The following is a 144,179-nucleotide window of genomic DNA, read 5'->3' as shown; positions in this document are numbered from 1 at the left end:
ACCATACCGATTCTTGTGAAGGCACTTCACAATCTGCAATTGTAGCCTGTTAGCAATCATTTTGGACAGAAATTTGAGACCCATTCCAGTAAGTGATATTGGTCTGTAATCTCCCACATGTTCAGGTGATTTCTTCTTTGGAATCAGAGTAATATAAGATGAGTTCATGTTCACAAGCTGAGCCTGTCCAGCATGGAAGGCAGCGGCAAGTTGGTAAAACTCAGGGGAGAAAATGTGCCAGCATTTCTTGAAGAAAATACCATTGAAACCATCAGGACCTGGAGCTTTGTCAATGGGCATATCCTGAACAGTCCTGTCCATTTTAGACTTAGAAAAAGGTTCTGTGAGAATGTCTAGACCCTCCACCTTATTCAGCATGGATTGTAAATCAAATGCCATGTTAATGCCAAGAGAAGTTCCCATTCTATCCTTAAAAGATGCCCAAAAGCATGCAGCAATCTGATCATGATCAGAGATTGTAGAACCATCATTTAACTTGAGAGATGCAATGGAATTCTTCCTATATCTCTTAGTGGCCATATCATGGAAGAATTTAGTGTTTTCCTCACCAACCTTAACAAATCTGATAGTGGCTCTCTTCTTCCAGTACAAGCACTGAAGATGCAGAAGATGTTCCAAATGTAATTTGACAATTTTCCTGAAATTAGCTTCTGGTATGAAAAGTGACCTCAACTCCTCAAGCTCATCCAAACACAACACAACTTGATTACATCTGGAAATAAAAGTTTTTAACTGTGATAGATTCGTCTGCCATTTTTCAAAGCCTGCCTAAGATGCTTCATCTTATCCATAATAACAGTAGTAATGTGGGTCTTCCTTGAAGGAATGAGCCAGGACTGTTGTACACATTCCATGAAGCCCTCCATTTCAACCCAGTAGTTTTCAAAGAGAAATAGGTTGCATTTAGGGATGAAACTATTGACAGTGACCACACAAGGAACATGATCAGAAGCAGTCTTTGCAAGGGGTAGCACTTGTGTAAGAGGATATGAGGAGATCTAGTTGGCTGATGTCAAAAACAAGTCAAGCTGCTCTAGAAGAGGGGAATCTTGCATATTGGACCAAGTGAAAGATCTGGCTTTAATGGGTAGTTCCAGAAATCCCAGATGCCCAATAATTTCATTGAAGATGAACATGTCATTCACATCAGCCCCAGGAAGGTTTCTGTTGTCAAGAGATCTAATGAAATTAAAATGTCCAAGAAGCAACCAATTAGCCCCAGTGGGAATATTAAGATTGTAGAGCCAGCTAACAAAAAGATCACGGGCCTCTCCTTGACATGGACCATAGACATTAACTAAAGTCCATGATTCACCGATGTGATTTGAGGTAAAAGAGATGATCAATCCATAGGGTGTGCATTCCACTAATTGACCAGTAAGGATGGAAGAGTTCCAAAGGGTGATAAGCCCCCCTGATGCACCCCTGGAAGGAGAGTAAGCAAACTGATCAAATCGTTTGGGACAGAAACCTTTAACTGCATGAAACTCAATTGACTGCATTTTTGTTTCCTGCAAGCAGACCACAGCAGCAAGGCTCTCATCAATCTTGTTACGGACCGCGCACTGCCTATGATCTGAATTTAGGCCACGCACATTCCAACAAAGCACACGCCAACTTCTCGTAGAACGACTATCCATTGCAGAACATATATATAGCAAAAGCAAGGCTATGTAATAGCCAGTGCGACCAAGGATCCGAAAACCAAAAGACAGCGCAAGCAGAAGTGTGACAGTACATAGAGCCAGTACAGTAACAGATAAACATAGGTGGATTAAACATCAGTAGACGATGGCGCAGGGTCAGCAAGATCTTCCATAAGTCGATCCACCGTAAGCATCTCAGGGGCAATGCCGAGTGACTGTCCCTCCTCCTGAATCACTGGGATAGGAGTGGCAGGAGGTACTTGAACATCCTTAGTCTCCTGCGATGTAGAGGGCATTGGCTTAGCCTTGGGCTTCCTCTTCTTGGGGACATGCGTAGGCAGCTCCTGCAGAATTGGCTTGAAACCATCGCGCTTGATGGAGCCGCGAGTACACCGACGGACCAAGGAGTCAACGACCGGAGTGGCCTTCTTGCGGGACCCCTTCTTGGATGGAGCAGGAGAAAGAAAAGATAAGTCCTCTGCAGATGAAGAAGGACTAAGAGGGATTACCTCCTGCATTGAGAGAGAGGTACAAGTAGGCTCAGATGGTGGAGGTTCTGGAGCGTCAGTGTCGAAAGCCACTGCCCAGGATCGCTTGGGGATCATAATGGGCTCCAGAATTTGCATCTGCAGTTGACGAGGTACATGCATAGCAGTAGCAACACCCATGAGAGCATCAAAGGTGCGTGCCCAGGACATTACTGGCGGCAGAGGAGGCCCATACACAACCCTTGCAGCCCCAACAAAGATGTTGTCAGTCTGAATGTGAGGGGGTTTGTAGAGGACAATTGCCAGAGGATTGTCATCGTGCGCCTCTTCCATCACAGGCACATCTTCCGCCGGCTCAGCATCATTGTCCGGGGCAGCTAGTGGCATGTCATCATCAGGGGCCTCAGGATTAGCCAGCGGTGGTTCTTGAGCAACAGGTTCCACCTCCATGTCACCCTGCGGCTGAGGGTCAAGGTCCACCAGCTCATGAATCGAATCCGAGGAAGAAGGACTCGGCTGATCAATCACCATAGACTCTTGATCCTGAACAAGATCGGCAGCAGGTGCTTCCGGGGCCGCTTCAGGTTCCCATCCTCCTCCATCAGCGGCAGCAAGCGACTGTCCCCAACCTCCGGCATCAGCAGCAGGAACCACTGGGTCTTCAGGCGCCAGCGGTACCGCGTTCCAACCCAGCGCAGGATACGGGGGCAGAGCAAATTGTAGATTATCATGGACAAGATGTCCAGGCAGCGGGTGAGGGTTGCCATTGAGGGGCATGGGATCCTCATCATTAGGCAGAATCACAGCAGCCGCCGCACCCAGGATGTATACCGGCACAGACCAGGAAACCTTGGCGCCTCCCCATGCAGCATATTCAGAGAAGTTGATACTGTGAGGGACCAGCCGGTCGTCTGGGAACGAAGCAAACACAATAGAACGAACCAAGTAAGGATCATCACTGACCCAATGGTGAAACTCCCCAAAGGTATTGACATCAGCCCGGAGATCTTCAGTGTTGCGGAAGTCTAGGGGGACCCCCAGAATCATGAGACAGCCCTGAAGAAAACCCTCTTGGCCACGGAAACCAAGACCCTGATCGTGACGCAGGAAGCGCACCACAGAGTTATGAGCGACTTCTTGCGGAACCATGTGGACCGCAGCATAACTTTCTGCCGCATCTCGGAGCTCAAACAATCCAACACCCTCAATCCATGGCTGGGCAGACCGAACATGTAACCCTTGGTGAAGAAGAAGAGCAACAACTTCTTGCCGTACCTGAATCACGTTGTCAGCCGGTGGTGCTGGGTGGACGTCAGTGATGACAACGCGCTCATGACGTCTGGTGATGGTGACCGCAGGCGTGGTGTAGGTCCGAGGCAGCCGGTCGGGTCCTCCATCGATGATGTTGTGGCCAGGCGGGAGGAAGAACTCAGGATCAAGCTCAAAGTTCGCCACTGCGGGAGGCGGTGGCGGAGTGACCGGTGGCGTCTCGGAGGGAGTTCGAGGATGCGACGGTGATGAGAAAGGATGGAACTGTGCCGCAGGGGTTGCTGTTTCCCCGGGAGTATCAGCAGTTCCCGAGATATCAGCGACATGGGAGGTGGTGGGTCTCTTAGAGTTCCAAGTAAGACAATTATTACGCATAAAAGAGGCTCCTCTAGATCGTGCGTGGCCCACCGTATTGTCAGCGAATCCAGGCGAAGCCGTGCAGTTCGCAGCTAGATGGCCCCGAGCGTTGCAAATTGAGCAAGAAAAGATATCCTCAACCATGCTATTAATGAGTTCATCAAAGGCCAGATGGGCCTCTTGGGAGGAGGGAATATCCATCGAAAGGTTAGGGTCGGGCCGAGAGAAAGAGGTAACTTCAGCAGACTCATTAATGAGAGTAGAAATAGGCCCAGAATCCAAACTTGCCACCGAAAACTGATTCTCGTCATTCAAAATACCATGAATCTCGGCGGGATCAGCTGTAGCTCCTTGTTGCATGGGAGAAGTTCCGTTTAATTTGGCAATTTGAAAATCATCGCCGGGAGATCTGGGAGATGAAACTTGGCGAGAAATTGTCCCGAACGTAATATGCGGCGTGGCTGTCGTCCACCGGAGTTCTGCCGGCGGTGGCGCTGAGATGATGACACGTTTAGGGGAAGGCACCGAATAACCAGCCTGTTCAAGCGTGAGTAGCTCATCATGGGAAACAGGATATCTGTAGCCCTTGCAAACTTCATATTGCTGAAGAGATGCGAAAGTGAGCTTCTTACGAACAGAAGATCAAGATTTAAGCAAAGATTTGAGGGGTCTGGAATGCATCGCCATCAGACCTAAAGAGGCTGTGCTCTTAGAAGGACTCACAATAATCCATTCAGCATCACATTGCTTCTTCCACAGAGCAAATTCCTGACGCCAATTAGGACCTCCATGTCCCCATAGATGGAAGAAGCACTTAAAACTTGAGCACTTGAAAGAACGTAAATCCAGGATGTGAAAACCAACTTGCATGCAGGACACTTTGAAGGAGAAAACCGAATCGGTCACTTGAGAGACACGAAACTCAACAGCCGATCCCCCAATCACCGAATCTAGAGCTGTGGCGACTGTGTCAGTCGAAAGACGGAACACATGACGACCAAAGGAAATCACCATGATGAAAGGGCGGCGGTGCTTCATAGGTGTAGCGACCCGACTCAAGACGAGTCAAGCCTCTGGTGTTTCCGTACCATCCCAAGATCATGCTGGTACACACTTAGTACATCAATGAATATATCAAGAGTTCAACCACACAGCTTTATTAATCAAAATCTTATAACGAGTACTTTATTACAATAAAGGATTACAATAAAGTGGCTGAAGGCCATCTCATGAGATATCTAACGAAGACTAGCGGAAGCATCAGGTAGACGAGTCCATCCGACTCCAGGGCATGTCGCTGAGTGTAGATCGTAGCCTCACTCCTGGTCGGAAAAGTACTCTACAACATGATATGTTGCAGCCGTGTAGGTCAGCATATGGAATATGCCGGCAAGTCATCAAAAGACGGGTAAAAATAATAATCAACTATCTCTACATGCATGTTTGGCCAGTGGGGCTATGAGTTTTGCATAAAGCCAATTTTATCCTACAACAAGAGGGGCTGAGAGCAAAATATTACTACATTGTTTGTTGTTAACGAGATGGTTCCGCCAACCAATTCTCGTACCCGAGTTGTTGTTAACACCCACATCATTATTAAATTGTGTCGAGAGTTCAGGGGAATTTCAATGCCTTCGGCTCACGTTGTCCATGACCGTGGACACGGCTAATCGATTAGGTTGGGTGCTCTGCAGAGTTTTGCACACGTTCCCCACAAGATTTGATTGCCTCCGTGTATGTCCTCGCACTTCAGGGGGTCTGAAGACCGGATGATGAAAACATGGTGTTTCAACGGGTCCCTCTGAATCTCTGTCGGTGCCCATCCATTCCTACCCTTCTTCTACATCTGCTAGCACCGCCTGTCCAGAGTCGCCGCGTTGTCCAACCAAGACAGAGCCCATAATGACTTGTGGCTGTGCAGGTAAGCCTTGGGTCTTGAAGTCTCCGTCCGTCTCTTCGAGCCTGGGTGAAGCTTCCCGCAAGATGTCATGGCCGTCTCCAGCATCCCGGGTCATCCACTGGTTTCTCCAGGGAGCCGATCAACCGTCCTTCACCCAGAGTTGCATTGCGTCCGAGGTCTTGAAAATCATGTCTTAACCGGTCTTGATTACCTAATCAACCTCGCATCACTCGTGTTATGCACTCAACCGAAATCTCGTCTACTCAAGCATAGCAATATGAAATTTGTCGTCCTGGGGCCAAGTATCGGGGTTGTTGTGTGCCTACCACATGATACTACGACCTATACTAAAATTTCAAGTACCTAAGCAGCATCCAATTGGGCAAAGAAAGGTGAAACTACCATGCATCGAGAACATAGGAAATAGTATGATCAAAATGACTTGCCTTGATGATAGTTGTCTTGATCGAGCGCTTCTATGTAACAAGCTTCGCACTCCGGGTGATCTACTGATACAAACAGAATACACACCATAAGCACTACAATCAAACAACAAGTAAAAATAACATCACAAGTAAAGAGTTGCTATGGCCTAAGTGAAAGAATTCACTACACGTCACTAAGCCAGAAACTTATTTCTGTTAAAAACCCAAGTCAAAATATTTAAAAAAAAATTGAAACTTCTATCACAGTAAGACATAATCACTAGGAAGCAGTAGCAAAAATAATCAACTAAAAATCATTTTTTAAACTCCTGGAATAAGCAAAACAAGGTTTAAACTAAATCTGATCTAATTCAAATTTGAAAATTTCAAACATAGACAAATTATATATTTTTAAAAACTACAGAACAATTGGGATCTACTGGAAAAAGAATCAACCTCATTGGACTTCGGGATCAAAAACTATGCTCAAAACAAAATTGAAACTTTTCTGTTTTTGGAACTAAATAGAAAAAGAGAAACAGATGCTAACGGACAGGGGGTACACGTGGCGCTCACTGATTTGCTGCGGGGGTGTGTGTTGCGAGACGAACTAGCAAACGGCCGAAACTTAAGAAAATCTACGGCTAAAAACAAGTGGGGCAGAAAACCTTTCGGGTTTTTATAAAAACCGGAGGGGTACCTCATTTTCTATTCTACAGGGTACATCTAATATCAGACGGCTATGGGGAGGGGATGGGGTGCTCACCGGCGTGGGAGTCTCCGGCGAGGGCTTGACGGCGGCGGCGGCTCGGGTGTGGACGGGGAAGGTGCTCCATAGGGTCTCCGGCGGCGGAGAAGACTCCAGTCGATGCGGGCGAGGACGGCCGGTGCGTTGGTGGCGTCGGGGAGAAGTCGGGGGTGTCGGAGGCGATGTAGTGGGTGGCCAAAACTTCGGCCGTGCTGGTCAACTCCGGCGGTGCAGCAGGGGTGACGGGGCGGAGCTTGGGTGGGGCGGCGGGGGGGTGGAACGGAGTGCGGGGACCGGGGGTCGGGGCCTCGGGTTTTATAGGGGAGAGGAGGGACGCAGAGGGGAAGGGGATCGGAGCTCCGGGGGAAGGTCCGGCCACGGTGGGCTCGGCCGTGAGAGAGAAGGAAAGGGAGAGGAGAGAGAAGGAAGAAGGGGGTGTGCGCGGGGGTGGGTGCGCGCTGCGGGTGGGGCTGCGGGGCGGTGGGGCCGGGGTGCCAGCGGGGGTGGGGGTAGCCGGCTGGGTGGGCTAGCAAATTAGGAAGGAGAGAGGGAGATCCCGAGCTGGCGGGATTGGGCCAGCTAAATCGCGCCCGATGGCGCTTTCCTTTTTTTTAAATGTTTTCCCGATTTTGTATTTTTTTCTAAAACAGTAAGTAAAATAAAAAAGGAAATAAAATAAAATAATTAATATAGGGTATTATATACCAAAATGATCAGAAAAATATTTCCTAATTGTTTATCATTTTTCCGAAACCAAAATAAAAACTTTTTAAAAAATGTTTTTCAGAAAATCCCCTAAATGCTTTATTTCTTTTTGGCAATTAATTTCACAATAAAACTTTGGCTTTCTTGGCTCAAAATATTTCAAAAGTGCCCCTGGTTTTGGAGGGTCATATTCCTCCTCTCTTTCTTGCTTGCAAGAAATTATTTCCCGGCACTTCTTGCATGAAGAAAAACAAATAGAAATGCAAAAGAATTCAAATGCAATTCTTCGTTCAAATTCTTTATAGTTGAAGAAGTCACATCATCTTCTCTCTTTGCTTTTAAATGATTGAATTTGAATTCAATGGAGAAGGGGAAAGTCCTTTTAATCCCTCTCATTCAAAAGTTTTGAAAAGTTTCAAATTTTCACTCAAGTTTACATCAATCAAGCAAACAAACAAACAAACTAATAATTTTATTAACATTCCAAAATTTGGGATGTTACAAACCTACCACACTTAAAATGAATCTCGTCCTCGAGATTCGAAGAGGCCAGAAAGAAAAGGTTATGGTTTGTGGGGGTCTTCTAACAATCCAATCTCCTGCAAAGTGGGATGCTACCACACTTAAAATGAAGATTACTGGTCCCTGAAAATGTTTTAACGATCCTCTAGGGTTTTGGCAACTGACTTCGCACGGTCTTCATATTAAATCCTTTGGTGATGCTCTCCCGTTATATTTATAATGTTTCCATCAAAATCAAGGGTTCTTCTGTTGATACAAGCTTCTTCCGTTACTGGGTCTTCTTAACTGACAGACTCGCGGTCAATTCTAAATAACATATCGATGGTTCTCATGGTGGTCTACCATTTGTGGTTATCCTGCAGAGAGAGGGGTCTTGTCTTCATCCTCACCGTAAAATTTCCTATGCGTGACAACAAATGTGATGTACATGGGGCTTTCATCATACAATTCTAAGGCTTAAACAAAAGCTTCAAAGAACTTCGTCTCTCACTATGGGTAAGTCTCTCGGATTTACCATTCCGAATAGCAAGAGAATGATAATAGTAAGTCGTCATGGTGGCCAAGCCATGTCACACTGAAATCATTACCTTTTATAAGGCTTAGTGAATCTCGTATTCTAACACTTGGGCATCCTCACAAGCGTTGTAGAATTTCTCTTGTCCACGAACGAAGTTCGGATAATCCATTGGTTCTGCAAGCTGAACAAAACATCTATCGTATCTTTGCAACTCTCTGGCTTTCGTATGTTCCTAAGAAAACGTTTGCTGATCCATCATAGCTTCTTCCATAAATCATATTCATTTCATAATCAATCCTTTATTACATCCTTGCTTTCTTCAAAATTCCAACTCAAAAGTAATTTATTACAAATGCTGCCATCCACATTGTTCGGTATGGTCGAGCATTTCTGCCAACATTATTCATTCGTCTCTCTTGGAGGTGCTTTAGTTCCACTGGAACTTTCCAATGTGCTCCTTGAAATCATCCATCTTTTGCTTCATCATGGTGGTCATGAGCTTCATCTCCGCATGCACTTCACTCAGGTATTCCTGGGTATGACGGAGTCTTGCTTCAAGTATTTCTCCAATCTGACGTATGGCTTCCATGGCAGCTTCACGAACAGCATCAAAGAAGGTTGCTCGTGGTACACGTGAAATGAAAAAGTATTGCCCCATAGTCTTTGGACAAACTCCTTTCACATGGTGGAGGTGTACTTCCACGTACCAAAGTTCCACTCCATTTTCCATGAATGGGTAGCCTTTGTAGACTGCATCTCCTTCAAGATGAATGTCCTTCAGGATTTTCGGGTAATCATGATCACTGGTCAAGGCATGATCATTTCTGGGCCCTTGAGGAATGACTCATCGAGAGTTGTCATCTGCAGGTGTCAGTAAATAGGTACTCAGAGGAATGTATGTGTCTCCTTGGTAATCATGGTACATTCCTACTCAGTGGATCCTGTGGGTTTACCGATTACTACCACACTACAAATGAATTATACTCATCCCTGCATAGACCATATTTTCTCTTATCCTCATAATTGTTCAAAGATCTTTGTTCGAAGAGAAACAATGCATACAGTTTCAACATAGGCAATCATGAGACAATAAATTCCATTTATTCATGATGTTATTACAATCTCAGGGACTTCTGTTACAAAAAATTTCACTCCATGATCTCATGAAAAACAAGAGTTCTTCAGATTACACTAATTGCCGCGGTCAAAACTAAACTACTCCTTTTTAGCTTTCTTCCTTTGTGGACAACCCCTAGCAAAATGTCCTGCTTCCTTGCAACGAAAGCAAATGAGTTCTGACAAGTCTCGAGGCGTCTTAGTGTTTGCTTTTGTTCCTTGGGTTTCCGGCTTCCTTCCTGAGCACATGTATTTGTGGTGGCCAAATTCCATACACTTGTAACATCTGACATGACTCAGGTCTATATCTACAGAGATTTGGCTCTTCCGAGGGTACTTTTTCTTCTTTCCGGACTCCTTTATTTTGGCCAGTTCTTCTATTTCAAGTGGATCAAACTCCACTTTTTCCGTCGGGAAGTTTCCCAGATACTCTTGGCTTCTCTTCGTGCAATCCTGTGAATAATGTCCTCCTTCTCCACATGAGTAGCATGCATTGGAGAAAAATCTGGTCAGACCTTGTCCATCAGGGTCTTCAATATTTTCGTTCATCACCGGTTCTAGAATCTTCTTCTTGAGGGTTTCCTTCATTGCATCTTTCTACTGCTTGACAACTTGTTGCACCTTGGGGTAAAGGTGACATTGAGCTGGGTAGTGGGTGGTTCCTTCACAAAGGAAACAAGTACCCTGACTACTTGGGCACTCCTCAGCTGGGTGATTTTCTTCACAATGAGTGCATCCATCCTTGTGTTCTTCCTGGGTGTGTCCGATTTCTCCACAGATCTTGCATGCACAAGTCTTCTCCTTCGGATTATCATAGCACTTCCAAATGAGACGGGATCTTAACAGGGTGTTCTTGAATTCGTCCCAAGTTTCTGCTCCACTAAATCCTTGTATGGCATGGTGCATTTTCCACCAGATCGCAGCACTTTGTGTAAAGTACTGAAGAGCGTGTTCCACTTCATACTTCCTTGAGATCAAGTTACTCCCGAAGTGGTTCTCCATGTTCTGAATCCATATCTCAGCTTCCAGCCGGGTCATTGGTCCAGAGACTACAAGTCCAGCTTCATACTCCATCTGGTAGGGTTGAGGTTTCGGGGATGAGACGGGTAAGAGAGGGAGGGAGATACACACAATACAAACAATATTTTTGAGAATAGGTTTTATTTGTGGCTGTCGAAAAACACACACCAATGACGGCTCACAAATCATCGTATCTAACGTGGGTACATAAAAGGGGTTTGGACTTCTAATGGTCATATAATTATTCGAACACTTCAGGATCTTCGAGTTCTTCGGGTCTTGAGAGTCTATTGTTGGTGTAGCTTCAATTCTTCAAACGCGTGGTGAAATCCTCTTTACTTTGAAGTGGGATTCGGTTGATCCTTCACGTGGTCAAAGGGGAAAGGGCATTGTCTAACTATTTGAGGTGAGAGAGAATTTTGATGAAATCAGAAGAGATGAGAAGTAAAAGGTGTTCTCGAAAATAAGATTTTTTTGAGAGATCCTATCCTAAGAAATTTCCAGTTTCTAGGGTCACGTCCTACAGTCAACATGTGCTCTGATACCATTTCTATAACGACCCGACTCAAGACGAGTCAAGCCTCTGGTGTTTCCGTACCATCCCAAGATCATGCTGGTACACACTCAGTACATCAATGAATATATCAAGAGTTCAATCACACAGCTTTATTAATCGAAATCTCATAACGAGTACTTTATTACAATAAAGGATTACAATAAAGTGGCTGAAGGCCATCTCATGAGATATCTAACGAAGAATAGCAGAAGCATCAGGTAGACGAGTCCATCCGACTCCAGGGCATGTCGCTGAGCATAGATCGTAGCCTCATTCCTGGTCGGAAAAGTACTCTGCAACATGATACGTTGCAGGCGTGTAGGTCATCATATGGAATATGCCGGGAAGTCATCAAAAGAGGGGTAAAAATAATAATCAACTATCTCTACATGCATATTTGGCAGGTGGGGCTATGAGTTTTGCATAAAGCCAATTTTATCCTACAACAAGAGGGGCTGAAAGAAAAATATTACTACATTGTTTGTTGTTAACGAGATGGTTCCGCCAACCAATTCTAATACCCGAGTTTTTGTTAACACCCACATCATTATTAAGTTGTGTCGAGAGTTCAGGGGAATTTCAATGCCTTCGGCTCAAGTTGTCCATGACCGTGGACACGGCTAATCGATTAGGTTGGGCACTCTGCAGAGTTTTGCACACGTTCCCCACAAGATTTGATCGCCTCCATGTATGTCCTCGCACTTCACGAGGTTTGAAGACCGGATGATCAAAACATGGTCTTTCAACGGGTCCCTCTGAATCCCTGTCGGTGCCATCCATTCCTATCGTTCTTCTACATCTGCTAGCACCGCCTGTCCAGAGTCGCCGCATTGTCCAACCAAGCGAGAGCCCATAATGACTTGTGGCTGTGCAGGTAAGCCTTGGGTCTTGAAGTCTCGTCCGTCTCTTCGAGCCTGGGTGAAGCTTTCCGCAAGATGTCATGGCCGTCTCCAGCATCCCGGGTCATCCACTGGTTTCTCCAGGGAGCCGATCAACCGTCCTTCACCCAGAGTTGCATTGCGTCCGAGTTCTTGAAAATCTTGTCTTAACCGGTCTTGATTACTTAATCAACCTCGCATCACTCGTGTTATGCACTCAACTGAAATCCCGTCTACTCAAGCATAGCAATATGAAATTTGTCGTCCCGGGGCCATGTATCGGGGTTGTTGTGTGCCTACCACATGATACTACAACCTATACTAAAATTTCCAAGTACCTAAGCAGCATGCACTTGGGCAAAGAAAGGTGAAACTACCATGCATCGAAAACATAGGAAATAGTATGATCAAAATGACTTGTCTTGATGATAGTTGTCTTGATCGAGCGCTTCTAAGTAACAAGCTTCGCACTCCGGGTGATCTACCGATACAAACAAAATACACACCAGAAGCACTACAATCAAACAACAAGTAAAAATAACATCACAAGTAAAGAGTTGCCATGGCCTAAGTGAAAGAATTCACTACACGTCACTAAGGCAGAAACTTGTTTCTGTCAAAAACCCAAGTAGAAATATTTACAAAATTCTGAAACTTCTACCACAGTAAGATATAATCACTAGGAAGCAACAGCAAAAAGAATCAACTAAAAATCATTTTTTAATCTCCTGGAATAAGCAAAACAAGGTTTAAACTGAATCTGATCTAATTCAAATTTGAAAAGTTCAAACATAGAAAAATTATATGTTTCTACAAACTACAGCAAAATTGGGATCTACTGGAAAAAGAATCAACCTCGTTGGACTTCGGGATCAAAAACTATGCTCAAAACAAAATTGAAACTTTTCTGTTTTTGGAACTAAACAGAAAAAGAAAAACAGATGCTAACGGACAGGGGGTACACGTGGCGCTCACTGATTTTCTGCGGGGGTGTGTGTTGCGAGACGAACTAGCAAACGGCCAAAACTTAAGAAAATCTACGGCTAAAAACAAGTGGGGCAGAAAACCGTTCGGGTTTTTATAAAAACCGAAGGGGTACCTCGTTTTCTAATCTACAGCGTACATCTAATATCGGATGGCTACGGGGAGGGGATGGGGTGCTCCGGTGTGGGAGTCTCCGGCGAGGGCTTGACGGCGGCGGCGGCTCAGGTGTGGATGGGGGAGGTGCTCCAGAGGGTCTCCGGCGGCGGCGAAGACTCCAGTCGATGCGGGCGAGGACGGCGGGTGCGTTGGTGGCATCGGGGAGAAGTCGGGGGTGTCGGAGGCGATGCAGTGGGTTCCCGAAACTTCGGCCGTGCTGGTCAACTCCGGCGGTGCAGCAGGGGCGACGGGGCGGAGCTTGGGTGGGGCGGCGGCGGGGTGGAACATTGTGCGGGGACCGGGGGTCGGGGCCTCGGGTTTTATAGGGGAGAGGAGGGAGCGCAGAGGGGAAGGGGATCGGAGCTCCGGGGGAAGGTCCGGCCAGGGCGGGCTCGGCCGTGAGAGAGAAGGAAAGGGAGAGGAGAGAGAAGGAAGAAGGGGGTGCGCGCGGGGGTGGGTGCGCGCTGCGGGTGGGGCTGTGGGGCGGTGGGGCCGGGCTGCCAGCGGGGGTGGGGGTAGCCGGCTGGGTGGGCTAGCCGATTAGGAAGGAGAGAGGGAGATCCCGGGCTGGCGGGATTGGGCCAGCTAAATCGCGCCCGGTGGCGCTTTCCTCTTTTTCAAATGTTTACCCGATTTTGTATTTTTTTAAAAAGTAAGTAAAATACAAAAATAGGAAATAAAATAAAATAATTAATATAGGGTATTATATACCAAAATGATTAGAAAAATATTTCCTAATTGTTTATCATTTTTCCGAAACCAAAATAAAAACTTTTTAAAAAATGTTTTTCACAAAATTCCCTAAATGCTTTATTTCCTTTTGGCAATTAATTTCACAATAAAACTTTGGCTTTCTTGGCTCAAAATATTTCAAAAGTTCCCCTGGTTTTGGAGGGTCATATTCCTGCTCTCTTTCTTGCTTGCAAGAAATTATTTCCCGGCACTTCTTGCACGAAGAAAAACAAATAGAAATGCAAAAGAATTCAAATGCAATTCTCCGTTCAAATTCTTTATAGTTGAAGAAGTCACGTCATCTTCTCTCTTTGCTTTTAAATGATTGAATTTGAATTCACCGAAGAAGGGGAAAGTCCTTTTATTCCCTCTCATTCAAAAGTTTTGAAAAGTTTCAAATATTCACTCAACTTTAAATCACTCAAGCAAGCAAACAAACAAACTAATAATTTTATTAACATTCCAAAATTTGGGATGTTACAATAGGGTGCATCATAATACCATAGTGGCGATAAACCTCATCAGAGAAAGCCAAACCATGCGAAAAATCCAGATCCAACGTAGAACCACCCATGCAAGCCATGCACAACCACGTGAAGACGGTCGGAAAGGTTCACCTGAGCAGAGGAGTGGCGAGGATGGAGGATACGCCGGCTAGAGTTCCAGATCGCCACTGGGTCGCCACGGTGGGAGGTAGGAGGTGGGAGACGCCAGTTCATAACAAACAGAGTAACGCCTTAAGCAAGATGACATGATGTAGAGGGATAGATTCATGCAATATGATATAAACCCCATATTTTTACCCTTGATGGCAACAACATGATGCGTGCCTCACTACCCCTTCTGTCACTAGGTGAGGACACCGCACGGTATGAACCCAAAACCAAGCACTTCTCCCATTGCAAGAATTATGGATCAAGTTGGCCAAACAAAACCCACAACTCGAAGAGAATTACAAGGATACGAAATCATGCATATAAGAGATGAGAGGAGACTCAAATAATATTCATAGATAATCTGATCATAAATCCACATTTCATCGGATCTCAACAAACACACCGCAAAAGAAGATTACATCGGATAGATCTCCATGAAGATCATGGAGAACTTTGTATTGAAGATCCAAGAGAGAGATAAAGCCATCTAGCTACTAGCTATGGACCTGAAGGTCTATGGTGAACTACTCACGCATCATTGGAGAGGCAATGGTGTTGATGAAGAACCGTCCGTATCCGAATCCCCCTCTGGTAGGGAACCAGAATGGTCCCCAGATGGGATCTTGCGGAGACAGAAGCTTGCAGCGGCGAAAAAGTATTTCGTGGCTCTCTCTGGTGGGTTTTGATTTTTAGAGAATTTAGAGGCAGAAGAGGTAGGGCAAAGGAGCCACGGGGGGCCCACAAGCCTGCTAGGCACCCCCCAAGCCGCGGCTAGGGGGCTTGTGACCTCCCCTGAGGTCCTTTGCCTTGGTTCTCAAGTCCCCTGTGTATCTTCTGTTATGGAAAAAATCATCCCGCAGGTTTTATTCTGTTTGGACTCCATTTAATATTCTTCTTTGAAAAAGGTCAAAAACACGGAAAAAACAGAAACTCGCACTTGGCACTTAGTTAATAGTTAGTCCCAAAAAAGATATAAAATAGCATATTCATGCATACAAAACATCCAAAGTTGACAAGATAATAGCATGGAACCATCAAAATTTATAGATACGTTGGAGACGTATAAAGCATCCCCAAGCTTAACTCCTGCTCGTCCTCGAGTAGGGAAGTGATAAAGACTGAGTTTTTGATGTGGAATGCTACCTAACATATTCGTCCTTTGTAACTTATTTCTTGTGGCATGGATGTTCAGATTTGTAAGATTCAAAACAATAGTACTTCAAGCATACTAGCAAAGTGATCATGAACTTTTGAAATAACAAGGCCAAAGAAAGGTATCCCTGCAAAATCATATAGTCTGGCTATGCTCCATCATCCCCACACGACGAATTTAAATCATGCACAACCCCGGTAGTGGCCAAGTAATTGTTTTCGCACTCTTACTTTCTCAAACTTTTTCAACTCTCACGCAATACATGAGCGTGAGCCAAGGATATAGCACTATAGGTGGAATAGAGTGTGATGGAGGTTGTGAGGCAAAAAGGAGGAAATGGTCTGATCGACTCGGTGTACAAACGGGCTATGGAGATGCCCATTAATAGATTGTCGGGACCCCGATCCTGAGTCATAAGAATCTAGCGTGTAACACGTCACATCACTTTGCGGCCTCACGCACGGTAAACTCCACGGCTGCCACCTTACCTTGGCCGGGACCGTTTGCGTCTTTTGGCTCACGTATATGAATATGTTGCTAGCGTTCAAACGTCAAAGAACCCGGGTCGACATGACTAGTTATAAACCCCAGCGGTACAACCGTACAGGGACAGGCATACATAACCCAGCAAAGCAGGTGTCGAGCATCAGCGTGTGTAGACGAGTCGTAGCAAGCTACAAGGACTCCATTACAGCGCGTGACATTTCCCCGAGAGGACAGACACAGCAGCAAAGAAGGATACATGTCGGTCAATCAATGTGTTCCGAGCAGTAGCAAGCTACCAAGGCCCGATGGAAACACAAAGAGGCATTTCCCTGTAAAGAGTACTACTAAAGGCAAAGAACTAGGTGTCGAATCCCACACATATAATTCATTTCAAACATACACACATTATGCACGATATGTGTAGATACAACATGGCATCACAACATAACTCTATGACTCAAGCATTTATTAAAGACTCATAAGAGTCAACATAGTATGATATTACAAATAGGGGTCTCGTGACCTGACACTCAAGTCATACAAACAACTAGCGGAAGCAAATTATGTCTGGGTACAGACATCTACTAAAAGTGGCTGGAAGAGCCTGAAAAGCTACTACGACCCTACCAAAGGAGCCAGACCTGTGTCTGGGATTCCCAAGCTATTCCGGTCAACATCGAACACATCGCGTAGAACCTTTTAATGAGTCTAACTCTTCTCTGCAAAAACATAAATAAAGCAACCGTGAGTACAAAGGTACTCAGCAAGTCTTACATCAGAACTATCTACCATGCATCATGTTTCAATGAAAGGATTGTGGGGTTTGATTGCAGCAAGCCAGCTTTGACTCTTGGCTAACCTGTACTACGACTACAAGTTCTTTCTTTGAGGTGGGATAGCGCACACAAGTCCACATATTCACCAATTCAATACACCACTATGGATCCACTCTCGTCTCCCTACGAGAAGGCCTTCCATAGCACTCACACTTATCTTGCATGTTTTAGAGTATCCATTTAAATTGTCTATGTACCATGTAATGTTTCCAAGTATTCCATATCCAAGGACGCGGCTATTCGAACAGATTACAACACCCTGCAGGGGTATACTTCTTCACACACGCTCCCACCACTTATCACCATATGCACGTCATGCATCTCGGCAACCTTCAACCGGAAGCACTGGCGTGGGTGTCGGCCACGACTTTTAACCACGCAAGACCCTAGTCCAGGTTTATCGCCTATTTGAGACTGAACCCGCAAGGAAGTCCGGCCGAGGTTTCCTCTACGGCCCCAAACGATGCGCGCAGGGTTCCCAAGCCCACCATTCGGGTGCCACTTGGTACACCGTGCCACTGTGTATCTACCGTAGTGAAGCCTACCCCGTCAGGCAGAGCTAAACACGGCCGCCAACACTTTTCCTACAAACACCAGAAACTAATTGCAACTCCTGGAGAGAGATCTAGGCGATTAATAAGACGAGAGGGTCAATTAAGTATCCCAATGTGTGGTAGTATCTTGTCTTGGATAACACACAGAGAACTCAGTTCTTAAGGACGGTCCCAATGAGACAACCCACCATGTACTCCTACATGGCCTCTCATCGCTACCTTTACCAAATCAGATACACACCTTTACCCTCACACTGTAGGACATGAACACAACCATTCCGATTCATCATCCAGACGGATCAGACCCGACACGACTCTAAGCATAGCAGGCATTGTAAACAAGCATGGATGAGTAAGCACAACAAGGCTCAAGCAGTTGCTACTCATGCTAAGTGGTTTCAACTATTTACTGTCACAAAATCAGGTCATGCAGAGGAATGGGTTCAACTACCGATAACATGTACAGTTGAATCGTGTTTGTCTAATGCAGTAAAAGAGAGCAGGAGCGAGAGGGTGGGTTTATATCAATATGCTCAAGGGGAGTTTGCTTGCCTGACACGTCTGAAGATAGCAATGAGTCTTCATCAATGTCAACGATCACATCGTCGGAAACATCGTTTACCGAGAGGGAACAACACCGACAAACAAGAAAGAACAACAATTACTTCACGGAAATGCAACACCATGATGCATGCTCAAGACATGAAATGAAAGGTGGCAGGGCTAATGTGGCTATCATTTCTTAAGTTGAAGTTGGTTTGAATTAGGATCCAAGCATCACTTCAAGCCGGGTATCTTTCCAAGTACCCATATAATTGATTCGACCTGATGCTCATAACAAATTGTTCCAACATGCATGGAGTTAGTATTTTGAGGTACTGATTTGCATTGACCAATGTTTGAGCATAGTAATTGAAGTGGAATTCAAATAAGTATCAATTTCCAACTCCAAACTATTTATTAAATTTACCCTATTCATCATTTTTCCTATTTGGTGTTGTTAACTTTTTCAAACATGCATGAAAATTCCATAATCAGATTCCTTGGATTTTTCTGATACTTTTTCATATATAAATTATTTTCATCCGAGTTATATTTTAATTTCTATGATTTTTACAAATTTTAGCAATTTCCTGGATTAATTTTATAATTAAAAATCAATTACTGCGTGAGCACTGCATCAGCATTGCGTCAGCAGTCAACTGGCTTGGTCAGAGTCAAACCTGACGTGTGGGGGGCCACACGTCAGTGACTCAGTTTAATAACAGGTTTTTTTAGCTAACTAATGACTTAATTAGAAGTGGGGTCCGTCTGTCATTGGCTCTGGGTTAATTAGTAGCTTTATTAGGGCTAATCTAATCCTGACCGGCCGGGCCCACATGGCAGGGGCTCAGGCCGGCGAGGTCAACGCCGGCGACCAACAGGGTGACGGAGGCTCGCCGGAATCGGGACATCGGCATTCATTCAGGGCGCGGATGGGTGGAATGGTTACTGGGGGTGCGTTGCTTCTTTTGGTGGCAGCTAAGTGGGTGGAGGGGCACCGGAGGTACGCCGGTGACGAGCCTAAGCGGCGGCGGGGTTCGGCCATGGCGGGGAGCGGGGCTACGGGGCACGGCAGAACGTGGAAAGAGAGGGGAAATGACGGCGAACTCACGACGGTTCCATTTGCGGTGACGGGGAGGTCGGGGTCGCGTCAGAGGGGGTGAATCGATGGAAGGGGGCCGGCGGCCGGAGGTGAGGAAGACAACGGCGATGGCGACGACAGGGGTCGTCCGGGCTCGATTCCAATGGCGAGGAGGAGCAGGGCGTCGAGGCGGTCCTTCTGGGCTTCTCGGAGAGGCGAGGGAAGGCCGGAGGCTGCACGGACAGCGACGACGATGGCTTAGCCATGGCCGTTTCGGGCACGACGAGAAGAGAGCGGGGGAGAGGATGAGCTCGGGGGGAGAAGGAAGAGGCGTGCACGGGGTACTCATCCCCGGCGTCTACGTGGCTTGGGGCAAGCAGGAGGTGGCCAGGGGACGTGGCGGTGCCCGGCGATGCGTCGGGCACGCAGCTGCTTCTCCTCCTGGCAGGAGGAAGAAGACAGTGGTGCCCTTGGTGGGCTGGGCCGCTTCAGGTGAGCGCAGCTAAGGTCTTCCCTCTGTTTTTCCTTTTTCTGTTTTTATTTCTTTCTGGCATTTCGGTTTAGATTTTAAAATAAAATGTTTAAATATTTTATAAAACCCTAAATTAGTGTTATGTGACAGTGATAAAAATAAGCAATGCCACATAATAGTTTCAACATTTTTGAAACTTTTAAAAATATAAAAGACAAAATAACTCCATTCCAAAGAGTTATTTGATCAAATCAAAAATCCATCTCAAAAAGTTCTTGTCACCTAAAATTTTGTTTTGACACAGTTATTTTATGTCATTATTTTCTCAAATATTTGGAACATTTTCCTGGTTCATTTTAAGGTAATAATTTTATTGCCTTTTTGTCAAATTTCAAATAGTTGGGCTTGATCACTTCCCAAAATAAAAACAAAAGAGTTTAAATATGCATGCATGAATGCTTGTCAAGCAAGGTGAAACCAGGGTTGTGACATAGATATCAATGTGAATGAGTAGGGATTGCGATGCAACAGATGCACTAGAGCTATAAGTGTGTGGAAGCTCAAAAGGAAAACTAGTGGGTGTACACCCAACTTTCTTGCTCACGAAGACCGAGGGAAATTTTGAGGAAGCCCATCATTGGAATATACAAGCCAAGTTATATAATGAAAATTCCCACTAGTATATGAAGGTGATGAAACGAGAGACTCTCTATCATGAAGAACATGGTGCTATTTTGAAGCACAAGTGTGGAAAAAGATAGTAGCATTGTCCCTTCTCTCTTTTTCTCTCGTTTTTTTTGTTTGGGCTCTTTGGCCTCTTTTCTATTTTTTTTATTTCCTCACATGGGACAATGCTCTAATAATGATGATCATCACACTTTTATTTACTTACAACTCAATACTTAGAACAATGATGACTTTATAGGAAATGCCTCCGGTAGTGTACCGGGATGTGCAACGATCTAGCTTAGCGTATGACGTTGAAACAACCCGCTAGCTATCTTACGATCATGCAATGGCAATATGAAAGTGACGGCACATGTCATGAGACGGAACAGTGGGAGTTGCATGGCAATATATCTTGGAATGGCTATGAAAATGCCATAATAGGTAGGAATGGTGGCTGTTTTGAGGAAGGTATATGGTGGGTTTGTGCACCGGCGAAATTTGCGGGGCACTAGAGAGGCTAGCAATGGTGAAAGGTGAAATTGCATATATACCATGGACTCACATTAATCATGAAGAACTCATATACTTATTGCGAAAGTTTTATTAGTAATCGAAACAAAGTGCTAAACGCATACTCCTAGGGGAAGGGTTAGTGGGTGTTAACCATCGCGCGATCCCGACCGCCACATAAAGGATGACAATCAATAAATCGATTATGCTCCGACTTCCTAACATAGCGGTTCACCATATGTGCATGCTACGGGAATCACTAACTTCAACACAAGTATTTCTAGATTCATAACACCCTACTAACATAACTGTAATATTACCAAATCCATATCTCATAACTAATTATGAGGAATCAGACTTATCTTTACTAATCAATTCACTTGAATATGGAAGTTTTTATTATATCCTCTTTGGATGCCTATCATCTTTAGGACTACTTTCATAGCACACCCCAATTACCAAGTTACTTAGAGAGAGCACTCTCAGAAAGATATAAGTGAAGATCGAGAGTTTTTATTTCTTCAAAATATGACACCGCCGTGCTCTAAAAAGATTTAATTGAAGCACTAGAGAAAAGTTATCTAGCTCAAAAGATATAAGTGAAGCACATGCGAGCTAAATTGCCTAACTCAAAAGATATAAGTGAAGCTCAATGAGTATTCTAGCAAATTCACGATGAGTGCATGTCCCTCTCAAAAAGGTGTGCAGCAAGGATGATTGTGACAAAAAAAGACTCCTATAATACACGACGCTCCAAGCAAAACACATATCATGTGGTGAATAAAAATATAGCTCCAAGTAACGTTACCGATGGATTGAAGTCAAAAGAGGGGATACCTTCCCGGGGCATACCCAAGGTTAGGCTTTTTGGTGTCCTTAAATTTGGATTGGGATGCCTTGGGAATCCCCGAGCTTAAGCTCTTTCCACTCTTTATCCCATTGTCCATGAGAACATCACCCAGAACTTGAAAACTTCACAACACAAAACTTAAACAGAAACTCGTGATATCATTAGCATAAGAAAACAAACCACCAACTCTTTAGGTACTGTAGTAAAATTTATTTCTATTTAGATTTATGTTAGACTATTGTATTCTCACTTTTCCATGGCTAGTAACCCCCGATAATATCATAGTTTCATCAAAATAAGCAATCAAAATAACAAAAAACAGAATCTGTCAAAAACAGACCAGTCTGTAGCAATCTGTATACTTTGTATACATCTGGTATCTCAAAAATTCTATAAAATTATGACAATTATGGAAATTTCAATATCAACCCGCAGCTAAAAGAATCAACTCAAAAGCTTTTTCTGGATAGGAAGTAAAAATAATTTGGTGAGCGCAAAGTTTCTGTCTTTTTTAGCATGATCAAACAACCATCACCAAAACTGATCATAAAGGTTCTACTTGGCACAAACGCAAAAAGAGACATAAAAAACACAATCATAACAGAATTATGATGACGTGGACACAATAAAACAGAAAGCAAAAAAGCAAATATAAATTTACTGGGTTGCCTCCCAACAAGCGCTATCGTTTAACGCCCTTAGCTAGGCATTGATAATTCAATGATGCTCACACAAAAGACAAGAATTGAAGCACAACGAGAGCATCATAAAGCATGTGAAAAACATATATAAGTCTAACATACTTCCTATGCATAGGAATTTTATAGGAAAACAAATTATCAAGACAACCAATAGCTACCATATGCAAGGAAGAAGAAAGAGACAAAAGCAATCTCAACATAACGAGAGGTGATTTAGTAACATGAAAGTTTCTACCACAATATTTTCCTCTCTCATAATAATTACATGTGGGGTCATATTCAAATTCAACAATATAACTATCACATAGGATATTCGTTTCATGATCCACATGCATGCAAAGTTGACGCTCTTCAAAAATAGTGGGATTATCATCAACTGAAGTCATGACTTCTCCAAACCCACTTTCAATCTTATTGCAAACATTATTATCAATATCATATTCATCATGAGGCTTAAACAAATTTTCAAGATCGTAAGAAAAATCATCACCCCAATCATGATCATTGCAACAAGTAGTGGACATAGCAAAACTAGCATCGCCAAGATTAGGGTTTTGCATATTTTTAGCATGATTGTCATTAATAGAATTTATAGTGAAATCATTGCACTCATGCTTTTCATTCAAGGAGCCGTCGTGAATCACTTCATAAATTTCTTCATCACAATTTTCAGATTCACGCATCTCAAGCAAAACTTCATAAAGATAATCTAGTGCACAAAACTCACTAGCAATTGGTTCCACATAATTGGATCTCTTAAAGAGATTAGCAAGTGGATGAGGATCCATATCAATAGATACTTAGCAAGAAAAGATGTAAGCATACTGAAGGCACATAACACAGAAGCAAAGGAAAGGAAAACGAAAAAGGCAAATATTTTTATAAATTTTGTTTTCTTTTTTTCAGAAGTGGGGGAGAGGAAAACGAGAGGCAAAGGGCAAATAATGTAAATGCAAGAGATGAGTTTGCGATAGTTACTTGGATATGCTTCACTTTGAATACTCCCCGGCAACGGCGCAAGAAATTAGAACGTTGACGTGAGACTATCATTGACTTGATCCTCCCCGGGAACGGCGCCAGAAATTGGCATGTTGACGGGAGACTATTCTTGACTTGATCCTCCCCGGCAACGGCGCCAGAAATTCTTCTTGCTACCTCTTGAGCTTGCGTTGGTTTTTCACTTGAAGAGGAAAGGGTGATGCAGCACAGTAGCGATAAGTATTCCCCTTAGTTTGAGAACCAAGGTATCAATCCAGTAGGAGTATCAAGATGAGGCACCAATGTAACTGCACAAAAACAAACAAACTTGCACCCAACGCTATAAAGGGGTTGTCAATCCCTTCACGATTATCTGCAAGGTGAGATCTGAAGGCAAAAAGTGCAACAAAGTAATTGTGTAGATCTGAAAATATGATGTGAAGTAGACCCGAGAGTCATAGTGTTCACTAGAGGCTTCTCTCATGATAGCAAGTATTACGGTGGGTGAACGAATTACTGTCGAGCAATTGATAGAATCGCGCAAAGTCATGATGATATCTAAGGCAAGGATCATACATATAGGCATCACGTCCGAGACAAGTAGACCGATACTTTTTGCATCTACTACTATTACTCCACACATCGACTGTTATCCCTCATGCATCTAGTGTATTGAGTTCATAACAAATAGAGTAACACCTTAAGCAAGATGACATGATGTAGAGGGATAGATTCATGCAATATGATATAAACCCCATATTTTTACCCTTGATGGCAACAACATGATGCGTGCCTCGCTACCCCTTCTATCACTAGGTGAGGACACCATACGGTATGAACCCAAAACCAAGCACTTCTCCCATTGCAAGAATTATGGATCAAGTTGGCCAAACAAAACCCACAATTCGAAGAGAATTACAAGGATACGAAATCATGCATATCAGAGATGAGAGGAGACTCAAATAATATTCATAGATAATCTGATCATAAATCCACAATTCATCGGATCTCGACAAACACACCGCAAAAGAAGATTACATCAGATAGATCTCCATGAAGATCATGGAGAACTTTGTATTGAAGATCCAAGAGAGAAAAGAAGCCATCTAGCTACTAGCTATGGACCCGAAGGTCTGTGGTGAACTACTCACGCATCATCGGAGAGGCAATGGTGTTGATGAAGAAGCCCTCCGTGTCCGAATCCCCCTCCGGCAGGGCACCAGAACGGTCCCCAGATGGGATCTTGTAGAGAGAGAAGCTTGCCGCGGCGAAAAAGTATTTTCATGGCTCTCTCTGGTGGTTTTGGATTTTTAGAGAATTTATATGCGGAAGAGTTAGGGCAAAGGAGCCACGGGGGGCCCACAAGCCTGCTAGGCGCCCCCACCAGGCCGCGGCTAGGGGGCTTGTGACCTCCCCCAAGGTCCTTTGCCTTGGTTCTCAAGTCCCCTGCGTATCTTCTGTTATGTAAAAAATCATCCCGTAGGTTTTATTCCGTTTGGACTCCGTTTAATATTCTTCTATGAAAAAGGTCAAAAACACGGAAAAAACAGAAACTGGCACTTGGCACTGAGTTAATAGGTTAGTCCCAAAAAAGATATAAAATAGCATATTAAAGCATACAAAACATCCAAAGCTGACAAGATAATAGCATGGAACCATCAAAAGTTATAGATACTTTGGAGACGTATTAGTGCCTCAATTCTAAGCCGTAAAGCATGACGCACTGAACTATCTTGTAGTCATCAAGACTTGTATGTCACATGTTCGAAATATCCACAAATGATGCTTGGGGCAGCACACCGAGAGGTGTATTAAGGAGAAAAGCCTTCTATGCATCAATGAGGACAATACTCAGTTTACAGACCCAGTCCGCACAATTGCTACTATCATCTTTCAACTTAGTGTTCTCTAGGAACATATCAAAAATAGGGGAGCTACAACACAAACTAGTCATCTACAACATAATTTGACATCCACTTAAATTGACATCCCTCTAGTTATTCGAGCGGTACATGATCCAAATCCACCAACCATGTTCGATCATCACATGAGATGAGGTGGCCTCAATGGTGAACATCTCCATGTTGATCATTTCTACCATATGACTCATGTTCGACCTTTCGGTCTCCTGTGTTTCGAGGCCATGTCCGTACATGCTAGGGTTGTCAAGTTTAACCCGAGTGTTCCGCGTGTGCAAAACTGTCTTGCACCTGTTGTATGTGAACGTAGAATCTATCACACCTGATCATCACATGGTGTCCCGAAACGACAAACTATCGCAACGATGCACACTTGGGGAGAACACAGTTTTGCCTTGAAATTTTAGTGATGGATCACCTTATAATGCTAGCGTCGTCCTAAGCAAAACAAGGTGCATAAAAGGATTAACATCACATGCAAATCATAAGGACATGATATGGCCATGATCGTGTGCTTTTGATCTCCATCTCCAAAGCATCGGCATGATCTCCATCGTCACTGGCACAACATCATGATCTCCATCATCATGATCTCCATCATTGTGTTGCCATCGAGGTTGTCGCGCCAACTATGCTAGTACTACCATTGCTACTGATTTAGCGATAAAGTAAAGCATCACTAAGTGCCCAAAATTAAAGACAACCCTAAGGCTCCTGTCGGTTGCCATAGCATCGACATGCAAGTCGATATTAACTATCACAACATGATCATATCATACATCAAATATATAACATCATGTTCTTGGCCATATCACATCACAACATACCCTGCAAAAACAAGTTAGACGTCCTCGAATTTGTTGTTGCATATTTTACGTGGCTGCTATGGGCATCTAGCAAGAACGATTCTTACCTACGCAAAACCACAACGGTGATATACAATTTGCTATTTAACCATCTCCAAGGATCACCTCTGTTGAATCCGTTTCAACTAAGGTAGGAGAGACATACACCCGTCGGCAATCTTTATGCAACAAGTTGCATGTTAGTCGATGGAACCGGTCTCTCATACGCACACGAGTAAAGTTGGTCCGAGCCGCTTCATCCCACAGTATCGTTGAACCCAGAAAAGACTAAGGAGGGAAGCATTCTAAATATCAACGCCCACAAGCTCCTTTGTGTTCTACTCGTGATGTCATCTACACATAGACCTAGCTCATGATGCCACTGTTGGGGAACGTTGCATGGGAAACAAAAAATTCCTACGCTCACCAAGATCAATCTAGGAGATGCACATCTACGAGACCAGATATTGTATCTACAAATCCTAGTAGATTGCTAAGCGGAAGCATTAAACATGGTCGATGTAGTGGTACGTCTTCGCGATCCAATCACGATCCGACCCACGAACTCCCGATCGAGCGCTGAACCGACGGCACCTCCGCGTTCAGCACACGTACAGCTTGATGACGTCTCCACCTCCTCGATCCAGCGAGCGAGGGCGGGTAGTAGATGAGTTCTGCGGCAACACGACGGCATGGCGGGACTAGTTATGGTGCTATCTCGGCAGGGCTACGCCTAGCGCTACCGAAACCGCGAACGGAGGAGAAAACAATCTAGGGAGAGAGGGGCGCCAAGGGCTTCGTGTGTCCTCTTGGGGTGCCCCGTCCCCTCTATATATAGGTGGAGGGGCGTGGGAAACATTCCCTCCTAGCCGTAGGGCGCAGCCAAGGGGGGAGGTGGAATCTGAGTCCCCTTCCTTCCCTTCCATACAAAGGTGAACTTTCCACCTTTCCCAACAGCATGGGCCTTGAGTCACTTGGGCATAAGGCCACAATGTCTCCCCTCAGCACATACAAACCCTTGGGACGTGGTAGAATCCTTCGTGTACTTCTGGACTTCTCTGGACGTTTCCAGAACCTTCTAGAAGTTTCTCGGTACAATACAGGAAAACCCGGAACTTTTCCGGTAGCCAAAATATGAGTTCACATATATAAATCTTTACCTCCACACCATTCCGGAGCTCCTCATGGCATCCGGGATCACAGCTGGGACTCCGAACAACATTCGGTTACCATCACACATAACTCACTAATACCAAATCATCACCGAACCGTAAGTGTGCAGACCCTGCGGGTTCGAGAACTAAGCAGACATGACCGAGAAACACTCCAGCCAATAACCAATAGCAGGACCGGGATGTACATATTGGCTGCTCTATATTCTAGGAAGATCTTTATCGGTCTAACCATGATGTCAAGGATTCAATCAATCCCGTATACTATTCCCTTTGGCCATCGGTATGCTACTTGCCCGAGATTCGATCATCGGTATCTCCATACCTAGTTCAATCTCGTTGACGACAAGTCTCTTTACTCGTTCCGTGATACAAGATCACGTGACCAATTATTTAGTCATATTGCTTGCAAGCTCATTGTGATGTTGTATTACTGAGTGGGCGCTAGAGATACCTCTCCGTCGTACGGAGTGACAAATCCCATTCTCCATTCATACCAACCCAACACACACCTTCTAAGATACCTTTAGAGCACCTTTATAGTCACTCAGTTACGTTGTGAGGTTTAATACACGAAAGGCATTCCTCCGGTGCTTGGGAGTTGCATGATCTCATGGTCATAGAAACATATACTTAACATGCAGAAAACAGTTGCAATAAACTGACACACTCAATTGCTACGTTCATAGTTTGGGTCTTGTACATCGCATCATTCCCCTAAAGATGTGATCCCGTTATCAAATGACAACTCATGTCTATGGTCAGGAAACCTTGACCATATTTGATTAATGAGCCAGTCCTCCGGTGCCCGGGACTTGCATGATATCATGGTCATAGAAACAGATACTTGACATGCAGAAAACAGTAGCAATAAACATACACAATCACATGCTACGTTTACAATTTGGGTCTTGTCCATCGCATCATTCTCCTAATGATGTGATCCCAATATCAAATGACAACTAATGTCTATAGTCACAAAACCTTGACCATCTTTGATCAATTAGCTAGTCCTTAGAGGCTCACTAGGGACATTATGTTGTCTATGTATCCACTCATATATTTGATTTTCCAATCAAAACAATTCTAGCATGGATAATAAACGATTATCATGAACAAGGAACTATAATAAAATTTATTATTGCCTATAGGGCATATTTCCAATAGTCTCCTGCAGCCATGAGGGGGGGATGGAGTAGACGAGAAAGAGAAGGACTCTCTTTACACGAGGAAGAGGGAGGCTCCAGAGGGGGACGAGGAGAGGCTACCACCTCCGGCTCCAAAGAGACGAGCAAGGTCACCCTGCTCGGCACTGACTGGGACTCCGATGATGAGCTCGGAGCCTTCGAGGTGATTCCTCGCCGAACCCATAGGGTCAAGCCCCCCTGTCCATAGGTATGGATTCCAATTCTTAATTTAATGGAATTTCACAGTGTTTTTATTAATAATGAAAAATGAGTTGTTCTTGTCAAAACCCTGTCCGAGAATTTCCGACGGACCACGTGTTAGAGGAGGATTCGCTACCCGCCTAGCTGATGGAGAGCGGGAAAGCGTCCCATAATACCCCTCGCCGGGCCTCGGATGAGGCTACAGAGAGATGTCCCATCAGGCCCCACCGACTAGCACCGAGGTGGTGATGGCCAAGGTGGGTACATCGAACGCCAAGGACCGGGAGGTCCCAGCCAAAGTTCATACACCAGTCTCCGAACACAGGGAGGTCCCGGCTGGTATTGATACACCGGCCACCGAAGAACGGGAGATCTAGGCCAAGGTCCATGCCTAGGTCACTGGGGCCCAAGAGATTGGTTCCCTCCCTCCAAGCGGAGAGGGGAACAATATTCCCTCTGAGCTTTTCCCACAGAAAGCTTCCGGGAGCTCTGTTATTCCGGTGCTTTCGGTGTCGCCTCCAGCGCCGCCTGTTGCACAGGAGGCTAAGGCTGGGTGGTCGGCCATGATGGAGGACGCCTTGGTCGGCTCCTCCAACGCCGATGAACATTGTGCGCTTATGGGTGTGGTTCTACAGAGTATTTAGTCTATTAGTAGTGGACTGAGCGAAGCCTTCAATGGCTTGCTGGCGGGTTTTAAGGTAAGTTGTGTAACTTTTTAAGTTTGTTTATAAGGTTTTATATGCCTTTATGGGTATAACAGCCCCCGAGCCATGGGTAATTTTGACAAACTTATCTGTGTCTCAAAACAACTCCTAGGCATAATAAATAATCCGGAGACCTTTCAATTATAACAGATTGCTGGAGTAATTTTGACCAAAGTGTATAGTATTCTGATAACTCATAGTCTTTTAAAATTCATAATTTTTCCATGCAGGGCACATCCTCCATTGCGGATGCCATAGCTCTCGAGATAGTCGAGCTAAACCGTAAACTAAAAGTTTCCGACGAAGACCTCAGCGTGTAAATGCCCGGTTCGATGGAAGGCTGGGTAAGTTTTAAGAAGGGATGTAAAAATTATTACTGCCCCTAGTAGGGAAGGAATGTCCTGACTTTTAATATCTGACCCCATGATATCAATTTGGTCGGAAGCCCGGGACAAAGAGTACGAAAAGCTCAAGGCCAAACTGGAGCATGCCAAGAAAGAGGCCGTTGCTCACAAGGTGGTTGTCGAACAGGTAGCTATTGAGCTCAGCTCCCTCAAGGATTATAGAAGCAAGCATGAGGCCAGGGTGGCGGAGATTCAACATGAGCTTCAAAAGGCCAGCTCTATGTGTGAGGACTTGGAGCAGAAATCGCGGGAGCATATAACCGAGCTCTTCAAGCTGTCCGCCAAGCTCAAATCAGAGCAGGTGGACCGGAGGTTCTTTGAAGAAGAGGTCTGCCACGCCAACCTGATGGCAAATGGTAAGCCATACTTATTCCAATGTTCCTTTGGTGCAAAAAAGTATGAATTTCTTATGTGCATATGGCGTTCCTCACGCGCCTTCACGTACCTCCCACAGAGTGGGGCGGAAGCAACCAAGCACTACTCTGACGGGTATGTTCAGTGGAGGTTTTTCTGGGCGGCTTAGTTTTAGACTCGTGAGCCCAGCCCCAGTCTGAGGTATCAAACAAAACAGCTAATCGAGTTGCATAGGTTGGCGGAGCCGGCCATGAAGGATCTCTGTGTCCAGCTGTTGCCTACTGAGTCTGTGCCGAGCAGCTACTTCGGCTTAGCGCAGAAGTTGGTTAATGCCATGCCCCGGATCGAGGTCCTAAAGTGTTCCGTCTTCATAGAAGGACCTCAAATGGCCTTTGACAGGACCACGGTCCATTTTGCGGTGGTAAAACCCCTTACGATGGTGACGGCACCTTCCCTTGTCGGGAAGGAGCACAGACATCCCGAGCTCTATTTTCCCTCCGGGACAGAGGGTGCTCGGGTTATAGAAGCGCAATGCTCCAAATATGTACTCTTTGAGTGAATGTACTATCATGTGCCTCCGAAGAATTTATATGTATGATGCTTGTCTTTGAATGGGATGCTCGGGCACCTCCCTTGTATATTATTTTAACTCCTGTCTTTTGGCCGTTTTAATCTAAAAGTTACCCGTCATTCGTACTGTTAGCCTTAGACAATTCGTAGGTGCCCGAAGGTGGTAGTGTGTGATGGAAACGAGGCAATCAAACATACGGCTTTATCGCTTTCACTTAACCTAAGGAGTTTAAATTCGGGGGCTGAACGAAAGCCCCCAGCTTTTTGGTGGTAGTCGGATGAGCCGAATTTCAAAATAGTTACCATAGGGTCCGCAAAGGATGAACCCTCCATATAACACGGAATAACCTCCAACTATTTTTGTTTTTGAGCTCGGGTTGGAGACCAGTTCTCACTTATTATGACGGTCAGTTTTAGGCTTTCTTCACTGAGGTATTTGAAGCCAGACTAGCTGGTAATAAAATCACAGTGGTTCTCACTTTACCCCTTAGCTGAACTAGCGGAACATAAGGAGGTCAGCACAGGAGCAGGGCAACCCAACTATAGAGCCAAGACATAATTCAGAATCGATGCATATAACGCGAAACCCGATAACCGGACACTTAAGAAGTAGTGGCGGCGTAGTGCTCGGGGTGGTTTTGTCATCCAAGCCCCCGGTCTACTGGCCGATAGCACTTTAGCATGTGAAAAAATAAATTTGACCTATGAGCGCTGATGAGTATGAAACATGTTCATACAAAAATACTATAAAAAGGTTTATAAATAATGTGTGCGATGAATTTTTATAACTCATGGTACCAAGGCAGTTGCTACACGTAACTATCGTTTCTTGAGATACAAGTTTTTAAACAACTTTTTCACATTGGCCTTCCATGGGCGGCTTGACGTCTGCCCTATTTTCGGTTGTACTATATATATTACCCTTGTTAGAGGTGGGGGTACTATCCTTTGAAGGAAGTTGTTGTGAGCAGGTGGACGTTGAGTAGAGGGTCTTGAGAAGGTGCTGACGAAACGGAGAAGCTTGACGTTTTGGGGTTCTTCATGATACCCTGTTTTTTGTCCGGAGAAGTGTTCTGGCCATGGCTCATGATAGAGTTGTATTTTATGGGTGGCCTATGCACCTGCCTCCCTAGGCCTACCTAGTACCCTTACGGACACCAGTGTCCTTAATGTCACTGGTACAGCCTCGACCTCACTCGGTTCAGCAACCGTCACTCTTCCTCCCTGGAGTCACTCGGACAACCTTGTGTCAGTCAGACGGATCCTCGCACTCGGACCATAGCAAGCTGAAGGCACCGAAGAGGCTGCAACGGCTAAGGACTTAATCCATCACATGAAGTGAAGTGAAGACTCATGTTACGAGTAACGCCAAGGGTTAAAGTTGTCATTTCTAGTAACTTCCCTCTTTATTAGCATTAATTGCCTTGTAATTAAGCTCGGTTAGTCGTGGCAACAACTATATAAGCCACTCCCGGGCTCCAGCTTAAGGGTTCAGCACTTTGTTATCTTTTGCACCCCTACAAGAAAACATCAGCCTCACGGCTCGAGACGTAGGGCTGTTACCACTTCCGAGTGGGGCCTTAAATCGTACATCCGAGTGCATCTGTTGCACCTAGTTAGACTTCGCATCTTCGTTCGTACCACTAGGTTCTATTGTCAGGGTCATTCCCATGACAGTTGGAGCCCACTGTGGGGTTGCGCGTCTAGCAAATCCAGCACAGTTGGAGATTTATCGCATTTTCGTCAACATGATGACACTCGACAGAGAGAGCCTCTTCGGTTCCCTCAGCTTCATCACTAGTGACTCGGCGGGGCTGCAGGATGCGCCACTGGACACCGACGCCCTCCCCGCACGAGGTACATCCCATTTTAGCACAATCGCGCAGAGAGTCCTGATTCGGCAATCATTGGTGTCGTATCACTCGGCACTCCCGCATCCCACTGTTGTTCGCCACAAGATCTCTGGGCGCTTGCGGATGTAACGGTGGATCAAGCACGCCTTGGCCAACCAGGCAATTTCCTGGCAGGCGGCCATGCTCAGCTCTGATGAGCCACTATCAGCCTCTTCCCTTCGTCAAGCGAGGAGTCACTGCGATAGCCACAGGTGTGTAGCCGAGATCCTAATGGCCGACACCAATAGGGGAGGCAACATAGGTTACGCAACGGAGAATTCTCCCGAGCGGGAGAGCTTTTCCATGGCAGCGATAGCCACCACATTCTGCACCCACTCACTGAGCAGCAGCAGGAGGAACTTCGGTGGAGGAGCGATCAAGTCCTCCACACCCCCATCATCGGGAACACCCCGGAGGATATGGCACTAGAGAACGTGCGGCTGGACAATCTGGCCGAGCGCAAGCACCTCGAGCGAATCTAGCGTTCGCTCGACGCTCGGGCAGTGAGGGACTAGCCGAGCTCCAGTCGCAGTCACAGGCAATTGTTTCCGAACGACCTCCCGCAGCACATCGAGGTGATGCGAACTCCTTTTCTGAACCTGGCCGGTGCTACTCGGATTGGTGATTCAGTTTAGACGAGTGACAACGTGGCCGGCGAAGGCATTCGGCAGAATCAGGCTCTGTTGAAGACTATCATGCAGCAGAATTCCGCACTGTTGCATTTGCGGCACCGCATTCACAGCAAGTCCGTCCAGGCAGACACCATGCAGTGGGCCCATAGTCCGCACATGCACAGATGAAGCCAAAGGTCTCCTTCTTGTCCTCCAAGAGGCCCGCATGGACACTGGAGGCATCTCCACCAGGACCTAAGCAGGTCACCCTCTCGGGGGAGTAGCTCACTTGGTCGCGATCCTCACGACCGTAGGCCAAGCCCCAATCAGCGTCGGGGTAATGAGGGCAGCAACTACCGGGCCCCTAAGTTCAATGCTCGGTCCTTTATCACAAAACACTTGATCGCGAGCTGGCCAGGGAGTATCCGGCCTCGAGTGCTTTGGCCATCACATCCGAGAGGTCGAAATCGCCTCCAACTACTGGTTGGCCACGGGGATCGATAAGTTCAATGGCGAGTCTAAGCCAGAGACCCAGATGGAAGACTACCGAGTGCCGTCCAGATTGGTGGTGGCGACCTCTACGTCGCTATGAAACAACATCCCTCATGTTGGAGGGGTCCGCAAGGGCGTGGCTCAACCAGCTGCCCTCCAACGGCATCCACAACTGGGGCGATCTCATCCGAGTGTTCGTTAAGCCCTTCTAGGGAACATACAAGCGCCCAGGTGGCTTGACGGAGCTACAACATTGTGTCCAAAAGAGCAATGAGACTCTCAGGAAGTACATCCAGCGATGGACCATGCTCCACAACATCGTTGAGAAAGTCACCGAGCACCAGGTCGTGTGGGCTTTCAAAGTGGGAACTCGGTATCGGGAGCTCGTCCTCAAATTTTGCCGATCAAGGGACCTGTCCCATGGTCGGGCCATGGAGATCGCCAATCGGTACGCGAATGGCGAAGAAGCAGAAGTGAAAAGGCAAACCGTCGGGTAAAGGTAAAGTAGTTGTTGTCCCGGGACAGGGCCAAAATAAATCCAAAAAGAAGAAGGAGTGAGCTGGCAAAAAGAAACCCGAGTCAAAGAGCAGCCTATTGGACCAGCCGTATCCGATTCATTCTCGCAAAGACGAGGAGGGGGTGACTATTCCTGCCAAGCAAACAGCCAGCGACTGCCATCTACTCTGAACGGAGATGGGTGGAGAGCCCTCCGGGGACAAGGAAGATGAGGACGACCCTGCGGATGCCTCCGGGTATCCCAACATTCACACGACCCTCATGATCTTTGCGGATGTCGAGAGCAAGAGCCAATTGAAAGTTATCAATCGGGAGGTGAACGTGGCAGACCAGCTATCACAAAGTACCTCGACTGGGCAAAGACGCTTCTTCGACCAGCCGGAGCACCCCGCCAACATAGCCACCCCGGGAGGCAGACCCTCATGGTCGATCATGCACTCAACGGGTTCCAACTACGGAAAGTCCTCATGGATGGAGGCAGCGGCCTCAATATCATCTATGTGGACACTCTCAAAGCCATGGACATCCCATTGTCCCGGCTGAGCAAGAGTAACATGCGGTTCCAGGGGGTCATCCCCAGAAAGAAAGCCGAATCACTCACAAGGAGAGGTTGACCATCGAAGTGGTCGACTTTCGCAGCGCCTATAACGCCATCCTGGGTAGGCCCGCCTACGCACGTTTCATGGCACGCCCATGTTATGTATATCTTAAACTTAAGATGGAAGGGCCGAAAGTTGTGATCACGGTGACTGGCAATCGGAAGGTTGATGAAGAGTTCCTCCAGCAAGTCTCTAGGGTCGCCAACGCGCAGGTCCTCGTAGCCGAGCTTGATGGGTATAAGAAGGCGGCCGACACTGCAGATCTGCTCAAGTCAAAGCGGCCAGTTGCTGAATCCGCCTTTCATTCGGCCGGCGAGACAAAGCAGGTTCATGTCCACCCTACCGATCCGAGTGCTTCTGCGACCAACATCTCCACCTCACTCGGCGAAATATAGGAAGCCGAGTTTAGTCAGTTCCTCCGTGAGAACTAGGATATCTTCGCACGGAAGCCGTCTAACATGTCGGGGCTTCCTAGGGAGGTGGCTGATCATCGCCTCCGAATGGATCCGAAGATCAAGCCTGTCAAGGAACACCTCCAGCGCTCCTCCATGGAGAAGCATAGGGCAATCGTCGAGGATATCACTCGGCTCCTAGCTGCCGAGTTCATCCGCGAGGTCTACCACTCCAAATGGTTGGCGAACGTTGTCCTGGTGCCAAAGAAGAACAATTCACTATAAATGTGTATTGTCTTCAAGCACCTCAATCGGGCCAGCCCGAAGGACCACTTTCGTGTGCCTCGCATAGATCAAATCGTAGATTCCATTGCCATATGTGAATGTATGTCGTTCCTGGATGCGTACTCCAAGTACCACCAGATCCGAATGTATGGACCTGATCAAATAGAGACAGCCTTCATCACCTCGTTCAGGTGTTTTTGTTACATCACGATGCCATTCGGTCTCAAAAACGCTCGAGCTACATTCTAGCGTATGATTCAAAAATGTTTGCAGGAACAAATCAATCGGAATGTCGAAGCGTACATGGTCGACCTCGTGGCCGACCTCGTCGAATCCTTCACGAACCATCCACGCTTCTAGATAAAGCTCAACCCGGCCAAATGCACCTTTGGTGTACCGACTAGTAAGCTACCCGGTTTCCTTGTTTCTGAACGAGGTATCGATGCCACTCCTGACAACATCGGAGCCATCGTCTAGATGAGATGGGCGGAATGCATCCACGATGTGCAAAGTCTTACGGGCTTCCTTGCAGCCCTCAGTCACTTCATCTCGAGACCCTGTGAGAAGGCCCTGCTTATTTACCAATTGATGAAGAAATCGGTTATTTTCGAGGGGACTCATGAAGCGCAGGTCGCATTTGACCAACTCAAAGCTCTACTTTCCACCCAGCCAGTGTTGGCTGCTCCAAGCAGCCAGGAGCCCTTGCTCCTATACATCACTGCCACTAGCCCAGTGGTTAGCACCATACTCACCATGGAGCAGGAAGAAATGGGCAAAGCATACTAGGCACAAAGGCCAATCTACTACATTTCCAAAGTTTTGACCCCTTCAAAATAGAGGTATCCACACTACCAGAAGCTGGTCAATGGGATCTACCTAACTGTGAAGAAGGTGGTACACTATTTCCAAGATCACTCGGTCACTGTCATCAGTGACGCTCCCCTAGCGGAGATTCTGCACAATCAGGATGCAAACGGCCGAGTGGCCAAATGAGCGATTGAGCTCCTAGCACTAGAGATAAAGTTTGAAGCCAAGAAATCAATCAAGTCTCAGGCCCTGACGAATTTTCTTGCCGAATGGGTAGAGCAAGAGCAGCCGGCTCGAGTCATCCCCAAGCATTGGACCACGTTCTTCGATAGATCCAACATCCTCCATGGCTCGGGGGCTGGGGTGGTTCTCGTTTCCCTCAAGGAGATCAATTGAGCAATGTGCTCCAAATTCACTTCGATTCATCCAACAATGAGGCCGGGTACGAGGCCATCATGTACGGCCTCCGCATGGCCATCTCCCTCGGCATCCGCCGATTGATGGTTTATGGTGACTCAGATCTCGTTGTCAACCAAGTCATGAAGGAATGGGACATCTGAATCCCAACAATGACAGTCTAATGCAATGCGGTCAGGAAGCTAGAGAAAAACTTCTGAGGGTTGGAAGTACACCATCTGCCCCGATCCAAGAACCAAGCGGTCTATGACTTGGCAAAGATCCGATCCACTCGGAAGAATGTTCCAAAGGGCGTGTTCCTCGAACACCTACACGCCCCCTCAGTCAAGGAGGATCCTTTCACCAAGAAACCCCCGCAAGTAATCTGTCCGTCTGATCTGACTGAGATAGACATCCCGGTCGTGGTTGACCTCATCCATGAGATGCTGGTCATCGCTCTCGAACGTACACAACCTTATCTAGCTTACTTGCTACGGCAAGAGCTTCCCGAGAACGAAGAGGAAGCCTGTCAGATCGTTTGGCGGTCTAAAGCATTTGAAGTACTCGGAGAAAATTGGTACAAGAAGAGCGTTACAAGAGTCAGCCAGAAGTGCATCTCTCCGGAGGAAGGACTACAAATCCTCCACGAGATCCACTAGGGAACCTATGGACACCATGCGTCCTCTCGGACCTTGGTGGCCAAGGACTTCCGAGAAGGTTTTTATTGGCCCCGAGCCAATGAGGTAGCAAGGGACTTGGTGGACTTGTGTGTCGGGTGCCAGTTCTACAAGAATCAGTCGCACAAGCCCACATCCGCGCTGAAGATGATCCCGCTCACTTATCCATTCCTCGTATGGGGCCTCGAAATGGTAGGCCCTTTGTGCACCGAGTCGAGCGGATTCACCCACCTGCTAGTCATGGTGGATAAGTTCACCAAGTGGGTTGAAGCTAAACCCATCAAAAGCTTGGATGCGCGCCTGACGTCAGCTTCATTGTGCAGATCATCTTTGGATTCAGAGTTCCCCACGACATCATCACCGACAATGGAACCAACTTTGACTCTGACGAGTTCCGTGAGTTCTGCCACTCCAAGGGCACTCGGGTTAACTATGCCTTCGTGGCACACACGCAGTCGAATGGACAGGCGGAACGGGCGAATGGCATGATACTTCAAGGACTGAAGCCCCGGCTAATGAGAGACCTCAAATATGTCACTTGCGCTTGGGTTGAGTAATTACCATTTGTCATGTGGGGTATGCGAACGACTCTGAATTGTTCAACCACGCGTACTCCATTCTTCATGGTGTATGGGTCGGAAGCCGTCCTACCGAGTGACTTATGTCATAACTCCCCTCGAGTGGAGCAGTATAACAAAGTCGACGCTGAAGCAGCACGCCAAGACAGTCTGGATCTTCTGGAGGAAGAGAGGGAGCTAGCCCTCATTTGATCCACGGTGTACCAGCAAGACCTTCGACGCTACCATGACAGACAAGTCAGGGGGCGAGCGTTTCAAGAGGGGGATCTAGTCCTCCAACTGAATCAACAGAAACCCCACAGGTTGGCACCCCCCGTGGCAAGGGCCATTCGCCATCTCCGAAGTCCTGCGCAATGGAGCTTATCGACTGTACAACATCGATAGCGGCGCAGAGGAACTCAGAACTTGGAACGCCGACCTGCTCCGCAAGTTCTACACATAGAACTTTCCTTTTTTTCATTCCTATAATGGATCCGAATGCATAGAAGAATAAAGTGCTTACTTTCTTCAACTATCGTCGAACACTTCACTCTAGTGAAGCACACCCCAAGTGGGTGGAAAATCCTTAAGTAGGAACCTTTCTTCACTACAGGTAAAACCTGCCTCGAGTGCGGACAATGTCCTCACTCGGGGGCTTAGCTACGGATCAGTTTTTGCCTAAGTCAAAAAAGGTTCCGAATGAGGATATAATCGTCATTCGGATACCTTTATGGGAAGGACCATCGACGAGTTCGCAAGAACTATCGTCTTGGTAGTGAACCTGTTCCGCCTAAGGAAAACCCTTCCCCGAGTGATCGTGGAAACATCCACACTCCGGGGCTTAGCTGCGAACCAGCTTTTGCCTAAGTTAAAGTTGGTTTGAAAGAAGGAAAGGCCTCCATTCGAGCGCCAAGATGAAAAAAACGATCATTTCATGGTAGTGAACCCGTTCCACCTAAGGTAGACCCTTCCCCTAGTGATCGTGGGAACATCCACACACGGAGGCTTAACTGCGAACTAGCATTCGCCTAAGTTAAAGTGGTCCAGAATGGAAGCAAGTGTTTCATTCAGACGCCAAGATGAATAGGAGAATCATTCCTTAGCAACGGATCCATTATCGCCTAGGGTAAATCCTGCCCCGAGTAGGGACAACCTCCATGCTCGGGGGCTTAGCTACGGACCAGTTTTCGCCTAAGTCAAAATGGTTCCAAATGAGGACACGATCGTCATCCGGATGCCTTGATGAACAGGACCATCAACGAGTTTGCAAGGACAATCATCTCGGTACTGAACCTATTTCGCCTAAGGTAGAACCCTCCCTGAGTGCGGACAACCTCCATGCTTGGAAGCTTAGCTGCGAACCATCTTTCGCCTAAGTTGAAGCGGTCCGAATGGAGGCAATACTTCCATTTGGACGCCAAGATGAACAGGACATTCATCCCAAACTGTGATTCTGCTTTCACCTAGGGAGGAACAATCTCGAGTGAGGACGACGTCCACACTTGGGGGCTTAACTGCGAACCGGATTTCGCCTAAGTCACAAACAATCCCGAGTGAGGGAAACTTCCACACACGAGGACTCGAACGCGAATAAGCTTTCGGCCGAGTATAAACCACCCCAAATAAAGACGACCAAGCAAATAAGACCCAAAATCAACTAGAGATAAACGAGATCGAGATCAGCTAATGGTACGCAAAAGAGAGGGCCCAGGGCCCACTCGAAGTTTGAGGTTACATAAAATCACTCGGCATATCGAGGCAAATTAAAGCTTAAGTATATTTCCCTCCGAGCATCACTCAGAGGCTGAAGATTCCACCGCTTCGACGAAGGTGTCAAGGTTGGTCCCCTCTACGGTCTATGTGGCCGCTGCCATGAACAACTCCATGAAGTCTTCGAACTTGGCGCTTTTGCGGTTGACGGCCCAAAGGTTCTTTAGCTTCTCTTCATCCACTCCCTTGAAGTTGATGCGAATGAGTATGAGGGCAATGTCAGCTCCAACCCTTGTTGATGACTTCTGCCACGACTTGAGTTCACTGGGGATGGCCTTCACTCAGTTCACAACGGCTTGGCAGTTCTTCCCGGGAGCATCTTCGGGTGCCTTCTCCTAGTCAATCTCTCCAACGACCGACTGGAGCAGCTTGAAACAAGCCACTACATAATCGACGTGATCCTCTAGCCTGAGGAGAGACAAGGCAGCACTGTCCTTCAGGAGCCCTCTCTTGGGATCAAGCTCCTTATCTATTCGTGTTGTCTCTTCTTCAACGTCAGCAGCAAAGGCTACACTCAACAGAAAAAGGAGGATGAGAAACATCAGTCGGAGGTTTCAGAATGATCATGGGGAAATTTTTGGAAACTCAACATACCTTTGAGTTTGTCACACAGCTGTTCACTGAATTCCTCGACAAACTTCTCCAGCTCAGCTTTCTTGGCAATGACCTTCTGGAGGTTGGCTTCCCACTCGGCGTAATATTTCTTCAACTCAGCAAGCTCCGTCGTGGTCTTCTCTGCACCGGCTTTCAGAAGCCGATTCTCCTCCTCCAAAGCCCCAACCGACTTGAGTTTGGCTTCAACTGCCAAGTTTTTCTATTTGGTATCTTTCCAAGCAGATGAGAGTTTGTCATCCCTCATCTTGAGGGCTTCCTTCATGGTCACTAGAGAATTGGAATTCTTCAGCCTCTCATAAAGATGATCTGACAAGATAGCCCGAGTCGGATATGAAAATATAACTTAATGGAGTATCAGTCGGATGGCAAGGACATACCTTCTGTTGTTCGCTTTTCCTACCCCAGTCACTTGCTATTTTCTTTCTCCGCCTCAAGGCTCAGTCGGAGTTCCTCCAACTCTTTTTGCATGGCGTCATCATGGCCCACACGCCCACAAGCAGTCTAAAATCAACAAATACAAGAGAGGCATAACATTATGTCGTGGCTCTAAGACTACCGCCAACTTCCACAAACGATGGTAACCTCGGGGACTACACCTAGTGGGTGCACTCAGCACGCCCCCACTGGAATGACAAAGGATAAGGGATTTGTACCCGACTGGCCTCTATCAGTCAAAACAAAGAAACTGAGACTACTGTTGACTGCTCCAGTCGATAGTAGCCTCGGGGACTACACCCAGTGGGTGCGCTCAGCACGCCCCCACTGGAAAGATGGAAGAAAGGAAAGGGCTCCATACCCTACTGGACTCTATCAAACATACAAAAGAAAAAAGACTACCGCCGACTAACACAATCGACGGTATCCTCAGGGACTACACCCAGGGGATGTGCTCAGCGCGCCCCCACTAACACCCAGTGGGTGTGCCCCTGGGCATGCCCACTCGGGAGTCCTACCAAGGAGCAAATTCAAAACCAAATACGCTCGTAAAGGACTTACCTGGACATTCTTTTCCATGGCTTCACTCGCGTCGTACGCCTCCTTTAATCGCCCAGGCATCACGTCCAACTGATCCAAGGCTTCCTTGCGCGCCTCCTCCTGGTTCTCCAAGGTGACCTGTCACTGGAAGCTGCTGTGATCCTTGGGGTTAGACGATGAGGTGGTCAACGGATAATGCCCGAGGGACGCTCCAGCCAAAGCGGCCTCCTAAGCCACACGTTTTGGCCTTGATGTTCATTCGGCTTGGAGTCGGAGCCTGACTCAACACTTCTCCAGCTGCAGAAGGTACATCAACGTCGGGCTCGATCACATCCTGCGGCTCTTGACGGGTCCACAAGATAGTCCAAAGACCACTCGAATATCCAAAGCCCGAATTTTGAATGCATTGCTGGAAAGTCTCAAGGATTACCTTTTGACGAAGTGACATCAACAACAGCTCTACCTTTGTCAATAGTCTTGTGATCCAGTGAAGCACTCAAAGTGTTAGGCCTACAACAGAAACAACAAAGCCCGATCACCACTCGGAAGACATTGTTCAAAACTAATACAAATCACTCAGCAAAGATACTTAAGTTGAAGCCACAGGCACGTCGACCTTGATGCGCGGCAGGACAGTCTTGCGAGGCTTGGAGCTTGAGACCTTGGGTTCCTTGGCGTCCTGCTCCAGCTGTGCCTCGGGCTCACTCCAACCCTGCTCGGAGCTACGAGTCAGCATGGCTGAGACCCTTGGCTTTGCCGTCGATGGAGTCTTTGGGGCGCCTATGGGGACCCGAGGGTCTTGGCACGCCTTGGAACGGATTTCAATATGTTTCCCGACCTGGACTTCGTCAGACGGAGAATATTTCGCCTCGTCTCCATGCTCCTCCTCGCTCACTTCCATCTCATCATCGTCGCCTTCATCGTTCTCGTCGTCCTCCAAGCCCTCCGCGGGCTCGGCGTCCTGGTTTTCCATGTCACTTTCCACGTCAATGGGCGAGCAGTCGATCGCCGGGATGGAACTGGCCGGCCCTGTGAAAGCCTGCCGAATGAAAGAATAAAAAACACAAGTAGAAGTTCAAACAACAAAGAAATTCATTCGATACGAGTCCTCAATAACTCACCTCATTCGGCTTACTGTCCGCCGCAAAGGGTTTACCTTGCGTGGAGCCTCTAGGGTTGTCTCTCACTGGGGTAATCGCCCCGAGTTTATTCTCCACCGCCTTATTTCCGAGATCCTTGGGATGGACTCGAGTCTGATCATCTGATGTCTACACACGTTTCTATTCTTGTAGACTATGTTGGGCCTCCAAGCGCATAGTTTTGTAGGACAGCAGCAATTTCCCTCAAGTGGATGACCTAAGGTTTATCGAACTCAGGGAAGAAGAGGTTGAAGATGGTCTCTCTCAAGCAACCCTGTAGTTAAGAAACAAGAAGACTATTTTGTCCCCAACGCACCTAATACAATGGTAAAATGTATAGGTGCACTAGTTCAATGAAGAGATGGTAAAATATGGGTGATAGGTGTGGCAAACCAAGGTAATATAAATTTGTAATAAAAATTACAGCATGGTAGCAAGTGACAAAATTGAGCATAAACGGTGTAACAATGGTGAGAAACAAGGCCTAGGCTTCATACTTTCACTGGTGGCAACTCCCAACAATATTAACATAGTCCAATCACTTCATATTTCCACTAAAACATGCAATGGTGACGTACTCGGAGGTCATTCCTTTGTGATCAAGAAAGGATGAGAATTATGTAGGGCTACAAAAGCACACCTCAGAGTTCGTAGTTCTCATCTATGGATTACCCAATGTCACCGCAACCATCCAAAGAGAGTACTACAATAACCACAACGTATCTCAAGGATAGTCAAAGGTAAGCACCAAGAGACTCTCAATCTTCAAACAATTCACAAAAGAGTAAATCACTCACGAAAATATTCTTCTAATCCATGTCCAATAGACCGTTGTCACCATGGTCTCGGGGATTATACTAGATAAGATCAAGTGAGTACATCAATCCAATACACAGAAGAAGGGGAAACATCATGGGATCACCCTAGGTTAACATAGCCTATGATCACAATCAAGATTGCACCATGGGAGAGAGAATTAACGTCATATCTATTGTGGAAGACCTCAAGCCTCAAGGAGGAACTACTCCTGCTTCATGGAGGGAGGAAGCAACGTCGATGGAGATGAATCCGGGGGCACTTCCCCGTCCCAGCACGGTGCCGACACATGAATTATGGTCCCCCGAAACTTGTTTGCTATGGCGGCGGAGATCGGAATTGCTTCTGGAGAAAAGGGTTCCGGCATCAGGGTTTCCTCCATGGGGGTAAAAATAGGAGCCAAGGTAGGGCGCCATAGGGGGTGGGCCCCACCCAGGCGACCCCCCTGCGCGGCCAGGGGACAGGTCGCGCCACCAGGGCGCTTGGGGGCCTGGTGACCCCCCTCTGGCCCTCCTTCGGCCGTCTGGAGTCTTTTGGAACGCTGATTTTTTATATATTTTTAGCGGAATTTTTCAGGCACTGTAAATATGGGTATAAACCTGCAATTCACAAAAATCAGTAGACAGAAACTGGCACTGTGTGCACTGAGTTAGTAGGTTAGTCCAAATATGTTGAAAAGGTATGAAATTGTACAAAACACATAGCAATATCACCCAAAACTTGCATGGAGCAAGCAGAAATTATAGATAAGTTTGGGACGTATCAACATCCCCAAGCTTAATTCATGCTCGTCCTCGAGTAGGTAAATGATAACAAGCATAATTTTTGTGGTGACATGCTAACACACATACAAATTCAAAGTAAAGCAAGAAATATACGCAATTCAAGTCAAGACAATAATAAGCAAGAGTCTATATCTAGTATTGAAACTAGCAAAGTAAGAACATAAAGGTGCAAGACCGCTCACTGTCCGTGACTCTAATGTCTCCAAATGGTGTTTGCGTGCAAGAAATGGGTGATCGGTTTAGAACATAAAATAATATATAGTTTAATTGAGAACTCAATCTACTAAAACTTCACACTTGGTCTCCTTCGGAATCTTATTTTGACTCATCCCCAGACCACTAGTCATGAACAAGTCAAACTTATCCTCTCCCTTTCGACTTTGAGCACTCATGCAATGGATGAGCGCAAGCAAGATAGTTGGCACTTAGGATGGCAAATAGAAAAATGATGGGGAAGGAAGACAAAAAGTTGTGAAAGGCTCACATCAATGAGGACAATCATAGGCGAGAGAAAGCCAAATGATAGATATGATGTGAGGAGTAGGGATTGCCATGCAACGGATGCACATATGAGCTAAGGTAAGCTCTCAAATGGAACTACTGGGGGTGCATCCAAGTTGCTTGCTCATGAATACCTAGAGCTCATTTGAGGAGGCCCATCATTGGAATATACAAGCCAAGTTCTATAGTGTAAGGGTCCCCACATAGTTATGCATGAATGATAATCTCTATGGAGTACAAATATAACAATGGAGTACGAGTGTGGATCTTTCAAAAGGAATAGTAGTGTTGCCCCCTTCTCTCTCTTTTTTTTCTTTCCATTTTTTATTTTTGTGGCCTCTTTGGCTCTTCCTATTTATCTCTCATTTGTCCTCTTTGGGATCTTTTCATGTTTCCTCTTTTGGGATCTTTTAATTTGTCCTCTTTGGGATATTTTCCTCACTTAAGGGAAACACTCTATATTTTACAAGAAATAAAAAGAAGATCTTCACACTTTATAAGAAGTACTCAACAAAAAGATAAATGAAAACTATCATGATGTATGCAAATGTATGCCTCTGCTAGTGTAGCAGGATATGCAATCATACTAGCGCGTCATGTAGCAATAATAAGGGCAAATCCCAACTAGCATGCGGCTCCTCGATCAAGCAAAAGCATGTATGACATAAAGATCAAGTCATGAGATGGTGGATGTTGCATGGCAATGTATCTCGAAAAGGCTATGGAAATGCCTTGATAGGTAGGTATGGTGGCTGTTTTGAGGAAGGATATAATGAGGTTTATGATGACAGAGCGCATCATGCCAAGGATTTGGATGCATCGGCGAAGTATGCACCAACTCTTAAGATGAGAAATGGCAATGCACGGTACCGAAGAGGCTAGCAAAATATGGATGGTGGAAGTGCCAACAATCGAATACTCGCATTAGTCCGAAGAACTCATACACTTATTATTGGTAACTCTCTATCTAGTCAGGAGATTCACAAAGAGACAAGTACCCCAAGGAGGAGTGTTTGGGGGTTTGGTTATCCTTGCGCATCCTCGACCCATGATAACGTGAGGGTGCTCTATATATTCCAAACCCTCCAGAGGTTAGCGATCCATCTAGTAGCTAGAGTTCTCAACTACTTTTTTAGTTTTGGAAATACACACGGATTGCCCAAAATACGACACCTATCACTAATAGGCTCAAGCTCTTGACACCAAAAGTCCAAACATTACACAAATCAATACCTCAAAACTATTGCAAGTTACTAATATACTTAAATAGCAACCTCAATTACCTACTCATGCAAAACACACAACTCAGTGCAACAAGCCAATTCTCTAAGCACGATAACTCAAGAGATTTCCAAAAGCAACCTAAATAAAAGCTCTTAAAAATAAAGCATGAAAACTAAGAGCTAAGCATGACAACGGCTATGAAAAGATAAAGAATACACAAAAAGATAAATTTGAAAACCTATGTTGTGTTCTAGGATGGAGTGGAGCATGTTTCTCTCCCAAACAAAGAAGGCTAGGGTCCAACTTGTCATGAACAGCAAACAAAACTAAAACAAACTAAATAAGTAAAGAGCGGGACGCTCCAAGCATAGCACATAACATATGAAGTGATAAAAATATAACATGGAGAAGGACAAACTGATGATTGTTGATGGAGAAGGTGCTGCATGAGGGCATCCCCAAGCTTAGATGCTTGAGTCTCCTTGAATAGTTCTTGGGGGTGCATGGGGGCATCCCCAAGATTGAGCACTTGACACTCCTGGATCTTCTTTCATCATCTTCCATCGCATACTTGAAAACTCCCTTCATACGAAACTCATCATAAGCTGATTAGAGTGGTTAGTACCAATAATAAAATATATTTTTCTCCACTAGAAATAAAGATTTTAATGAAGATCTACAATTTCTCAACATTGCCAAAAAGTTTTTGCAAATAAAAAGCAAGCTTAAGATTTGCAAAATGATGAAAACGCAAAACGTGGCAGAATCTATGAAAAACAGACCAACACGTAGTAAATAATTTTTTCAGGGCACTTCTGCAACTCAAATCACAAAACTTAGAACAGCCGCCAGAAAGCCAATTGTAAAGAGCATACTTTCAAAACACTGCCGATGAAAAAGATTATCTGGTGACTTTTGGTGAATTTTTCCGTCAAGCAGACAGAATCTGTTTCTGGACATCATGTCACAACTTTTGAACTTTCTTGCAATCGGAGGCTAAAACTTGGCACAAAGCTTAAAAATAAATATACAATGATGTTGCTACAGTAGTAAAACACATCAAGACAACTAAAAACTAAAAGTAAAAACTCAAATTGAATATAACAAGGGTTGTCTCCCTAGAGCTCTTTCTTTATAGCCATAAAGATAGGCTTAAGATTTCAATGATGCTCTCGTAGGAATAAGAGTTGTAGAACAAAAGAGAGCATCAAGAAGCAAATAGCAAACACATTTAAGTCTAACATGCTTCTTGTGCATAGGAATATTGCAATAGAATAATTCATTGAAGCACAAAGCAATAAGCATAGGAAGGCAAAACAAGTGGAGTTTCAAAACCTTCAACATAAAGAGAGGGAACTTGATATTATTGAAATACCTATAAGCATATGTTCCCTTCTCGTAATAATTTTCAGCGGGATCATGAATAAACTCAACAATATAAATATCACATAAAGCATTGTTACCATGATCCACGGGTAAAAAGTTACTCTTACTCTCCACATAAGCACAATCTTTCTCCTTGGTAATAGTGGGAGTAGGACTATCATAAACAACATGAAAACTATAGATTAATTGTTTACTGGCGAGATGGTGTTCAGCAAGGGAGTAATTCCCTCCATGATTATGACCAGTTTCAAATGGATAATTTCTTCTTATGTCATAGGTATCTTTACAATCACTATAGATAGGAGTTATAACATCATCATGGTAGAGAAGAGCATTATTATTGCTAGCAACTATATTTGTAAACATGTTGTCTTTATTCTTACTAGAAAAATAATTATCAATTATCACATCACTAATGGGTAATGGACTTGCAATCCTATCATCCCCAAGCTTAGAGCTTTCCAAATCATCATTTTCAAAGTTGGTACCAACAAGATTTTCAAGATAATAGGTAGCATTATCATCATCTTCCCAATCACAATAAGTAATAATGAATGTCATCAAGCTCACCGTCCTCCATAAATTTATGTCTGTTAGGGTAAAAGTTGATGCGAGGAATATGCTCAGGCCAGGTTGATACCCATTCTTCTTCCTTCTTGTTCCTCTTCCTCCTCTTATTTTCCTTCTTCTTCACCTTAGGAGGGAGTGGTTGGAGAGGAAGCTTCTCCAAATATTCTGGTTTATCATCAGAAACAATAGGGGAAACTTGGGAGAAACTCTCTTTTTTATTAGTGGAAACATAAGAGACATTTTTATGCTTTGGTAAAGTTCCCTCATTTCTAATCTTACTTATGTAATCATTTTCATGGCAATTAACAACACAATAGAGATGACATTTTTGCAAAGTGTTTTTTATTCCTAAGGCATTATCATCTAGCCAAGAACTTTTTTCGGATAACTCTTCACACATCAAAAATAACATAAGTTCATCATAAAGATCAGAAGTGATCATGTTAGCACACAACTAGTTAACAGTTATGTTTTGAAAGTACATGCATTGAAAATTAAAGTGACCCTCTATACTACAAATTTCACAAGTAAAAGGATAAAGGTCACACAATTCTCTTGCAATTTCATTTAAATCTCTAACCCAAGTGATTGTTCTTTCATGTTTATGTTGCTTACAATGCTTCTCTTCTTCAATCATAGGCCTATCACGAGGTCTGTCCACTCCACAAAAATTAACATGCTCATATAAAACTTCATCTTCAGGAATTGGATCATGCATGTTGCAATTGTCTTTAACAATTTTATTTTCTTTGCAAATCTCTTTAATAGGTTCATGATGCTTGATCCAATTCTCCTTAGGCATATTAAGATGTGAAGCAAAAGATTTGAGGAAATCAACAAGGAGTTGAGAATCAAGCCCAAACTTAGCACTAAACTTATTTAAACTTGCAGTTTCAACAAAGGCCTTAATGCAATCATACTCATAATTTATACCTGACTCTTTACCTTTGTCGATCTCCCAATCTTCAGTATTGCGTTGAATTCTTTCAAGGAGTTCCCATTTAGCATCCATCCTTTCATTTGTGAAAGAACACATAGAGGAAGCATCGAGCAAGTCTTTATCATGTCGACAGAGCATCGCATAAAAATTAGTAATAATCATATCTTTGGGCTGCCCTTGGTTAGGACATTTTAGCATTATAGTTTTCAGTCTCCCCAAACTTGAGCTATGCTCTCACCATCATGAGGATAGAAATTATAAACATAATTCCTATTCTCATGGACTTCATGAAGAGGATAAAACTTGGAGTAAAAGAGAGACTGGATCTCTTCCCAATCCCGTAGGTGAGAATCATCTAGTAGCTTATACCATTATAATGCTTTTCCTTTCAGTGACAAGGAAAATAATTTCTTCATGACTCCATCTCATGTCAAACGTGAAATCTTAAACAACTCACAAAGTTCTGTAAGATCCACCAAATGAATACTAGGATTGACTGTTCCATCTCGTGCATAACAATCATTCCTAATTATTTCAATTACCCCAAGTGGTATTTTGAATGCGATACATTCAGTAGGTGGAGGAGACTTCTGTACCACGTGTGTGGTAAAGCGGACTTCCCCAAGCAGCGAACTAAGAGTGCAGTTTTCCATAAGCCTAACTAGTGAAAATAAAAACAAGAAATGAAAAGATTTAATTGCAAGATCTAAAGAGATACCTTCAAGCACTCACCTCCCCGTCAACGGAGCCACAAATAGCTTGATGTCTATGCACGCTTCTATTCTCCTATACTATGTTGGGCCTCCAAGCGCAGAGGTTTGTAGGACAGCAGCAATTTCCCTCAAGTGGATGACCTAAGGTTTATCGAACTCATGGAAGTAGAGGTTGAAGATGGTCTATCTCAAGCAACCCTCCAATTAAGAAGCAAGAAGTCTCTTGTGTGCGCAACACACCTAATACAATGGTAAATTGTAAAGGTGCACTAGTTCAGCGAAGAGATGGTAAAATATGGGTGATAGGTGTGGCAAAGCAAGGTAATATAAATCTGTAATAAAAATTACACAAAGGTAGCAAGTGACAAAAGTGAGCATAAACGGTGTAACAATGGTGAGAAACAAGGCCTAGGCTTCATACTTTCACTAGTGGCAACTCCCAACAACATTAACATAGTCTAATCACATGATATTTCCACTAAAACATGAAATGGTGACGTACTTAGAAGTCATTCCTTTGTGATCAAGAGAGGACGAGAATTATGTAGGGCTACAAAAGCACACCTTAGAATTCGTAGTTCTCATCCATGGATTTCCGAATGTCACCGCGGCCAACCAAAGAGAGTACCACAGTCACCACAACGTATCTCAAGGATAGTCAAAGACAAGCACCAAGAGACTCTCAATGTTCAATAAATTCACAAAAGAGGAAATCACTCATGAAAATATTCTTCTAATCCATGTCCAATAGACCGCTGTCACCATGGTCTCGGGGATTATTCTAAATAAGATCAAGTGAGTACATCAATCCAATACATAGAAGAAGGGGAAACAGCATGGGATCACCCTAGGTTAACATAGCCTATGATCACAATCAAGATCACATCATGGGAGAGAGAATTAACGACATAGCTACTGTAGAAGACCTCGGCCCCGAGGAGGAACTACTCCCGCTCCATGCAGGGAGGAAGCAACATCATTGGAGATGAATCCGGGGGCCCTTCCCCATCCCGGCAGGGTGCCGGCACAGGAATTCTGGTCCCCCGAAACTTGTTGGCGATGGCGGAGGAGATCGGAATTGCTTCTGGAGAAAAGGGTTCCGACATTAGGGTTTCCTCCACGGGGGTAAAAATAGGAGCCAAGGTAGGTCACCAGAGGGAGTGGGTCCCACCCAGGCGGCCTCCCTGCGCCGCCAGGGGGCAGGCCGCGCCACCAATGCGCCTGGGCGCCTGGTGAGCCCCCTCTGGCCCTCCTTCGGCTGTCTGGAGTCTTCTAGAACGCTGATTTTTGTATAGTTTTTGTGGAATTTTTCGGGCACTGTAAATATGGGTATGAACTTGCAATTCACAGACATCAGCAGACAGAAACTAGCACTGGCTGCACTGAGTTAGTAGGTTAGTCCAAATATGTTGAAAAGGTATGAAAGTGTACAAAACACATAGCAATATCACCCGAAACTTGCATGGAGCAATCATAAATTATAGATACGTTTGGGACATATCATCATCCGGCCCTTCGTACTACCACATCGGGTGGGCTCTGGCCTGAAGAGGCTGGATCCTACACTGGAAGAAGAACTCCAAAAGGTTCATCCCATTCACACCTTTTTGGATCAAGGAAACCACCGCTATCATAAAGATCTCTGCATCGGTCTTCTCCTCCATGGACAAGGTCAAGGTAGCGGCCGAGTGGATCCTATCGACGGTATAGGGAGGGAGGCCCGACTGACCCTCGCCGAGTGGGACGTCTTGGCAATAAAACCAAGAGTCATGCCAGTTCTTCACCGAGTCTAGGAAACTCATCTGGGGAGAGTTACTTTTTCCCCTAAGCTGAATGCCTAAGCGGCCGCAAAGCTGCACTATGTTGGTTTTTCCCACGAGGAGGAAGACTTATTCACGGTCATCACTCGACACGTGAACAGGCGCTTGAACAAGCCCCAATGCGGGTGACACCCAAGGAAGTTCTCACACAAAGACACGAACGCGGCCAGATATGAAATAGTGTTGGGGGAAGATTATGGAGCTGAGCCTCGAAGAAAGCAAGTAACACTCGGAAGAAGGGGTGCGGAGGTAGAGAAAAACCTTGCTCGATGTGGGTGACCAAGAGCACTCGCTCGTTGTTCTAGGGCGCTGGCTCAATTTCGCCGTCCCCGGGCACTCACCAGCTCCCCTCGGAGATCAAGCCTTCGCCCTCCAGCTCCAATAGTCGCCCCTCTGAGACATGGGACGGCATCCAGTTGCCCTGGATCCATCCTCGCGGGAGCACTCCGGTGCTCGAGGAGGATCCACGCGACCCCTTCTTGGCCCTCTCAGGTTTCGACGTCGCTCCCTTCACCATGGTGGACGGCGAAGGGGTTGGGGCTAGGGATCGATGGACGTAGTCGGCGGTTCTTGTCTTGAGTGGCAAGTGGTGGAAGCGGGGATGGAAAGAGCCTGATTGAGGGATGTGGTCTTCTCTCTCTCTTCCTCCCAAGCCATAAGTTTCCATTGGCAAGATTCCCCATCGAGCACATCGTCGGCCCAAGGAAGATCTGCAGTATCCCCAGGATCACGCGCACTGTAGCATGACAGTGACATTACAAGCGCAGAAATCGTGGCGTCACCCCACTACTTCCACTACCTGTGTCTCTATCGAAACCGACGCCAGCGCACGCGCTACCTCAATTAAGAAAATATCGCGAAAAATCCGTCCCACATCATATCCTGAATAGATTTTGTATCCACGACGTGTGACGAGGTGAGCCGAATGATCTTTTCGCTCGTTCCCCTGCGGGACCTCAATCATTCTGGAAATCAATGAAGACGACCCGATCGTCCTTCCCCTAATGCAAGGGAGGATCTGTCCTTGTTGGCCAATTGAGCACGCGGAGTTCAGAGCTCTCGTTCACCCAACTCATGGAATCTATCTTCCCGAAAGATAGTCCATCACCGCCGACTACGGACATATCCGTATGACTGGACAGTCAGAATTCATCACTCCTGAATCCGTGGAGATTTGCCGAGAGTCCGCATGACGCAGCCCCGAGCTGCGGCCCAAGAATCTCCGGGGACATCGAAGGAAGTCATTCACTCGGTCTGCAAAACCTCAACTGATTCGGGGGATACTAATGGGGTTGTACTTTAGGGGTAGGCCTACGGACCTGCCTCCTTGGGCCTACCTAGGACCCCTTACAGACACTAGTGTCCTTAAAGTCACTCAGTTCAGCAACCTCGACCTCACTCAGTTCAGCAACCGTCACTCGGCCTACCTGGAGTCACTTGGACCACCTTGTGTCAGTCGGACGCATTCTGGCACTCGGACCATAGCAAGGTAAAGGCACCGAAGAGGCTACAACGGCTAAGGACTTAATCCATCACATGAAGTGTAGTGAAGACTCGCGTTACCAGTAACACCGAGGGTTAAAGTCATCGTTTCTAGTTCGTTCCCTCTTTATTAGCATTAATTACTTTGTAATGAAGCTCAGCTGATCGTGCAGCAACTATATAAGCCACTCCGAGGCTCTAGCTCAAGGGTTCAGCACTTTGTAATCTTTTGCTCCCACATAAGAAAACATCAGCCTGAGGGCTCGAGACATAAGGTTGTTACCTCTTCCGAGTGGGACCTGAACTCGTACATCCAAGTGCATTCGTCGCGCCTAGTTGGACTTCGCCTCTTCGTACATACCCCTAGGTACTATTGTCAGGGTCATTCCCACACAACTCGGTTTAGGTGATCGCATGATCCCTGGCGGGTGGCTCCAACGGCTGCCCATGGGATTTTAAGGATGAAATTGTGTCTACGAGGAACATACCTTGAAAGTGTTCGGGTCGTGCCATGGGAGGCGTATACCTATTTACACAGAGCCGAAGAAGTCTCCGGCAGATCTGATTGAGCTCGGTCTCGCTTGCGTTCCTTCCATGCCTCATTTGTTGACCTGGGGCTTGATGTTTCATTGTCGTGTTGGCATTCCGCTCCCAGTGCGGCCGTGTGTTCCTTCGTCCGGAGAGAGCACTCTATATTGCCGTTGACAGTGATGACTCCCTTGGGTCCGGGCATTTTGAGCCTCATGTAGGCATAGTGGGGCACATCATCGAACTGGGTGAAAGTTGTGCGGCCGAGCAGTGTGTGGTATCCGCTGCGGAAGGGGACGATATCGAAGATCAAGTTTTCACTGTGGAAGTTGTCGGGTGAGCCGAACACAACCTCCAGTGTTATCATACCAGAGCAGCGGGCTTCGATGCGTGGAATCACTCCCTTAAAGGTAGTATGGCTTGGTTTTATTCGTGATGGGTCTATGCCCATCATTTTTACCATATCTGAATAGATCAGATTAAGGCTACTTCCTCCGTCCATGAGGACTCTAGTGAGTTGGTACCATCTACAATGGGATCTTTGACGAGGGCGGCCAACCCTCCATGATGGATACTGGTCGGATGATCCTTGTGGTCGAAGGTGATCGGGTAGGCCGACCATGCATTATATTTCGGTGCTATGGGCTCTATGGTGTATACCTCCCGAAGGGTCCTCTTCCTCTCCTTTTTGGGTATATGGGTGACATAGATCATGTTCAGGGTTTTGACCTTAGGAGGGAACTCTTTTTAGCCCTCATTGTTCGGGTCGTGGGGCTCCTCGTCATCTTCACTTCGTGGCCCCTCTTCTGTTCATCGGCGGCCAGCTTGCCAGCCTATATGAACACCCAGCAATTACGGTTGGTTTGGGTGGCGGGCTTGTCTTGGGTGCCATGGATCTGGCAGGGCCGTTCCATGATTTTATCACATGGGGTCAGTCCATCCATGTTCCCTTTGAAGGGTTTCTTCCGCTGTCCAGGTTTCCAACTACAAAATCCAGCATTTATTGTTGTGTTCGACGGCATCACCATTACGGTGGCGGCATTTGTTATTGTTTTTTCTTGGCTTGTCGTTTCCATCCCAAACTTTAGAGGTTCCAGGGTTGTCCGAATTATGGCTGCGCCAAGCTAGCCAATTATCTTCACCCGTGCAAACGCGGGTCATGGGAGAAGTCAGAGCGGACATTGTTTTCGGCCTGTCCTAGTCGACTTGTCTAGGCATCCATTCATCCCGGATGTTATGCCTAAAAAAGGCTTGCTTTGGCATGTGGACATTCCATGATTTGATTCTTCTTGGTGAGGAACCGGTTCCAGATATCCCTTGCCGATTCTCCCACCTTTTGAACGACTTTGCTTAGGTCGGATGAATCCGATGCCCGAACATAGGTTCCCTTAAAGTTAGATAGGAAAGCTTCCTCGAGGTCTTCCAGGCTTCCAATGGAGTCTTTGGGTAGGCTGTTTAGCCAATGCCATGCCGGTCCTTTTGAGTTTTAGGGGCAAGTATTTTATAGCATGGAGATCGTCTCCTATGGCCATATGGATGTGGAGAAGGAAAACTTCTATCCACACAGCGCGGTTTGTCATCCCGTCATATTATTCTATGTTTACGGGTTTAAACCCTTCCGGGAATTGGTGTTGCATGACCTCATCTATGAAACACAATGGGTGAGCGACACCTCTGATTCGGGCTATGTCGTGCCGGAGATCGCCCCCGGGTTGAGCCTGGTATGGTTCTCAGTCTCTGCTTTTGTAAGCTACCCGAAGTGGTTCGTCGTCCCATCGAGTGGGGGAGCACCTCCTAGATCCGTAGATGGATCTGTTGCAACCTGATCTGACGTATCGTGGGCCAGGTTTGTCCCCAGGGTGCATGTGTTCTTTGCCTTTTTGCGGGGGGGGGGGGGGAGAGGGGGAGGGTCTATACGCGTTCTCTTCGGTCGTCCTGTCGAGCCCTCGGGGCGGGCGGTCAGGCTGGTCATAGTCCGTGCTCCAGGGGGACACGTGTTCTCGGGCCTCCTCATCGAACTAAGGGAGCAGGCGTCAGCGCGGATAGGTTTTCTTTTGATCCGACCACTCCGTGTCGTATCCTTCTTCGGCCGCCAGGATTTTGGTGCACCTGGTATTTAATGGTGTCATGTTCATCCCGGAGCTGCCGCAACTCCGCTTTTAGGCTCTGAGTGGTGGCTATAAGCCGCTGCCGGAACTGCTCCTGGCCTTCGGGGTCTTTGGGGATTATGAAATCTTAGGCTTCAAGGTCATCTTCGTCATTTGTGGGGGGGGAGGTAATCAGCATCGTCCGTATTATTTAGGTCATGGGGATCAGCATTGGCCGGTTCCTCTGGTTGTTGCTCGGGAGCTTCGAGGTTGCCATGGTCTTCCTTGGCACACTTTTGCGGCTTCCGGCGCTTTGAGGGCTCCTCCGCGAGATTATCCCCGTTTTGCTTGGGTGTGAGGTCGCCCATATCATGGGGCGTGTCTACCATGTAAATGTCATAGGTAGACTTGCGGTCCACCGCCCAGTGTTTACGGGGGTGGGGTAGTAGGCCTCATCGTCCATGTCCTCAAGCTATTTAGAGGCACAGTCCAATGTGTCGGTTAAGTCTTCGACGATGGCGATTGAAAGCACAATATGCTCCGTTGGTGGTTTTGATAATTCATGACAACATACATTGTCTCTTAGAGTGACACTTTTACCTAGATATTTCAGGAATAGACCATCGAGAGCTTTCGCTAAAGGTTTATGTGGAGAATTCCCTTGATGCAAGAAAGGGATAAGATTGGCTCAATCGTCCATGACCTTTGAGTCCATAGAAAAGCCAATACTATTAAAAGGGGTGAGGTAGTAAAATGAGCTGATTGCTCAGGTGCTCAAAGTTAGCCACCAAAATACTCAGTCATTTTTCCCACATAACAATTTTGTCCAATTCCACATACTCAAATTCGGTGTCACCAACTTTCACATTTTGGACCCACTTAGTTTGACCTCAAACAGAAACCCTAGCCATTCCCACCAAATCGAGACAACTGAATCCATATCGGTGCTACCGAGTTTGGTGTGACCAACTTTCTGTTGCCTCGGTACACAAAATCGGCATTTCCGACTTTGAGTATCGGTGCCACCGAGTTTGGCCATCTGACCGTTAGCCATCTTTATGGTGCCATCGAGTTGTGTATATCGGTCTCATCGAGATTCAAAAGTTACTGCCTTTGTGTGAATGGGTACCACAGAGTTTATGACTTCGGTATCACCGAGTTTGCCACTTTAGGTGTAACGCTTGGATTTTGTGTGCTCCCTATATATACAACTTCACCAACCTCTCACTCGTGGGAGAAGCACTCAGAACACACACTTCATTGCCAGATCCATTTTCTGAGAGAGAACCACCTACTCATGTGTTGATACCAAGATATTCCAATCCAATCATTTGAAACTTGATCTCTAGCCTCCCCAAACTGCTTTCCACCACATCAGTCTCTCCTACCCATGCATATTTTGTGAGAGAGTGATTTTTTGTTGAGGAGACTATCTTTAGAAGCACAAGAGCAAGGATTTCATTGATCTACCACATCTATTACCTTTTGGAGGGTGGTGCCTTCTAGATTGGTTAGGTGTCGCTTGGGAGACTCCTACTTTGTGTTGTGGAGTTGAACCAAGCTGATTGTAAGGGCAAGCAGATCACTTACTTCATTAAGATCTACCGTGAGTAAGGCTAGTCCTTTGTGGGCGGAAGCCGTGGTGGAATAGACAAGGTCGCTTCTTCGTGGACCCCTTGTGGGTGGAGCCCTCCGTCGACTCTCGTAGTCATTACCATTCGTGGGTTGAAGTCTCCAGTAACATGGATGTACGATAGCGCCACCTATCGGAACCATGCCAAAAATCATTGTGTCAACTTCTTTGTGTTTGATCTCCTAAACTCTATTCCTTTACATGTGCAAAGTCTTTACTTTTTCGCTGCAATATATGTTGACTAGCATTGTAGGGTACACTAGACTTGTTAGAACTGCTGAATTTCTGCCTTCCATGAAATTGGGTTAGGCTACGAATTTTATCTTGACAAGTAGTCTATTTACCCCTCCTCTAGACACATATTTTATCGATCCAACAATTGGTATCACAGGAAGGTCTCCAAAACCTTGGTTTAATCACCGTTGGAGGTAGAGTGCCAATTCTTGATGGGGAGTATTTTAGACAATGGAAAGATGAAATGCTTGATATATTTGATTAGTTCCATTTGCGCGAGTATATTGAATATCCCTATACATCCCATTGATCCCATACATCCTTATCATGGCGATCAAATTAATATGTTTGGTAATCTTAACACTATCAATCCAATCATTAGAGAATTACCAAGAAATGTGCTTAATCAGTTGCAAAACTTTGAGTGTGCTCATACCTTGTGAAAAAACTTAGAGAAAAGATATCCAAATTATTCCTTGAAAAATCTTGATATCATTGTCCACAAATGCATTGCTTTTCACAAAATGAAGCCAATCGATCCTAATTTTGATAAATGCCTATTTGAGCTTCGTGATCTCATGCCTGCCAAAGAAGATGTCATTACTATTAACAATATCATTGTTGAAGCCATTCGAATGCATAAAAATGAACACTGTCATACTCAAAATTCTGATGAAACTCTTATTTCTTATGAGGGAACTTCATCTGATTATGATTATGTGGAGCATGGCTACTACGATGAAGATGAGGTCTTCGACATCGAGTATGACAAGACCATGAGGAACCTTAGTCTTATGGTGAACCTTAGTGAAAACATGGTCGGTGGAAAGCAATGGGTTCTCGACAATGAATGCACCGATCACATGACCGGAGATAAAGACATGTTCCATGAGATTACACCAAACCTTGGACCTCGAAGGTATGTGACTTTTGGAGATAACTCCAAGGGTAAGGTACTTGGTCTTGGTAAGGTTACCTTATCTCATGATAGTTCCATTCAAAATGCCATGCTTGTTGAGTTCCTTGGCTACAATCTTATTTTTGTTATAGACTAGTAGACTTTGGTCTCAATGTGCTATTTACGAAACTTGACTGCCGAGTGTTTCATAGAGACAACCATAACATTGAGTTTACTGGTTTTCCTTAGAGGTGATCTATACATTGTTGATTTCTCTAAGATATCCAAACCCCTTACATGTCTTATTTCAAAATCTTCTAAAGGTTGGTTATGGCATAGAAGGCTAGGACATGTTGGTATGCGTAATCTTGACAAACTTATCAAAGGCGATCATATTCTTAGTGTTAGAGATGTTATCTTTGACAAAGGTAGACTTTGTAGTGCTTGTCAAGCACGAAAGCAAGTTAGTGGAAGTCATCCCGTGAAGAACATCATGACTACTAGAAAACCACTTGAGTTGCTTCACATGGATCTCTTTGGTCCCAATGCTTACAAGAGTCTCGGTGGACATTCTTATGCTTTAGTAATTGTTGATGATTTTTTCAGGTTTACGTGGGTATTCTTTCTTGATAATAAGGCGAGGGTACAAAAGATCGTCAAGAACTTTGCTCAGAAAGCTCAAAATCAGTTTGAAGTGAAGATCGAAAAGGTTCAAAGCGACAACGGAATGGAGTTCAAGAACACAAATGTGGATACTTTTCTTGACGAAGAAGGTATCTCACATGAGTTCTCGGCGATGTACACACCTTAACAAAATGGAGTTGTTGAGAGGAAGAACCGGACTCTCATAGATATGGCGAGAATGATGTTTGACGAATACAAGACTCCATGACACTTTTGGGTAGAGGTCGTGGAAACAGCTTGCCATGCCATAAACCAACTCTATCTACACGGGCTTCTTGGTAAAACGGCATACAAGCTAGTCACCAGTAACAAACCCCAAGTTGGATACTGTTGAGTATTCGGTTCTAACTGCTATATACTTGATAAGCATCATCGCTCTAAATTTGCTCCTAAATCTTCTGAAGGTTTCCTACTTGGTTACGGATCGAACTCTAACACTAACCGTGTCTACAACAACATCACTCAAAAAGTTGAAGAGATGGTAGATGTGAAGTTTGATGAGACTAATGGTTTGCAAGTCGAACAATTGCCAAATGATGTAGGAGATAAGGAACCTTGGGAAGCTATCAAATACTTATCCATAGGCAAGATTCATCCCATACAGGTGAAGGAAAGCACTTCATCAATTCAAGTGGAAGATCCTACCTCATGTCAAGGCGAACCACAAAACGACATGGAAGCATCTACAAGCGGTACACGATGTGATGAAGAAGAGGAAGAAGAACATTGTGATAATCCATCTCAATCATTCTCACCACATCCTCAAGGAGATGGCAACATCAAAGACAACATGCAAGATGGTGATGATGAAGAAGAAGCTCCACCATCCAACAAGAAGAAGTTGTAAAGAGATAGAGCAAGAGTGTACAGAGATCATCCGTTGAATCAAATCTACGGTGACATAAAAACTGGGAGAATCGCTTGCTCTGAATCTCGTTTAGCAAACTTTTGTTAGCATTATTCTTTCATATCTAGCATTTAACCTTTGAAGGTTGAAGAAGCCCTTCAAGATCCAGATGGGTGAATGACATGCACAAAGAGCTACACAACTTTGAGAGGTACCAAGTATGGACACTTATTGAAAAACCCAAAGGCGAGCAGAACATCATTGGTACAAGATGGGTGTTTCAGAATAAGCAAGATGAAGATGGACAAGTTGTACTCAACAAGGCTTGTCTCGTAGCCCAAGGATACACGCAAGTCGAACGTATGGACTATGGTGAAACATATGCTCCTATTGCTAGACTTGAAGCCATTCACATTCTTCTAGCTTATGCCAATCACCATGATATAACTCTTTACCAAATGGATATCAAAAGTGCTTTTCTCAATGGAGAAATTGAGGTGGAAGTTTATGTTAAAAAACCTCCTGGATTTGTGAACCCTAAGAAACCTAATCATGTCTACAATCTTCGTAAAGCTTTATATGGTTTTAAACAAGCCCCTAGAGCCTGGTACAAAAGCCTAACGAAGTTCCTTATTGAAAAGGATTTTTAGATTGGTAAAATTGATGAAATCTTATTCACTGAAAGAGTTAATGGAGAACTATTTGCTTGCCAACTATATGTGGATTTTTTATCTTTGGTTCTACTAACCCATATTTTAGTGAAAAGTTTTGAAAGTTAATGTTAGGGAAGTATAAGATGTCCATGATGAGTGAACTGAAGTTCTTCCTTGGATTGCAAACCAAACAATCGAGAGAAGGTACATTTATCTATCAAACCAAGTACACCAAGGACTTAATCAGAAATTTCAACATGCAAGAATGCAAAGGTATGATAACCCCCATGCCTACTAGTGGACATCTTGACCTCACTAAGGAGGACAAACCAGTTGATCAAAAGGTTTATCGATCAATGAATGGTTAATTGCTATATTTATGTGCCTTCTGTCCTCACATCATGTTGAGCGTTTGCATGAGCTCCCGATACCAAGCAGCACCAAAAGAGTGTCATCTATTGGCTGTGAAAAGGATAGTGATATACCTTATACATTGACCAAACATTGGCATATGGTATCCCAAGGGATCTTCTTTTCATCTTGTTGGCTATTCCGACTCGGACTATGTCGGAGACAAGGTTGACAAAAAATCCACCTCGGGTACATGTAAATTTCTTGGGAGATCTCTTGTCTCTTGGTCATGCAAGAAACAAAATTGGTATCCTTATCTAGTGCCGAAGCTGAATACATTGCCGCTGGATCATGTTGTGCACTATTACTTTGGATGACACAAATGCTTAAGGATTATGGCATTCATGTTAGAAAATTTCCATTTTTTATGTGACAATGAAAGTGCTATTAAGATTGCCTATAATCATGTGCAACATTCTAGAACAAAACACATCCAAGCGCGACATCATTTCGTTCGTGATCATGTTGGTAAAGGAGATATAGATCTCAAGCATGTTCATACTGACAAACAATTAGTTGATATATTTACCGAACCACTTGATGAGAAAGTGTTTTGTCATTTGAGGAGTGAGTTGAACATCATTGATGTTTTAAACCTAAGCTAAACTCACACGGATGCATGCAGGGCATGAGCTTGATTGCCCATTCCATGATGCCATTGATATGACTATCATATATCTTGGAAACTATGCTCCCTTGTATTGCATCTAATCTTTCCTGGGTACTTGGAAGAATGACATTCCACGACATTGCCATCAACTCACATCAAAAGCAATCTTGACATGGCCAAGTATCAACAACCCTTTCTTCGGAGATGGAGGAAGAAGACAACAAAATCATATCCTTGACAATTCTATGATATTGAATTTCACTCATGTCATTTGGATATATTATGTTCTTCCTTGCGTGACCAACCATTGTAGGTGAAAAGTGAACCCAAACGACATGGATTGCTCCCAACTCAGGATGATCTTCATCAACATTGAGCATCCACAACAAGTTGACCTACATGCCACGTCATCAACATCATTCGAAGGTATGTACTCATATCCTTGATAAAGCTTTACACCAATTCATGAGGTAAAGAAACTCAAGTGATATGAATACATTGAAATGCTTAATCGAAAAATGGTCACCCCATTTCATGCTTAACAATGAGTATGACCTATGATCAAGCATCCTTGCTTGACTCCTCAAGTCAAATACTCTAATATAGGTGACCTAGTCACCGCCCCACATCTAGATGGAGATTATTGTATGGTTCACATTCGTCACTTCATATTCTTTTGGGACCATTCAACTCTCATCTAAATGTATGTATATATTTCAAAACAATGGATGCTACCTTATGTTTCTCTTTTACTTTTTTTTCTTTCACTATTGGTATCTTTTACAATTGGCTTCTTGAAACAATTTTTTCGATTCTTATATGTCTATTTTCAGTTAAGGAGTTGAATATCATAGCAACTTGGTCTCACCGATTTGGGAAACTCGGTCCAACTGAATTCTCCCAGAGGCCTGATTCTCATTCTTGGTTCTACCGAAGCACTTGTCCTCGGTGACTCCGATATAATATCTGCCTTAGATTTCCTGATATTTTCTTGTGGATGTATGCCTTAGGGGGAGAAAGATTATCAATGACCCCATGATTCATTGCCTCCTAACATCTTATTGAGACAAAATCCTTTTTAGCATTATTCTTCTAGGGGAGAAAACTTCTCTTGGCGGAGAAAAACCTTTGTCATCCCACAATATAAGAGGGAGAATCATCTAGGATCCCTAACATAGGGGGAGATAATTCCAGGACTCTTATCAATATCAAAGGGGGCGAACATTCGATGAACCCTACAGACTATCCATGGGGGAGAAAACACAAATTCAAGGAACCCTTATAAAAGAGAGAAGAATCCAGGATCCCTTTCTCTCAATGAGCCCTTACCCTCTATCATTTTTGGAAATTAATTCCAAAGTGGGAGAAGTATCAAAGCTTCCATCCAATGAACCTATTCATACGGGAGAAATATCACCTAGAAGCTTACACAAAAGGGGGAGAAATATAGATCGGGGAGATGCTTGTTCCTAAAGGAAGGTCTACCTAAAGGGAGATCTACCTAAAGGGAGATATATCAAACCTTACATATTAAGGGGGAGAGAGATAAGAAAAAGTTATTGGTTTGAATCTATCTTACCCTACCTACTCCCAATATCTACAATGCTATGATTCAGGGGGAGAGGAAATTATTACATATTCATCCTTAGGGGAGAAAAGTTCTTATTTATCTTGGAGACATATCCTTTCATCAAATTAATATGTCTTCAATATCTTCGTACTTTTGAAGCTCTTTCCATCTTTAAAATAGAGTACTCTTGTGTTATCTAACATTTGTTTTCCCAAGTGTACTCCTATGTTAAGATGCTCAAGATCCTCAAGGTAAGTATATGCATCATATCCTTGTTCATGATAACCTCTTGTTTCTTGCACATATTGTTTGCAAGAGGGAGACTTGAACATGGAAGTCCTTCATTCACATATGATTGATGCATATAGCCAGGATATCTATGACTTGTCTGGTCCTTCTACCTTGTGTGTATCTATGAATTCCAAAGCAACTATCCTTTAAAAGGAATTGAACACATTTAGGGGGAGCGTGTACCAGTCAGGTTTCCTTCAAAGGTGTCACGTTCTTATGCCTATCTTTACTTGAAGCTTTGATTGTATGTTGTCATCAATTACCAAAAAGGGGGAGATTGAAAGCACAATATGCTCCCTTGGTGGTTTTTATAATTCATGACAACATACATTGTCTCTTGGATTAACACTTTTACCTAGATATTTCAGAAATAATCCATGGAGATATTTGGCTAAAGGTTTATGTGGAGATGCCCCTTGATGCAAGTAAGGAATAAGATTGGCTCAAGCTTCAAGCTATAAGACTATTCATTTTATAATTGTGAGAAATAACTTTTGAGTCCATAGGAAAGCCAATACTATTAAAAGGGGATGAGGTAGTAAAATGAACTGATTTCTCAAGTGCTCAAAGTTAGCCACCAAAATACTCAGTAATTTTTCCCACATAACCATTATGTCCAATTCCACATACACAAATTCGGTGTCACCAACTTTCACCAAATCGGCACCCACCGAGTTTGACCTCAAACAGAAACCCTATCCATTCCCACCAAATCGGCACAACCGAATCCATATCGGTGCTATCGAGTTCAGTGTGACCAACTTTCTGTTGCCTCGGTACACAAAATCGGAATATCTGATTTTGAGTATTGGTGCCACCGAGTTTCGCCATCTGACCGTTATTCACCTTTTGGGTGCCACCGAGTTGTGTATATCGGTCTCATCGAGATTCAAAACTTACTGCCTTTGTGTGAATCGGTACCACCGAGTTTATTACTTTGGTGTCACCAGGTTTGCCACTTTAGGTGTAGGGGTTGGATTTTGTGTGGTGCCTATATATACCCCTTCACCCACCTCTCACTCATGGGAGAACCACTCATAACACACACTTTATTGCTAGATCACTTTTCTGAGAGAGAACCACTTACTCATGTGTTGAGACCGATATTACAATCCAACCATTTTAAACTTGATCTCTAGCCTCCCCAAACTGCTTTCCACCAAATCAATCTCTCCTACCCATGCATATTCTATGAGAGAGTGATTTTGTGTTGAGAAAACTATCTCTAGAAGCACAAGAGCAAGGACTTCATTGATCTACCACATCTATTACCTTTTGAAGGGTGGTTCCTCCTAGATTGGTTAGGTGTCGCTTGGGAGCCTCCTACTTTGTGTTATGGAGTTGAACCAAGATGTTTGTAAGGGCAAGGAGATCACATACTTCATTAAGATCTACCGTGAGTAATGCTAGTACTTTGTGGGCGGAAGCCGTGCTGGAAGAGACAAGGTCGCTTCTTTGTGGACCCCTTGTGGGTGGAGCCCTCCATGCACTCTCGCAGTCATTACCATTCGTGGGTTGAAGTCTCTTCTAACATGGACGTACGATAGTGCCACCTATGGGAACCATGCCAACAATCATTGTGTCAACCTCTTTGCGTTTGATCTCCTAAACTCTACTCCTTTCCATGTGCAAAGTCATTAATTTTCCGTTGCCATATATGTTGACTAGCATTTGTAGGGTGCACTAGATTTCTTAGAACTACTGAATTTCTATCTTCCTTGAAATTGGGTTAGCTAGGTATTTTATCTTGACAAGTATTCTATTCACCGCCCCTCTAAACACATCTTGTATCGATCCCACAGCGATCAAGTGGGTGGTGTGTGGGCTGTAAAAATCCTCATAATCCAACTCGGAGCTGATCTTCGCACAGGTCGGGATCCGGTTATATGCGATTTTAAGTGATTGGATCTGGTCAAGCGTCTCGTTTAACATCAAGAGGTTGTCCTGAAAAATCTTTTTGATAGCTTTGGAGTTGACCTCTCTAGCTTCTGCAACGGATGCAAGTTCGGCAATGGCCGTTTTCTATTGTCCGGGCATAATGGTCGATTCCGAGCTCAAGGCTAACTCTTCGACGAAGAGGGGACCGAGGCCATGGTCGGACAAGGGACCCAGAGTCAAGGCTTTAGGATTTTGAGTTTCATTGGCCGAGTCGGTGAGTTCGGTGGGGAACAAATTGCCCCGCAAGTCGGCGGAGAATTCAAAGTATCCAAACTTTATTTGTTGATCAGGGACGAAACCTCCGATCTAGCCGAGAAGGCGATTTGAGTCCGCACACACCGTGATGCTGCCGAGCGTGGGGACCTATCCGGGGGTGAAGATGCCCCCATTGCAGATTCGGTCGTTGTCATGTGAGCCATCGATCCTTCCAGTGATCCAACGGCAGAACTCTCAATGAAAGCACCAATGTCGGTGTCAAAACCTGCATGTCTCGGGTAGGGGTCCTAAACAGTACACCTTGGATTCATGGGGTGCCGGAGAGAAGGGGAGACGGTATTTACCCAGGTTTGGGATGTCTTGAGTAGGTAAAACCCTATGTCCTACTTGATTATATTGATGGGGAACAAAGGTTAGAGATTTGATCTACCTCGAGATCATGTGAGCTAAAACCCTGGATGAGATGACGTGCCTCTATGCATAAGAACCTCTAGTTTATATAGACATCAGGGTTCCTAGGGTTACATATTACCGACCTTTGCCGGGGATAGATGGGCCGAACTGGTCCTCTTGACTTGGAGTGCATGTCTACTCTTTGAAGCTTTCCATCTTGATTACGAAGTTGTCATACAATCCATATGGTGGGCCCATACGGGATAACCCGACCGCCCGAGGACCCCTTAATCCAGAACTCCTTCAATCCCAAGACTTCAAACCAATGTGATCTACTTCGTATACACCTTTAGGCTGGTGTGTGAGCTTTCTTGGAGTGTTCTTCCATCTCTTGACTAGAGGGCTGATTGTCGGCTAAGGACTCGAATGAAGATACTTCGGCAAAAGTATGACTGTTGTCGCTGCTTATCGGCATCTACCAAGGACACATGGAAATTGAAAAAATGGGGATAAACATAAATTAAAGGTAACAGTTTGGCAGAAAGTTGTCTAAACGTGTCATGTGAAATTTTTGAAACATACGACTAATTTGTTCATTTTGTGTGACACATGCGCACCAGATATGTAACTTGAGAATACCTAATTGGAACAAATATGTTTACATGTAGTTAGAAGGTAGATGGTGAACATAAATATGCTCTCCATTATTTTATAACAAATTTGGGGACAAACCGAACCAAATACGATTAGGGATCGTGAGATAATAGACCTCACCGTGATGGAGGGCAACAACTGACAAGTTTTTGTGGAAACCTCATAGGAGAAGTGAGGGTACACGATCGATATGCTCGAGAGCGGTTGGAGAGCAAATGAAAACGATAGGCGCTAGCAGCCGGATGTTCAGAAGAGCACTGAAGGGTGGACTATGTTGGGAAGCGGGTACACGGTCGGGTTAATACCACGGTGGTGGGAAGGGTTGTGGTGTGGATCTCGGGGATGGGAGGAAGCTAGCAATGGATTTTGGGTAGAATATTCACATTGTTGGGCAAAACGAGGGATGGCGTGGGTTGGGGGCATGTTGGCGCGTTCGGCGAAAAGGGTGAAAAAAGAGTGTCAGGCGCCCCGCGAAAAGGGATATGCAAACGGTTTCGCATAGTTACTCGTGCGCACAAGCAGCGTAAATTCAATTGAAATGAAAATGTGACAACTTTGAAATGTAGACGTGACCTCATCATTTTTCCTCAAAAAAATCCACTGTATGCAGCTACCATTGTACCCTACTATTGATTTTCTGCCGCATTTCGATACATCTCCAACATATCGATAATTTATGAAGTATTCATGCCATATTTATCTATGTTTACAACACTTTTATATGGTTTTGATGCACTTTATATGATTTAATTATAACTAACCGGGACTGATGTTGTTTTTAGCAGAATTACCATGATGTTGTTTTTTATGCAAAAAATGAAAGTTCACGGAACTGCCCAATTTTTTTGATGATCTTTTCTAGAACATATGAGAAATATTGGAGCGAAGACACACTTGTGGGCCACGAGGCAACAGGGTGCAGCCACCCCGCTAGTTGCGCCCTTTTGTGTGGTGGGGCCCACTTGGCACCATTGCGCATGTTTCCAATGTCGAAAAACCTATATATACCAAAAACCTCAGAAATTAGGAGAGAACTTACACTCCGCCTGCGTGACTCTGTGTATTGAAGAAAAACCCATCTGGTGCCTTGATACGTCTCCAACGTATCTATAATTTTTTTATTGTTCCATGCTATTATATTATCTATTTTGGATGTTTTATATGCATTAATATGTTGTTTTACATTATTTTGGGACTAACCTATTAATCTAGAGCCAAGTGCCAGCTTTTGTTTTTTCCACGTTTTTGAATATTGCACATAAGGAATACTAAAGGTGTCACAATGGAACAAAATCTCCGGAAAGATTTTTCTTGGACCAGAAGACACCCACGAGACTTGGAGTAGGGGGCAGGACATCTGCCGGGAAGCCACAAGCCTGCAGGGTGTGCCATGGGGGTGGTCGCGCCCCCTGGCTTGTGGGCCCCCTGCAGGACTCCTAACCCTATTCTTTGGCCTATAAATTCCCAAATATTCCCATATCACCAAAAAGAGCCACGAAAATACTTTTACGCCGCCGGGAGCCTTTGTTCCCGAGAGATCCAATCTGGGAGCCTTTTTCGGTAATCTGTCGGAGAGGGAATTGATCACGGAGGGCATCTACATCAACTCCATTGCCCCTCCGATGAGGCATGAGTAGTTCAACACAGACCTACGGGTCCATAGCTAGTAGCTAGATGGGTTCTTCTCTCTCTTTGATCTTCAATACCCTGGCTCCATGATCTTCATGGAGATCTATCCGATGTAATACTCTTTTGCGGTGTGTTTCTCGAGATCCGATGAATTGTGAGTTTATGTTCATATTATCTATGAATGTTATTTGAGTCTCTTCTGAATTCATATATGCATGATTTCGTATCTTTGCAAGTCTCTTCGAATTATTAGTTTGGTTTGGCCAACTAGATTGCTAATTCTTGCAATGGTAGAAGTGCTTAGTTTTGGGTTCAATCTTGCGGTGTCCTCACTAGGTGAAAAAGTAGGGGTAGAGAGGCACATATTGTATTGTTTCCATCAAGGATAAAAAGATGGGGTTCTCATCATATTGCTTGAGTTTATCCCTCTACATCATGTCATCTTACTTAATGTGTTACTTTGTTCTTCATGAACTTAATACTCTATATGCAGGCAGGAGTCGGTCGATGTGTGGAGTAATAGTAGTAGATGTAGAATCGTTCGGTCTACTTGATACAGACGTGGTGCCTATATGCATACTCATTGCCTTACATATATTCATAATTATTCTATTTTCTATCAATTGCTTGACAGTAATTTGTTCACCCACCGTATTATTTTCCTTTATGAGAGAAGCCTCTAGTGAAACCTATGGCCCCCAGGTCAATTTTCCATATTATATTTTCAGATCTATAAACCGAAAATACCAAAAAATTATTTGCTGGAATTTATTTACTTTTGTTTCCGTAATATTTTATATCTATCTCTATCAGATCTCATCCTTGCAAATAACTCTAAAGGGATTGACAACCCCTTTATAGCGTTGGGTGCAAGCGTTTGATTATTTTTGTAGGTACTACTATTGGGGCATTTCTTGTTCCTCCTACTGGATTTATACCTTGGTTATCTATCAACAAACTGAGGGAAATACTTATCTACTTTGCTGCATCACCCTTTCCTCTTCAAGGGAAACCCAACGCAAGGTCGAGAGGTAGCAAGAAAGATTTTTGGCACCATTGTCACGGAGGATACATAGCAAGATCAGGCCTACCAAGTACCCATCACAAACTCATCTCTTGCATTTACTTTATTTGCCATTTGCCTCTCATTTTCCTCTCCCCCACTTCTAAAAAGATTTTCAGAAAATACCAAAAAGATTTGCCTTTTTATTCTCCCTTTTTCCGTTCATCTTTTTGTTTGTTTGCTTGTGTGCTAGATTGCTTGCTTTGTGTCGGTGCACTAAAGACTGGGGTCTGTAGTGCCCCAGACTTCTGCACGGGCGCAAAGAGCCCCTGATGGCAAGGCATGGCATAGTCTAGACAAGACGCATTCCCCAAGATATCCAAGGCCCCAACAAGCCTGCCTTGCCGAGAAGACATCCAAGGCCGCGTCCGTTTAACGAACATGATGAGCACACCAAGCACAAGACCCCGGCGAGCCTCCCTCACCGGGAAGACAGCCGAAGCCCCCAGCAAGCTTCCATGCCGGGACGAAGACCCAAGGCCCCGACAAGCACCCTTGCCGGGATGACGTGACAAGGCACTGAGGACGACCGCCCTTGCCACAGTGCCACCGCCCCCCGAGTTCCAGCACATTCTGCATGTGCTAGCGGGGCGTCCAGGTGTCGAAACACCTGGACACATGTCTTCACCAGCACTTAGCTGACAAGGATGAGATGTGCATTTAATGCAACTGGCAACGGTAGATGGATAAGCACCGCTCTAGGTTCACTGTAACATCTCGTGAACCTACCATCGAGCACTGTAGGTGACCCCTTTGCCTATAAAAGGAGGCCCTTAGATCATTCACAAGGGGTTAGACTATTTGGAGGTTGGCCAAGAAGACGGTTATCATCACTGGAACAAACAATGAAAAACGCTTAATACGATCAAACGAGTAGGACGTAGGGTTTTACACGTAAGCGGCCCGAACCTGGGTAAAAGGGCTTGTCGGGTGTTGATCGTTAGATCTGCTCTTGACGTTGTCTTCCCCTGCCCTACGATCACAAGGGTATCACGTTGATCCCCATAGGTCTCGACCTAGCATCGCTGACATCCTTGGCGCACCAGGTAGGGGGCAGGGGAGAGACGCGTGAATCAAAGCAAACTCAACATTGGCTCCATCGAAGTTTGGGCGCTATGTCGCGTTCCCCTGGAAATGGGGTACCGCGGCGGGCGCCCTGTTCTGCTACGGCTTCCCAAGGCCTACGCGAGCGCGTTGCTACATGCGCGCGTGGGGAAGGGAGGCGGAGGCTCCAAGAGCAGCGTCTTCAGGCCGATGCGTCGCTCGGGGGCCGACGCGCAGCTGTTGAGGGCGCGCCTAGGCGCTTCACACATACCCCGGCGCATACTTCGGCGGACACACCTCCATGGAGCGATGCATAGTCATTGAGGATGCGCCACATGGCCCCAAAGCCCCAGCGCGCACTCCAGCGCGAGTGTCGCGCCCCTGAGAGCGTCGCGTCGTCGCCCAAGGATGCGCTCAGGGGCTCCGCGAGCACAGCCTAGCAAGATAAAAGCAAAGGGGTTACACCCTGGCTCGCTCTTTCTCCAGGCGTTGGTCACGAACCGTCAGCAAGAAGTCCTTGCCGGAGAAGAGACCGCCAGGAGCGGTGATTTCCTGCTTGCCGAGGGCTCAGACGCCCCGGCAAAATATTCAAACGCCTCGCAACCACGGCGCGGATAGATTAGTTTTTAAGTTTGACATTCAGATTTGAAGAAGATAGATCCTTTGCTTTTTCCCTTTGAAAGTTTCCAATCTTTGTGTGAGGAGTTTCCGTGTACAGGGACCTTCCCAATGTTCGGTGCACCTTGTCTTCGTTTCGAACTCGTTAAAACAACCTGAATGGCCACAAAGCGCGTTCAAACAGTTGCGAACCTGATCAACACAGCAAGCGGCTACGTAGCACCCAATTTCGTCTCAAGCTGCGCTTGATGATTTCCATGGTTGCACCGAACATGGCAAGGAGCCTTGCCGGTAGTCGCCGGCAAGCTCCCAGATTATGCAAAAATGAATCATACAAAAAACGAAATTGAAAACAGGGAAAAACTGTCTTTTTCATTCATAGGAATGGATACATTTGCCTTCACTTACAAAGTGTGGTTGTCCTAACCTAAAGACCCTATCTTTTCACGAGGACCGAGCCGCGCGGAGGAGTGAAGTTCAAAAAGACAAAAAGGCGGAGCCCGCGGCACAGTCAGGACTGGCCCCCGAGGGCCAGCACTAAGCCAGCGAGAACGAGACCTCCCCCGACGGGCGTTGCCTGGCCCCCCTCTGGCCGAGGTGCGGAGGGTGGGGCGTAGGAAGGGGTGAAGGATCCGGATCCGGCAGGCGCGCCTCCTCCTGGAGCCGGGGGACCAATACCCGCTCCGGTAAGGTGGCCCAAGCAGAGGACCTGGAGAAGTCAAAGCTCCTGGAGGTGCCTCCTCCTCAAACACAAGGCACCGACGCCAGCTCTGGCAAGGCGCCCCGCCGGGCGGGGGCGAGCCGCGAGCTAGCCACGGCAGTGCGGTCTACATTCAGTTGGGGCCCGGGGAGTCGTCCTCCAGTTTGACACCCCGTGGCCCTAACCCAACACAGACCTCGCCACCACCACTGTCCTCCTCGTCGCTATCGCTCGAGGCAGGACAGCCGGCGTCGCTCAGGATCCCTTCACAGCAGTCGAGAAGCACACGTGGGGCCCCCTAAAGCAACATGGAGGGCCACCATAGGAGCAAGCCCCGGGGGGACGGAGGCGTTGGAGTAGCGCTCCGGCTCCCCCGGCCTCAACCTCCACGGCAACCTCGGCCCCTCGCCCTTCCTCCACCACGGGCGTCCGGGCCGTCTTCCGCCGCGACACCCTCAGAAGTTGTGGCATGATCCGAACGGGATCCCTTCGCCGCCCTCACGACCGACGGTGGCCGACCCCGTCCCCTAACCATGGTTAGGGGAAAGTGTCAGCACCGGACAGAAGAAGATTCTAAAGGCCAAAATCGAGGGGTTGGTGGATCCAAGAGGTGTTGAGTGAGCAAAACCCCTCGCAAACCCTCCCAATTTATAGGATGGGGCGCGGGGGCTAGCCTCCCTTACTCCAGAAGCCACCACCCTCTACGACCAGTCCCTCGAGATCACGGACGAACAAAGAACCGCCCCGATGCGCCAATGCATGCACGGGAGGGCCCAGCCACTAAAGCGCCTTTCAAGGCCTTGTCTGCCACCTTTCCATCAATGACTGTGCATGCCACGCTCGTGGCATGCGCATTTCAGGAGACGGAGAGGCCACTCCGCGCACGATCTCCCACTTCGCGCATCCGATGCGCGGCATGGGGAAAGGCAACCGCTAGCAGATCCAGCCACGAAGGCCCGTGCACCTCCTTGGGCCTGGTCCAACAATGCTCCGCACGCGTGTGTGGCCGAGGCCCGGGGGCTCCTATCGGTGCACTAAAGACTGGGGTCTCTAGTGCCCCAGACTTGTGCACGGGCCCAAAAACGAGCAGGACGTAGGGTTTTATGCTAAAGCGGCCCGAACCTGGGTAAAAAGTCTTGTCGGGTGTTGATCGTTAGATCTGCTCTTGATGTTGTCTTCCCCTGCCCTATGATCACAAGGATATCACGTTGGTCCCCATAGGTGTCGACCTAGCATCGCTGACACTTTTTCACGATGGCTCAAGAGAATACCAAGTTATGTGACTTTTCCACTACTAATAATAATGATTTTATTAGTACTTCGATTGCTCCCACCACTAGTGCGGAATCTTTTGAAATTAATGTCGCTTTGCTCAATCTTGTTATGAAAGAATAATTTTCTATCCTTCCTAGTGAAGATGACGCATCCCATCTAAACACTTTCGTTGAGTTGTGTGATATGAAAAAGAAGAAATATGTGGAAAACGAAATTGTTAAATTGAAGCTTTTTTCTTTCTCACTACGAGAGCGTGCTAAAACTTGGTTTTCATCTTTACCTAAAAATAGTATTGATTCATGGAATAAGTGTAAAGATGCTTTTATTTCCAAGTACTTTTCGCCCGCTAAGATTATCTCCCTTAGGAATGATATAATGAATTTTAAGCAACTTGATCGTGAGCATGTTGCACAATTTGGGAGAGGATGAAACTAATGATTAGGAATTGCCCCGCGCATGGTTTGAGTTTATGGATGATTATACATTTTTTCATGCGGGGTTGAATTTTCCTTCTAGAAATCTTTCAGATTCCGCCGCGGGTGGTACTTTTATGCAAATCATGCTAGGAGAAGCTACTAAACTCCTAGATAATAGTATGGCTAATTACTCTCAATGGCATACCGGAAGATCCGCTACTAGTAAAAAAGTACATGTTATGGAAGAAATAAATACTTTGAGTGGAAAGATGGATGAATTAATCAATTTTTTTGCTAGTAAGAGTGCTCCTATTGATCCCAATGATATGCCTTTGTCTTCTTTGATTGGAAATAATAATGAATCTATGGATGTGAATTTTGTTGGTAGGAACAATTTTGGCAATAACGCGTATAGAAGTAATTTAAATCCTAGGCCGTTTCCTAGTAATTTCTTAAATAATTATGGTAATTCCTACAACAATTCTTATGGAAATTATAATAGTATTCCCTCTGATCTTGATAATAATATTAAAGAATTCATTAGCTCTCAAAAAGGTTTCAATGCTATGATTGAAGAAAAATTGCTCAAGATTGATGATTTGGCTAGGAACATTGATAGAATTTATCTTGAGATTGATTATTTGAAAATTAGATCTATTCCACCCAAGCATGATGTTAATGAGTCTTTAAAATCTATGACAATTTCTATTGATGGGTGTAAGGAAAGAACCGCTAGAATACGTGCTAAGCGTGAATGGCTTGAAAAGGTGTTTCCTCGTGATAATAATGATGAAGATCTTAAAGTGATTGGTGTGACACCTATTGATCTTTGTTTTCTAGTATAAATCTTGAAAAACATGGGACTAGAGATTAGTCAACTTTAGTTGAAAGGCGTCCCAATGATTCGGAGTTTTTAGATCTTAATGATAAAATTGATAAAAGTGGGATGGAATAGGTCAATACTTTAAATAGCAATGATCCCACTCTTTCGAATTTCGAGGACTTTAATTATGATAGTTGCTCTTTGATTGATTGTGTTTCCTTGTTACAATCCATGTTGAATTCTCCACATGCTTATAGTCAAAATGAAGCTTTTACTGAACATATTGTGGATACCATGACGAAATCTTTTGAAGAAAAACTTGAGTTGGAAGTTTCTATACCTAGAAAGCTTTATGATGAGTGGGAACCTACTATTAAAATTAAAATTAAATATTATGGGTGCCATGCTTTCTGTGATTTGGGTGCTAGCGTTTCCATGATTCCAGAAACTTTATGTGATGTGCTAGGATTTCGTGAATTTGATGACTGCTCTTTTAAATTTGCACCTAGCGGATTCTACAATTAAGAAACCTGCGGTAACAATTAATGGTGTTCTTATTGTTGCAAATAGAAATTAAGTGCCCGTAGATTTCATTGTTCTTGATATAGCTTGCAATCCTACATGTCCTATTATTCTTGGTAGACCTTTCCTTAGAACAATTGGTGCAATTATTAATATGAAGGAAGGTAATATTAGATTCCAATTTCCATTAAGGAAAGGCATGGAGCACTCTCCTAGAAAGAAAATAAGATTGCCTTGTGAATCTATTATGAGAGCTACCTATGGATTGCATACCAAAGATGATAATACCTAGATCTTTTGCATTATGCCTAGCTAGGGGCGTTAAACAATAGTGCTTGTTGGGAGGTAACCCGATTTTATTAGTTTCGCTCTTGTGTTTTCTTCTGTTTTTGACTTCTACACACATTATTACCACTGTAATAATTATGTTTTCTTGTTTTAATTAGTGTTTGGGCCAAGTAAGACCTTTGGGATGGTCTACGGTGTTTGCAAGTTGATTTTGCTGAAAAAGAGAAACTTTCGCTCTCAGTCAAGGAATTTCATAAATTCACTGAAACGTGCATTTGATCTGAATTTTTTACACAATATTGGTTTACAAATGTTCCGGACGCCTAATGTTTCAGAATTTTTGGAGTAACAGAAGTATTCGAAGTAAACAAATTTCTACAGACTGTTTTGTTTTTGACACATTCTGTTTTCGTTGTGTTGTTTGCTTATTTTGATGAATCTATGGGTTGTATCGGGGGGTATGAACCATGGAGAAGTTGGAATACAGTAAATATTACATCAATATAAAGAAATAATGATTTCACGATAGTACCTAAGTGGTGAATTATTTTTCTTATACTAACAGATCTCATGAGTTTTCTGTTGAGTTTTGTGTTGTGAAGTTTTCAAGTTTTGGGTAAAGATTTGATGGACTACGGAATAAGGAGTGGCAAGAGCCTAAGTTTGGGGATGCCCAAGGCACCCCAAGCCATATTCAAGAATACCAAGGAGCCTAAGCTTGTGGATGGCCCGGAAGGCATCCCCTCTTTCGTCTTCAATCCATGGGTAAATTTACTTGAGGTTATATTTTTATTCACCACATGATATGTGTTTTGGTTGCAGCGACTTGTATGATATGAGTCTTTACTTTTTAGTTTGCCACAATCATCCTTTATGAACACATCTTTTTAGAGAGAGACACTCTGAATCGTGAATTTATTAGAATACTCTTTGTGCTTCACTTATATCTTTTGAGCTAGGCAATGTTGCTCTAGTGCTTCACTTATATCTTTTAGAGCACGACGGTATTGTGCTTTATAGAAATTATTAAACTCTCCTACTTCACTTATATTATTTTGAGAGTTATTTAAAGAGCATGGTAATTGGTTTAGGTCAGGAATTTAGTCCTAATATAATAGGCATCCACGACGGATATAATAAAAACTTCCATATTAAGAGCATTAAATATAATGAGAAGTTTGATTCCTTGCATATAGTTTGGAGATATGAAGATGGTAATATGAGAGTCATGCTAGTAAGTCATTGTGAATTAGAAGAAATACTTGTGTTAAAGCTTGTGATTCCTATAGCATGCACGTATGGTGAACTGTTATGTGATGAAGTCGGAGCGTGATTATTTAATGATTGTCAACCTTTGTGTGGAGGTCGGGCTCGTGCAATGGTTAACTCCTACCAACCCTTACCCTAGGAGCATGTGTCTAATACTTTGCTTCAATAACTAATATGCTTTTTCAATAAGTATGTGAGTTCTTTATGACTAATGTTGAGTTCATGGATTATTGGCACTCTCACCCTTCCACCTTTGCTAGCCTCTCTAGTACCCCGCAACTTTCGCTGGTACATTAAACCCACCTTCCTCAAAACAGCCACCATATATTTTCCTCAAAACAACCACCATATCTACCTATTATATTTCAAGATATTTTGACATGCAACACCACCGCCTCGTTTTTATGACACGCACCATCACTTCCATATTGCTTATAGAGTCATACTTTGTTCTCGATATCGAGTTGTAATCTTTTGGGTTGTGAGTAAATAAAAGTGTGATGATTTGCATTATTAGAGCATTGTCCCGTGTGAGAAAAGCATGATGGAAGCTATAATTCCTTCACAAGTTGGGATGAGTCTCTGGACTTCACAAAAAATAAAAGAGGCCAGCGAAGCCCCTAAAAAAATAAAAGAGGCCATAGAAGCCCATCCAAAAAAAGAAAAAGAAAAAGAAAAAAACATGAGAGAAAGAGATAAAGGACAATGCTATTATCTTTTTCCACACGTGTGCTTCAAAGTAGCACCATGTTCTTCATTGAGAGTCTCTTATTTTGTCACTTTCATATAACTAGTGGTGTTACATCTTTTGCACAACCAATTAGTTTTCTTTTTTAGTTTTCATACACTTATAGCTCTACTGCATTTGTTGCATGGAAATCCCTACTCACTCACATTAATATCTATTGATGGGCATCTCCATAGCCCGTTGATATGCCTAGTTGATGTGAGACTATCTTCTTCCTTTGTTTTTGCAACCTCCACCACACTATATTCCTCCTAAAGTGCTATATCCATGGCTCACGCTCATGCATTGCGTGAGAGTTGAACAAGTTTGAGAACACATAAATTGTGAAATAATTGGTTTATTTTCACCGGGGCTGTGCATGATTTAGATACTTTGTGTGGTGCAGATAGAGCATAGCCAGACTATCTCATTTTGTAGGGATAACTTTCTAAGACCATGTTATTTTGAAAGGAAGCAATTACCTTATTAGTATGCTTGAAGTATTATTGTTTTTGTGTCAATATTAGACTTTTGTTTTGAATCTTATGGATCTGAATATTCATGCCACATTAGAGAATATTACATGGATAAATATGTTAGGTAGAATTCCACATCAAAAATTCTATTTTTATCATTTACCTACTCGAGGACGAGCAGGAATTAAGCTTGGGGATGCTTGATACATCTCCGACATATCTATAATTTTTTATTGTTCCATGCTATTATATTATCTGTTTTGGATGTTTTATATGCATTAATATGTTGTTTTATATTATTTTTGGGACTAACCTATTAATCTAGAGCATAGTGCCAGTTTCTGTTTTTTACCACGTATTTGAATATTGCAGATAAAGAATATTAAATGGAGTCCAAATGGAACAAAATCTCCGGAAAGATTTTTCTTGGACCAGAAGATACCCAGGAGACTTCGAGTAGGGGCAGGGCATGTGCCGGGAGGACACAAGCTTGCAAGCCGCGCCCTGGGGGTGGCCGCGCCCCCTGGCTTGTGGGCCCCTTGCAGGTCTCCTATCCCTATTCTTTGGCCTATAAATTCACAAATATTCCCGAATCGCCAAAAAGAGACACGAAAATACTTTTACGCCGTCGGGAGCCTATGTTCCCGAGAGATCCAATCTGGGAGCTTTTTCCAGTAATCTGCTGAAGAGGGAATTGATCATGGATGGCAACTACATCAACTCCATTGCCCCTCCGATGATATGTGAGTAATTCACCACAAACCTACGGGTCCATAGCTAGTAGCTAGATGGTTTCTTCTCTCCCTTTGATCTTCAATACCATGTTCTTCATGATCTTCATGGAGATCTATCTGATGTAATACTCCTTTCCAGTGTGTTTGTCGAGATCCGATGAATTGTGAGTTTATGTTTAGATTATCTATGAATATTATTTGAGTCTCTTCTGAATTCTTATATGCATGATTTCATATCTTTGCAAGTCTCTTCGAATTATTGGTTTGGTTTGGCCAACTAGATTGGTAATTCTTTCAATGGGAGAAGTGCTTAGTTTTGGGTTCAATCTAGCGTTGTCCTCACCCAATGACAAAGTAGGGGTAGCGAGGCACGTATTGTATTGTTGCCATCAAGGATAAAAAGATGGGGTTTTAATCATATTTCTTGAGTTTATCCCTCTACATCATGTCATCTTACTTAATGAGTTACTTTGTTCTTCATGAACTTAATACTCTAGATGCAGGCAGGAGTCGGTCGATGTGTGGAGTAATATTAGTAGATGCAGAATCCTTTCGGTCTATTTGATACGGACGTGATGCCTATATGCATAATCATTGACTTAGATATCTTCATAATTATTCGCTTTTCTATCAATTGCTCGATGGTAATTTGTTCACCCACCGTATTATTTTTCTTTATGAGAGAAGCGTCTAGTGAAACCTATGGCCCCGGGCCTATTTTCCATATTACATTTTCAGATCTATAAACCAAAAATATCAAAAATACTTTTCTGCAATTTATTTACTTTTGTTTCCGCAATCTTTTATATTTATCTCTGTCAGATCTCATCCTTGCAAATACCTCTGAAGGGATTGACAACCCCTTTATAGCGTTGGGTGCAAGTGTTTGATTATTTGTGTAGGTACTAATATTGGGGACTTGCTTGTTCCTCCTACTGGATGGATACCTTGGTTCTCAACAAACCGAGGGAAATACTTATCTACTTTGTTGCATCACCTTTCCTCTTCAAGGGAAAACCAACGCAAGCTCAAGATGCCTTTCCAGTACCCTGTTGGAGAGGGGAAATCATCGTTGCTGGCTATATTCATCATCCCGGCGGTGGCCATGATGAGGAGGGAGTAGTTCACCCTCGGGGCTGAGGGTATGTACCAGTAGCTATATGTTTGATCTCTCTTTCTCTCTCGTGTTCTTGAGATGACCCAAACTTGATTTATCACGGGCTTTGTTAATATAGTTGGATCATATGTTGTTCTTCCCTTGCTACTATGTTATGACATCAACTTGCAGATTCACTTGATATATGTTATGACATCAACTTGCGGATTCCGATGACCTTGGGGATCTATGCATAGGGTTTGATTGCATGTTTTCATACTATGTTCTCCGATAAAAATCTTGGCGTACTCTTTGAAGTTCTTTGTGTTGGATCGAATATGATGAATCTGAAATTGTTTCATGCATGTTGAATAATTAACCCACGGATACTTGTCATGACATTGGAGTATCTAGGTGACATTAGGGTTATTTGATATGTGATACGTCTCCAATGCATCTAAATTTTTTGATTGTTCCATGCTTATATATTATAATTCTAGTATGCTTTGGGGGTATTTATTTCCCATTTTATATTATTTTTAAGCACTAACCTATTGACCCAGTGCCTAGGGTCTGTTGTCGTTTTCTGCTTGTTTTTCACTTAGCAGGTTTTCCATACCAAACGAGGTCCAATTGTCGTGATACTTTTTGATGATTTTTTCTGGACCAAAAGAAGACCAACGAGCATCGGAAGAAGGATCGAGGCCTAGAGAGGGCCCCACAAGCTAATAGGGCACAGCCTAGGGGCGTGCCTTGATTGCTTGTGCATCCCTCGTGGTCCTCCCGACTTTGTTTTCTAGCTTATAAATTATCATATACCCTAAAAACACCGAAGGGAGTCCCGGCACACTTTTTAAGCCGCCACAAGTCTCTGTTCTGACGGGAGGCCATGTGGAGCTCCGTTCCGACACCCTGTCGGGGGCTGGATCAATCATGGAGGGCCTCTTCATCAACCTTTCTTCCCCATGATGATGTGTGAGTAGTCCACCACAAGCTTACGGGTCCATAGTCAGTACCTAGATGGCAATCTCTCTCTTTCATCATAAATACAATGATCACCGCATCTTTGCTTTGATCCATATGATGTTGTTCCTTTTGTGCGGTGTGTTTGTTGGGGTCTGATGAATTGTGGGTTCATGTTGAGATTATTCATGATAAATATTTGATTCACCACTGAATATTTATATGATTCCTATGTGCATGATAATGATAGCTTCGTAATTCTCTCTGATCTACTAAAATAGTTTGGCCAACTAGATCGATATTTCTTTGGTGAGAGAGGTGCGTTGTGGGTAGGTTCAACCTGGCGAATTTGTATATCCCAGTGCCAGAAGAGAACAAGATGTGTATTTATGTTGTTTCTACTAAGGATAAAACTCTAGGGTTTATTCATTTTTCTTTAGTTTACTTTGTCTACATCATGTCATCTTACTCCATGCATTACTTCGTTCATCATGAAATTAATATGTAGAGAGGCAAGCATAGAAGAGCTCTTGAAGTGAAGTAATAGTATTAGGTGCAAGAAGGACTCGACATATTTGTTTATGGACGTGATGCCTATGTACACATGATCATTGTCGTGAATATCGCATAACTATCCGCTTTTTTGTCAATTGCCCAATAGTAATTTGTTTACCGAGGTATGCTATTTTTCCATGAGAGATGCCATTAGGGAAAGCTATGGGCCCCGTGTCTATTAAGAACATATTATTAAAACATTCATTATGTTGGTGCCATTTACTTGTTTTTATTTTATCTTTCAATCTATAATTATCTACACACCTCACTTGCTTGCAAATAACAACACAACAGGATTGATAACCCTCTTGCCTGCATTAGGTGCAAGTTGTTTGTTCTTTCGTGCACAGCCGCTGAATATGGTTGTGGTTGATATTCCTGTTGGTTCGATAAACCTTGGTTTCATAATAGAGGGAAATACTTACCCACTTTGTGCAGCAATAACCCGTTCCTCTTCACAGAAAACCCAACGTAGATCACGAGTATTAGGAAGGATTTCTGGCGTTGTTGCCAGGAATATCATCACCAACTGCATAGTAGCTCCACACAAAATTACATTCACTTGTTCCTGTTTTTATTTGCTATCATATTTAGTTTTCTCATAAAAAAATAAAAAAAATTACCTTTGCTTGCTTTGCTTGTCACTAGTTTGCGTCTTTGCTCTCTAGTTTACTTGCCTAGCTATGTTATCTTTATATTTGTCACACCAAAACATAAAGTAAAATGCGAAAATAAATGTAAATGGATCATCATCCACTAGCTAATATTTTCAAAAGACATGTTTATGCTCAAACAATTGCTAGTGAGAGTGCACTAGATTATCTTTATGAGGTCTTGCTTGAAAATCATGAATCTAAAAATTCTGAATTTAATAAAGTGACTCATGATAGTTCCTTGAATGAAAAGCATGATTACTATATTGTTGAATTTTAATATGATCGTGCACATTGAGAGAGGCAAATATGGTTATAGACATTTTCATGTTACCCACTTACCTCACTTGATATTCAAATTGTTAACGCTTCATTCTTCCTACTTGCTTATGCTAGACACTTCTTGTCTTGATAAATTGTTTGCTTATAAAATGCCTATGAATAGTAAGTATGTTAGACTTCAATTTTCTTTTCATGTGTTTTATGATGCTCTCTTTGTGATTCAATTCTTCTTTTTTATGAGAGCATCATTGAAATTTCAAGCCTATCTTAATGTCTATAAAGAAAGAGCTTGTTGGGAGACAACCCAATAGTTATCATTTATTTTATGTTAGTGTGTGGAAAAATTATTATTGCCTCTTTAATTATTGTGTTTTTTATGTTTTAATTAGTGATTGTGCCAAGTAAAGCCTTTGGGATGATATGCACGCTGAGTAGAATTGATACGGTGCAAAAACAAAAACGTTCACGTCTAGTGCAGAATTTCTCTCATTTCACTGGAACGTCTTTTTATGCTGAATTTTTTTAAAATTATTTATATACAAGTTACTCACGCCTTACTAATGTTTCATAATTTTTGCAGTTATATAACTATAGGTTCATTACAGATTACTACGTATTGTTCTGTTTGGCTCAGATTCTACTTTTCCATGTGTAGTTTGCTTGTTTTGATGATGCTATGGGTTATATCGGGGGGTATAAGCCATGGAGGAGTTAAGATATAGTACCCTATGCTAAAATAAAATAATAATCAATGTGTAACAGCACCTGGAAGTATTTGATATGTTGCTTATACTAACGGATCTCATGAAGTTTGTTGAGTTTTATGTGATTGAAGTTTTCCGGTTTTGGGTATTGTGCCGATGGACAAAGGATTGAGGAGCAGCAAAAGCCTAAGCTTGGGGATGTTGAAGCGTCTAAGCTTGGGGATACCCCAGAAGGCATCCCCTCTTTTCGTCTCAATCCATCGGTATGTTACTTGGAGCAATATTATTTCATCACATGATATGAGTTTTCCTTGGAGCGTCGCTTGCTATTGTTTGCTTTTACCTTCAGTCTACCACAATCATTGTTTGCTAGACACAATTACTTGAGAGAGGGACCACATCATCCTAACTTGTTAGAATACTCTATGTGCTTCACTTACATCTTTTGAGCTTAGCAGTTGCTCTAGTACTTCACTTATATCATTTTTGTTGGGGAACATCGCAGGGGAAACAAAAAAATTCCTACGCGCACGAAGACCTATCATGGTGATGTCCATCTACGAGAGGGGATTTCTGATCTACGTACCCTTGTAGATCGCACAGCAAAAGCGTTAGTGAACGCGGTTGATGTAGTGGAACATCCTCACGTCCCTCGATCCGCCCCGCGAACCGTCCCACGAACCGTCCCGCGATCCGTCCCACGATCTAGTGCCGAACGGACGGCACCTCCGCGTTCAGCACACGTACAGCTCGACGATGATCTCGGCCTTCTTGATCCAGCAAGAGAGACGGAGAGGTAGATGAGTTCTCCGGCAGCGTGACGGTGCTCTGGAAGTTGGTGGTGATCTGATCTCGGCAGGGCTCCGCCCGAGCTCCGCAGAAACGCGATCTAGAGGTAAAACCGTGGAGGTATGTTGTCGGGCTGCCTTGAAAAAGTTTTTTTCAAATCAGCCATAATACCTCTGTATATATAGGTGGGAGGGGAGGGGCCTTGCCTTGAGGCTCAAGGAGCCCCAAGGGGGTCGGCCGAGCCAAGGGGGGAAGTCCTCCCCTTCCAAACCGAATCCAACTTGGATTGGAAGGTGGAGTCCTTCTCTCCTTTCCCACCTCCCCTTTTTTTTTCTTTCTCTTTGATTTCTTATCCTTCGGCGCATAGGGCCTTCTTCGGCTGTCCCACCAGCCCACCAAGGGCTGGTGCGCCACCCCCAAGGCCTATGGGCTTCCCCGGGGTGGGTTTCCCCCTCCCGGTGAACACCCGGAACCCATTCGTCATTCCCGGTACATTCCCGGTAACTCCGAAAACCTTCCGGTAATCAAATGAGGTCATCCTATATATCAATCTTCGTTTCCGGACCATTCCGGAAACCCTCGTGACGTCCGTGATCTCATCCGGGACTCCGAACAACATTCCGTAACCAACCATATAACTCAAATACGCATAAAACAACGTCGAACCTTAAGTGTGCAGACCCTGCGGGTTCGAGAACTATGCAGACATGACCCGAGTGACTCCTCGGTCAATATCCAATAGCGGGACCTGGATGCCCATATTGGATCCTACATATTCTACGAAGATCTTATCGTTTGAACCTCAGTGCCAAGGATTCATATAATCCCGTATGTCATTCCCTTTGTCCTTCGGTATGTTACTTGCCCGAGATTCGATCGTCAGTATCCGCATACCTATTTCAATCTCGTTTAAGGGCAAGTCTCTTTACTCGTTCCGTAATACAAGATCCCGCAACTTACACTAAGTCACATTGCTTCAGAGTGAGCCCCGAGATACCTCTCCGTCACACGGAGTGACAAATCCCAGTCTCGATCCATACTAACTCAACGAACACCTTCAGACATACCTGTAGAGCATCTTTATAGTCACCCAGTTACGTTGCGACGTTTGATACACACAAAGCATTCCTCCGGTGTCAGTGAGTTATATGATCTCATGGTCATAGGAACAAATACTTGACACGCAGAAAACAGTAGCAACAAAATGACACGATCAACATGCTACGTCTATTAGTTTGGGTCTAGTCCATCACATGATTCTCCTAATGATGTGATCCCGTTATCAAGTAACAACACTTGCCTATGGCGAGGAAACCTTGACCATCTTTGATCAACGAGCTAGTCAACTAGAGGCTTACTAGGGACAGTGTTTTGTCTATGTATCCACACAAGTATTGTGTTTCCAATCAATACAATTATAGCATGGATAATAAACGATTATCATAAACAAAGAAATATAATAATAACTAATTATTATTGCCTCTAGGGCATATTTCCAACAGTCTCCCACTTGCACTGGAGTCAATAATCTAGTTCACATCACCATGTGATTTCAACGAATCCAACACCCATATAGTTCTGGAGTCTGATCACATCTTGCTCGTGAGAGAGGTTTTAGTCAATGGTTCTGGAACTTTCAGATCCGTGCGTTCTTTACAAATCTTTATGCCATCTTATAGATGTTGCTACTACGTGCTATTCGGAAATGCTCCAAATATCTACTCTACTATACGAATCCGTTTGACTACTCATAGTTATTCAGATTAGTGTCAAAGCTTGCATCAACGTAACCCTTTACGACGAACTCTTTAACCACCTCCATAATCGAGAAAATTTCCTTAGTCCATCAGTTACTAAGGATAAATTTTGACCGCTGCAAGTGATTCAATCATGGATCACTCTCTGTACCTCTCAACAGACTTTGAGTCAAGGCACACATCAGGTGCGGTACTCAGCATGGCATACTTCAGATTCTACTGCCAAGGCATAGAAGACGACCTTCGTCTATTCTCTTTATTCTGTCGGGGTCAGGTTTTGAGTCTTACTCAAATTCACACCTTACAACACAACCAAGAACTCCTTCTTTGCTGCTCTATTTTGAACTCCTTCAAAAACTTGTCAAGGCATGCATCTTGTTGAAACTTCTATTAAGCGCTTTCGATCTATCTCCATAGATCTTTGATGCTCAACGTTCAAGTAGAGCAATCCAGGTATTCCTTTGAAAAACTCCTTTCAAACAACCTTGTATGCTTTACAGATATTCTACATTACTTCTGATCCACAATATGTCAACCACATATACTTATCAGAAATTCTATAGTGCTCCCACTCACTTCTTTGGAAATACAAGTTTCTCATAAACCTTGTACAAACCAAAAATCTTTGATCACCTCATCAAAGTGTATATTCCAACTCCGAGATGCTTGCACCAGTCCATTGAAGGATCGTTGGAGCTTGCATACTTGTTAGTATCTTTAGGATCGACAAAACCTTCTGGTTGTATCGCATACAATGTTTGCTCAAGGAAACCGTCGAGGAAACAATGTTTTGACATCCTATGTGCAATATTTCATAAATAATGCAGCGACTACTAACATAATTCTAAAAGACTTTCAGCATCGCTACGAGTGAGAAAGTCTCCTCATAGTCAACTGTTTGATCTTGTCGGAAACATCTTTGTGACAAGTCGAGCTTTTCTTAATAGTGACTTATCACCATCATTTGTCTGTCTTCCTTTTAAAGATCCATCTTTAATCAATAGTCCTATGACCATCAAGTAGTTCTTCCAAAGTCTACACTTTGTTTTCATACATGGATCCTCTCTCGGACTTCGTGGCCTCCGGCCATTTGTCGGAATCCGGGCCCACCATTGCTTTCTCCATAACTCGTAGGTTCACTGTTGCTCAACAACATGACCTCCAAGACAGGGTTACCGTACCACTCTGTAGTAGTACGCGACCTTGTCAACCTATGTGGTTTGTAGTAACTTGATCCGATGCTCGATGATCACCATCATCAGCTTTCACTTCAATTGGTGTAGGCGCCACAGGAACAACTTCCTGCGCCCTGCTACACACTGGTTGAAGTGATGGTTCAATAACCTCATCAAGTTCTACCACCCTCCCACTCAATTCTTTCGAGAGAAACCTTTCCTCGAGAAAGGATCCGTTTCTAGAAACAAACACTTTGCTTTCGGATCTGAGATAGGAGATGTACCCAACTGTTTTGGATATCCTATGAAGATGCATTTATCCGCTTTGGGTTCGAGCTTATCAGACTGAAACATTTTCACATAAGTGTCGAAGCCCCAAACTTTCAAGAAACGACAGTTTAGATTTATCTAAACCTTAGTCTATACTGTGTCATCTCAACGGAAATACGCGGTGCCCTATTCAAAGTGAATGCGGTTGTCTCTAATGCATAACCCATAAACGATAGTGGTAATTCAATAAGAGACATCATAGCATGCACCATACCAAATAGTGCGTGGCTATAACGTTCACACACATCATCACACTATGATGTTCCAGGTGGCATGAACTGCGAAACATTTTCCACATTGTCTTAACTGAGTACCAAAACTCGTAACTCAGATATTCATTTCTATGATCATATCGTAGACAGTTTATCCTCTTGTTACGACGAACTTCACTCCTGAAACAGAATTGAACTTTTCAATATTTCGGACTTGTGATTCATTAAGTAGATACTCTTGTATCTGCTCAAATCGTCATTGAAGTAAGAACATAATGATATCCACTGCGTGCCTCAGCACCCATTGGACTGCATACATCAAAATGTATCACTTCCAACAAGTTACTATCTCGTTTCATCTCAATGAAAACAAGGCCTTGCTCATGTGGTATGATTTGCATGTCACTAGTGATTCGAAATCAGGTGAGTATAAAGATCCATCATCATGGAGCCTCTTCATGCAATTTATACCAACATGACTCAAGCGGCAGTGCCAAAAGTAAGTGGTACTATCATCATTACCTCATATCTTTTTGGCACCAATATCATGAACATGTGTAACACTGCGACCGAGATTCAATAAACCGTTGAAGGTGATTATTCAAGCAAATAGAGTAACCATTATTCTTTTAAATGAATAATCGTATTGCAATAAACACGATCCAATCGTGTTCATGCTTAACGCAAGCACCAAATAACAATTATTTCGGTTTAACACCAATCCCGATGGTAGAGGGAGCGTGCGACGTTTTGATCATATCAACCTTGGAAACACTTCCAACACGTATCGTCACCTCGCCTTTAGCTAGTCTCCGTTTATGCCGTAGCTATCATTTCATGTTACTAATCACTTAGCAACCGAACCGGTATCCAATACCCTCATGCTACTAGGAGTACTAGTAAAGTACACATCAACATCATGTATATCAAATATACTTCTTTCGACTTTTGCCAGCCTTCTTATCTACCAAGTATCTAGAGTTGCTCTGCCTCAGTGACTGTTCCCCTCATTACAGAAGCACTTAGTCTCAAGTTTGGGTTTAATCTTGGGTCTCTTCATTAGTGCAGCAACTGTTTTGCCGTTTCACGAAGGATCCCTTCTAGCCCTTGCCTTTCTTGAAACTTAGTGGTTTTACTAACCATCAACTATTGATGCTCCTTCTTGATTTCTACTTTCGCAGTGTCAAACATCGCGAATCGCTCAAGGATCATTGTATCTATCCTTGATATGTTATAGTTCATCACGAAGCTCTCACAGCTTGGTGGCAGTGACTTTGGAGAACCATCACTATCTCATCTGGAAGATTAACTCCCACTTGATTCAAGCGATTGTCGTACTCAGACAATCTGAGCACACGCTCAACGATTGAGATTTTCTCCTTTACTTCGTGGACAAAGAATTTTGTCAGAGGTCTCATACCTCTTAACAAGGGCACAAGCATGAAATCACAATTTCATCTCTTTAGAACATCTCTTATGTTCCGTGACGTTTCAAAACGTCTTCGGCGCCTTGCTTCTAAGCCATTAAGTATTTTGTACTGAACTATCGTGTAGTCATCAGAAACGTGTATGTCGGATGTTCACAACATCTACAGACGACGCTCGAGGTGCAGCACACCGAGTGGTGCATTAAGGACATAAGCCTTCTGTGCAGCAACGAGGGCAGTCCTCGGTTTTACAGACTCACTCTGCAAAGTTTGCTACTATCAACTTTCAACTAAATTTTCTGTAGGAACATATAAAAACAGTAGAGCTATAGCGCAAGCTACATCGTAATTCGCAAAGACCATTAGACTATGTTCATGACAATTAGTTCAATTAATCATATTACTTAAGAACTCCCACTCAAAAAGTACATCTCTCTAGTCATTTGAGTGGTACATGATCCAAATCCACTATCTCAAGTCCGATCATCACGTGAGTCGAGAATAGTTTCACTGGTAAGCATCTCTATGCTAATCATATCAACTATACGATTCATGCTCGACCTTTCGGTCTCATGTGTTCCGAGGCCATGTCTGCACATGCTAGGCTCGTCAAGCTTAACCCGAGTGTTCCGCGTGTGCAACTGTTTTGCACCCGTTGTATTTGAACGTTGAGTCTATCACACCCGATCATCACGTGGTGTCTCGAAACGAAGAACTGTCGCAACGGTGCACGGTCGGGGAGAACACAATTTCGTCTTGAAATTTTAGTGAGAGATCACCTCATAATGCTACCGTCGTTCTACGCAAGATAAGGTGCATAAAGGATTAACATCACATGCAATTCATAAGTGACATGATATGGCCATCATCATGTGCTTCTTGATCTCCATCACCAAAGCACCGGCACGATCTTATTTTCACCGGCGTCACACCATGATCTCCATCAACGTGTCGCCATCAGGGTTGTCGTGCTACTCATGCTATTACTACTAAAGCTACGTCCTAGCAATATAGTAAACGCATCTGCAAGCACAAACGTTAGTTTAAAGACAACCCTATGGCTCCTGCCGGTTGCCGTACCATCGACGTGCAAGTCGATATTAACTATTACAACACGATCATCTCATACATCCAATATATCACATCACATCGTTGGCCATATCACATCACAAGCATACCCTGCAAAAACAAGTTAGACGTCCTCTAATTTGTTGTTGCATGTTTTACGTGGTGACCATGGGTATCTAGTAGGATCGCATCTTACTTACGCAAACACCACAACCGAGATATATGAATTGCTATTTAACCTAATCCAAGGACCTCCTCAGTCAAATCCGATTCAACTAAAGTTGGAGAAACCGACACTTGCCAGTCATCTTTGAGCAACGGAGTTACTCGTAGCGATGAAACCAGTCTCTCATAAGCGTACGAGTAATGTCGGTCCAAGCCGCTTCAATCCAACAATACCGCGGAATCGAGAAAACACTAAGGAGGACAGCAAGACGCACATCACCGCCCACAAAAACTTTTGTGTTCAACTCGAGATTACATCTATGCATGAACCTAGCTCATGATACCACTGTTGGGGAACGTCGCATGGGAAACAAAAAATTTCCTACGCGCACGAAGACCTATCATGGTGATGTCCATCTACGAGAGGGGATTTCCGATATACGTACCCTTGTAGATCGCACAGCAGAAGCGTTAGTGAACGCGGTTGATGTAGTGGAACATCCTCACGTCCCTCGATCCGCCCCGCGAACCGTCCCGCGATCCGTCCCACGATCTAGTGCCGAACGGACGACAGCTCCGCGTTCAGCACACATACAGCTCGACGATGATCTCGGCCTTCTTGATCCAGCAAGAGAGACGGAGAGGTAGATGAGTTCTCCAGCAGCGTGACGGTGCTCCGGAAGTTGGTGGTGATCTGATCTCGGCAGGGCTCCGCCCGAGCTCCGCAGAAACGCGATCTAGAGGTAAAACCGTGGAGGTATGTTGTCGGGCTGCCTTGAAAAAGTTTTTTTCAAATCAGACCTAATACCTCTATATATATAGGTGGGAGGGGAGGGGCCTTGCCTTGAGGCTCAAGGAGCCCCAAGGGGGTTGGCCGAGCCAAGGGGGGAAGTCCTCCCCTTCCAAACCGAATCCAACTTGGATTGGAAGGTGGAGTCCTTCTCTCCTTTCCCACCTCCCCTTTTTTTTCTTTCTCTTTGATTTCTTATCCTTCGGCGCATAGGGCCTTCTTGGGCTGTCCCACCAGCCCACCAAGGGCTGGTGCGCCACCCCCAAGGCCTATGGGCTTCCCCGGGGTGGGTTTCCCCCTCCCGGTGAACACCCGGAACCCATTCGTCATTCCCGGTACATTCCCGGTAACTCCGAAAACCTTCCGGTAATCAAATGAGGTCATCCTATATATCAATCTTAATTTCCGGACCATTCCGGAAACCCTCGTGACGTCCGTGATCTCATCCGGGACTCCGAACAACATTCCGTAACCAACCATATAACTCAAATACGCATAAAACAACGTCGAACCTTAAGTGTGCAGACCCTATGGGTTCGAGAACTATGCAGACATGACCCGAGTGACTCCTCGGTCAATATCCAATAGCGGGACCTGGATGCCCATATTGGATCCTACATATTCTACGAAGATCTTATCGTTTGAACCTCAGTGCCAAGGATTCATATAATCCCGTATGTCATTCCCTTTGTCCTTCGGTATGTTACTTGCCCGAGATTCGATCGTCAGTATCCGCATACCTATTTCAATATCGTTTACGGGCAAGTCTCTTTACTCGTTCCGTAATACAAGATCCCGCAACTTACACTAAGTCACATTGCTTGCAAGGCTTGTGTGTGATGTTGTATTACCGAGTGAGCCCCGAGATACCTCTCCGTCACACGGAGTGACAAATCCCAGTCTCGATCCATACTAACTCAACGAACACCTTCAGAGATACCTGTAGAGCATCTTTATAGTCACCCAGTTACGTTGCAACGTTTGATACACACAAAGCATTCCTCCGGTGTCAGTGAGTTATATGATCTCATGGTCATAGGAACAAATACTTGACACGCAGAAAACAGTAGCAACAAAATGACACGATCAACATGCTACGTCTATTAGTTTGGGTCTAGTCCATCACATGATTCTCCTAATGATGTGATCCCGTTATCAAGTAACAACACTTGCCTATGGCGAGGAAACCTTGACCATCTTTGATCAACGAGCTAGTCAACTAGAGGCTTACTAGGGACAGTGTTTTGTCTATGTATCCACACAAGTATTGTGTTTCCAATCAATACAATTATAGCATGGATAATAAACGATTATCATAAACAAAGAAATATAATAATAACTAATTATTATTGCCTCTAGGGCATATTTCCAACAGTCTCCCACTTGCACTGGAGTCAATAATCTAGTTCACATCACCATGTGATTTCAACGAATCCAACACCCATATAGTTCTGGAGTCTGATCACATCTTGCTCGTGAGAGAGGTTTTAGTCAACGGTTCTGGAACTTTCAGATCCGTGCGTTCTTTACAAATCTTTATGCCATCTTATAGATGCTGCTACTACGTGCTATTCGGAAATGCTCCAAATATCTACTCTACTATACGAATCCGTTTGACTACTCATAGTTATTCAGATTAGTGTCAAAGCTTGCATCGACGTAACCCTTTACGACGAACTCTTTAACCACCTCCATAATCGAGAAAATTTCCTTAGTCCATCAGTTACTAAGGATAAATTTTGACCGCTGCAAGTGATTCAATCATGGATCACTCTCTGTACCTCTCAACAGACTTTGAGTCAAGGCACACATCAGGTGCGGTACTCAGCATGGCATACTTCAGATTCTACTGCCAAGGCATAGAAGACGACCTTCGTCTATTCTCTTTATTCTCCCGGGGTCGGGTTTTGAGTCTTACTCAAATTCACACCTTACAACACAACCAAGAACTCCTTCTTTGCTGCTCTATTTTGAACTCCTTCAAAAACTTGTCAAGGCATGCATCTTGTTGAAACTTCTATTAAGCGCTTTCGATCTATCTCCATAGATCTTTGATGCTCAACGTTCAAGTAGAGCAATCCAGGTATTCCTTTGAAAAACTCCTTTCAAACAACCTTGTATGCTTTACAGATATTCTACATTACTTCTGATCCACAATATGTCAACCACATATACTTATCAGAAATTCTATAGTGCTCCCACTCACTTCTTTGGAAATACAAGTTTCTCATAAACCTTGTACAAACCAAAAATCTTTGATCACCTCATCAAAGTGTATATTCCAACTCCGAGATGCTTGCACCAGTCCATTGAAGGATCGTTGGAGCTTGCATACTTGTTAGTATCTTTAGGATCGACAAAACCTTCTGGTTGTATCCCATACAATGTTTGCTCAAGGAAACCGTCGAGGAAACAATGTTTTGACATCCTATGTGCAATATTTCATAAATAATGTAGCAACTACTAACATAATTCTAACAGACTTTCAGCATCGCTACGAGTGAGAAAGTCTCCTCATAGTCAACTGTTTGATCTTGTCGGAAACATCTTTGTGACAAGTCGAGCTTTTCTTAATAGTGACTTATCACCATCATTTGTCTGTCTTCCTTTTAAAGATCCATCTTTAATCAATAGTCCTATGACCATCAAGTAGTTCTTCCAAAGTCTACACTTTGTTTTCATACATGGATCCTCTCTCGGATTTCATGGCCTCCGGCCATTTGTCGGAATCCGGGCCCACCATTGCTTTCTCCATAACTCGTAGGTTCGCTGTTGCTCAACAACATGACCTCCAAGACAGGGTTACCGTACCACTCTGTAGTAGTACGCGACCTTGTCAACCTATGTGGTTTGTAGTAACTTGATCCGATGCTCGATGATCACCATCATCAGCTTTCACTTCAATTGGTGTAGGCGCCACAGGAACAACTTCCTGCGCCCTGCTACACACTGGTTGAAGTGATGGTTCAATAACCTCATCAAGTTCTACCACCCTCCCACTCAATTCTTTCGAGAGAAACCTTTCCTCGAGAAAGGATCCGTTTCTAGAAACAAACACTTTGCTTTCGGATCTGAGATAGGAGATGTACCCAACTGTTTTGGATATCCTATGAAGATGCATTTATCCGCTTTGGGTTCGAGCTTATCAGACTGAAACATTTTCACATAAGTGTCGAAGCCCCAAACTTTCAAGAAACGACAGTTTAGATTTATCTAAACCTTAGTCTATACTGTGTCATCTCAACGGAAATACGCGGTGCCCTATTCAAAGTGAATGCGGTTGTCTCTAATGCATAACCCATAAACGATAGTGGTAATTCAATAAGAGACATCATAGCATGCACCATACCAAATAGTGCGTGGCTATAACGTTCACACACATCATCACACTATGATGTTCCAGGTGGCATGAACTGCGAAACATTTTCCACATTGTCTTAACTGAGTACCAAAACTCGTAACTCAGATATTCATTTCTATGATCATATCGTAGACAGTTTATCCTCTTGTTACGACGAACTTCACTCCTGAAACAGAATTGAACTTTTCAATATTTCGGACTTGTGATTCATTAAGTAGATACTCTTGTATCTGCTCAAATCGTCATTGAAGTAAGAACATAATGATATCCACTGCGTGCCTCAGCAGCCATTGGACTGCATACATCAAAATGTATCACTTCCAACAAGTTACTATCTCGTTTCATCTCAATGAAAACAAGGCCTTGCTCATGTGGTATGATTTGCATGTCACTAGTGATTCAAAATCAGGTGAGTATAAAGATCCATCATCATGGAGCCTCTTCATGCAATTTATACCAACATGACTCAAGCGGCAGTGCCAAAAGTAAGTGGTACTATCATCATTACCTCGTATCTTTTTGGCACCAATATCATGAACATGTGTAACACTGCGACCGAGATTCAATAAACCGTTGAAGGTGATTATTCAAGCAAATAGAGTAACCATTATTCTTTTAAATGAATAATCGTATTGCAATAAACACGATCCAATCGTGTTCATGCTTAACGCAAGCACCAAATAACAATTATTTCGGTTTAACACCAATCCCGATGGTAGAGGGAGCGTGCGACGTTTTGATCATATCAACCTTGGAAACACTTCCAACACGTATCGTCACCTCGCCTTTAGCTAGTCTCCGTTTATGCCGTAGCTATCATTTCGTGTTACTAATCACTTAGCAACCGAACCGGTATCCAATACCCTCATGCTACTAGGAGTACTAGTAAAGTACACATCAACATCATGTATATCAAATATACTTCTTTCGACTTTTGCCAGCCTTCTTATCTACCAAGTATCTAGAGTTGCTCTGCCTCAGTGACTGTTCCCCTCATTACAGAAGCACTTAGTCTCAAGTTTGGGTTTAATCTTGGGTCTCTTCATTAGTGCAGCAACTGTTTTGCCGTTTCACGAAGGATCCCTTCTAGCCCTTGCCTTTCTTGAAACTTAGTGGTTTTACTAACCATCAACTATTGATGCTCCTTCTTGATTTCTACTTTCGCAGTGTCAAACATCGCGAATCGCTCAAGGATCATTGTATCTATCCTTGATATGTTATAGTTCATCACGAAGCTCTCACAGCTTGGTGGCAGTGACTTTGGAGAACCATCACTATCTCATCTGGAAGATTAACTCCCACTTGATTCAAGCGATTGTCGTACTCAGACAATCTGAGCACACGCTCAACGATTGAGATTTTCTCCTTTACTTCGTGGACAAAGAATTTTGTCAGAGGTCTCATACCTCTTAACAAGGGCACAAGCATGAAATCACAATTTCATCTCTTTAGAACATCTCTTATGTTCCGTGACGTTTCAAAACGTCTTCGGCGCCTTGCTTCTAAGCCATTAAGTATTTTGTACTGAACTATCGTGTAGTCATCAGAAACGTGTATGTCGGATGTTCACAACATCTACAGACGACGCTCGAGGTGCAGCACACCGAGTGGTGCATTAAGGACATAAGCCTTCTGTGCAGCAACGAGGGCAGTCCTCGGTTTTACAGACTCACTCTGCAAAGTTTGCTACTATCAACTTTCAACTAAATTTTCTGTAGGAACATATAAAAACAGTAGAGCTATAGCGCAAGCTACATCGTAATTCGCAAAGACCATTAGACTATGTTCATGACAATTAGTTCAATTAATCATATTACTTAAGAACTCCCACTCAAAAAGTACATCTCTCTAGTCATTTGAGTGGTACATGATCCAAATCCACTATCTCAAGTCCGATCATCACGTGAGTCGAGAATAGTTTCACTGGTAAGCATCTCTATGCTAATCATATCAACTATACGATTCATGCTCGACCTTTCGGTCTCATGTGTTCCGAGGCCATGTCTGCACATGCTAGGCTCGTCAAGCTTAACCCGAGTGTTCCGCGTGTGCAACTGTTTTGCACCCGTTGTATTTGAACGTTGAGTCTATCACACCCGATCATCACGTGGTGTCTCGAAACGAAGAACTGTCGCAACGGTGCACGGTCGGGGAGAACACAATTTCGTCTTGAAATTTTAGTGAGAGATCACCTCATAATGCTACCGTCGTTCTACGCAAGATAAGGTGCATAAAGGATTAACATCACATGCAATTCATAAGTGACATGATATGGCCATCATCATGTGCTTCTTGATCTCCATCACCAAAGCACCGGCACGATCTTATTTTCACCGGCGTCACACCATGATCTCCATCAACGTGTCGCCATCAGGGTTGTCGTGCTACTCATGCTATTACTACTAAAGCTACGTCCTAGCAATATAGTAAACGCATCTGCAAGCACAAACGTTAGTTTAAAGACAACCCTATGGCTCCTGCCGGTTGCCGTACCATCGACGTGCAAGTCGATATTAACTATTACAACACGATCATCTCATACATCCAATATATCACATCACATCGTTGGCCATATCACATCACAAGCATACCCTGCAAAAACAAGTTAGACGTCCTCTAATTTGTTGTTGCATGTTTTACGTGGTGACCATGGGTATCTAGTAGGATCGCATCTTACTTACGCAAACACCACAACCGAGATATATGAATTGCTATTTAACCTAATCCAAGGACCTCCTCAGTCAAATCCGATTCAACTAAAGTTGGAGAAACCGACACTTGCCAGTCATCTTTGAGCAACGGAGTTACTCGTAGCGATGAAACCAGTCTCTCATAAGCGTACGAGTAATGTCGGTCCAAGCCGCTTCAATCCAACAATACCGCGGAATCGAGAAAACACTAAGGAGGACAGCAAGACGCACATCACCGCCCACAAAAACTTTTGTGTTCAACTCGAGATTACATCTATGCATGAACCTAGCTCATGATACCACTGTTGGGGAACGTCGCATGGGAAACAAAAAAATTCCTACGCGCACGAAGACCTATCATGGTGATGTCCATCTACGAGAGGGGATTTCCGATATACGTACCCTTGTAGATCGCACAGCAGAAGCGTTAGTGAACGCGGTTGATGTAGTGGAACATCCTCACGTCCCTCGATCCGCCCCGCGAACCGTCCCGCGATCCGTCCCACGATCTAGTGCCGAACGGACGACAGCTCCGCGTTCAGCACACATACAGCTCGACGATGATCTCGGCCTTCTTGATCCAGCAAGAGAGACGGAGAGGTAGATGAGTTCTCCAGCAGCGTGACGGTGCTCCGGAAGTTGGTGGTGATCTGATCTCGGCAGGGCTCCGCCCGAGCTCCGCAGAAACGCGATCTAGAGGTAAAACCGTGGAGGTATGTTGTCGGGCTGCCTTGAAAAAGTTTTTTTCAAATCAGCCCTAATACCTCTGTATATATAGGTGGGAGGGGAGGGGCCTTGCCTTCAGGCTCAAGGAGCCCCAAGGGGGTCGGCCGAGCCAAGGGGGGAAGTCCTCCCCTTCCAAACCGAATCCAACTTGGATTGGAAGGTGGAGTCCTTCTCTCCTTTCCCACCTCCCCTTTTTTTTCTTTCTCTTTGATTTCTTATCCTTCGGCGCATAGGGCCTTCTTGGGCTGTCCCACCAGCCCACCAAGGGCTGGTGCGCCACCCCCAAGGCCTATGGGCTTCCCCGGGGTGGGTTTCCCCCTCCCGGTGAACACCCGGAACCCATTCGTCATTCCCGGTACATTCCCGGTAACTCCGAAAACCTTCCGGTAATCAAATGAGGTCATCCTATATATCAATCTTCGTTTCCGGACCATTCCGGAAACCCTCGTGACGTCTGTGATCTCATCCGGCACTCCGAACAACATTCCGTAACCAACCATATAACTCAAATACGCATAAAACAACGTCGAACCTTAAGTGTGCAGACCCTGCGGGTTCGAGAACTATGCAGACATGACCCGAGTGACTCCTCGGTCAATATCCAATAGCGGGACCTGGATGCCCATATTGGATCCTACATATTCTACGAAGATCTTATCGTTTGAACCTCAGTGCCAAGGATTCATATAATCCCGTATGTCATTCCCTTTGTCCTTCGGTATGTTACTTGCCCGAGATTCGATCGTCAGTATCCGCATACCTATTTCAATCTCGTTTACGGGCAAGTCTCTTTACTCGTTCCGTAATACAAGATCCCGCAACTTACACTAAGTCACATTGCTTGCAAGGCTTGTGTGTGATGTTGTATTACCGAGTGAGCCCCGAGATACCTCTCCGTCACACGGAGTGACAAATCCCAGTCTCGATCCATACTAACTCAACGAACACCTTCAGAGATACCTGTAGAGCATCTTTATAGTCACCCAGTTACGTTGCAACGTTTGATACACACAAAGCATTCCTCCGGTGTCAGTGAGTTATATGATCTCATGGTCATAGGAACAAATCTTGACACGCAGAAAACAGTTGCAACAAAATGACACGATCAACATGCTATGTCTATTAGTTTGGGTCTAGTCCATCACATGATTCTCCTAATGATGTGATCCCGTTATCAAGTAACAACACTTGCCTATGGCCAGGAAACCTTGACCATCTTTGATCAACGAGCTAGTCAACTAGAGGCTTACTAGGGACAGTGTTTTGTGTATTTATCCACACAAGTATTGTGTTTCCAATCAATACAATTATAGCATGGATAATAAAAGATTATCATGAACAAAGAAATATAATAATAACTAATTATTATTGCCTCTAGGGCATATTTCCAACATTTTTTAGCACGATGGCGTGTAGATTTTATTGAAATATTATCCTCTCGTTCTTCACTTATATTTTTCTGGGAACTTGACAAATAGTGATGGCAGTTTGCATGGGTCATAAGACTTGATCAAAAATGATGAGTATCTAATGAATGATGATAAAAACCATCATGTAGCACATATAGAGAAATTGTGGGTTAATGATATTGATGTGGTGATATGAAAAAGGTGTGAGTGCACTATTATTAATTCATATAGGTGTCAATCTTAAGAGATGTTAAACTTCTTGTTCAAAAAAAATTTAAAAAGGCATGGTGATGATGTGTGAGCATTTGTATTCCTCGTTGAAAATCTTGTGTTGTTTTGAGTCGCAGTTGCGCGATGGTTAATTCCTACCAACCCTCTCCCTCGGGGCATGCGAGTAGTACTTCGATTTGTGATAAAACAAATAAAACTTTGTAATAAGTATATGAGTTCTTCATGACTAATGTGACACTATGAACATAAGCACTCTCACCTCCTCGTATTTACTAGCCTGTTCGGTACCGTGCATCGCCCGTTCTCACATTGAGGATTGGTGCAACTTTCGCCGGTGCATCCAAACCCCATGACATGACACGCTCCATTGCACATAAAATTATTTATATCCTCCTCAAAACAGCCACCATACCTACCTATCATGGCATTCCCATAGCTCATTGGTATGCCTAGTTGATGTGAGACTATCTTCTCCACTTTTACCCCTTTGAAACCTACCACCATATTCTATTCCACATTTAAGCTATGTCCAATGCTTCACGCTCATGTATTGCATGAAGAATAAAAAGTTGATGCATATTGAAGAAGTACGATCCAATTTCCTAACTTGAACACCGTGGTGCTTGACATTTGTATTAATGTAGTGAATATGGAGCCATGCCTTGCTAATATAATAAAGACTGATGGGGGTAAAACAATCTTTGAGGACCGTATGGTTTGAAAGATTAATGATTTTCTTCTTGTACCTATAAGTATTGCTAAGTTAATGTTTGTTAACTCATTGTTTATCAATGAGCATACATGCATAAGGTTACATCATGGATATCATGTCACATCAAAAATTCTGTTTTTATCATTTACCTACTTGAGGACGAGCAGGAATTAAGCTCGGGGATGCTTGATACGTCTCCAACGTATCTATAATTTTTAATTATTCCATGTTGATATATTATCATTCTAGTATGCTTTTTGGGGTATTTATTTACCATTTTATATTATTTTTGAATACTAACCTATTGACCCAGTGTCCACTGCCACTTGTTGTTTTCTACGTGTTTTCACTTTTCAGGTTTTCCATACCAAACGAGGTCCAATTGCCCTGAAACTTTTTGATGATTTTTTGGACCAAAAGAAGACCAATGAGCATTGGAAGAAGGCTGGAGGCCTCACAAGGGGCCCACAAGCTAACAGGGTGTGACCTGGGGGCGCGCCGTGATATCTTGTGTCTCCCTCGTAGCCTTCCCGACTCTGTTCTTTGCCTTATAAATTCTCATCTACCCTAAAAACACTGGAGGGAATCCCGCAACAATTTTTACGTTGTCGAGATTCTCTGTTCTGATGGGAGGCCATCTGGAGCTCCGTTCCGACACCCTGCCGGAGCGGAATCGATCACAGAGGGCCTCTTCATCAAGCATGCTGCCCTCACAATGATGTGTGAGTAGTTCACCACAGACTTACGGGTCCATAGTAAGTACCTAGATGGCAATCTCTCTCTCCTTATTCTACAATACAATGACCGCCGCATCTTTGCTTTGATCCATATGATGTAATTCCTTTTGTGCGGTCCGTTTGTTGGGATCCGATGAATTATGAGTTTATGTTCAGATTATTCATGATAAACATTTGAGTCACCTCTAAATACTTATATGATTCCTATGTGCATGATTATGATATAGCTTCGTAAGTCTTTCCGATCTATTGAAATAGTTTTGCCAACTAGATCGATATTTCTTCGGTGAGAGAGGTGCGTTGTGGTAGGTTCAACTTGACGAATTTCTATATCCAAGTGACACAAGGGGAGAAGATGCGTCCTTGTGTTTCTGCTACTAAGGATAAAACGATGGGGTTTATTCATATTGCTTGAGTTTACTTTGTCTACATCATGTCATCTTACTCCATGCATTGCTTCATTCGTCATGGACTTAATACGTAGAGAGGCAAGCATAGAAGCACTCTTGAAGTGAAGTAATAGTAATAGGTGCAGGTAGGATTCATCCTATTTGTTTATGGACGTGATGCCTATATACACATGATCATTGTCGTGAATATCACATAACTATCCGCTTTTCTGTCAATTTCCCAACAGTAATTTGTTTACCAACCGTATGCTATTTTCCATGAGAGATGCCATTAGGGAAAGCTATGGCCCCGGGGTCTATTCACAACATATTAATAAAACATTCGGTACCTTGATTCCATTTACTTGTGTTTATTTTCTCTTGCTATCTACGATTATCTACACACCTTACTTGCTTGCAAATAACAAGACAAGAGGATTGACAACCCTCTTGCGTGCGTTGGGTGCAAGTTGTTTGTTCTTTTGTGTGCAGCCGCTGAAGACGGTTGTGGTTGATATTCCTATTGGTTTGATAAACCTTGGTTTCATAACTGAGGGAAATACTTACCCACTTTGTGGTACGATGACCCGTTCCTCCTCACAGAAAATCCAATGCATATCAAGAGTATCAATATGTATCATAAGTTTTATTCTAGTACAAACTCCATGTTGTTTTTGACACCTATAGGGATATCCCAAAAGATTGATCGAAAAGAATTAGTTTGAGGTGGTTTGCTGCCTACACAACTTCTTATTATGTTCTCCGCTAATACGAACTTTGGGGTGATTCTTTGTTGCACGTTGAGGATGATCATATGATTCTTTTATGTTAGCATTGATGAGAGATTGCACTAGTAAAAGTATGAAACCTAGGCCCTATTTCCAAGCATTTATATAACATTTTGCTTGCTGTTTTCCATTTTCTACCTTGCTATTTTTATATTTTTTAGATTACAAAAACCTATATCTACTATCCATACTACATTTGTAGCACCGTCTCTTCTCCGAACTAGTGCACCTATACAATTTGCCATTGTATTGGGTGTGTTGGGGACACAAGAGATTTCTTGGATTTGATTACACAGTTGTTTGAGAGAAACCATCTTCATCCTACACCTCCCACAGATTGATAACCCTTAGGTAATCCACTTGAGGGAAAATTGCTACTGCCCTACCAAACTCTATGCTTGGAGGCCCAACACAGTCTACAAGAATGAAGTTGTGTAGCAGACATCACATTTCATATATCATTTTATATTTTTCAACCATTTTTTCATTTACCGGACGTTTAGTGCATATAAATCAAATCTCAACTGAAACTATATGTGAGTGCTGGCAAAGAAGGCATTCGAAATCATTTCTATGTCACTTTGTGTGTTTTCACTCGTTGTCCAAGGAATGAAAAGAATTTTCAGACATTTCGGCTATAAGATGCATCCACCTACTTAAGGCATGTTGGTAATTTAATTACACGAAATGCAGGTGGACTCGGAAAATCACAAAAATCCATGTGTCATCGTGGCGTAATCTCGAGGTCCCGTGGATTTTTTTGCTAAACTATGGCACAAGTTACGAAGCTTGTACCATGGAAACCATAGCATCTCGGTAGAAGGATCATAGTTCCAAAGGGAGAAGTGGCAAATCGAACTCCAATTGATGGTGTATTTATCACATCTCCTCCAATTTTTCCCCACAATAGGCAATCCTTATTATACGCCAGGTTTGATTTTCTGGTGCATTTTTGGGCTCGTTTTCTATATTTAAGTCACTTTTAGCTTTTAGGGGGCATTTGGTGCATATAGATCAAATTCCAAGTGCAACTATGTATCGCGGCGAGAGGGATAAGGACTGCCGTTCGATCTGGGTGCATCATATGAAGCGGACGTATGATCCATGTGGTTTGGGTTTTGGCCAAACAGAACGCATGACTCACATTGCATGCATTAGGTGTCATCAGCCACGGTTTGGAAAAGCACACGGCTCTAATGAATGAATTATGTACTTTTTGTTTATGCACAACAACCATATTTTTATTTCAAATGAATACGTGACTTCATCATTTTGCCTCAAAATATTTTCATCCATATACAATCACCTTTTAACCCCTGCATTGATTTCCTCACACATTTCATGACTCGTTTGCTTATTTTAAGACATTTTTCACCAACATAGGGCTTGTTAGTAATTTAATTGGAGCAAATACAGATGTAATCCAAAAATCATGAAAATGTGTGTGTCACCGTGGCACGATGTGAATACCCCATGGAAAAATTGGTAATGTCTCGTGGAAGTTGTGGTGGTCGCCCTTTGGAAACCAAGGCATCTCACAATAAGGATCATAATTTCCAAAAGTAGAGATGGCATTTCAAACTCTAGTTGGTGTTGACTCAATTGTGTCGCCTTGATTTTTTCCATGGTACACAAACATCATTGTACTCCTATTAGTGATCTTTTGGTGGATTTGAGGGCTTGTTTGCTATATCTAAGGCGTTTTCTGCATTTGCCATGCATTTAGTGCATATAAATAAAATCCCAACATAAACTACGTGTGGATGCTAGCAAACAATCTCTTACAAATCATTTATGTGTCGCTTTGCGTGATTTTCATCATTGTCTAGGGAATGATAAGAATTTACAAATATTTCGGCTCGGAGATGCGTCCACCTACACAAGGCATGTCGGTAATTTAATTATGGGAAAGGTAGATCGACTCAAAAATTCACGGAAATAAGTGTGTCGTAATGGTGTTATCTAGAGAACCTGTTGATTTGTTTTGGTGAACTTATGATAAAAGTTATGCTATTCGCTCCTTGGAAATCATAGCATCTCAGTAGAAGGCTCATAGTTCCAAAGGGAGAAGTGGAAAATTAAACTTCGATCACGAGTGCCTTCATCGCCTCTCCTCCAATTGTTTTCCCCCACTTTAGGCAATATTCATTATACGCCAGGTTTGATTTTATCACCTCATTTCTAGGCTCATTTACTATATTTAAGCCATTTTTAGCATTTATGGGGCATTTAGTGCATATAAATCAAATCCCAACTTCAAGTACGTGTGTTGACAAGAGGGATAAGGACTGTTGTTCGATCTCGGTGCATCCTATGATGCAGACGTATGATCCATGTGGCTTGGCTTTTGGCCAATCATAATGCATGACTCATGTTGCGTGCACTAGGGGTCATCAGCCACGGTTTGGGAGGCATACGAATTTAGTAAATGAATCGTGTGTGATTGGTAAACCAGATTGCACATGTTCACTTCATACATACGGGGGTGAGATCAATTGAGCGTTCTAGCTATAGCCTATATAACTATAAATAGTTTGAATTCACTACTAGGGTTGACATCATTTTAATCTAAATGAATAGAAGGTTGGGCATACCTTGCAATATAGTACATGCGAAATTTCTAATATAACGAACTCAGTAGACATCACTCATGATTTAGTAGATGCAACAATTCAGTACATACACATAATGATTAGTTTTTTATTCAATACCCATGTACATGGGGTGATCGCTACCATTAGGTTGACCCCTAATGAACTTAGGTTTTCTCGTAATTTTACGCGTCTTCGTTTTTTCGCGTGGCCCCTCAGGTGGCAACTCATCATATTAATTGTACTCCTCCTCATCACCAACATTCTCGACGCCTAGTACCCTCCTCTTCCCATACATCCCTACATGCCAGTTATTATCCAAGGAGTCTTGCAAATATAAAATCTGGATAGCATCGCTGGAAAGAATAAATGGGTCCTTGTGATATGCCATATTTTTGCGGTGAACACATGTCTTCCTGTAAGCATCAACCTTTACGCTACCAAGAGGAACCCATATGCACTTGAATAATGCCACCTTCAATTGCACATAGTTAAGGCCCCAAATCTCTTTGATGGTTCCGTAGCATACATGTTTATCATCTTCGTCTAAAGTAAGGCATTATATTTGAACAGAGTTTTTCTGAGACAATGTCACGCCCAAGATGCAACCCTATCCTCAATTTGGCACGAAGGCCTCGCCAGGGATAGAAGCGCATCTCGTCGTGTCGCAAGAATGGATATCGTTACAAGTACATGTACTGAAAAGAAGAGATATATATATAGAATTGGCTTACACTCGCCACAAGCTACATCAGAGTCACATCAGTACATTACATAATCATCAAGAGTAAGAGCAGGGTCCGACTACGGACGAAAACAAACGACAAAAGAAGAACGACGTGCATCCTTGCTATCCCAGGCTGCCGGCCTAGAACCCATCCTAGATCGTTGAAGAAGAAGAAGAAGAAGCAACTCCAAATGAACAATCAACGCGCTCGCGTCAAGTAACCTTTACCTGTACCTGCAACTGGTGTTGTAGTAATCTGTGAGCCACAGGGGACTTAGCAATCTCATTTCCAAAGGTATCAAGACTAGCAAAGCTTAATGGGTGAGGCATGGTTAAGTGGTGAGGTTGCAGCAGCGACTAAGCATATATTTGGTGGCTAAACTTACGTGTACAAGAAACAAGAGGGGGAAGATCTACGCATAGCGGATGTGAACTACTGATGATCAAATGAATGATCCTGAACACCTACCTACGTCAGACATAACCCCACCGTGTCCTCGATCGGAGAAGGAACTCACGAAAGAGACAGTCACGGTTACGCACACAGTTGGCATATTTTAATTAAGTTAACTACAAGTTATCTAGAACCAGTGTTAAATAAAGTTTCCACGTTTCCACATAACCACGGGCACGGCTTTCCGAAAGATTTAACCCTGCAGGGGTGCTCCAACTAGTCCATCACAAATTACCACAAGCCGCATAGAAATCCTGAATCACGAAGCTCGCGATCTCGTCGGATTCCCTAGTGGAAAACCTCAACTCTGAGATTACCCAAAGCATCACCAGAATCCCGATGCACAAGATATCTCGTCAAAGGTAAAACTAATCCAGCAAGGCTGCCCAGCGTGTCGACGATCCCGATAGGAGCCGCGTATCTCGTTCTCAGGACACGACGGATAAGCGACGCGTACGAGTGCCAAACCTCGAGTTTCCTCGTGGTGGCCCCGCACAGTGCTCTGTTTTGGACCAGCACCATCAGCACTCGCCCTCCCTGTATTATGTGAAATTACTCCTCGGGTTCATGACGCCCTATGCTTTTAGTATTAACAAATTATTATGTTGGGCAAATGTAGTACCAATGTTGGGCCTTGCCAGACCAGCTTTAATATAAAACGAATTATCAAGGGGGTCCCCATAACAACCCCGATCGTGTTAGGAGCGCTCGTTTATGGAACATAACACCGGTAGCCGAAACTAAGGGGGCAAAGGTGGAACAAAACACCAGGCTAGAAAAAGGCCGAGCCTTCCACCTTTTACCAAGTATATAGGTGCATTAAAGTAAAAAGCATTTAATAGGGTGATATAACAAGGAACCCATGTTATCACATGGAAGCAACTACACCTGCAACTAGCAACGCTAACAACATGGATAAGCAAGCAGTAACATAGCCAATCAGTGGTTTGCTAGGTCAAACAGGTTGAAGGTAATCATGGCATTGATGAGAGGCTGATATTTAACATGTGGTAGGCAACGAGACATAATCGATAGAATCGATAAACTAGCATGGCAATGATAGTAATGGTATCTGGGGAAATGGTCATCTTGCCTGAGATCCCGCTTGGAAGAAGAATGACTCCGAGAAGTCGGTGAACCAACGTAGTCGAACGGGTCCTCACATTCCGACACGCTTGCGGAACTCTATCGGAACGGAGCAAACCGGAAACAAACATCAACACAGATATTCACCACACGATGCACAATATGATGCATAACCTATTATGATGCATGATCAGTTCATTGATGCAAGGGATGGCATGGCAATTCACCTCACGCAAACACTACACATTAAGTGAAGCTCGATATGCAACGGGTTGCATATCGACGAAACTCCACGATTAATTATTTAATTCACTCCCATCAATTTACCGGCAAGGTTAAATGTTTTAACATGGCAAGAGGTGAAGCGATGATTCTACATCGCATCCTAGACGGTTAACACGCGGAACAAAGAGCGGAGCTACGGCACAAGAACATGCAACACAAGATAGCATGCCATGAAGGCGACATGCATGCAAGTTACAACATCATGACAAGAAAGGAAAGAAGCATATGTCGCCAAGGCGAGCGAAGGATACCATGGCGGCAAGACGGAAACGAAGCCACGGCAACGTTCCTATCCCGATAACTCATCGGGGTATCGTGCCAACGTTTAGGGAGCGTGCGGGAATGGTAAATAAAGATGGGGTGATCCCGGTTACCGGGTTCCCATGTGTCGGGGCACAACATAAGAGGAACACAACGTGCCACGGGCAACATACGGTGCATACATATATTCAACTCATACAACACATGCATTCGTTACACGACACGTCTCATCGGTATACCTTCGACGTGTGTGAATCGAAGGGGATTGGGTCGGTGAAGGAGATCAACGATCGTCGTGGACGTCGTGGAAGTCGAGGTACTCGGTCTCGTCGACGGTGGACGTTCTCTCGGTGTCGTGGTTCACGGTCTTCGGCGACGGTAGTCGAACTCGTTTCGAGGGTCGTCGAGGACATCGTGGTACTTGTGATCTTGTCGACGACCCACGGCGGCGGGGAGGGTGCTTGCGAACTTCGGCGACAGAAACCAGCGACACCACAGCAACACCGGCGACAACAACTATCATCGGCACACTACGGCAAGCAGGCAAGCTGGCAGCAACACCTCAGCAAGCCTGTCACATCCCTGACCCCTTAAGCAAGTCAGCTTTGTGCTCATGTTTTCTTTGCATCGCATCTAGGAAATTCTCAACAAAAACAAAGCAAGTGGTGAAGGAAATTCTAAAACCCTAGCCACTTCTTAAAATAAAGGAAATTTCAAACTAGTTAAAATCAATGAACCCAAAATGGCCTCAAGAAAAGTTCAATCTTTCTGATAAATCATAAAAGTAAATGAGAAATGAAGAAAACCTTTTTCTTGACACTTTAAGCATTTTAAATAAATGCAAAAAGCTACTCGTTTCAAGTTTTAAATTTGACATCAAAAACTTTAAACTTCCAAAAATATTGAAAACTTTGCGAATGGTTGGTAATATGCCAACAAATATTCTGGTGTGTTTAAAATAGTTTTTACAAACTATTTGGGAGCTGAAATAAATAGCAAGTTAATGAAATAGCCAAAACAGAAATGAATCACAAAGAAAATAAGAAAAATCTTACCTGACGCTCACCTGGCCCGGCCCATCTTCTTCTATCGTCTTCCTCCCCCGCCAGTGGGCAGCAGGAGGGGGCCGGCGCCTACTCCGGCACGGCCACGCACCTGTGCGCCTGCCTGGCCGCCACTTCGCATATGCATTCTCATGCCATGCTCATGCATCATCTTGATTGCATATGCTTGATATTGATTGTTGTCATTCCTTTCGGTAGGCTCCGCTCCCCCGGACTCCACCGAATATCCGTATGACGGATATTGTCCCTCCTCTGAGCAACAAGGCAAGCAACCATTTTGATCATCCCGATAAATCCCATGTTCTTGCTCCTACACTTACTTATTGCATTAGGATCAAATGCTTCAACTGTTTTTGCCACGTTAGTTGAACCCACTTCCTTTGCATGACCTATCCTTGTCACAGTAAATAGCCGAACCTTCCAACCTAGCATACCTGGTAGTTGCTTGAGCCATGATGTGCCTTATCCTGCTATGCATGCTATTCTTAGAGTTGTGTATGGTCTGTCATTTGGGAGATGAACAGAATTGTGAGAATGTGTTCGGTAAGCAAAGGTTGTGTGTTGAACCTGATTTGGTAAAGGTACCGGTGAAAGGCTGTGTAGGAGTACATGGCGGGTTGTTTCATTGGAACCGTCCTTAGGAACTGAGATCCATGTATGTAATCCAAGACTAGATACTACCACATGTTGGGATACTTAATTGACCCTCTCGACTTATTAATCGCTTAGTACTCGGTCCAAGAGTTGCAAGTAGTTTCTCGTGTTTATTGTCATGCTAGAGACCGTGCATGGTGCTGACCTGAGAGGTGGGCTGTGATGCGGTAGGCAGTGGCACGGTGTACCAAGTGGCACCCAGATGGTGGGCTTGGGAACCCTGCGCACATCGTTTGGGGCCGTGGCGGAAACCTCGGCCGGACTTCCGTGCAGGTTACCCTCAGATAGGCGATAAACCTGGACTAGGTACTAGTGTGGTTAACGGTCGTGGCCGACTCCCTCGCTGGGCTTCCGCTTGAAGGTTGCCGAGGTGCATGACGTGCACATGGCGATAAGTGGTGAGAGCGTGTGTGACGAAGTACACCCCTGCAGGGTTATGATCTATTCGAATAGTCGCGTCCGCGGATATGGACTACTTGGAGACATATGTTGTTCATAGATAACTTCAATGGCTACTCATAAAATTGTCAAGATAAGCGTGAGTGTCGTGGACGGCAATTCCGTATGGAGACGGAATGATTCCACGATAGTGTATTGTTGTGGTGTTAGTGGACTCGTGTGCGAGAAATCAAGTTGTCAAAATTATTTAAAAATGCAAGTTGTCTAGCCACGAGTCAAATGCTCGCGTCCCGCATGAAACCCCACAATACCTTTTGATACATTGCATGAGTAGATAGTTATCATTAAGTCTTGCTGAGTACCTTCGTACTCATGTTTGCTTAATAAATGTTGCAGAGGTTGCTAATGACCCTAATGGAGGGTTCTTCGTAGACATCGACGACGACGAGTAGCTGGTGTCCCAGCTATGATCTGGCCCTACGTTGGGTCTGTAGTATAGTCAAGCCATGTGGCTTTTAGTTGCACCTGTCTGTACTCAGACAGTTTTTAACTCTTCCGCTGGCTTGTAACTGAATGACTGCTATTATGGGTCGTGAGACCCGTAATGTGTAATATTATGTGTGTGGCTCTTCCGAGCCTCTTAAATAAAGCTTGTATGTTTATGGTTATGTTGTGATGCCATCGATGTATCTATACATATCGGTATGCCATGCGTACGTGTGTCGTACTTGATATGTATTGGGTTCGATTACCTAGTCGTGAACTTTAGTAGCACTCCTTACAAGGAAGTGCCCCTTTGTGATCCAACGAGCCCTGGTAGTTCGCTACTGCTCCGGACACATTGGTTGACCGGCATGTGTCCTTCTTAGCTGATGTGTCTGTCCCCTTCGGGGAAATGTCACGCGATGTAATGGAGTCCTTGTAGCTTGCTACGACTCGTCTACACTCGCTCGTGACCGACACATGCTTTGATGGATCATGTATGTCTGTCCTTGTGTGGTACTGCCACTTTGGTTTGTGACTAGACTTGTCGATCCGGGTTCTTTGACATTGGAATGCTAGCGACACTATTGTATACGTGAGTCAAAAGACGCAAACGGTCCCGGCTAAGGTAAGGCTGCAGCCATGGAGTTAACCGTGCGTGAGACCGCAAAGGGATGCGATGTGTTACAGGCTGGATTCCTATGACTTAGGATCGGGGTCCCGACAAAGCCACGGCAGCAACATATCGGCAGCGGCGGCAGCTACTAGCCTAGCAGCAAACGGCAAGAGAAGCAAAGCAATAAGGCGGCTAAGCAACTACATACAGCAGCACAGCTAGCTAGCAGGAGCAAAAACTACCTAGCAGCAACTAGCAAGCAAGCAACCTACAACTACTAGTTTCAGCAACCAGCAAACTAGCAAGGCAAGCAGCAAGCACCTACAAGGAAGCAGCAGCTTAGCAACTATCCTAGCATGCACGGCAGCAGCTTGGCAACGGCTAGCACCAGCAAGGCGCTACACATGCCTTGGCAGCATAGCAGCACATCGGGCACAACAACAGGCACATGCAGCGGCTCGGCACAGGCAGGCAGCACTAGCAGCAGCAGGCGCGACAGCAACAGCAGCTCCAAGCAGCAACGGCGGCAGGCAGAGGAGTTCGGGGCCCTGGAGCAGGCGGCACGCAAGGGGAATGGGCGGCCACCGGCGGCTGCGACGAGCTTGAGGCGCACGGGGAGACGGCGAGGGAACTGGAGGCGGGGAAGAGGCGAGGCCGGGGCGAGGGACACACGGCGCCGGCTGGCTTCGGGCATGGGAGCTGCAGGCGCGGCGCACCTCGGGCAGAGGCACGGCGAGAGGAGCCGGGCGAGGCGGCGCGCGGGGCAGAGCACGCGGGCAGGGGCTCCTCGCGGGAGGAGGCGGCCATGGCGGGGGAGGGAGCTCGGCGCTAGTGTGGGCAGGGGGCTCCTCGGGCAGAGGGGGAGAGGGGATCGGGAGGAACGCTGGGAGGACGAGAGAGGCACGGTATGAGGATGACGGCGCTGCGGGATGGAGGGGAGGACGAGGAGAAACGGGCTGGCGCTAGGGTTGGAGGGGGGTCCAGCTGGGCCTTGGCCGGCTGGGCCTCTCCCTCTTTGGGGTTTTTTCCCTTTTTAAAAAAAATAGAGATACACACACAAAAAAAAAGGATTTAACAAATACAAAATAACCCTTTGCTCCTTTTAAAACCACACCCCAACTATAAGAAATAGTTGGGCATTTTAAAACAACTAAAAATAAAACCCTTTTGAAGAATAAATTAAAACCTCTTTTATTAAAGAATAAAATAAAAGCCCTTTAAAAGAGAAAAGAAAATGAGACGGCTTTAAAATAAAACAAAAGGAGAAATAAAATAAAACCCAAGGGTTACCCCCACATTTAATAAAAGGGTTTTTTAAAAGAAGACAAACCTATTTTTTTAAAAGGGGATAAAACGAAAACTTGAACGCAACTACAAAACAACTAAAAGAGGAGGGAGGGCGGCGACCTATTGCACCAAAGACACCGAGAGCACTCACAACCCAGATCACAACACGCAACATATGATGCAAGATGCCATGATGCAAACTACATGACGATGCAACAAATAAAACTAATCACACGACGGAAACAGATATAAAAAGGGGGAATCTTCTGGGCGTCGGTCTCGGGCTGTCACAACTCTCCTACACTACAAGAGGATCTCGCCCCGAGATCCAAGAATTAAAGGGGGAGAGGGTGAGAAGGAACAAGAGGTAACAACTTAGTCGCTTCTTTGACAAACGAGTGAAACCAACAATCCTTGAAGGTTGTGAAGAGATGAGGAGTGATATGGGAAAGAAGCAAGAATTCACGGAAAATTTCGGCAGCACTTCGGTAGGAAAATGGGACAAAAAATTCGATAAGAAGAGAGAATTAGACAATATTCACAACAAACAAGTAAATAGAACAAGGGAACACCATGAACTTGATAGAACAACATAATAGACCCAAAAGAGCAACATCACAATGCCTCCGGAACAAGAGAATATGAACTAGCTCATACGGAAGAAGAGAATGAAGAAAAGAATGACAACTATCAACTCCAATGAACTTGCCAAGCATCCTTACAAGAAGAATTGGACGGAGTTGTTGGAAAACAACAACGAAAGAACAAGATAGTAGTGGGCTTATGGAAACCTTTCCAAACTAATGAAGTGACAACCAGCCACTAACATAAACAAGGATTGATTGGGAGAAACAAGATATGAACAATTTCTTACACCAAGAGGATACATTGAGAACTTGGATTAATGACAAGCACCATGATAGCAACAATCCATAGGAAAGGCTTTAGGTGAAATCCAAACCATATAGGTCAATGAAGAAATCATGGGTTGAAATATCTCATGATCAAAGAATTGGTGGATTTAATTATCTCATTCTTGAAAGGAAAACTCTTCGAGGCTCCTACACTAACAAGAATGCTATAATACCACCTCAAAGGATAACGGAAGAACAAATGCACTGAAAATGGAAGAGAAAGAATACTTGAGGTATTCCAACAGGAATCTTGAAGAACACATGAGAATGAATCACATCCTTGAAGAACCAGCATGACGAGCCTCCGTATCAAAAGGATTAAGCAAGATAAGAAGGATGAAAGAATAAGATTGAAGCCTTGCAAAGTCTTCGATGAAGCTTCACGAAGAGATACTTGAGAAAACTTGGAACTCCGGCAAAGAAAAAAAAAATTAGAACACATGAGAAAAAGGAATTGGTATCATGAGCCACTTCGGACGAAGAATTCAGATTATTGTGAACAAGAATAAGATTTATGTTATGCTTATCCTTCATCAAATTTAATTGATGACAAGCAACGTATTTAGCATACCACTTATTCCTCTTAAAAGAATCTTGAAGAGATAGGGAGATAAGCACCACTTGAGGCATAATTGAAGGAAGCACCGGTAAGAATTCATAGTTGAATGGAAAACCAAGAATCAATGGAGAAACATGAGAACGAAGAGATCATGAGCCATCTGAGAGAAGAAAAACTTAAATAAGGCAACGTAATAATCGAGAGACGAACGAAGAGACAACAATGGAGAAGAATTAGAGAATGAAAGCTGCAAGCTGAGAACGAAGAAGTCTTCTGAAATGATGGCCTTCAGAGGAACAAGAAATAAAAACAACTCAGAAATGCACCGGATAGCAAGAAGTAGATTCTCATGATTGGAAACAAATTCAAGATCATAACACGAAGCTGAAATGATGAATTTCCAAGACAATGGACCAAGATTGAGAAAACACTCCTTCGAATAGCAAGCTGAGAATGAGGAGGAGAACACCACGAAGAATTAATGAGACACTCCGGACTAAAGAAGAATGCAAGGTTGAGCCAAATATGAGAACTAATACAAATAGATCTTGAAGAAGGGATATGACTGATGAAATTCATACTTACGTCATGGTTGAAAAGAATTAATGAACTCCGGGAAAAGATTAAAAGAGCCAGGAAAAATCCTGGGAAAACCTGTGGGTTATGGGCCCACTCAAAGAAACCACCGTTGGAAAAGATTGCTTAGAAGAGAGATGATGCACCGGAATAAGAAAACTAGATGAGGTTAAGCACCTCGAAATAATTGAAAAGATTAAAAACAAGAATTACTGAGATAACCTCAACGCTCCGAATCGAAAAGAGAGAAATAAATGAACAACATAGGCTGAAAAGAATCTCCAACATGGGAAAGAATCACAAGGAAGAATAGGATATGATGAACACGGACAATTGAATTAAATTCACCAGTAAGGATGACAAGAATGAACAAATATGACACGAATCTCCTGAGAATCTTCACAATGAATCACCGGCTACAAAAAGGAAGAAGAGATAGCGGAAGCATCACTGAATAAGAAGGCACTTGGATGAAATCCAAACACTGGAGAAAAGGGCGGGAGGGTGTGGAAAAACAAAGACAGCTTGGGATAGATGAGATGAACTCCGGAAGACAAGAGAGATTGATCTGCAACAATTAGAGAGGATGGAATCCACTGAAGAGAAGCACACCGGTTGGAAAAAATTGATATGACAACTCTGGTAGACAAGAATTGACAAGAGAATTGATTGAGCAAAGAATTTGCATTCACATAAAAATATGAGAACACAGATTAGGAAAGATCTAAAATCACCACTTGACATCGAAGCAACACAAATTTGTTGGAAGATCATCCTATAAGTAACTACTTGAATTCCCACCTATGAATTCCCGAAATATCTGGTCATGCAATCTGGTACACGGATACAAGGAGTAATATCACACAACTCCTATACTAACCCGTCACCTGTATCACATCCGTCAACACACAACCAGAATCTCGGACCTTCATCTACTACAGACCCTCGTGATCACAACGATACAAAGTATGGCAGTACTCCCGAACAATCTGCACCAGTACTGGGGACATCGGGGTTATCTCGCCACTACTAGTATTGAAGAAATTACGAACATCCTTCGTTCTTAGATATAAGAAATCTGAATGATAACGATGTGCTCGAGAATCCCCTGGAGCTCAACTCCCCTGAGACTTAGAGCAGATAGGAGGCACCAAGACAGAACTCTGTCACATCGGCATCATATAGATTCCAAGAATATCCGCGTGATCCTAAAAAAATTTGAGTGAGAAGAGGAGTAGAATAACTTATTACGTCAAGATTCCTCACCAGAGCATAGAAGAGGAGAAAAAAGAATCCTACTCTCCGATATATAACTAGACTCAAAGCAGTTTTTCACTAGACTCGACTCGGCCAAGTTCGATCAATCAAGGGGGCTCCTAGGTCGGTACTGCTCTGATACCAACTTTTCACGCCCAAGATGTGACCCTATCCTCAATTTGGCACGAAGGCCTCGCCAGGGATAGAAGCGCATCTCGTCGTGTCGCAAGAATGGATATCGTTACAAGTACATGTACTGAAAAAGAAGAGATATATATATAGAATTGGCTTACACTCGCCACAAGCTACATCAGAGTCACATCAGTACATTACATAATCATAAAGAGTAAGAGCAGGGTCCGACTATGGACGAAAACAAACGACAAAAGAAGAACGACGTCCATCCTTGCTATCCCAGGCTGCCGGGCTAGAACCCATCCTAGATCGTTCAAGAAGAAGAAGAAGCAACTCCAAATGAACAATCAACGCGCTCGCGTCAAGTAACCTTTACATGTACCTGCAACTGGTGTTGTAGTAATCTGTGAGCCACAGGGGACTCAGCAATCTCATTTCCAAAGGTATCAAGACTAGCAAAGCTTAATGGGTGAGGCATGGTTAAGTGGTGAGGTTGCAGCAGCGGCTAAGACAATATTTGGTGGCTAAACTTACGTGTACAAGAAACAAGAGGGGAAGATCTACGCATAGCGGACGTGAACTACTGATGATCAAATGAATGATCCTGAACACCTACCTACGTTAGACATAACCCCACCGTGTCCTCGATCAGAGAAGGAACTCACGAAAGAGACAGTCACGGTTACGCACACAGTTGGCATATTTTAATTAAGTTAACTTCAAGTTATCTAGAACCAGTGTTAAACAAAGTTTCCACGTTGCCACATAACCGCGGGCACGGCTTTCCAAAGATTTAACCCTGCAGGGGTGCTCCAACTAGTCCATCACAAATTACCACAAGCCGCATGGAAATCCTCAATCACGAAGCTCGCGATGTCGTCGGATTCCCTAGTGGAAAACCTCAACTCTGAGATTACCCAAAGCATCACCGGAATCCCGATGCACAAGATATCTTGTCAAAGGTAAAACTAATCCAGTAAGGCCGCCCGGCGTGTCGACGATCCCGATAGGAGCCGCGTATCTCGTTCTCAGGACACGACGGATAAGCGATGCGTACGAGTGCCAAACCTCGAGTTTCCTCGCGGTGGCCCCGCACAGTGCTCTGTTTTGGACCAGCACCATCAGCACTGGCTCTCCCTGTATTATGTGAAATTACTCCTCGGGTTCATGACGCCCTATGCTTTCAGTATTAACAAATTATTATGTTGGGAAAATGTAGTACCAATGTTGGGCCTTGCTAGACCAGCTTTAATCTAAAACGAATTATCAAGGGGGTCCCCATAACAACCCCGATCGTGTTAGGACCGCTCGTTTATGGAACATAACACCGGTAGCCGAAAGTAAGGGGGCAAAGGTGGAACAAAACACAAGGCTAGAAAAAGGCCGAGCCTTCCACCTTTTACCAAGTATATATGTGCATTAAATTAAATAGCATTTAATAGGGTGGTATAACAAGGAACCCATGTTATCACATGGAAGCAACTGCACCTGCAACTAGCAACGCTAACAACATGCATAAGCAAGCAGTAACATAGCCAATCGGTGGTTTGCTAGGTCGAACAGGTTGAAGGTAATCATGGCATTGATGAGAGGCTGATATTTAACATGTGGTAGGCAACGAGAAATAATCGATAGAAGCGATAAACTAGCATGGCAATGATAGTAATGGTATCTGGGAAATGGTCATCTGGCCTGAGATCCCGCTTGGAAGAAGAATGACTCCGAGAAGTCGGCGAACCAACGTAGTCGAACGGGTCCTCACATTCCGACACGCTTGCGGAACTCTATCGGAACGGAGCAAACCGGAAACAAACATCAACACAGATATTCACCACACGATGCACAACATGATGCATAACCTACTATGATGCATGATCAGTTCATTGATGCAAGGGATGGCATGGCAATTCACCTCACGCAAACACTACACATTACGTGAAGCTCGATATGCAACGGGTTGCATATCGACGAAACTCCACGATTAATTATTTAATTCACTCCCGTTAATTTACCGGCAAGGTTAAATGTTTTAACATGGCAAGAGGTGAAGCGATGATTCTACATGGCATCCTAGACGGTTAACACGCGGAACAAAGAGCGGAGCTACGGCACAAGAACATGCAACACAAGATATCATGCCATGAAGGTGACATGCATGCAAGTTACAACATCACGGCAAGAAGGGAAAGAAGCATATGTCGCCACGGCGAGCGAAGGATACCATGGTGGCAAGACAGAAACGAAGCCACAGCAACGTTCCTATCCCGATAACTCATCGGGGTATCGTGCCAACATTTAGGAAGCGTGCGAGAACGGTAAATAAAGATGGGGTGATCCCGGTTACCGGGTTCCCATGTGTCGGGGCACAACATAAGAGGAACACAACGTGCCACGGGCAACATACGGTGCATACCTATATTCAACTCATACAACACATGCATTCGTTACACGACACGTCTCATCGGTATACCTTCGACGCGTGCGAATCGGAGTGGATTGGGTCGGTGAAGGAGATCAACGATCGTCGTGGAAGTCGAGGTACTCGGTCTCGTCGACGGTAGACATTCGCTTGGTGTCGTGGTTCATGGTCTTCGGCGACGGTGGTCGAACTCGTTTCGGGGGTCGTCGAGGACATCGTGGTACTCGCGATCTTGTCGACGACCCACGGCGGCGGGGAGGGTGCTTGCGAACTTCGGCGATAGAAACCAGCGACACCACAGCAACACCGGTGACAGCAACTATCATCGGCGCACTACGGCAAGCAGGCAAGCTGGCAGCAACACCTCGGCAAGCCACGGCAGCAACATATCGGCAGCGGCGGCAGCTACTAGCCTAGCAGCAAACGGCAAGAGCAGCAAAGCAATACGGCGGCTAAGCAACTACATACAGCAGCACAGCTAGCTAGCAGGAGCAAAAACTACCTAGCAGCAACTAGCAAGCAAGCAACCTACAACTACTAGTTTCAGCAACCAGCAAACTAGCAAGGCAAGCAGCAAGCACCTACAAGGAAGCAGCAGCTTAGCAACTATCCTAGCATGCACGGCAGCAGCAAGCAACAGCTACAGCGGCAACAGCTTGGCAACGGCAAGCACCAGCAAGGCGCTACACATGCCTTGGCAGCATAGCAGCACATCGGGCACAGCAATAGGCACATGCAGCGGCTCGGCACAGCGGCAGGGGATCGCGGGGAACGGCAGCCCGCCAGGCAGGCAGCACTAGCAGCAGCAGGCGTGACAGCAACAGCAGCTCCAAGTAGCAACGGCGGCACGCAGAGGAGGTCGGGGCCCTGGAGCAGGCGGCACACAAGGGGAATGGGCGGCCACCGGCGGCTGCGGCGAGCTTGAGGCGCAAGGGGAGACGGCGAGGGAATTGGAGGCGGGGAAGAGGCGAGGCCGGGGTGAGGGACACACGGCGCCGGCTGGCTTCGGGCATGGGAGCTGCAGGCACAGCGCACCTCGGGCAGAGGCACGGCGAGAGGAGCCGGGCGAGGCGGCGTGCGGGGCAGAGCACGCGGGCAGGGGCTCCTCGCGGGAGGAGGCGGCCATGGCGGGGGAGGGAGCTCGGCGCTAGTGTGGGCAGGGGGTTCCTCGGGCAGAGGGGGAGAGGGGATCGGGAGGAACGCTGGGAGGACAAGAGAGGCACGGGATGAGGATGACGGCGCTGCGGGATGGAGGGGAGGACGAGGAGAAACAGGTTGGCGCTAGGGTTGGAGGGGGGTCCAGCTGGGCCTTGGCCGGCTGGGCCTCTCCCTCTTTGGGGTTTTTTCCCTTTTAAAAAAATAGAGATACACACACACACAAAAAAAAGGATTTAACAAATACAAAATAACCCTTTGCTCCTTTTAAAACCACACCCCAACTATAAGAAATAGTTGGGCATTTTAAAACAACTAAAAATAAAACCCTTTTGAAGAATAAATTAAAACCTCTTTTATTAAAGAATAAAATAAAAGCCCTTTAAAAGAGAAAAGAAAATGAGACGGCTTTAAAATAAAACAAAAGGAGAAATAAAATAAAACCCAAGGTTACCCCCACATTTAATAAAAGGGTTTTTTAAAAGAAGACAAACCTATTTTTTTTAAAGAGGATAAAACGAAAACTTGAACGCAGCTACAAAACAACTAAAAGAGGAGGGAGGGTGGCGACCTATTGCACCAAAGACACCGAGAGCACTCACAACCCAGATCACAACACGCAACATATGATGCAAGATGCCATGATGCAAACTACATGACGATGCAACAAATAAAACTAATCACACGATGGAAACAGAAATAAAAAGGGGGAATCTTCTGGGCGTCGGTCTCGGGCTGTCACAGACAAGGTCTTACCATCATGTTCCTCAGTGTAGAACATGTTGTCATTTATGTTGTACACTTCGTACTTCATAATTGTGGGTCATGGCTTTTGTGTGAACCATGTTGCAAGGTCATGATCGGATCCGCGTGCCAAACGATCCTTCAACCATCTTACATAGTCCTTAGTGTGTGCATTTGTCTAGGCAGGTGGTGAATGCACATTGGGTAAATTAGTTCGTTGTATCTCATTCACGTGTTCTGCAGCATAAGCATCGAGTATCGGGTTGTTAAGAAGTATCGTCAAATGGGCTTGATAGGCCAATTCTCTAGTTGCACAAATCCACATGCCAGCAAGGACCGGCTTACCGGCCAACCATCCCTCATGACGAGAGAGAGGCACACCTATAGGTCCTTGGTTCATGTGTTCGGTTCAAAAAATCGCCCACCTCCTCTCTGGTATAATCCTGTAGGATGCTTGCCTCTTTATGGCATTTTTTTTGACAATAGTGCTTCAATATTCCCATGTAACGCTCGAAGGGATACATGTTGGAAAGAAACAGAGGACCACAATAATTTATCTCATCGACAAGGTGCACAGTGAGATGGACCATGATATCAAAGAATAAAGGGTGGAAGAACATCTCTAAGTTTGACAATATTCTTGCAATATCAGCTTCCATACGATCCAGTTCGTCAATATCTACCATCTTCTGTCATACTTTGTTGAAGAAATCACAAAGATCAATAAGTGTGTTTCTTATGTTTGTGTCCATCATATTCCTTATGGCCACCGGCAGGATTTGTGTCAATATTACATGGAAATCATGTGACTTCATGTGAAACTACTTCTTATTATCCAAGTTGTCGTCCACGGTAATTCTGATGTTTGCGACGTAGGAAGAGGGTGTTTTAATTCACAACAAAAATTCGAAGAACTCTTTTACTTATGTTGTAGTGAGATTGTAACTCTAGTGTAGGTGGAGCAATTTGTCATCATATTATGCTTCATTAATGTGTTCTATTTGATCACCAAGCATATCGAGTCATGCACCATCACCATCCTTTATTTTGCCTTTAATCTTGAGGAGAGTACCAAAGATGCTTTCACACACGTTCTTCTCTACGTACATGGCGTCAATATAGTGACATACACTTAGGAACTCCCAGTAAGGTAATTCCTAGAACACTAATTTCTTCTTAAACACTTGGTCCTTGGGTGTTTTTTATGTCAAACCATGTTGGGGACTTTTTTCCCTTTCCAAGCACAACTTTAATTTTTTAACCATGTTGGGGACTTTTTTCCCATCATAGGGTCTTGGCCCATTGTCTTCTTTGTCGTACCATCAAATCTAGCTTTCATTTTTTGGAAAGGGTGATCTCTCCTTAAGAACCTACGATGACGCAAATACATGGTTTTGCATGAGTTGGAAAGAAATCTACTCGCTGTCCTATCCATGCATGTGACACATCCTACTGGTCCCTTTGTTTTCTACCCCGAAGTATTGCCTAACACCAGCACATCTTGAATGGAGTGCAGCAGCAACACAAGTAGCCAGAAAAACTCCTTTGTGTAAGCATCATAACATTTCACACCAGGCTCCCACAATGTCAGCAGTTCTTCTACCAGTAGTTGAAAGTAAATGTCAATATCATTTCCAGGTTGCTTTGGGCCTTGGATAATCATCGACATCATGATGCATTTTTTCTTCATACACAACCATGGATGAAGGTTATATATGCACAGAAGCACCGGCCAAGTGCTATGTTGGGTGATCATATCACCAAATGGATTAAAGACGTCACAACATCCCTTTAACCATATTATTCTAGGATCCTTTCAAAATCTTTAAACCAGTCCTTGATTTGTTCCCAGTAAGTCGCATCTTTTGAGTGCCTCATATATTTGTCCCTAGATCGCTCATCATGATGCTACCGCAACCTTTTTGCCTCTCTAGGGTTTGCAAACAAACGCTTCAACCTTGGAATTATAGGCAAGTACCAAACAACCTTGAAGGGCTTCCTGCCTTGATCTATTTGTTTGTTTTGTACTTGTCTTTTGACCTCCTGTGCTTGTATCGTGCGTGCTTGCATATGCGACATGAACGCAAATCTTTGTTGTCACCACGGTACAAAATACACACATTCACACAAGCGTGTTTCTTCCGGACTTCAAGTTCCAATGGACAAACAACTTTGTATGCTTCGTTCATGCTTTTGGGGAGCACAGTATCTTCTGGAAGAATGCCTTTGAAAAGACTCAACAACTCTCTAAAGGCCTTGTTTGACAGACCGCTTTCTGCTTTAAATCTGAGAAGCACCACTATGACACTCAACTTGGAATATTTCTTTTTGCAAACTAGATACACATCTTTCTTGGATGTTGAATCAACGGTTGGCCACTCCTTTTACTTGGCTAAATATGCTTGTTGGCCCTAGAAATCTACAATCATAGCAGCAAAATCTGGCATATCATTAGGGTCGGTGTTTGGCAGCTCGCCGACATGTAGGTTATTACCTTCATCTATAACCGGCTTTTCACCGTATCTAGTCCATCGTGTATATACACCCATGAATCCCCTCTTGTGTAAGTGTAACTCAACCCCATTAATCGGAAGTGACAATGTATTGGTACAATCCTTGCATGGACGGAGGACGTAATATTCTTCGCCAATTCACCTCTTTGTCCGTTCAATGATAGCCATGAACTCCTTCGTGCCATCCACATACCTTGAGCTTGTCTAATCCCCATCCATTCATATCGTTCCATCTGCAGACACGAGCGGTAATTCAAAAAGCATTAATATATGGATTAATGGATGCACAAAGATGAATAAATCACAAGATTTTATTTTCAAAATTTATGAAGGGCACTGCATAATGTTATCCTACCATGTGATGACCCTTATATGAATTTAATACCTTAATTAGGCCACTCAATGAAAAGAATACCTTAATAAATTAGCGGCTACTATCGACCGAATGAGGATGGACTTCCTATATCTCCCGCTACTGACCGCCCGGGGATGACCGCGAGGGGCGCGCTCCAATCATGCCGGCACCGACCATGAGGATTGAGCTCCTCCTATATGTACCGCCCCCGATCAAGGATTGACCTCCTATCACAACGCCATCACCGACCGACCGAGGATGAACTTCCTATAACACCGACACCATCGACTAACCGGGGAGTTGACCTCATACCAGTAGTCGCTTCATCGGTCGCCGCCCCCATCTCTAGCAACATAACTTTTTGGGGGTTTCGGAAGAGTGGTTGTTTACCGCCCCATATATATCAAGTAGCACATCACAAACGGTTATGTTACAGAAACCGTGTACAAAGCACATTGCCATCTCACACGATTTGGTGCGGAATCCGTGTGTCGTTGACTCCCTTCTGATTGTGTTGGTTTCTCTCCAAGCTTAAAGGCTGATGTATTACAGTGACAACATTTATTTCCCATAGTTATGAAACCAAGGTATCAATCCAATAGGAAGATCCACAAGACTATGTAAGTCATACTTGCATACAAATAACAAATCCTTGCAACCCAATGCATGTAGGTGTTGTCAATCCCTCGTGGGTAAAATAAAACGGTAAAAGGATAGATTGGTAGATGAAAATAAAGTGATGGAAAATTAAACACAACAAGGTATTTTTGGGTTTTTGATAATATAGATCTAAAATAAAAGAGCAAATAAAATGGAAACGTGAATAGCAAAATAGAGATTGCAAATAGATGATGTAAAATAGAGCCGGGGGCCGTAGGTTTCACTAGTGGCGTCTCTCGTGAAAAGAGCAAACGAAGGGTAGAGAAATTACTGTTGGGAAATTGATAGAAGAGTAAATAACTATGATGATATCCAAGAAAATAATCATGTATATAGGCATCACGTCCAAGACAAGTAGACTGACTTCTGTCTGCATCTACTTCTATTACTACACACATCACCCGCTATCCAGAATGCATGTCGTGTATTAAGTTAATGGAGAAACGGAGTAATGCTTTAAGAACAATGACATGATGTAGACAAGATATATTCATGTAGGAATAGACCCCATCGTTTATCCTTAATAGCAACGATACATGTGTGTCATGTCTCTTTGTGTCACTGAGATTGAGCACCGCAATATCGAACCCATCACAAACGACTTCTTCCCATTGCAAGCTAAAAGATCAAGTTGGCCAAAAAAACAAATATCAGAGAAGAATACGAGGCTATAATAATCAAGAATGTATATAATTTCGTAGATTTAATCATAAACTCACAATTCATCGGATCCTAACAAACACATCACAAAAAATAGAGTTACATCAAATAGATCTCCAAGAGACCATTGTATTGAGAAGTAAAACGAGAGAGAAAGCCATCTAGCTACTGCCTACGGACCCGTAGGTCTCATATCAACTACTTATGCATCATCGTAGGAGCACCAATGAGGATGATGAACCCCTTCGTGAACGTGTTCCTCTTTGGAACACGCTCTAGATTGGATTTCGTCGCTTCTGGAACTTGCGGCGGCTGAAACGATTTTTTGTCCTCTCCTCAAGGGTTTCTTGAATATTGGGGTATTTATAGAGCTGAGAGGCGGTGGAGGAGGTGCTCGAGGATCCCACTACCCACCAGGCGGCACGAGGGTTCCAGGGCACACCCTGGTACCTAGTGGGTTGCATGGACCTCCCCTGGTGAGCATCCTTGGTCCTTATGTTTCCTTCTGGTCCAAAAAAATCTCCAAAAAGTTTCGTGGCATTTGGACTTCATCTGATATTGATTTTCTGCGAAACAAATAACAGCAAAAAACAACAACTAGCATTGGCATTATGTCAATAGGTTAGTCCAAAAAATAATATAAAATTGTTATAAAATGGTTATCCAAGAATGATAATATAACTGCATGGAACAATCAAAAATAATAGATATGTTGGAGACGTATCATTCGTATACAAGATAATGCAATAAATAGTTCCTTGGCCGTTATCAGATCCCCATAGCTTCGTCGTCTTCCCCAAGTCCCTAAATAGGCTCAAAATGCCTAGCCCCCAAATTTGCTAGTGTGGCGCTGACATTGGGGGAATGCGGACGAGTGATGCTGATGGTTTCAGTACGGCTGCTTCGGTTCGTATAGTCGCTCTTGGCATGGCCATTGGTGGTGCCACCATGATGGCGGTCATCGTCGAGCACTTGCCTAAGGTCATCATGAGGACAATGTACTATAGATTTAAATCGTCTTGTCACGTCCCAATCATTAATCATATTTTTAGCATGTCCAAAGCAAGCAACTCACTCAATCTGTCCTGAATTGGACCACCCTTCTCTCTTAGGAAAGCAATCAAATGCCGAATCGAGAGCATGACTCCAGCAGACTCCCGCAATATGAGTTTGATTCTGAGTTTTGCGCCATCGAGAAGTGCCAAAAGCTGAGTTGTGTGCATGGACACACTCCCGCTCGACGTGTATGCATGGAGGGATTTGACATTGGCGGACGATTTCTCGGTCGCCCCTTAGAGGTTTGTGCTAAGTTCATCATTTAAGTTTAGTTAATGGCCCACTCAACTCATTTAAGTTTACTTAATGCCCCCACTCATCTTGATTATTTAACATTCGCAGGGATATGAGGCTTGTGCCTTTGTTCACTAGTTAGACGATGAATGGCATGGCACAGCTCAGAGTGTTATCACTAAGCTTGCAAAATATAACATAAACATGAAGAAGAAACTGACTGGTCTAGAGTGTACAATCAGTACGATGAAGCAAGAAAGAATCAATTACACGCAACAGATGAAAGCAAGAGACACTAAGGATTGATTCTTTCTTTCATCAGTGTCTCTTGCTACAACAGATGAAAGTACGAGCAAGCAACAGATGAAAGCAAGAAAGTAATTGTTTCATTTCTACTGGCTACATCAATAAGCAATCCTATGTTACATGATTGTTTCACAAACATTGTGTTTCATCGAGAAATGCTCAATGGTGGGAATTTAGAGCAACGGGGTACTCATAATTGTAGCTGATTATGTAGGAATTCTAAGCGCCTGCCAAGGCAACAATATAATCCATCAATCCCACGCTTCAATTACCATTCCTCTTTTCTTCATACCACGCTTGAGTCACGCAACCATCTTCGTCGTCCCGGCAGGCCGCGCTACACACTTACTCACACTTTGCAAACTCATTTTCTTGTCATTTGTTTATGTAGCATATCCATGTCAAGCGAGAGCGAGGGCGACAGTTCAGCCGGTCTCGCGACCGATCTGGGGTCAATCTCGGAATCATCGGGCTCGTCTTCCATTAGTCCAATGTCAAGCCTTGACCTCTATTTTATTCGGTTCATGGAAGGGACGATGTCGCTCGAGTCATTGGAGGAAGAACAGACAAATGAGGAGTCGTCGAGGGACGAAGAAGATGACAAGGATGATAACAAGGAGGAACGGTCGAATGACGTGTACGCCGACAAGTACATCGAAGATGGTGATGGTGAGGAGGAATGGTCAAACAAGGAGGATGACGACGAGGACATCGATGACAGTGATGATGATGACGGTGATGAGAAGCCAGCGATCAGCGGCAACAAGTGTCCACGCCAAGTCAATGTCGTGAGGCCATCTAACAAGAACAACAACAACAACAACAACAACAACAACAACAACAACAACAACAACAACAACAACAACAAGAAGAAGAAGTAGTAGTAGTAGTAGTAGTAATAGTAAATCCGATTGTATATCTCTGTTGTCGTTGGCTCATATTTACACTTGAACTCTGTTTCCCTTGTCGATCACATCGCAAATGGTTAAGAATACAGATTCGCTAGTGATCATTCACATTATCACGCACCATTCTTTTTTTCAATGTGTGCCATGTCGAGCACACAATTTAGAAAAACAAATCATATGTGTTGCCTAGAATTATAGCACACAATGGTGATTACCAACCTATTTGCAGAGTATCACACACACCTTCTTACACCAAACGTTTATATTCTTCCGGATCATCGCAAAAAGTTAATCAGAGTGATGTGTATGTCGTATATCACACACATCCAGATCTACGTAACCGCCTACATTATGTTGGATCTTTATAAACAGTTCTACGGTGTAAACTGTATCTCGTACATCGCACACAGTTGTGTTTTTTTAACCATTTGTGTTATTTTTCCTCATCACAAACATTCTGTCACCAGATGTTTGTCTCGCATCACACACGCACCTATCATTTAACTCGTGGTTGATGGATCAACCATCGCACATAGTTCATTTCATTGGCGACAAAGCTAGTACTATACCATTTGTAATTTATTCATCCCACACAGTTTCATCGAATGCTCTCTAATACAAGTGTCATCTTAGGACCTTTGTGTAGTTGTGATAATTAATCCACAGTTCTATTTAATGTGCTACATGAATTTTTATATTATATCCTCCTTGAATACCTATCCTTTTTGGACTAGTCTTATAACCCGTACATATCGTCATTACTCCCTTTTTGGACTCTCAAAAAGATTTAAGTGATTCATGGTAGTAAAATTATCTTTATAAAATCGAAAAGTTGTCGTGCTCTAAAGGATATAAGTGAAGCACTAGAAAAACTGCCCAGCTCAAAAGATATAACTGAAGCACATAGAGTATTCTAACGTATCATGATGAACATGTATCTCTCTCAAATAGGTCTTTCCAGCAAACAATGATTCTGGCAAACTAAAATAAAAGCAAACTATAATACACGATCCTCCAAGCAAAACACATATCATGTGATGGATAAAAATATAGCTTCAAGCGACATACCGATAGAATGGAGACAAAAGAGGGGATGCCTTCCGGGTCATCCCCAAGCTTAGACACTTAGGTCTTCCTTGAATATTACCTTGGGGTGCCTTGGGCATCCCCAAGCTTAGGGTATTGCCGCTCCTTATTCCTTCATCCATCATTATCTCACCAAAAACTTGAAAACTTCAACACACAAAACTTAGCAGAAACCTCATGAGGTCTGTTAGTATAATATACAAATCATAAACTTTAGGTACTGTTATAACTTAATTCATATTTTGTTTTTATAAGGCAATGTATTATAACTTCTCCAAGACTTATACCCCCTAATATAATCCATAGCATCAAATAAACAAGCAAACTATGCAAGCAAAAACAGAATGTGTCTAAACCAAAACAATCTATAATGATCAGCACTAAAACCATACTCATGTAATCCTGAAAATTCTGAAAAATTAGGAAAATCCGTGAAATTTGTATATCATTTCTGTGTAGAATATTCAGATCAAAAATACATTCCAGAAAAACCACAGAAGTTATGCACTCGATGTAAAACGTTTTGTATTTGCAAAGGATCAATTCTACTATCATCCAAATCATCCCAAAGGCTTTACTTCTCACAAACACTAATTAAAACATAAAAACACAATCATTACAGTATCAATAATAATGTCAACACAAAATAACATAACGTAGAACAAAATAAATAAATATAACTATTGGTTTTCCTCCAAACAAACGCTATCGTTTTATGGCCCTGGCTAGGCATAATGCATAGTATCAAGTGATAGCATCTTTATCATCCACTTTAGCTACTTTAGCGGGACCATTTTCATACCCTGGAGGTTCCTTCCATTTAATCGTAACATCAGAAGTGAAGTCACCAATTTCTCTAGGGACTCGGGTTTTTTTATTGGAAGTAATGAGGAAAGAATTCATGCAATGAAGGCTAGGGCCTAAGGTTTTGATAGGTTCGTTAACTTCTTGTATCGCACTTAGATTTTTCTGCAAATCCCTAACTTTTCTAATATTTGGATTGCTTCACATCTAAAAGAATATATGTGAGGTAATGGAGGTGTTCTTACCGTTACTTGTACTAACTCATAAGCAGCATTAGGATCCTTCTCACTAAATTACCTTTGGCACCAAAGTCTAGAACTTCCCAAGTCCTACATAAAAGTTACGAAGAAGATCTTCATATCATTTTTTTATAGTAGCATTACAGTGAGATTATATTATAAGGTACCATGCATCTTTTAGATTCTCACCCTATTTTTGTTTAGAATAGAGTACTTCAAAATTAGGAGAAACATTAACGGGTGGTCGAGACATTGTAACAAGCTAAGCAAGTAAACTAGCAAAGATTAATATTTTGTGTTTTTGATATTTTTAGGCAAGCAAATATAAAGGCAAACAGAAAGTAGAACAAGTGAATGATAATTTTTTTGAAGGAACCTGGTAAGAATTTGATGATACTCTTGGCAAACGGCGCCATAAATTCTTCCCGCTACTTGTAAATTGCGTCGGGATTTTCTTCGAAGAAGAGAGGAGATGCAGCACAGTAGTTTCCCTGAACAGGAGTAGAGATGCAGCATAGTAGAGATAAGTATTTCCCTTAGTGAGAACCTAGGTTATCGAACCAATAGGATTACTGAGTAAACTCCCGTCGTCACGACCTGCACACACAGAACAAAACACTTGCACCGAACACGGGCAAGAGGGTTGTCAAACCCCTTGAACTCATTACTTGCAAGGATTAAATACTAATAGATAGATAATATAAATATAAAATTAAATAACGTAAATAAATGGAAGCAATATTTTGTTCATTTTTTTAATATAATTTTAGTAGACCCGGGGGCCATAGTTTTTGCTAGAGGCTTCTCTCTTGAAGATATCATATGGTGGGTAGACAAATTACTATTGGGCAATTGATAGAATAGCACATAGTTATGACATATTATTCAAGGAAATGATCATGTATATAGGCATCATGTCCATAAGAAAGTAGACCGACTCCTGCAAGCATCTACTATTATTACTGCACTCATCGACCGCTATCCAGAATGCATCTAGAGTATTAAGTATGAAATAGAGTAATGCTTGGGGCAAGATGACATGATATAGACAAAGTAAAATCAAACAATTTGAATAAACCCCATCATTTTATCCTTAATGGTAGCAATACAAATATGTGGCATGCCCCTTTCTATCACTCGGATTGAGCACCGCAAGAGTGAACCCATCACAATGCACCACTCCCAATGAAGATAAATCAATCTAGTTGGCCAAACTAAACTGATGGAACAGAGAGAAATTCAACGCTATAATAATCATGCATAAAATAATTTATATAAGACTCAATTAATATTCATGAATAATCTTAGCATAAACCCACAATTCATCGGATCCCAACAAACACGCCGCAAACAAGATTACATCGAATAGATCATCGGGAATCGCGGTGAACTGTGTATTGAAGATCATAGAGAGAGAATAAGCATCTATGGTGGAGTACCCACATAACAGCATGGAGGCATCAACGATAATGTAGATGGCCTCCGTGATCAATTCACCCTCCGACAGGTGATACGTCTCCAACGTATCTATAATTTTTATTTTCCATGCTGATATATTATCATTCTAGAATAATTTTGGGGTATTTATTTACCAATTTACATTATTTTTTAGCACAAAGCTATTGACCCGGTGACGAGGGCCAGTTGTTGTTTTCTGCGAGTTTTTCACTTTATAGGTTTTCCATACCAAACGATGTCCAATTGCCCTGAAACTTTTTGATGATTTTTTCTAGAATAAAAGAAGACCAACTAGCATCAAAAGAAGGTTGGAGGCCTCACGAGGGGCCCACAAGCTAACAGAGCATGGCATGGGGGCGCCCTGATGGAAATCTCTCTCTGCTTGATCTTCAATACAATGATCATCGCATCTTCGCTTTGTCCACATGATGTAATTCCTTTTGTGCGGTGCGTTTGTTGGGATGCGATGAATTGTGGGTTTATGTTAAGATTATTCTTGATAAATATTTGAGTCCCCTTTGAATACTTATATGATTCTTATGTGCATGATTACGATAGTTTCCTAATTCTCTCTGATCTATTGAAATTGTTTGGCCAACTAGATCGGTATTTCTTCGGCGAGAGAGGTGCGTTGTGGTAGGTTCAACCTGGCGAATTTTTATATCCCAATGAAAAAAGGGTACAAGATCTTTGTGGTGCTTCTACTAAGGATAAAATGATGGGGTTTATTCATATTTCTTGAGTTTACTTTGTCTACATCATGTCATTGTTCTCCATCCATTACTCTGTTTTACATAATACTCTAGATGCATGCTGGATAGCGGTCGATGAGTGAAGTAATAGTAATAGGTGCAGGTAGGAGTAGGCCTATTTGTTTATGGACATTATGCTTATATACACATGATCATTGCCATGAATATTGCATAATTATCCGCTTTTTTGTCAATTGCCCAACAGTAATTTGTTTACCCACTTTATGTTATTTTTTATGACAAGTTCCACTAGGGAAAACTATGGCCTCCGGGTCTATTCACAACATATTGATAAAAGCTTCAACACCTTGCTTCCATTTACTTATTTTTATTTTATCTTGCTATCTACAATTATCTACACATCTCACTTGCTTGCAAATAACAAGACAAGAGGATTCACAACCCTCTTGTTCGTGTTGGGTGCAAGTTGTTTGTTCTTTTGTATGTAGCCGGTGAAGACGGTTGTGGTTGATATTCCTATTGATTCGATAAACCTTGGTTTCATAACTGAAGGAAATACTTACCCACATTGTGCTGCGATAACCTGTTCCTCTTCATGGACAACCCAACGCAGATCACATGTATCAACAGGGCACCAGAAAAGGTCTCCGGATTGCCTCCCATCATAACACGTACTTGCGGTAGTGGAAAAAGTGTTTTGGGTGCCTCTCTAATATATTTCCAAAATTTGAGAATTCATAGGGGTGGAATTATGTCACATGGAGCCACGAGGGGCCCACAAGGTAACAGGGCGCGTCTACCCCCTTAGGCGCACCATGTTGCCTTGTCGTCTCCTTGTGCAGCTCCTAGCCTCCTTCCGAAGCTTTCGGGTTCTCTTTTGTCCATTTTTTCAAAAGGTTTCATAGCATGTGGACTCTGTTTGGTACTAGTTTCGTGGAAATCCAAAAACATGCAGAAAATAGTAACTGGCACTAGGCACTTTGTTAATAGGTTAGTTCCCAAAAATTATATAAAACCGCATATAAGTGCATATAAAGCATCCAGGATTGATAATATAATAACAATGAACAATAAAAGATTACTGATATGTTGGAGATGTATCAGGCATCACCAGTTGCACCAGAGCCGAAACCATCACGTGAGTATACACACGAGTGGGAGCCCGAGGAGCCTCAGGATCCACCCTACTAGTGGGATATACACGAACCCTTTACGAGAGGGATCCTCAGGAGCCGCAGTACCCACCTGGATCCGATTATTACCAGCCAAGGCCATAGACCTAGTTAGGCCAAAACCCTAAACTTGGAGGAGTACATATTTCTCACTGACATTACATTCATGTATCACACATTCATTTCACTTGTTGGTGTTCGTCGGTTTTCATGGTATGTCCATGATAGCTTTATTTTCGGTTTTCTTTTCTGTATTTGAAAACCTTTCAAAAACCCAAAAATATTGCTTTATTTCTTCTTTTTAGTCTTTCTTTCTTTCTTCTATAGTTTGTAGTATTAAAAAGAAAACCCAAAAATATTTCCTATTCTTCTTTTGCTTGTTTGGAGCTTTCCCGTGTAAATAGTTTTTCACGTTCTTATTTTTCTTCTTTTTATTTTTTCGCCTATTACAGTAAAGTTAAAAACTCCAAAAACATTTTAGTGTGTTTCTGTGAAATTGTTTTCTTTTCTTTGGGTCATTGCAAGGAGAAGACTATGCTAAAGTTATTGAAAGGCTCTCATATGCATTAGAATTTATCTAACAAAGAGACAATGTAACTCTTGTCTTCTCATTTGAACAAATTGTTTCATGGATTCCAGCTTAGTCCACGACACACTTTCACTATTATTATTTTCACATCATTTGGTCGTGCAAATGAAAGGCAATAATGACGCTGATTTGATGAAGTGATTGCGGTAAAGGAAGCTGGTATGAACTCTTCTTGTCTTCCATTTTTGTAAATATGTTTAGCCCAGTCAATCTTGATTCATCATATTATGAATAAACATGTTTGTGATGACAATTAGAGATTATAGTTTCTCATGCCATGCTTAGATAGCTAGGAGTGGATAATGATTTATCTTGTGTGTCAACATGCATTAAGATGGTTGTGATGTAGTATGTTAGTATGGTACCATCCATTGAGTAATTTGAGTAGCATGACTTAGAACATGTGCAAACATGTAGTTAATTCAAAACCAATATAGCCTTCATGATATTTATAGTGAGATTTTTTATATCCTACTCATGCTAGCGCCCAATGGTAACTATTCTCAATGCATGACTATGACCGTTTTCGCTCTCCAGCTCGTCACTTCTCAATCTATTTGCTAGTGTTCACCAGTACTAAGAGGGAATACTGCTTGTGCATCCAAAACTCCTTAAACCCAAGTTGTTTTAAATGAGCCCACCATATCTACATATATGCGGAATTTCCCTTCCATTCCAAGTAAATTTGAAAGTGCCGCCTCTAATCATTCAAATAAACATCTGTTTTGGGTGCTCGTGCCGCTCATGGAGCGACGGGGCGGTCAATATCTTCCATGCTAAGTGGGTTATTCTCAAGATGGATGTTTATTAACCTATCATTGTACGAGAGAGGCTAGCAAAAACGATGCCCGGGCCTGCATAATCAAAAATAAATTAAACAAACTCCCCTGGAAAGTTGATTGAGGGAGGGCACCTGTGGATTCGGTTAGCCATGGATTGTTTATGTATGGTGGAGGGGAGTAAACTTTAAAATTCCTCTTGGGAACCATTAATAATGTGTTTAGCATGGAAGATACCGAAATCCTTTGTCGTGACGTTGACAGGAAAAGCACACCACCGAAAATAACAATTTCACCTTAGTTTTAAACCATGAGCGTTGACACCGCTCCAAATTAATACTTCCCTCTGCTAAGGGCCTTTCTATTTACCTTCATGTCATTTATGTTTATTTTTTGAGTCACCACCTTCTGATCAAAGCACCAGATCTGAGAGCAGTATTTTCATTTTTATGCATTGAGTCTAGTTAATGTTGGATGTGAGCATGAGTGGCTCTTCTCTACCCTTAATTACAATGTTTAGTCATTGCTTGAACCTCAGAGGTGCTCTACATTTGACTGCAGAGTTTTGCAGTCTCGGAAAGGGTTAGCAACATACCATATTATCATAATATATCATGATTATTTTGAGAAATTATTGGCATTTGAGATATCTTATTATTGCTCGCTAGTTGGTTATGTTGTTGTCATGAGTAAATATAATTCCTAAGTGTTATTATTGACATGGTTAGTTCTAATCTTTGATAAAAACCTGACATGGTTAGTTCTAATCTTTGATAAAAACCTGAACACTAACTAAGCATATATACAACAACGAGAACATCAGAGTTTGTAAAAGTTTTCTTTATCACTTTCTATTTGTCAACTAAATTTCTTGAGGACAAGCAACGAGTTAAGCTTGGGGGAGTTGATACGTCCCAAACATATCAACTTTTCCAAACACTTTTGCTCTTGTTTTGCACTCGAATTTGCATGATTTGAATGAAACTAATCCGGATTGGTGTTGTTTTCAGCAGAACTACCACAGTGTTGTTTTTGTGCATAAATAAAAGTTCTTGGGTTGAGGTGAAATTTTACGGAGAATATTTTTGGAATTAATAAAAAATATTGGCGTCAAGATCCATGAGAGGGGAGGTCCACCCAAGAGCCACAAGAGTGATGGGTGCCCGTGTAGGGTGTGTCAAGTGAACTTCTGGGTCCCTCGGGACTCCAAATGATCTAATTCCAACACTATAAGTTCCGCTCCATGGAGAGCAAAATAAGAGAGAAGTTTTTATTGTGTTTTATGAGACAGAGCCACCGCCACCTCCTGTTCTTCCTCAGGAGGGCTGATCTGGAGTCCGTTTGGAGCTCCGAAGTGGGGGGTTCGTCATCGTCGTCATCACCAACCCTTGTCCATCAACAATCCCATGATGCTCACCACCAGGAGTGAGTAATTCCTTCGAAGGCTTGCTGGACGGTGATGGGTGTTGGGGAACATCGCATGGGAAACAAAAAAATTCCTACACACACGCAAGACCTATCCATGGTGATGATCATCTACGAGAGGAGAGAGTGCATCTACATACCCTTGTAGATCGCTAAGAGGAAGTGGAACATCTTCGCGATCCAAATCGCAGCCCGTCCCGCAATTTCATCACGATCCGTCCCGTGATCCCATCACGTTCCATCTCGATCTAGTGTCGAACGGACGGCACCTCCGTATTCAGCAAACGGACAGCTCGATGACGATCACCGACTTCTTGATCCAGCAAGAGGGGCGGAGAGGTAGATGAGTTCTCCAGCACGACGACGTGGTGGTGATGGTGGTGAACTAATCCAACAGGGCTTCGCCAAGCTATGCCAGACTAATCTAGACGAGGGAGACGATCTATGGAGGAGAGGGCAGCACGTGGCTATTTTCTAGTGTTGGTTGGCCTCAAAACCTCCACTATATATAGGAGGAAGAGGGAGGTGGGCTGCCTTGCCCTCTCCTCCAAGGAGGAGAGGTTCAGCCGAATCCAAGGGGGGGATTCCTCCTCCAATTAGGTTTGGTGGAGGAGGACTCCCCTTCCTTGTGGGATTTCCCTTCCTTCTTTCTTCTCTTTTCGTTTTCCGTTACACTTGGCTGAAATAGGCTTATTGGGCTGGCCGCACCAGCCAACTAAGGGCTGGTGCACCACCTTTAGGCCTATTAGCTCCCCTCCCGGGTGGGTGGCCCCTTCCGGTAAAACCCCGGAACCCATTCGTCACTCCTAGTACTATTATCGGTAATTTCCGAAAACTTTTCGGAAGCCAAATGCAACTTTTCTATATATCAATCTCTACCTCCGGACCATTCCAGAGCTCCTCGTGACGTCCGAAATCTCATCCGGGACTCCGAAAAAGTTTTGGTCACCAACATACATAACTCGATAATACCGAAACATCATCGAACCTTAAGTGTGCAGACCCTGCGGGTTCGAGAACTATGTAGACATGACTTGAGGCACTCTCCGATCAATAACCAAATAGCGGGACCTGGACGCCCATATTGGCTCCTACATATTCTACGAAGATCTTTATCGGTGGAACCTTTATTTCAAGGATTCAGTTAATCCTGTATGATGTTCCCTTTGTCCTTCGGTATGTTAGTTGCCCGAGATTCGATCGTCGGTATCTCTGTACCTAGTTCAGTCTCGTTACGGGCAAGTCTCTTTACTCGTTTCGTAATACAAGATACAATGACTAACTCCTTAGCCACATTGCTTGCAAGGCTTATTGTGATGTTGTATTACCGAGTGGGCCCTGGGATACCTCTCCATTACACGGAGTGATAAATCCCAGTCTTGATTCACGCCAACCCAACAAACACCTTCGGAGATACCTGTAGAGCACCTTTATAGTCACTCAGTTACGTTGCGACGTTTGATACACACAAGGTATTCCTCCGGTGTTCGGGAGTTGCATGATCTCATGGTCATAGAAACAGATACATTAAAATACAGAAAACAATAGCAATAAACTGACACGGTCATATGCTACGTTCATAATTGGGTCTTGTGCACCACATCATTATCCTAATGATGTGATCCGTTATCAAGTGACAACCCCTTGTCTATGGCCAGGAAACCTTGACCATCTTTGATCAACGAGCTAGTCAACTGGAGGCTCACTAGGGACAGTGTGTTGTCTATGTATCCACACATGTATTTGAGTTTTCAATCGATATAATTCTAACATGGATAATAAACGATTATCATGAACAAGGAAATATAATAATAACAAATTTATTATTGCCTCTAGGGCATATTTCCAACAATGGGATTGGATGATATTTGTCATGTAATCGAGTTATTTTATTAGGTTTGATCCCTAGTATACATTATGTTATAAGATTGATGTTGTTATGACTTTGTCGTGCTTACTGCTTGTCATTAGGGCCTGAGTGCCATGATTTCAGATCTGATCCAATTATGTTTTCACGAATATCATAGTGTTTTGGATCCTATCTTGCAAGTTGTATGCACCTATTATTTGTTATGATCTCTAGACCCCAAAGTAACAATAGTTGGGATCATCTCCGATGATGATCGTAGGATGAGGAGTTCATGTATTCACCATGTGTTAATGTTTTTCTCCGGTTCTCTACTAAAAGGAGGCATTAATATCCCTTAGATTTCCTTATGGACCCCGCTGTCATGAGAGGGTGGGACAAATTATGTCCTGCAAGTTCTGACTATAAGCATGTATGACTACATACAAAATGCATGCCAACATTACATTGATGAATTGGAGCTAATTCCGTGCCGGTCCAATATGTAATTGTTACATGATGAATGTCATCCAACACAATTATACATCACCGTTCCAATGTCTATGCTTTTCTCATATTGATCTTCGTTAAATTTGAGTGATATACTATCCTCAAAGACTGTTGTGATCCTTTATATTTTTTGGTTATCGGGCTGCTAGAGGGCAGGTGAAGCAGGGACATCAGGCAAGGAGGCGGCGGCACTACTAACACGAGGAAGGGCTCGGGGTCAAGATGAGTGAGACAGAGAAATAATGATCCATCTTTTTTTTCATCTGTTCCACCCCTAGCTTAGTTGGCAGTGCCCAGTCAACATGTACTACGGTCATACCCGCTTGACTGGTAGAAAACCGAGACCGGATTGTGTTCGGAACTTATGGTAAGTTGAGGGTGTATTTCTACCAATTTTGATGTTCGTGTTCATAAGTTAAATCAAGTTTGAGGTTGAAATAGGACTTTTCTCTCTCTAAACCACTCTGGACAACCTTGCACGAGTAGTGGTTAAGGTTATAGGCGGCTAAGCGGATGGGAACGTCTTCAAGCTCTTCCCAGACGATCTTCGTTGCTTGTTTTTGAAAAAATAAACACTATGGACAACATAGAATAAGTTCATGTTATACGTGTGGTGGAGCACTTTTCCGTAAACACAAACCGCTAAGAATTTCATACTAGCTGACAAGAATGCATATGAATAACTAGGACAATTTTGTTTAAATCGCTCGGAAAATAGACATTATTGCACTTAGTCTGAGTTTTTTTTTTTTTTTTTGCTTAGAGCATCTCCAACAGGCGTCCAAAAAGTGTTCCGCGTGTTAAAAGATTCGTTTTTTTTAGCGTCGGAGAGCTCCAACAGACGCTGCAAAATAGTGCGCGCGTTAAAAACTTTTGGGCGCGCGCTCAAAAGCGCTATCACACGCAGCATATTTGGTGCGCCCACTTACGCGCGCACCAAACTTTGTGCTACTGTCGGTGAGGTTGTTGGATTGGGCTAGATTGGACGCCCCACTAGCGCGCGTCTGTTGTAGATACTCCGGTCCCCGCGGTTTAAAAGTGCTACAGTGACGCACTAAAAAATTTATTGAGTGTGATATTTTTGTGATGCTGTTGGAGATACTTTTAAGGATTTTTTATGGCTTCTGGATTTTCTTTTACTAGTTTCGAGCACTGTAATAGAGAAACGAACAAAGTAGCACTTGAGCTTGCTAGATTAGCAAAAAGTTCTGATACGAGTGAATGGATTGAGGAGCCTTTGAAAAATACTGTATCTCTTCTAATAAACGATGTAACAATTATCTCTAATTAATAAAGTTAGGCTGTTTTAAAAAAACAGATATAATTGATAGACAGCTAGATATAGAATTTTATGTTAAAAATAATTGGTGAAATAGACAAAGAAACATTAAGTTAGATTATCGGTCTGTTCGGAAAGAACATACACCTACGTAATTTGCTTTGCATACCTTTCATACGAGGAAAACGTTTTGCGTCTACACTCCAACGGAAGCGTTTCGCCGGTCGCTGTCGTTCGCTCCTTTTCTCAGGTGGAGACAGGTTGGCGCTCGTTTTTTTTTTCTTTCTTCTCTGCTTCTTCTTCCTCTCGTTTCCGTTTTTTTCTTTCTTCTCTGCTTCTTCCTCTCGTCTCCATCAGATCTGTCTCTTTTTTGTCAGATCCATGATGGACGAAAAAGCTACATCCGGCTATACGGGAGCTGCAACCGGCAGGCGGAGGAGCTGCAAACAGCAAGGCGGCGGGGGGTGGGTGATCCCATGATCACAGGCGACGTTGCTGCGCGAGGACCTGCCGGGATGGTGTCGCGAATGCTACAACCACATACCACAAAAGCTACAAGCGTCCAAAAAAAGCTACAACCGTTGATAAAAAAAAGCTACAACCACGTCTGTCGGAGTTGCAACCAAAGTTCCCAGGAGTTGTAGCCGGAGTTGCAACCATGATGTAAAAATGTTGTAATCATTATACAAATTTGCTACATCCGTCATTCTGTTTTGTTGCAACCGTATTGTTTTTTTGCTACAACCGTTGACATGGGCGAGTTGCAACCATGATGAAAAAATGTTGCAACCATTATACAAATTTGCTACATCTATCGTTCTGCTTTGTTCCAACCATATTGTTTTTTACAAGGGTTGCAACCATGAGCGCACGCTGCTGCATCCACGAAGGTTAGAAACGCACGAAGGCGACATAGGTGAGGGCGGCGACCGACGGTGAGGGCGACCAGCGGTGAGGAGGCGAGGCGAGGCGGTAGACGCGTGTTGGGACGTCGGCGCGTGCGAGGCGGGCCTCTCCCCTTTTCCGTGCGAGAGGTTGAATATAGGAGGTTGGGGACGACGGAATCTGACGGCTCGGGGGGCCAAAACTGACGGCTGAAGCTCGACCGGCCCAATAGTTGGGCCGGCGCGCCGGCACATAATGCTGCCCTTCATAGGAGCTTAGCTGGAAGGATATGGTTGGAAAAGTGAAGGGAGGAGGCCCCATGCAGTGAAACTCAGGGGCAGGGATGGGGGGCTGATTAGTTAGGGTTGGAAGGTTTACATAGTTTCCATATTCAGCTGGTAGGTGTAGCATTTTTGTCTACACTGAAAGGATGTGGATGTCGCCTAGAGGGGGGGTGAATAGGCGCTTTAAAATAATTAAGGTTTAGGCTTGAACAAATGCGGAATAAAACTAACGTTTAATATGTCAAGCACAAAACCTACAAACAACTAGGCTCACCTATGTGCACCAACAACTTATGCTAAGCAAGATAAACAACTAAGTGATAGCAAGATATATTACAATAAACAATATGTCTATCACAAAGTAAAGTGCATAAGTAAAGGGTTCTGGTAAGAGATAACCGAGGCACGGGGAGACGATGATGTATCCCGAAGTTCACACCCTTGCGGATGCTAATCTCCGTTAGAGCGGTGTGGAGGCACAATGCTCCCCAAGATGCCACTCAGGCCACCGTAATCACCTCACGCCCTCGCACAATGCAAGATGTCGTGATTCCACTAAGGGACCCTTGAGGGCGGTCACCGAACCCGTACAAATGGCAAACCTTGGGGGCGGTCACCGAACCCGTACACGTGGCAACCCTTGGGGCGGTTACCGGTACCCGTACAAATTGCTCGGGGCAATCTCCACAACCTAATTGGAGACCCCGATGCTTGCCCGGAGCTTCACACCACAATGATTGAGCTCCGAGATACCACCAAGTTTCTAGGACGCCAAAGCATCCACGAAGAACAATATCTAGGGTACTAAGTACCAAAGGTAATAAGCTTCTCAAACTTCACTTCCACGTATCACCGTGGAGAACTCAAACCGATGCAACTAATGCAATGGCAAGAACACACGAAGTGGTCAAGTCCCTCACACTCAAATCCCTCCACAACAACGAAAGCTATGGAGAAATATGAGAGGAAGAACAAGGAGCTCACAAAGAACTCCAAGATCAAGATCCAAGGGGTTCCCCTCACATAGAGGAGAAAGTGATTGGTGGAGATGTGGATCTAGATCTCGTCTCTCTTTTCCCTCAAGAACAAGCAAGAATCATTGGAGGGATTGAGAGTTAGCAAGCTCTAAAAATGTCAACAATGGAGGTAGAACAAGAGCTCAACGGATAGATAAGGCCAAGGGGGAAGAAGACCCCCTTTATATAGTGGGGAAAGGAATCAGACCATTACCCCCACTCTCTGCCCGAGCTCCAGCGGTACTACCGCTGGCTGCAGCGGTACTACCGCCAACTAGCGGTACTACCGCTGGCTGCAGCGGTACTACCGCTAGCATTCCAGCGGTACTACCGCTGGCCCCGGCGGTACTACCGCTGGGCCCCTGGTAGTGCAAAGGCACTACCACCGTCAAGAAAGTCTTCGCAAAAAGGTCCGTCCACGAACAACCGCTAGGCAGGCGGTACTAAGAACTTGGAGCGGTACTACCGCTGGATAGAGGTACTACCGCCAGCTCTAGCGGTACTACCGCCAGCTCTAGCGGTACTACCGCTAGGGCCAGCGGTACTACCGCCAACTCTAGCGGTACTACCGCTAGGTCCAGCGGTACTACCGCTCGTCACTGAAACAGCCATAACTTTCGCATACGAGCTCCGAATCGAGCAAACCCAAGCTTGTTGGATTCAGGACGACAAGAGCTATCCAAACAGATATGAAAATCCAAGCTTGTTGGAAATCTTAAGACCATGCAGATATGAAAAAGCCAATGATATATAGATGTGAGTCCTTTATGAATGAAGAACCGGCAAAAACACCAACATCGAAAACATCATAGTAGATGCATATGGATTCCGTTTTCGATGAACTCGAGCTTGTCACAAAGATGACCATAAGCTCTAAAACTCACAAAGAGAAACACCAAACAAGAACCAAGAAGTATGATGCAAGGATGCAAATGGTTTGAGCTCTCAACGAACGATACGATCAAGCTACTCACTTGAGAGCCCCCCTTGATAGTATAGCAATCTATCCTAAACAGAAAACCTATCAAGGGCAAACCTATACCTTGCACCTCGTCCTCTTGAGCTAGATGATGATGATCTTGGCTTCCTCAAGATGGACCACCTTTCTTGATTGTGTTGACTTGATGAAGACTAATTGATTGCTCCCCCATACTCACTATGGGTGAGCCACTCTTCAGCATATCTTCACAAGTCCATTGCCACCACAATGGACGGCAAGCTTCAAGCATGATATCTTCGTGCTAATCCACTTGAACTTGCACATCGCAATCTTGATGACGACCACAACTTGACGTCATACTTCATGGGTTGTATGAGATCTTCCCTTTGACGCAAGCCCATGGAAACACACCTAACCCCCACATAGAACTCTCACTAAGACCATGGGTTAGTACACAAACACGTAATGGACAATGCTTACCATACCATGGGATCACTTGATCCCTCTCGGTACATCTTGTACGCTTTGTGTGTTGATCATCTTGATTTACTCTTTGTCTGAGATCTTGATCAACTATGTGTCTCTATGACCATTCTTTGGATAATACCTTGAATACCATCTTGGTCATCATATAAACTCCTTGAACCCAACAGATGGACTTCAAGAAGTGCCTATGGACAAATCCTATAAATGTAACTTAAGGCAACCATTAGTCCATAGGAATTGTCATCAATTACCAAAACCACATATGGAGATATATGCTCTAACATACACCTCTATGTATTTCCTTTTATTTCCTCGGATGTGTATGACGATATATAATTGAGACCTTTTGTAAATAAAAAATAGTAGTGTATATACCCCAAAAAATCATTGGCTTCCCCCAACATGACACGTTCTGTCTCCATCCTCCCATAAGTAGAGGCTAACACGAATTGGTAAAGTACTCGCTATACATTGTCGAACAACGGCTTAGAATTGACATGATTCCTGTAAGAATAATATTCGTGATGCGTGTCAAGATCTTGACAAATGCAAAACGGATGGATGATCGTCTTCTATTAATAACTCTTTTTTGTCAAAAAACTAAAGAAAATGTGGCAATTTGAATCACTTTAGTTTATGAAGTAAAAACATGTAATCGACAGGAATTTCTCCAAAAAGTGTTAGGATAGGAAATCTCTAATATGAAGCACCTCTCATGAACAAGCTTGTCTCAAATGCGCAAAGTGCTTTCATCAAGACGAGGAGTATTCATGACAATTTCATGTATGTGAGAAATCTTGCGTATCGTATTCACAAGAGCAAAACTCCATCCCTCCTCTTCAAGCTTAATATAAGGAAGGCCTTTGATTCTGTGAGATGGGAGTTCATCATTGACATCCTCTAGGAAAGGGGGTTCCCGAGCACCTTTCAAAATTGGATCATCGCCCTACTTTGCACCTCCTCATCGCGGGTTCTCCTCAATGGCATCCCTGGTAGCCCCATTGGCCATGGACATGGACTTCGACAGGGGGTCCTCCCCCCCCCTATTTGTCATCGCCATCGACCCCTTTCAGAAGATTCTTGATCTGACAACTAGGAGGGGGTTGCCACATAAAATCCGTGGTCGTGGACCCATCATGAGAACATCCCTCTACGCCGACGATGCGGCCGTGGTCATTGCGCCCATCAAGAAAGATATTGACAACCTCTCCACTTTGTTGAGTGTGTTTGGTGACATAACATGCCTATGCACTAACTTTGAGAAGAGCTGAGTGGTCCCGATTCGATATGGGCAACTTCACCTTGACACAATTCTTCGGAGCTTACCGGGTGCCCGTGCTTCCTTCCCAAGTAGGGCTACCTTTTTCGGTGTGGCGGCTCAAAGCCCGAGACTTCCAGTTCCTCGTGGACAAGGTGGCTGCCAAACTTGTTCCTTGGGAGGGATGGAGTATCACCTCCATCGGTAGGGCTGCCCTTGTCAAGTTTGTGCTTGCCTCGCAGGACATATACTTCATCACCCCACGCATTGTCTCCTCGAGCATCCTCCACAACATCAACAAGTTTGAGAGAGCCTTCCTTTGGGCAGGAATGGATAAGACTACCAGCACAGAGTGCAAAGTTAATTGGGAGTCCGTATGTCGACCTGTCAAATAAGGAGGACTTGGGGTGCTAAACACAAAGAAATTTGCGAGGGCACTTCGATTGTGTTCGCTTTGGTTCGAATGGAAGGGGCCCACCAAGTTGTGGGTTGGGTCCGACAACCCGTGCGACGAGATGGATAAAAATATTTTCTATGCTTCCATGACTATCGTTGTTGGCAACGGTGCACGCGCACCTTTTTGGGACCCCCTTGGGTGTGGAACCGCAAACCAAGAGACATCGCTCCACTTATCTATGATGCTTCCTCACGAAAGAGTTGTATGCTTCGCGAAGTCCTCAAGGATTACGCTTGGGTTGGCAAGATCAAGGTTACTTCCAGCTTCACCTTTGAACACCTCCATCAATTCATCAAGCTTTGGTCCACCATCCGCGACTTTCCTCTTGAGGTGAACGCTGAAAACAACATCGTGTGGAAGCACACACAGAGCAAGATATATACTGTCAAGTCCGACTATCTTGCCCAATTCTTCGGCACCTTCCGCTCTCCCATGGAGCTTGCGATGTGGAGGCTTCGGCTCCGCCTAAGGTCAAACTTTTTTCTTGGCTGGCTATGCAAAACAGAGTTTGGACTGTTGACCGCTTGGCCAAGCGGGGATGGCCTAATTGTGGGCGCTGCCCACTCTGTAAGCGCGTGCAAGAATCCATCAACCACCTTCTCTTTCAATGCCGGTACACTACTAGACTTTGGGGAATGATCAAAGATTGGCTCCAACTCGAGAACATCAACACTTCTACTTGGCACTTGGCACGTTCAACCCAGGAGTGGTGGATAGGGCTTTCCGCCTCTACCACTCCGAATAGGAAGGTCATGGCAACGCTCTTCATGCTCATCTTTTGGACAATCTGGAATGGAAGGAACGCTCGCATCTTCCATCTCAAGAGTGCCACGCCGACGGTTCTACTTGCTAACATCAAGATTGAGGCCCAAACCTGGGTCATCGTGGGTGCAAAGTAATTGAGATCTATCATGCCACGAGAGTAGATCTTTTGTAATGATGTTGTAAAACGGTGAGCGTTGTAACACAAACTTTTTACTCATTTCCCTCTTAATTAATGAGCATGTCTCTTTGCATTTAGCTTTAGATATTACTCCATCCGTCCTAAAATAAATGTCTTAACTTTATATTAATTTTAATATAAAATTTTACTAAGGTTGACACATTTATTTTGGGACGGGTGGAGTATAAGACTTGATCATATATTTCCCTCTCCATAGAATTACAAGGTTTACGTTACCAGTATAACCTAATACGGTGACGTTATTATACCGTAAGCAAACAACAAGAGTATACAGTAGGAAACATTAATCCCCAAGAGAAAAATTGCTTCCATGCACAGAGCAGGGCATTAGTTTGGGTTGCATCTCCCTGTCACGCTCGCACACGGTGAAGGAAAGAAACAAGCACCACCACAGCAGAGAGGCGCACAGCGGAATCCCACCCCACTAGACACTAGTACGTGCCTTGAGTGCTCCCCGCTCCCCACCACCATCATCTTCTTCCGCCTGTCTCCTCTTCCTCCCTCCATATATACCACCGTGATCGCTGCGTGCTTCCACCACCCCGC

General features: G+C 44.0%; 1 protein-coding gene across 2 annotated transcripts in view; it reads left to right on the top strand.

Annotated features, from left to right (window-relative positions):
* Window positions 1–144,036: 144,036 nt before the first annotated feature.
* Window positions 144,037–144,179, top strand: part of LOC123402324 — a 2,229-nt gene continuing 2,086 nt past the window's right edge. Inside the window, exon 1 of one of the 2 annotated variants that reach the window (XM_045096226.1) lies at window positions 144,037–144,179. This exon is cut by the window's right edge and continues 634 nt beyond it. The gene's annotated coding sequence lies outside the window, so the exon portion shown is untranslated. The other variant, XM_045096225.1, reaches the window with a different exon arrangement.

Source organism: Hordeum vulgare, chromosome 6H (assembly GCF_904849725.1).
Source record: "Hordeum vulgare subsp. vulgare chromosome 6H, MorexV3_pseudomolecules_assembly, whole genome shotgun sequence".
NCBI lineage: Eukaryota > Viridiplantae > Streptophyta > Magnoliopsida > Poales > Poaceae > Hordeum > Hordeum vulgare.
This window is presented reverse-complemented; position numbering and strand designations above follow the sequence as displayed.